This window comes from Quercus robur, chromosome 4, assembly GCF_932294415.1.
Source record: "Quercus robur chromosome 4, dhQueRobu3.1, whole genome shotgun sequence".
Classification (NCBI taxonomy): domain Eukaryota; kingdom Viridiplantae; phylum Streptophyta; class Magnoliopsida; order Fagales; family Fagaceae; genus Quercus; species Quercus robur.
Window position 1 is genome coordinate 3,963,496 of NC_065537.1, and position 144,179 is coordinate 4,107,674.

The 144,179-nt window shown below is 35.0% G+C and overlaps 2 protein-coding genes and 1 pseudogene across 9 annotated transcripts; all 3 read right to left on the reverse strand.

Annotated features, from left to right (window-relative positions):
- Positions 1-25,268: 25,268 nt before the first annotated feature.
- Positions 25,269-107,365, reverse strand: LOC126720384 (metal tolerance protein 10-like). 8 transcript variants are annotated; one of them, XM_050422807.1, is made up of 7 exons: positions 77,978-78,484; positions 76,640-76,752; positions 76,020-76,265; positions 73,250-73,330; positions 72,660-72,890; positions 72,151-72,336; positions 25,269-25,620 (listed from the first exon to the last, which is right to left on the reverse strand). In XM_050422807.1, exons 1-7 carry the CDS (start codon positions 78,180-78,182, stop codon positions 25,462-25,464), a joined length of 1,221 nt encoding a protein of 406 aa, XP_050278764.1. In that variant the 5' UTR covers positions 78,183-78,484; the 3' UTR covers positions 25,269-25,461. The 8 variants fall into 8 exon arrangements, with proteins under 8 accessions (XP_050278764.1, XP_050278766.1, XP_050278762.1 ...); XM_050422808.1 differs by lacking the exon at positions 25,269-25,620 and adding an exon at positions 64,500-64,673 and having other exon boundaries at positions 77,978-78,487; XM_050422809.1 differs by lacking the exons at positions 72,151-72,336; positions 72,660-72,890; positions 73,250-73,330; ... (1 more) ...; positions 76,640-76,752; positions 77,978-78,484 and adding exons at positions 26,114-26,344; positions 26,676-26,756; positions 27,504-27,749; positions 102,728-102,840; positions 107,155-107,365 and having other exon boundaries at positions 25,269-25,806.
- LOC126720382 (metal tolerance protein 9-like) lies at positions 41,032-48,627 on the reverse strand. The gene is made up of 7 exons (XM_050422800.1): positions 47,827-48,627; positions 47,448-47,747; positions 46,976-47,088; positions 43,802-44,047; positions 43,040-43,108; positions 42,468-42,698; positions 41,032-42,141 (listed from the first exon to the last, which is right to left on the reverse strand). Exons 1-7 carry the CDS (start codon positions 48,380-48,382, stop codon positions 41,794-41,796), a joined length of 1,863 nt encoding a protein of 620 aa, XP_050278757.1. The 5' UTR covers positions 48,383-48,627; the 3' UTR covers positions 41,032-41,793.
- Positions 107,366-121,174: 13,809 nt separating the features above from the next.
- Positions 121,175-125,835, reverse strand: LOC126720387 (metal tolerance protein 9-like; annotated as a pseudogene).
- Between the last annotated feature and the right edge of the window lie 18,344 nt (positions 125,836-144,179).

Consider the following 144,179-nt stretch of genomic DNA (forward strand, 5'->3'; position numbering starts at 1 on the left):
TTTTAAAAACAGTAAATAGAAGCTTAAAAAAAAAAAAAAAATAGCATTTGAACTAGTCTCAAACATACATGTTGTGAGCCCTCTTGATAAAATATATAAAATATGAATCATAGGATTATTTTATATAATAAAAATAATGTTGATGTGGCATGAATTTTCCATTAAAATTATGTTAGGTGAACTAAAAAAAAAAATCTAAATTATTTTCAGAATCGCAATCATATAATTATAAAAGACAAAGTTTTCTGAAATTGTACAGAAAAGCCCTGGACAAAGGGACTGTAAAGTGTAAACTCAATTCCCAATTTCCCATATTCAAAAGCAATTAAGAGGATGTTATTGTCGGATTGGACCAATTTATTAGTTGTGTTTCTTACGAGGCCCCACTTTAGAACCTGTTCATAGACACGCTATACTCATGGCCAATCCAACTTTTTGCATAATTTATATGGTATTTCATTGTCACAAGGATGTGAATTGAAATCCATCTTATGCTGTCGTGCACGGTATTGCGGGTTAAACTTATTGAATCAACCCAATTAAGCTTTTGCGATTCCTTTTGGAATTTTCTGGAGCTTTTGATGGAATGTAGGAGTTTCGTTGTTTGCTTTTATTAATTTATCTATCCCAGTCAAACTCAGATTTTAAGATTTGTTGCAAGAATCCTCGTGCTTACTGGACATTTTTTAATTTGTTTGTTTGGGGGGGGGGGGGGGGGGGGGTGGGGGGGGGGGGGGGTTTGGGGAAATAATCATGTGTCTAAAGTTGGTGTCATAATTGCTTGAGCATTGAAGAATACTGTAGAGAGGGAAAATTTCCGACCTATCACAAGCTGACACGTCACATTATCAAGTCCACAAAATACAGCCGATTACAGAACACCATGTATTGCTACTAGGTTTTGCTATCACTATTCAAAAGCCAATGGAAATTCGCCAAGTGTCATGCAAAAACCAATCACACATCAGCGCACGTGTAAGTGATAACACAAACAGTTTCGCACGTGTAAACGATGACACAAGCAATCTCGCACGTGTAAGCGATGACTTAAGCGGACCAATCAGGCTGTGACATGTGTCACCAATCAAGCTCCGTCACGTGTCACTCACTTATCCCTAAACTCCTATAAATAGAAGCCTTCCTGAGACATTCAAGAGGACCAGGATTCAGAAGTGAAAAAGCTCTACTGGAATCAAGCCCTGAAGCCTCCAGGAACTTCAAGAACTTCAACTCCAAAATCGGAGAACATTCGAAGTAGAATCATCCAAACCATCTGCCTAGATCCAAAAGTTTGCGGAAATCAAGCTCAAAGGTCTGAAAACATCATCAAATCACAAATTAGTGAAACTCTACGGATTCAAGCCTCTAAAGCCCCGAAGAACTTCCGCTACAAACCTTCAAATACAAAGAACATTCGAAAAGGAATTATTCAAATCATCTTCTTAGATCTCAAAGTTCACTGGAATCAAGCTCAAAAGTCTCCAGAAACCTCAAACAATCACAAATCAGTGAAGCTCCACGGATTCAAGCCTCTAAAGCCCTGGAGAACTTCCACCACAAACCTTCGAAGACGAAGAACACACGAAGAACGTGAAGAACAAAGGATTTCCAACAAGCTTATAGCCAGAGATTCATTGTAATTGTTTCAAAGATCTTCGATCCATTCTTCGGCCAAATTGAAGTATATTCGGTGTTCGAATCAAAATCACATTACCACAAATCCAATCAACCAAGTCTTTTAAGGAGATCAAATCAGAGGATAACTCTTTTGTAATTACAGAGAATTGTACCACACAATCATCAATATAAATTCACATTTGTGAAACTATTTCACTTGTTTGACTTTATTTCGAAACGAGAAATTTAGTCGCTTACAAATTCTTCTTGTAACAAAGTTTTACCTAGAAAATTTTTTCCATATGTACGTGTCAAACAATGCATGCTAGTTAAGACGACACTCAGGTGACCTTTCTCTTCAAAAGATTTTTATATTATTATGTTAGTCCAAATGATGGAGCTAAATGCATAAAATGTCAAGGTCTCTAGGGTGCGCCACATGGTAAAATTTGGATTCAGAAACTTGAAAAGTAGATGCTTCAGTTTCAAATGAAAGCAAGCTTCCTATCTTTTATCTCAAAAAAAAAAAAAAAAAAAAAAAAAAAAAAAAAAAAAAAAAAAATTCAAAGCAACCTATCTCTGGTTAAAGTAGGATAAAGGTTGAAGGATTAGACCATTTACATTTCCTTCAAATTAGGAAAATATAATTGCACAGAACATGGAATAAAATTAGATCCAAGCATATCCTGAAGTAAATTGATGAATAATTTTGGTTCTCTGTTGGTATTTCTGGACGTGTTTTTGGTTGATTAGCGATCAAAGATTGACTGGTTACTTGGGATGGCTAAGCTGCTTTAGCGGGGGTACATGGTGAATACTTTCGTAGCAAAAAATAAAAAAAATAAAAATTAGTGAATACTTTTTTATTTTATAGGAAGACATAACTTATATTAAATCAACTAATGGCCTGTTTGGAAGTTTAAAAAAAAAAAAAGGAGAGTAGAGTAGAGGAAGGAAGAGTAATTCAATTACCTTATTTGGAAGTTTTTTAAGGGAGGAGTTTGGAGGGGTCTGGAGGTGTTTTAACCACCTCTAACCCCTCATTTTTAATTCTCTCAAATTGGAGAGATTTGGAGGAAGAGTAGAGTAAATAAATTATTGACTAGATAAATTTTCCAATTTATCCTTTCTAAATTAATAATAGACTAATGTTGCAAGTCCATTTTCAAATAAGGGTAAATTTTTCTATTTTAATCATTTATTCTCCTCTCCATCCTAATTTTTAAAACATCCAAACAAGGAGAATGGTTAATTACTCTCTTTCCCCTTACTAATTTTAAAAACATCCAAACAAGGTGGAGGGGAACCATTCCCCTCTACTCTCCTCCCCACTACTTTTCTCCCCTCTGCTCAAGAAAGTACATCATTTAAGAAATGTGCTCTAAGAAACAAGAGCTCTGCTCAATCCAAGAAACATAATGCTTAATGTCTTGAGCATGCTTTGTCAACTAGTGAGCTAGTTGATTACCGTTCCTACGGACATGTGATACTTCAAACCTACGAAGCCCTTAAGATAAACAAAAGATACCATATACAACTGAAACATAATGCTTAAATGCCTAAAGCTCTAGGCGGAATTAGCGAATACATTGTTTAGGATAATAGGTGTGAAGTTACTCCACTCGGTCGGTCGCTAGGTATTATATTACTGTTCTATAGTAAGTTCATGACGACCAATGCAAAGTTCCAAAATAACCCAAGTTCAGTATTTTGCTATTTTCATCTTTATTCATTAATTCCCCACATTTTTTTAGTTCCATATTTTTTTTAAATCGAAAATTTTGGTATCAAATACCCATCATAACCATTGTAAGGTAAGGATTATAAGGTACAAAATTGAAATCAAATAAATAAATAGAGTGAGTAGGCGTTTCTGTACGATCAATCATCAATGTATTATAATCAGAAGGTTACATCATTTGTAAAGAAATGGGATGGATGGATCGTGATAAAACATAAAAGAATAAAATAGAAAGGATTAGAGGAAAGGAATAAGTTAAAGTTATCAAAGTTGATATCTTCGAACTTATAAAGAAATTTCCTAAATTTCCTACCAATAAAGCAAATTCCACGTAGAATACTGAAAGTTCAATTAGCGTATAAAACACTATGAACGTTTAGACCCCTAATTAACAAATTATCAATTCAGATTTAATATCAAATAATTAATGTGCGGAATATAAACATAAACTTAATACAAAATTGATAAATAATCTAAACCAAATAAAATCACATCCACAACAGAAATTAAATGGCAAAGATTAAGGGAAGAAAAATGCAAACACAAGGATAACACAACGATGTGTTATTGAAGAGGAAATCGAAGCTCTTGGCGTAAAACCTCTCCGCCGCCCTTCAAGCGATAAATAATCCACTAAAGAATGTAGTTGGGATACATGAACAGCAGAAGACCCTCCAAGCCTAATCTGCCCAGTGTACCTAAACCCTCCAAGCTCCTACTCCAACGAGGTTGCGCCGAACTTTTATCTTCTTTAACTTTTCTGCTATAAACCATAGCATCAACCAATATGAAATTGGTCCCTTCCTAACTACTTCCCAAAGCACCAAATGACTTTCTCACAGATACGAGTATGGTGAGAAAATGTTTTGGTAATGTACCTCTCAAGAATGTAACAATAGAGAGGAAAAGGGTAGAGGAATTTGAAGAGTCTCTATGTGAAGATTGGGGATGAGTCAATCTTATTTTTCTCTAGGGTTTCTCTCTCAAAATTCTCTCTGGAAGCTCTATACATTTCGTGGATATAAGGGTTTATATATAGTGGGATAAGAAAGGAATGCGAAGAGTCAATTTTTCCCAAACAGAGTAGTCTAACGACTTGGCCTCACGACTGGACTGAGTCGCGAGTTCAAGCCGCAAGCTAACGGCCTGGCCAGCCTCGGACTTTTGTCCTGTAGTGCAACAGCTGGCATGACTCTTCAACTCCCCTACATGCTTCACACATGTGCTAACTTTGACAGCTTGTCAATTGCGAGTCACCTGCGAGTTCTAGCCGCAAGTCTCTGCATCCTTGTACAATCTCGAGCATTTCTTTACACTCTCTCACTCACTACCCTTACATGATTCCTACCTAAATACAGGGTTACGAATTGCTAGAATACAAACAAATTTGGCACGAAATAAAGCCAATAAGATGATTGATAAAATTCAACCTTACAATCTCCTCCTTTGACTATTCCGTGACAAAACCTTAAAACAAACTCTAGACTTAATATGTGAATTGGGAACAGTTGAACAAAACTTACTCACACCTAACTCTAGAATCTGATAAGCTCTTGAATCATATGAACAAGAATCTCCTAAAATATAACAACACAGTATCATCATTGTATGCAGAAAAACTTGTAATTGCATATGAGACAAGCACAATGCAATCAAGCAAAATGGAATGAGAAATAAACCATGACTTGACCAAATAGACAATCATTATAAAATAGTGACCACAATGCTCATTCATACTTGGAATGAACATCTGGACATATAAGCCAATAAGCTCAATGCGAGTCACTTGTATGCCCAACACTCAACCAATACACAATACATAAAGTATATACATCTAGGAATAAAATCCTATAAGGGCACAAGAGTGAGAATACTTAAAGAAAATATATAACATTTAGCTAGAAGTATTAGACAACATAACATAAAGGCTGCATAAGTATGGTACAAACCATAAAAGCCTACAAACATATAGAAACAAATCCTAAAAGTTTACAAAAGCAACATGGGTACAAACCAAAAAATACTGAATCTAACTTAAACAATATAAACTAAAAGTGTTTAAAGTTTCTCTCCTTCAAAATGATGAGAAGCTGTGACGCACTTAAAACATATATACTTGTAACCTGAAACACTTGCACAAAATACATTAGACTTTCAAGGTAAAGCAAGTAATAAAATGACAAGTATAATATAACAAGTAAATTGTGATCAAGTAAACATGATGTGAAACATGTAAGCAACTTGATCATACACCAAAGTAGTTATATAGAAATGACTACAATGATCACATAGCAAAGCAAATGATCATCCGAACATGCATTCAATGAAGTACAATAGCATAAAGAAGTATACATGTCCAATACACAAACACGATGCAATACAAGAAAACAAATATATAAGAGAAACAAACAAAACAAAGTTTTCTTATTAACTCAATGTCTTCTCTCCCTTGGTATATGTATCTCCCCTATGGAATATCTCTCCCCCTACAAATGTGTATGAGAAATAGAATTTCTCCCTCTAAAGATGTGCACAAGAGTCATATAGAAATGACAAAACACTCCGGTATACTCTCTAGAGTATACTCTCCCCCTTTTTGTCAGGAATAGACAAAGGGTCAAGGAGAAACGAGGGTAAGAGATGAAGGTATGAACAATGATAATGATGTATGAAGGGTGCGAGATGAATAAGAAAATGAAGTTCAAACCTAAGACAAAGTAAAATGCTACAAAGTATAAGGTAAACACGACAAGCTAGGATGAAGAAGCAAGGTATAGACCAATGCATGACAAGGGTAGCAAATGTGTGTGCAAGAGGTGGCTATGTGCAATGCATGACTAATGCATGGAAAATGCACATGTGGGGAAAGGTGTGTTAAACACACAAACAATGAACCAAACATGTTCCTAATGAGGAAACATGAGAAACTCTAAAATTTGGTACTCATTGGAGTCCAAACAAGCGAGAAAATGCCTAAAAGACATTTTATCAAACACCCAGCATGCACACTATGAACAACAATATGAAACAATGCATAAACATCATAAAATCCACCCTTAATACATGTTCTTTTTGCCACAAGGGGCCAACATCCAATGCAAATCAATAAAAGAAACCAATCCCATGAAAAAATTTTGACAAAAATTAAGTTTTCCCAACCCCAATGATAAAAATCTCAACCAAGAGTACAAAACTCTCCAAAACATAATTTAAGGATCAAAATTAATGAAAAGAGTTTATGATTACCTTAGAGATGTTAATAGAATGAAAAACCATTCAAATTGATTGAGTTTTGATGTAAAAATATTGAAAGAGGGGTTTAAAAGAGGATGGGAGAGGTTTAAAACAGGTTTCCCATGAAAAAACTCTTTAAAAAGCTGATTCTGGGCGTTTTGCGACTAACGAGTCACGAATGAGTCGCCAAGACATTTTGTGTAAACTCGCAACTTGAACTCGCGACTTACAAGTCACCAAAACGAGTAGCCAAAACTTGCAGCTTGTTGGCTACTCGCGCAAGTAGCCAGAATGAGTAGCTAAAAATTCTGACACTTGTATTTTAACACAAAACATGTTTAAACAATGAAAAACAAAGTAAGCACTAAACATGAACACAAAGAGTGATAAAAATCACTTCCAAAAACATATAAAATGATCAAAAATCTTTTTGGATTAATTCATATATGATTGAGGACACACACATCACATTTAGACAAGTACAATTTAATAAATGAATAAGACATTCATTGAACATTAGGCATACGTGTTGTGTGTGTATCAAATATGGAATAGTTTTTAGTCTAGAGTGAAACTTCAATGATCAATTCAATCAAGTCATACACAACTAGTACTAAGTCAAGTGGTCTATCTCAATTATAGAAATAAACATATATGACCTCTCACAAGAAAATGATTACATACGATGAAGCTTTTCATTTGGCTTATTTACAATTCATAATATTTGATCATTTTGAATCAATAAATCTCATTTTTAGATCGATGCTTGAAATTTATGATATTTCAATTTGATGAACAAGGACATCATACATTTTCATATAAGTCGTTTTTCCTTTTTCCTAGTCAAATATTAGTATGTGCGACGGTTTTTGCAACTCATTATCTCTTTTCATTTTGAGATTTACATTTGTTGAACTCTTTAAGCAAAACTAATAAAAAGTGTAGGAAGATATATAGGCACAAGTCTATGCAAGTATCAAAACTATTGACCAATCATTCATGATAAGCTTGAAGATCGATTTACAACAATCATACATAGATTTCAAGATTTTTCCCACAAAGAAATAAGTGCATAAAAAACAAGCTAAGCTCATAAATACATAAAACCATTTGTACGAAGGTACAAAACAAAACTCACATGTGATATGTGTTCAAACATATGCAATCAAACTTTTTTAATTTTTCACTTTTTATGTGGTTTTGGATTTTTACTCACATAAAACTAAAACAAAAATATAAGATAAAATACAAAAACAATCAAAACAATGAATATAAAGAGACGCATGATGCACAAATGCATGACAATGAAGCATCTAATGCATGAAGGATCCTACAAAGATCGAAAGAATTAGATCAAGGACTAAAAGAACAAAAACTCAACTATAGGAACCCTTCCTCATCCAAACACAATGATTTTTTGGAATGAGTGTCTTATGAGAAGTGAGACGAGAGTTGGAAGAATGAGAACTGGAGATACACATAGACAAGGAGTTAAAAGCATTAAACACTTTATTTAACAACATGCTATTTTCACTTAAATTCGGTTTACCCTTTTTAGCATAGCTTCCAAGAAGCTTAAGTTTCTCTTTTCTTTTAATTCTTTTAAAAACATGAAACTTAGAGCATTGAGGTCTTAGATGACCAAAGGTACCACAATGATGACAAACAATGTGTTTAGGTCTACTAGGCTTTTTGGAAAGGGATCTAGCAACATGGTTTTGTTCCCTCTTCAACTTATGACATTGAGATCTTATATAACCAATCACACCACAATGGTGGCAAGTGGAAACAAACTTAAATACATCCAAAACCTTAGGTTGAGACCTAAACAGATGATTTGACTTAACAACCTTTTTCTCCACCTTTTGATTTCTTTTATGTGGAGGAATATACATCGATTTATCCTTTGAAGTAGAACACACAATAGGCGTAAAATCGGGTACCATAACAAGATTGCAACAAATATTTTCATCATTTTTAACAATAGGTTCAACAATCAAACACTTGGCATGCATCTTAAGAGATTCATTTTTACATTTTAACTCATCAACAAATTTGTTAGACAAAACAAGTTTAGCATTTAAGTCCATATTCAAACATTCAAACTCTTTCAGCTTTTTAATAGAATTTTCAACAAGTTTCTTATATTTTTCAACTAATTTGTTGGATTCATTGAGCTTAGCAATAAAATTATCATTTTCACAAAATAACTTGCTCAAATCCTTATTAAACTTCTTAGTCTTTTTCTTCAAGAGTTTAATGTTAGGAATATCAACAATATCCAAAGATTCTTGTAACATAGCATCACAATCATAAGGATTATCACTCATAGAGGCATTTTCACAAACACATGACATGTTACATTCATCATTAACCAAATCATACAAATAAAAAGGAATACAAAGCACTATCCATGGCAAATAAACACAAGGGGTCAAGGATCACACTTAGGTATTTAAATCACAACAAGTGTACCCGCTCTGATACCGAAGTTCAATTAGCGTATAAAACACTATGAACCTTTAGACCCCCAATTAACAAATTATCAATTCAAGCTTAATATCAAACAATTAATGTGTGGAATATAAACATAAACTTAATACAGAATTGATAAACAATCTAAACTAAATAAAATCACATCCATAACAGAAATTAAATGGCAAAGATTAAGGGAAAAGAAATGCAAATACAAGGACAACACAACAATGTGTTATCGAAGAGGAAACCAAAGCCCTCGCCGTAGAACCTCTTCGCCACCCTTCAAGTAGTAAATAATCCACTAAAGAATGTAATTGGGATACATGAACAGTAGAAAACCCTCTAAGCCTAATCTACCTAGTGTACCTAAGCCCTCCAAGCTCCTACTCTAACGAGGTTGTGCCGAACCTTTGTCTTCTTTAACTTACCGAATTCCTCTATAAACCATACATCAACCAATATGAAATTGGTCTCTTCCTAACTGCTTCCCAAAGCACCAAATGGCCTTCTCACAGATATGGGTATGGTGAGAAAAGGTTTTGGTAATGTACCTCTCAAGGATGTAACAATGGAAAGGAAGAGAGTAGAGGAATTTGAAGAGTCTCTATGTAAAGATTGGGGATGAGTTAATCTTGTTTTTCTATAGGGTTTCTCTCTCAAAATTCTCTCTAGAAGCTCTCTATATTTCGTGGGTATAAGGGTCTATATATAGTAGGGTGAGAAATGAATGTGAAGAGTCAGTTTTTCCCAAACAGGGTGGTTTGGTGACTTGGCCTCGCAACTAGACTAACCCGTTAGTTCAAGCTGCGAGCTAACGGCCTGGCCAGCCTGGGACTTTTGTCTTGTAGTGCAATAGCTGGCATGACTCTTCAGCTCCCCTGCATGCATCACACGTGTGCCAACTTCGGCGGCTTACCAATCGTGAGTCACCCGTAAGTTCCAATCACGAGTCTCTGCATCCTTGCACAATCTTGAGCATTTTTTCACACTCTCTCACTCACTACCCGTACATGATTCCCACCTAAATACAGGGTTACTAATTGCTAAAATACAAGTAAATTTGGTACAGAATAAAGCTAGTAAGATGGTTGATAAAATTCAACCTTACAAATACATCAAAAAGTGTTAGGTTCTAAAGACTTAAGAACTTATGTATTTAGAACTCTAATGTGTATTGCTGGCAAACCATGATCAAAACAAGTTGTTTAGTCTTGTTTAGACTTGCTCAAAGTTGTGTCATTTATGTAAAGCTGGATTCAAGCTGATGCAGAATTAAAAGTGCATTTAGCTTGGCTCGATCGATCGAAGTTTAGGCTTGATCAATCGAAAATCATGTAGACTGCGTTTTCTACAAATTCCAACTCAGCCCTAGTTCATTTAAAATGTTTTGTGTTTTTGCCCTAGGTATATAAAGCAAACCCTAACCATGTTTTAGTATTGCTTATATTGCTGTTTGTGTAAATCTCTTATGAGATCTGTGAGGAGCTTTACTTCACACAAGTTTAGGATTATCAAGAAGGAGATTTTTCAAGAACTTGATGATCATTCAGTTATTGCCATAGAAGCTTAAAGAAACACAAGCGGGTGTGCTTGTACTTGCTGGAGAATCCAAGAAAGAAGGAGTCTGTGGTCTCAAAACTTGCACGTGGTCATGTCAGTAAGTTTCTACTGGTGGGTGGCAATAGGATTTTAGCAGTCTAAGTCCTATTGTAAAACTTCGATTCTTTCATAGTGGATTCAAGTTTACCTTGAGGATAGCTAGGTTAAATCCTCCCCAGGTTTTTATCGGTATGGTTTCTTGGGTCATCATATCATTGTGTTATTTATCTTTCCACTGCTTTGCATGATATGATTGTTTAATTGTAATAACCTAGATCTAGAATTTGGACTAAGTAATAACTTGGCTAATTAACTAGGTTAATCCAATTGTATTTTAAGGGGTCTAAAAACTCACAAAAAAGTTAGGTGTGTAAACTATTTATTCATATATTCCAGCATATTTAACATAGTATATCAAAACTAATGTTTAATATAGTATCAGAGCCAAATTTTGTTCTTGGCCTCTAAAGTCGCAGCCTCCAACTTTAGATCTATACTCAACGCTTGTTAAACTCTACCAAATCCAACAAGATTCCAACCATATCTACTGCTGCCTTCACGCCTCCACAAATCCTCCCACACAGCCACCAGTCACTACCTCTCCGCCGATAAAGTCCCTCAATCGTCGTAAATCACCCTCACAACCAAAAAATTCGGCCTCTTTACAACATCTCACGTGCCCCCACACTCCTCCAGAGGTTTGGGATGTGCCACCGCAGGATTCATGTGCTTCCACGGGCCTTCAACTGCCTTCACACGCTTCCATGCGCCAATCCTTCATGCTCACGCACATTTCTGGATCAATGCCATCATTATGACGTCATCTATGCCACATCATCTGCACCATGCAAGCCTCACCATGTCAGCTCTACATCATCCATCCGGGAAATTGTTTAATCCTTTTGGAAGTAGCAAGTAAGCTTCTTGTTTTGACCACTGGAACTTTAGTTGACGGAAAAGATATTCCCCATTTGAAAAATGGAATTAGGAATTTTGGCTTGGTGGTGAGGACTTTACTGGGCATTTAGGTTACATTGGACCCACCTGATGATGAATAGTGAGCATTTGGACCTCATCTGTAATGGTGATGGGGATCTTTCAACTTTTGGATAACATGTAATACTAAAATCTTGGTAAAGATATTTGGAGTTAAAGACCATTTTCAAGCTTGTTTTTAACTCTCTAGAACCTCTTCAATATGTCACAAGTTGTTACTTGGTCTGACATATGTTAGAAGAGTGGTGTTTATTACACAGACACTTTCTCTCAAACTTGTCTCTCAAGTTCCAAAGTTAATAGGAAAATCTATATGGCAGTTTGAAATCATGACTTCAATTTATTTCGTGCATGTCTAAGTTTGAATGAAAGAGTGTGTGTAATAGTATTTACCCACATATGTCTCTAAAATTTTAAAGTTAATAAAAAAATCTATATGGCCCCCTGTGGGGTTAGTTGAGCTAGTTAGGCCCTAAAAAGTATCCAGAGATCATCAAGCCCTAATAATTTGTCTTTAACAAAGTTTGGCAATAAACTTAGTGGTTATCATTTTTCTATAAAAAAGAAAGAAAAAAAATTAGTTGTTGCCTATACTAGACAAATCTACTTTTGGTTACATTTCCTTCTTATAAACTCTATGTTTGCAAAATTTCCAAAAAATCAAAAACTAATAGCTATGTAATCAATTAAATGTTTAAATTTCAAATCTTTATAGTAAAAATTATGAACAAAAAATAAGTTTATAGATCAAATAGTAAATAACATTCAATCGACATGAAATTTAACCCGCGTGCTAAGAACATAAAAATCTATGATTAGATTTTCAAAAAAAAAAAATATATATATATATATATATATATGTAATCATATTAATTTTTTTAATAAATATTTATAATAAAATTAAGGTTGAAATATGTCACGTTATCACTCCAATAACATGGCAGCGAAATAATGCTTTCTAAAATAAACTCAAACTTATTCAAGTTAATTCCATTAAACAAAATAATTGACAAAAGGAAAGAACCCAAAAAATTGTCTTATGAGATTTGACTTTCACAACATGTAGGCCTCTAATCATTCCACATTTTGTGAAAGGGTGGTCTTATGAGATACCATCTGATCTCCATACAATGGCCAATCTTCACCTTCATATTCTTAGTAAACACTAAAAAAATAATTTAAAAACCTGGGAAATGCAATTCGCACTGAAAAACTAAAAAAATAAAAAAAAATAAAACCAAACAATTAATATTATGTATTTAAATCAATACCCCGCCCGGAAAATTTTTGGGATAATTAAATATTCACCTTAAATTATGTGGACCAAAACTCCATCCAGCCTTTTATGATTTTTTGTTTTTTTTTTTTGTTTTTTTTCCTATCAAACTCTTTTTCTTTTGGTCTTGTTTACTTGTTTGCTTTCTTATTGATCATATGGGTTTAGTTTGACTTTTTAATCATTTGGCCGTCCATAGTGGTAATTTTGCTTTTAGCTTTTTCCTCCATTAATTGTGGTTCATCATAATTAAAATAATAAATAAATAAATAAAAGAGCTAACATCTTGAACCTTACTAAGATGACCATAAAAGAATTTAGCAGCAGTAATATTGCAGCCTGAAAAGCTGTTGCAATACCTTTCTTTTTTTTTTTTTTCTTTTTTTTTTTTTAAGGGGATTCAACATACTTGACAATAGGAAGTCTTAGACAGTCATTTCAAGTCATGCGGCAGAATGTCACAAATGATCAATGGATATATTTGTTATTAGTAATAAACAAAATACAATACAAAATTTAGGTAAAAATATCACAAATGAGCAAGAAATTTACCAAAAAGAGTTAAAAGATAATAAATAGATACAATTGCAAGGTAACAATGATGTTCAATTTTGCAAGACAACAAATCTCGATAATGAACTTCAAAATTATAGAATCTAGAAGAAAATGAAAATAATAATGAAATGTCACTAAGGATCGCAATGGAAATGACATTTGGTCTATTAGGATCCCCTCTGTTTAAAATGGACCTATGCTAAACTTGTTATACACTTTTTGATTGATAGTATCAGTTTATTAGAATCCTCTCCATTTGAAATGGATCCATTCTATAGTTCAAATTAAATATTATAAATAAGATGGTGTATCTAGTGTTAAATCATTTAAAATTTTAAATGATGGGACATTCAGCATGATTTTTAACTGTATATAAAAAAAAATTAAAAAAAAAAAAACACTAATTCCATTTCAAGTGAAATGGAAAAGGCATCTTATCCACTCATGATTTCTATGCTTCTATTGTTAATTGCAAATCTCTCATGAGCTTGATATATTATCTAGAGCTACTTCATTTCTACCATGAAGGAAATCAAACAACTGATTTCCTAGCAAAACTTGGTTACTCATAAGGCTTGTCTTTTGTTGTTCATAGTACTCCTCCAATACACAGCTAAGAACTTTTTAAGTTTTTGATATGTCAGAATTTTTCTTTGACCCGTTATGTAATATTTGTAACTACAACATGTCTTTTGTTTAGTTTTTGGTTAAAATTTGATTCACTCCCTTGACTTTTACCTTAATTCTCAAATTAGTTTCAAAATTTTAATTTTTTATCAATTTAGCCTCACTCAGTCAAAATGAAGTCAATCTGGTTCTTCTGTGGAATTCTTGTTGTTTGATGAATATTATTTCTATTAAAAAAAAGTTGAAACAATTGTATTTGCTAAGTGATTTGGATAGAAGAACCATATTTGCTTAATTTAACAAAGTAAAAGGGTAAATTAACAAAAATCAAACATTAAAGATTAATTTGACAATTGACGTGAAAGTTAAGGGACTAAAGAATAATTCTAAGACAAAATAATTCTAGATATAAAGGTTCAACCACTAGTACTCATCATACACAGCACCTACATATGTAGGAACAAAGAAATGTAGTTAGTAAAGGAACATAATTTGACTTGTGCAATTATGAGTTCCAATCAGCTCAATTATTAAAATCTTAACATTAAAAGTTTTCTTTAAAAAAAAAAAAAAAGAAAAGAATAGTGTTTACTTGAATATTTATAGAACAATAGGATTTGATTTGTTACATCCCTCATCTGTAGGGTTTCAAATGTAATTCTTCCTTATTATAATTGTGAACAATTTGCTGGTCGTTCTATCAATTTAGATAAGTAGTGGAATTCAAAATGCAATTAAATTATCCACAAGTACGTAGAGCCACAAAGAAACAGAGTTGGGCAAGGACGCAGTTGCACCCCCTCTATTCATTCATATTTTGTGAGTGAATATTAATAGTAATAAACTCTCACTTCAACTTTATGGATAAACTCTAGCACACTTTTTAGACAATCAATTGATAATGATACCACCAGAAAAGATGAAATTTGTAGAAAAGATATTTAAACACAAAAAAAAAAACAAAGCTTTTATCCTAATCTCATAATCTGTTTGTTTTTGCTGCATGACTTCTGTTTCACTGTTAACATGGACATACCTGCTACCAAATCATACAATGCTTCATATACTTCATGCCAAAAAAGACTATATTTTCAGGTGTAGCATCTACTTTTGCCAATGTCAAATAACATTTTTTTTTTTTTTTTTTTGTGTTTTTAACAAAGACAGAGGCTTCGAATCCCTCTTTCCCATTTAAAATGTGAAAGCTCGGATTTGTGTATAAATACAAGAGCTGTTTAGACCCCCAAAGTAAAAATTACGGCTAGATTGCTTTTACTATAACTTATCTAAGTGCAGAATAAGTGTAAATGAAGCGCAATAAACTAATAACTACTTTACTGCATAAATATGAATAACAAATAATAAAAGTAAAGCACAAGAGTGAGGGAAAAGGGATGCAACCACAAGATAACACCAAGACGTGTTATTGAAGACAAAACCAAAGAACTCGGCGAAAAACCTCTCCACTGCCCTCCAAGTGGTAATCGATCCACTAAAGAATAAAGTTGGAGTACACGAATAACAAAAAACTCTCCAAGCCTAGCTTACCACATGTATTTGAGCCCTCTAAACTCCTGCTACCAACTAACTTAACGAAGCCTTATCTTCTCTAGCTCTCCAAATCACACAATATGCCCAATTGCATCCGCCAAGCCTCACCGGCTTTTTTTGGCAAATTTCCAAAACTTCCCAAGCTCCAAAACACTCTCTACACTCTGAAAAGGTGTGGGTTGTGTTTGGGTATAAATCTCCTCTCAAGGTATGACAATGGGAGAGGGAAGGAGAAGAGGCTAGAATGATTTCTCACTAAGGATGAATAGCTCTCTCTCTAAAAGATGGGTGTGTGTGTTGTAAAAAACCTATTTAGGGTTTTTCTCTCTGAATGACCTCCTTACAATTTTTGTGGGTAATGAGGGTATATATAGTATGGGTGAAGGGTAAGAAAGTCACAAAAAAATCCTCCAGGCAGAATGTTTCGCGAGTACTTCGCGAGAAGGCCTTACCCGTGAGACATTCGTGAAATTGACATCCTAGCACGACTCTTCAACTTCTAGTCATGTGCTTTTCACGTGGCTACTTTATGGGTTAGCTTCTTGTGAGCTTCTCACGAAATCTACTTGATCTTCAATTAGGTTTGAGTCTTCACCAACTTAATACTAAACCCAATATAATAGAATCCCACAAAAATACAAGGAAACAAATTTATGTAATTACAACACTTTTGTCATCGAATAAGCCAATACTAATGTTATGATAAAAATCATAACTTAACAAAATGTGTGTTGTGCGTGTATATAAAACATGTGATTTTTCATGCCTTTGCTCAGTCCTCAATGTACCCTTTTAGTATGTGCATATGAGAATACCATAAGCTAGACATGCTCTATCACTGCATTTCATCAAACTCATAGTATGTGAAGTTATCTGCATTGTAGTTTCACTAAATTTTTTGTATGAAATAGAACAATGGATTAGCAATTGCAAAAAGTATAAGAGTTAATATCTTGAACTTATGAATCTGGCAGCCTAAATGGATGTAGTTAGACTAATAAATTGGAAGAAGATTGGGGGGAACTGAAAGATAGGTAGTCTAGACTATTCATTTTAAGTCATGGCAGAACAAACACTGTTGGCAGCCACAAGTGGAGAATTAATAGTGACACCATAGTAAAGAAAATGCCTCAAGTAAAGCTAGAGGTTATTGCTTCCGTAACTTTCATAATTTAATTGACAAGAAAAATAAATTACGGCTTTCTGCATTAGCATGACTAGAATGAAGTTTGTCTTGAAGGGTAAACTAATTACAGATATTTTGAAAGAGGAGACTATCTAAAATATTCAAGTAGAGAAAGATTGACAGCATACTTAAAATAAGAGTCTAAGAAATCTCATCTTTTGTCAAATCTAAACTTTATATGAAATTAGATTATTTTTTGTATGTATTTTTGGCCAGTAGTTGAGACTATATAAATATCCAATGAATTTTATAATATGAACGAAGAAGGGCTTAAATTATATTTTTGGTACGGGATGTTAAGTTGATTTATGCTGTCTTGGAAATCTAAGCTTCTTCTATGCCCTTTATTCCATTAACTGCATATAGAAATTAAAAACTACAGATTTTTACGTCGTGTCAAGATTTGTTATGCTAGGTGTCAAGTTTCTGCACAGATTTTCTTTAAGGAATAGTGCCCGAAGTTTTGGACTTGATGAAAACAAAAAGTCTAGTCACTACCAAAAACTCGTCCTACACTAGTGTTTTTTTCCTAATGGTTTTGAAAACCACCACTATAGGAAAGCTACAGCAGCACTTTTAGAAATTGTCCCTATAAGTTAACCTATTACTGTAGTTTAATGCTGGCGCTTTTTAAACTGTAGGCATAGGCAGAGCCTATTACAGTGTTTTAAAATCACTGGTATAGGGCATATTTCTATATCGTTAAATACCCTATAGTGGCGGTTTTTAAACCGTAAGCATAAACGAGGCCTATTATAGCAATTTTTGGAAGCAAAAAGCGCTGGTATAAGGTAAAGAAAACCGCCATTAAATGTAAAATGAGAAAAATATAAAATGTGCTATAGCAACAATTTTTAAATTGCTGTTTTAAGTTCACCCAAAATGGCGGTTTTCATTTTTAAAAAGCATCGGTACATGTCTTAAAACGACTAATGAAGGAAATCATAACACTTAAAAAAAAGCACAAGGTTAGGGTTTCAAAACCACCAGGACTTGTACCGGTGGTTTTAAAACCTCCAGTGTAGGTCTGTTGGACCTATTGTCACATTTGTTGTGCAGCACTACAAAGCACCAAGAAAAAAAAGCACCTAGATAGGGCATTTTGGTCTATACTGGCACTTTTTGGAGTTATAGCCACAATTTAAAAATGCTGGGATAGCCCCAATTTTTTGAAGTGAGCAGTTTACGCTTTGAGTTTTGACAAGCTATCACATAAAAAATATAAATAAATAAATAAAATAAAATAAAAAATAAAAAGAAGAGGAAGAATGGTGAAGAAAGAAGAAGAATGGTGTATCCGTAAAAGCTAGTGTCTAGGTGCTTTGATTTGGATGATATAGTCATATATCTAGTTTTGTCCTCATCTCAAAAGTGAACTAAGGGTCGTAGGTGGTAGGAGATTAAAAATAAAATAAAAACAAAGAAAGGTGAATTCGTATACATGAAGATGAGTTTGTAATCTATATGCCTATCCCTCGGGAACTATTGGTGGCAGAAAGTAAAGGAAATATATATTATGAATATGGAGATATTTTTTTGAGAAAAGAATATGTGAATTTTTAGTATGAGATAATAGTGAAAAATTATTAGATATTTTTAGCAAATTCTCTTCTGGTCGGTTACCGTTATAAGTTTTCTTAAATTATTTGATTATTGAGTAAATGGTACCTAAAAATTTATTTTAGGTGATATCTAAGGATTTTAGAGAAAGTATTAGGAAGAAGTTCTTTTGTGGTGAGTTAGTTAAAGTAAGTAATCTAATCCTAATTGGTTTTATTTTGCCTATACTATTTTATTTTAACCATTGAATATTGTTTATAATTGTTACATTTTTATTTTTAAAGAAAAGAATAAAGAATTATCATAAATATATTTGGTTACTGAATATATATATATATATATATGTATATATGTATGTATGTATGTATGTATGGTTTTGGACAATATGACTATGTTTTGACTCTGATACTCAGCCAATAGGGGTTATTCATTGGTACCGAAACTAGTTTTAGTCATAAATATATAAGATTATTAAGAATGTGAATATGTTTGAATTTATGAATTATTTTAAGACTATGAAACTTCTTTAGTTTATTTTTGAAAACCCATAATATATTATAACTTTTGACAAATGTGAAAAATTTTGATCTCATAAATCTATATTCTTTTGTCAATCTATATACTTGTTTCAACTAATTTGGTATTTGGTTACTTATTGAGTTGTCAACTCACCCTCCCTCTTTCCCTTTCAAATTCTAATAAGGAAGAGTAGCATGTGTTTGTGTTTCCATTGAGATTTGCATATGAGTGAAATTTAGGAATCATTGGGATAAGATTTGGACTTTCATGTTTAGACTTTTTAGTCTCAAAGATTTAGTCTATATTTTCTTATGATGTTGGAAGATTATTATTATAGTTGTACTTTATACTTAATTGGATTTGATTTAATACGTCAATTGTTGAGGTTTATTAGTGCTCTTTGAAGGCCTTGCATGCTTGTAAGGTGAGAACCTTGTAAGTGTGCGGCTATTGTTGCGTGCTTAACCCTCTTGGTTGGGTTTGGGGCGTGACAGCTAGGATCTTCCTCCCCTCCACCAAACCACACTTTCTTGAATCTTGAAAATGATAGGTCAAACTTCATCTATATGTCTGAGATACAAATTGAGTGAACCCATTCGGCTACCTTGCATTACTTATTGGTTCTCATTTTGCAGCTTTAAACTTGGGAATTTTCCTATTTTACTGTGTTTGATATCTCCTTGCCTTGCTTTACTCGTGGGATATTCTGCGGCATTTGATATCTACGAATTCTTCCCTTCTTTCATGGCATGCTTTCCTCTATTTTGTTGTGTTTTTCTCTCTTTTCTCATCTTTTCGTTGGAATGCATTTTGAAGGTTCCAGATTCCTTCAACTTCTTCTGACTATTCAAATGGGTTGGGCCTTTTTGGGCCTATTTCATATCTTTCCCTTATGCACATGGGCCCACTTATTCTCATACCCAAGCATTCTGTACCTAGAACATTTCTTAGGCCACTTTTAGTAGACATGGACTTGGGTGTTGATTCTCAGTGTTTCTTACCATTCTCCAAGGCTTGGTTTGCTGGGCTTTAGGCCTTGCTTATTAGCCCAAAATGTGTAAAAAAAAAATTGGGTATCAACATCTATTTATAATTATTTTTTCCTACTTCCTCTAAAACAAAGAATACATTACTTTTTTTAACAATGCTAGTCTTTCCTTCCACAATAAAAAAACCTAAATTAATTTTTCCTTCTTCAATTAAAAAATTTAATTGACTTTCTAAATCACAATTAGAATTTGAGGCAATTTCTTAAGATAAGAGAAGCAACAACCCGAACCACCCTAGTAAATTTTTTATTTTATTTGATGCTTAAACTAGGGCTGTTTAAAAACAGACCAGCGCCAACAAAACCAGCCGAAGCTGCGCCGATTTAACCAATGAAAGGCTGCACTGAAGCTTTCAGCCTTTCAGGTAAGGTGTCGGCAGTCCTTTTCTGTTACCGATGTCGGCACAGTTAGTTATGGGAGAAAACCAAACTTTATAGGTGTTATGCAAAAGACCCCCTCTAAAACTGACCAAACCGAATCGTGTATTGGCCTAAGTTAAACTATCATAGTAAAATAAATCCATGAGTCTTAAAAAATACATGACAAAATTCAATTCATAATTAATGTGGCATCTTAAATTACATGGAAAATGTAAGCTTGTCCTTTCTACCCAACTCATGCTATGGAGAAAAAAATAAAATAAAAAGAGGCTTTACGCATTTTGTACAGTGCATTGTTCTAAGCCGGTCTCAATTCATTATTGCACCTTTGGGCTTGGGCTTGGGCCAATACATTGTTCTGAGCCGGTCTCAACTCAAACATCCCACCAGCTAGAGCGGTGAACTTTTGGGCTTAGGGAGCTGTTGGAATTTTCTTCAACTTCTATGTTTTCAGAAACTTTAAGGGATGGTGGGCTAGACAAAACTATGTGGCCTTTATTTCACCCTGCCATAATCCAAGGTCCAAGGACATTGCCGGTCCACCTCTCTGGATAGTGACGACCATTGTCCATTGGCTTCATGCCCCACAACTCCTGGAATAGAGGTTGAGGGGTGCCCTGTTCTTTGAGATGCTTAAGGAAATTGCCATGACTAAGGGCTATCTCTGCACACATATGACATTTCAGGTTCTCCAATGCTGATGAAGATGGCAGATGAAGCTTAAGAGTTCATTAATTTGAATTATTGCTTCATTTTGGGATAAACCATGCATCTTAAAGGTAAGTCTTGTACATAAATAAAAAAAAAAATATTATTTTCTAACATATCAAAAAGTTACTTTATTTTCTATTAGAAAAAGTTACTTTATTTATTTTAACACATTACTTTATAATGCACCATATATCACATCTTTTATTTTTTACCATTTTATCTAAATATTCTTTCTTTATTCTTTTTTTTTTTCTTTATTAATAGAGAAGAGAGAAAGTAATAAAATAACACCTAAAATTTTAGCATATTAGTCTTGCTCTTCTAAAGTAGAACATCATTATAGCATGTGCCATTTCTTTTTTGAAATTTGGCACATCTCATGAAATATCATTTTGGTGTTTGGTGTGCTCAATGCAAATTCTTTACATAATTAAATGCTTTTTTTTTTTTCTTTTCTTTTCTTTTAAAAAAAAAAAAATTCCAAGATCGAAGTGTTAAATTTGCATTAGGTTGAAGGGGCTTGGTATGTGACAGAATAATCTGTTTGATATAAAATGATTGAAATCACATTAAGTACACCAAGTGAAACCACTACCAAAAAAAAAAAAAATAATAGAGAGAGAGAATTCAATTAAAACGGTTCCTGTCACGCACAATTATCTCTCTATTAAGTATTAACAATCCCTGAGATAAGTTTCAAAGCAGCATGACAGTCTTTACAAACATGAAGATTCTTCATGATCCTAATTGGCATTCCGGGTGGTATTTTCATCAACCCCAAGGCCAGTGCTAATTTTTCACCACAGCGATGTAGAAATTTCTCTCCTTGTTTTCTTCTACATCCAGAAGTACAATTGAAGTGTTTGGGACATATCCTTTTAGCTTCAATATTTGAAGTAGTTTTCCCCACATCCGAAATAATTCCTCTGCTTGAGGGTGGGACTCATCCAGTCATCCCCAGCAACAAACTCATGAACCACTCCATCTACTGTGATTGAACTCCACCCCAGGTGCTTTCTTCACACCTTCTCATCTTTGCTGTGTCTTCCCACCGTTCTGCTTCTGCATAAATGTTTGATAAAAACCACGTTGCATCCACCATTTAATGGATCCAGTTCCAAAAGGTGTTGGATTGCTTCTTCAGCCAGTTCAACATTTTTGTGAACTCTGCATCCACCAAGAAAAGCTCCCCACACAACCCCATTGGGTTTGATATAAACTCAAAGGCCTCTTGGAGAAGGCCTGCCCAACTAAATAGATCAACCATACAACCAAAATGATCGAACAAAATCCCATAAACTCGAGTAATGTCGGGACCACAACTTTTATTACAATTTTTGTCACAACTTGCTCATGTGACAAGTCATCAGTGGTGGAATAAAAGTGATAGGTCCATATGGGTCCACAACTCCACTACTCACAACTCAAAGGCCTCTTGAAGAAGGCCTCCCAACTAAATGGATCAACCATACAACCAAAATGATCAAACAATCCCATAATCTCGAATAATGCTAAGACCACAACTTTTGTTACAACTTTTCTCACAACTTGCTCACGTGACAAGTCGTGAGTGGTAGAGTAAAAATAGTGGGTTCATATGGGTCCAAAACTCCACTACTCACGACTTATCACATGAATAAATTGTAGCAAAAGTTGTGTCCCTAGCATTATTATTCTATAATGACTATTGAAAAATTGACACCCCTTATCTATCATTCCCATGGGGCAAGGTAACAAGCATGCAATAGTCCAATTAAGTTTACATCATTCGACTTCATGCCTACTTGAACCATCTTAGGAAAGAGTCTCAAAGCTTCCTTGGCTTGTCCAAGCATTGTAAGAAATCATGGCTGACCATGATACAATTGTCCGTTCTTTCATCTCATCAAAAACTCTACAAGCATCCACATTTGAGGTTTGTATGAAAATAAAGAGAATTGGAGATGCCTTAGTTTTTTATATCTTAGCAATTTTTAGGTTTGTATGAAAATAAAGAGAATTAGCACATTTGTATTAAGAAAATATTGTTACTTTTAATTGGGTTTTCTGCATTAGCATGACTAGAATGAAGTTTATCCTGCATTATCCAAATTTTATCATCTTGCATTAAAAGAAAAATGGTTGCATATCAAAGACTACTACAAAATCAACCGTCTAATGAAGCATCATCAACTAAATAATAAGAGGGATAATTACAATTAGCAGCGTTAAGCCACCACATGGTAAATTCTATAATCTAACATCAATATAATATTTAAAAAAATGAAAGCGTAACATTTAATGTTGCTAAATGCCAACATCATCTTTTTTTTTTTTTTAATTCTTTTTGCATTTTCCAATTAATTCAACCCTTCTCTTATTCCTCCTTTTTTTTTTTTTTTTTTTTTGTCTCTTCCTCTCCCAGAAATTAAAACCAACTAATTGAATTCAACCATGAACCATCCTCACGTTTTCTTTTTCTTCTTAGCAACGTTTAACACTTTCCCATTTCTTCCTTCCCTATTCTTTATCTCAAGAGCAACAAGCTCTTTTACCTTCTTCAATTTTCTGAGCTAAGCTTGCAAGGTGTTTGTCAAAATGTCGTGACATGAGGGCTCTAAAAGTGTACTTTTGGGATTAAATTTGCAATATCTTTTCTGGTTTAGTTGGAGAGGCTTAAGTTTTTGCTTTTATACCTCTTGGTTGAGTAACATTCTTCAATGGTGTCATCGTTCACGTTATTCTTCCTCTATCCTAGGGCTGTAAATAAACCAAGTTGTTCATAAACAACTCGAGCTTGGCTCGATAAAAAGCTCGTTCATATTTGTTTGTTTATAAACAAGCCAAACCTAAGCTTTAGTTTTAGGCTTGTCTAATAAAAGAGCTGAGCCCAAGTAAAAAATATTGTTCATGAACAAGCTTGTGAACACCAAGGCTCAATACAAAAGTAACAAAACAAGTTGAGCCTGGAGTTATTTATGAGTTTGGTAATCAAAATTGATATGAGCTTGACAAATAAACTCATATCCTTCTAAGATTTTAATTAATTATAAGTTGAGACCACTCATCCAAACCAAATAGGCTAGATAATAAACTTGATATAGGCCTAATAATATACTTGTGTTGGATCTCAAGCTCAAAAACATGATATTGAGCTTGAGTTTGGGCTTAATATTGAGCTCGAACTTGGCTTGACCAATGAATCAAGCCAAGCCAAGTCGAGCTCAAGCTTAGACATTATTTGTAGGCTCATATCAAGCTCAAACCAAGCTTGAACATTCTACTTTTGCTGTCAAGCCAAGCTTGAACATTCACTACTCGACAAAGCTCGGCTTGTTTACAGCCCTACTCTATCCTCACACTATCTGCTTCAAAAGCCTCATGCTTTCCCACTGCTTTCATGAACGTCGTTCATCGCCACTCAAATCACATTCCCTACAAAGGAATTTGAATTCAAATTATATTTTTGAATATAATTTGAATTTGAATTCCTTTGTAGGGAAGGTGATTTGAGTGGCCATGGACTATGGTAGTGGTACTAAAGTTTTTTGTATTTCAATATTCGTATAAATATATATATATATATATATATATATATTGAATTGTTAACCTTAAGGATTTGTTCTTGATTTTCTGGAAAAAGAAGATAATAATGATTTGATTCTCAATGTTTCGAACTTGAAGTTACCGATAAATAATAAATAAATAAATGTTTCGAAAATTGAAGTTTCTTTATCTGGGGGGTTTTATTGCATCATCAAGTTTTAGTCTGTTGATATGCCGAATATAATGTCAGCATTGTGACCTTGAACATACTTTGATGCTTTTTCAGATCACAAATACCCATTAGATATTGGATTCAAACCGATTGCATATAGTAAGAAGAGCATCCACTCAAATGGTACTTAACAAGAAGAGGATAGAATAATTAGTTGCGTGCTGCTATTGGAAGTTATGTATCTGCCGATTCTTGAAATTTCTTTTAGAAAGAAGAAACCAATAATGATACTTGTAGGCATGTTTCATCTAAAAACAGCAAGGAGTGTTTTTGGAAGTGAATTTTGGGATATATTCACTTATTTGTTGAATGAGCTTATGTCATCACTATTGAACATGTATTTGATGAAGTGTCTTATTTGTAAAACTTGAGAGTAATAAGATTACTTTTTGTTTTTGTTTTAATACAGGAGAGTTTCACTAACACAACCGGTAAGATAATGAAAACTTTAAAAGATAAAATTTGTTAAAATCTATAGTATAAGTTGGAACTTACTCGCAAATTGCGCAGGTTCGCAACTGGTTACAATAGAATCACATCACATATTTACTAAATCAGCAACTCACCCTTTTACTCTGGAAAGGCTTAGCTCTGTTCATTACTACTGTCATCATCATCATTGTCATCAAACCCCAATCTTGTGTTCAGGCCTATGAGAATACTCAAAATCTATATGTACAAAAGCTCGCTCAATTTCAGGGAGTTGCTCAAGTTTTTCTTGCAGCGACTCACCAATATCATGAGCTTTGTTCAAAAGCATGTCTTGTGGCAAAACTATGTCAACCTCCACAAAATAATTTGAACCAAAAGTGTATGCTCTTACTGTGTCAATGTGCTTGATATCTTCATGGTGGTTCCATATCAGATATGTTAGCTTTGCCAAAAATTCAGGCGGTGCTGTCCTTCCAATAAGTGCCCAGACATTCTCAATGACTATCTTCGTCCATGTTTTCATTGTATATAGTGCTATCTGCATCACAGGTTCAACAAATCATTATGAAAAGATAGATTAAGACCAACTCCAAGAAGCCAATCACAAATAGTGGGCATTTCACTTAAAACATGAGAGATATAGAGTGAATGCCAATATTTGGACACGCAAAACATGGCTGCTAGTTATTTTGATAATTTTAGGAAAAGAAAGGAAACTAATGACTTGCAAAGTAGCTGAATTCAATTATCATTATTACTTTTGGATGAATAAAAACAACAAATGAACCCAATTATCGAAAGTATAGTAAACAAGAAGAAGAAAAAAGAGCTGCTTATGAACTCACCATAACAGCTCCAGTAGGATCAATCCACCAATAATATCGAATGGCCAAGATGGCTGCTGCCAAACCAATTGAATTAGTAATAACATCGAAAAAATGATCTTGAGCATAGGCTCTAATGATATCATTTTTAAACCTTCGACAATAGACCACAAGCATAAACTTCACTATGGTTACAGAGACCATTATCCCAATCATCCATTTCTCCTTCTCAGGATCCCTTTCAGGCTGGGTCTGTAATCAGAACAAAAAACGAAAAAAAAATATTAAAGGACTCACTGATACAGTAAATGACTACAGAAAATGAAAATTTAGAACAGTCATGTTCAAATTTTGCATCCACCAACTCAGAATGTGATCTAACAAGGATCTCATACATTTAGGTAGTAGCTTTTCATGAAGTACCAAGAACCAAGGTCACACTGAACCTCAGAAATTAAGAAGGGAGCTGATTTCAAATCCTTCTCAAAGCCAAATTTGATTAAAATATGTCTGTGTCTAGCTACGCTCACTGCCATCTACATCCTTAACTTAGATTGGAGCATGTGAAATAAAAACTGCATACCTTTGCCATGAATTGTCGACCAGACTCAAGCAGAATTTGTAATCCAAGAGTTGCCATTACTGAAGCAAAAACAATGATTCCCTGCAATCTCAAGCTAAATTAGTAAAACATCTGTTGCATTAAAGCATAAGTTGGGTCCACATCCCTGTAAGTCATAATCACTCTTGAAACTACACTCAAAATTCTATGCTCAAGAGTCAAAACAAATACTATTTATTCCCAAGACTAGATTGTTTGAATACTTTTCCATTTGATCCCTGAAGTTTCTTATTCCTAAGACTAGATTGTGTCTATTCAATGCAGTTTCTAATTAAACAAATTTTCCCAAAACCAATGCTATTTGTTTATAAACTCAGTAGATCCTAAGCTCAACATTTCGATAACAAAATGAGAGCCTAAAGCATGGACCTGATGAAATATTTAGTCTTGTATTGCATTAATCTCAAACTTCTTGTAATAGAATAAACTGTGGCATGACATCATGAAATGTCTATCTATTGCCTTTGCCTCTAGCATTTGTGGAATAAGACATAGCTGAGCCAATAGTAGCAATGATGAAACATTTCAGCTTATTTCTCTCATTGATTGCAGAAAGGATTGATGAAATCATGAAATGAAGAAATAAAAACATAAAATCTTGACTTCTTTGGGGTTAACTTTTTTAATGAAGTATAAGATGAATAATTTTCACTCCACCAACTTCTGAGCAACCAAATGATCCACAGATGCAACACAAATCAAGAATACATGAATGCTGATTATCAGCTTCAACAACTTCAATCCATCAGAATCTGAGTTTTCAAAGAATTATTTGATTGGATGACTTACCACTGGCTGCATCCGGTTTTTTCCAATTGGATAACGATACTGGTTTGGGTTTCTCATGGCATGGGCCGTGAACCACAATATAAACCCTGACAAGAGATCTAAGAGTGAATCCAATGTTGAGGCAATAACCGCCAATGATCTGCTCTGAATAGAAACATAGAGTTTTGCCGCAAAGAGCACAATGTTAGCTATGTTTGACAAATAGATAGCCATCCTCTCACTCTTCGCAAGCTGCTGCATCTCATCCTGAGAATAATAATTTGCAAAACGATTAACAATGAAAAAATATTGGTTTTTGATTTCTAGGAAACAAGAAAGATTTTAAACTGAGATGAGATAGTATGGGTTTTTCTTTTTCTTTTTGGTTTGTGTGTATGTTGTTGTTTTGGGGGGGGGGGGGGGGTGTGTTGTTGTTCACTAGGTGGTATATAATGGAAGATTGAACTTTTCATTAACTATTTCATATGGTCAAAAATGAGAAATTATTCTCCTACTTTGTTCCACAAGTTGTCATTCAAAATCATCAAGTTGAACACAACCAACCTCTGTTAGACTTCCTGGCATACCACTATTTTCAGCCATGGTCTCCATCTCAGTAAACCCTTCAAGTAGTCTTTCTTGTTTCTTATAATAATCAGTAACCTTGCTTCGTCTCCCTACAGTCAAAAGTACAAATTTTTCATTATGTTCATCACTACTAATGAATAAGGTGGCAATTGAAAGCATTCAAAGTCATCAAATATTGATGTTTCATTTTCCAAAAGAACCTAACATCATTCAAGTATGTTAAAGAGTAACAATCCATTGAATAATTATGCTACTAGACTTCCAAGCATAACATCAAAGGCCATATGTGAAGTCTATAGTTAATCTCTTTATGTATCATCTCCAAAGAATGTGAAAGGAGTTATTCCCTAAAGCCTTATGACTCCATCATTCACAAATTTTAAGTGCAAGAATTATAGAATGTCCCTTGCTGGTAATTGAAAGTTTCCAAAAGCATCTAACAAGAATAAATTCTCTTCAAAATTCAAGGCCAAAAGATCAATGGATTATATTTTTTCTTCCGCTATTTTTTTCTTGTTTGGTTGTTGCGGTAACAAAGTTGGGATGTCAAAATTCAACAATCAATTCATATGCATCAATAGAATGTCAATAATTGCCCTTTTTTTTTTCACAAAACAAAGTAACAAACCATTGGATCAATAACTCAGTTGAGTCAACTTAGTTGTTAAGCCCAAAATCAGATTATAAGCTTGAAAAATTAAAAATAATTAAAAAAAGCTTTGAAATTTGCAGAAAGAAATCAGTAACTTGGCCGAGTCAACTCAGTTACCAAGCAAAAAATCAAATCATACATCGAAAATAAAAGCACATCTTTGAAGTTTGTACTTTGTACAAAGAAATTAGTAACTCGTCTGAGTCAACTCAGTTATCAAGCCAACAATCAGATTTACACTGAACAATGAAACCAGTGAGTAGTGACTCGGCTGACTGAGTCAACTCAGATATGAAGCGCAAAATCAGATTACATATTTTACATTAACAAAGAACATCTGTGTCCTTTTTATTTATTTATGGTAAATAGTTCTTGAATCTTGCTAAGAAAAGAAAGATTTATGGAATTTGAAAAAAAAAAAAAAAAAAAAAAACTGTCATTCTAGTATTAGCATGTCAGGTCATTATTAAACTGTTGGTGCATCATAACTTTAACATAATATCATATTATATAATATAATTCATGCTAAAATCCGCACATACATATATATTGATAGATAAGGTTTTATCTTTATCTTTTTTTTCTTTTTTCAAGTACAATTAAATTCAATTATATGGCTAATTGCTCAAAACAACCACAAGATTGAGGTCAATTATATGAGTAAAGAATTGTGTATATGCAATATATGTATGTTCATGAAAGAATACTTACTTGGGGCATGAAGAAAGCTGCGGAGAGTGAAGAAACCATGCTGATGATCACCACCTCTGCTTCCACCAAGTGCTGGAAACTCTTGCACACTCAGCCTCCAAGACCCTGATGACATTTCACTTCTCGATGCTGATTCAACATCTTGTGGCACCAAATTCTCTCTTCTGCTCTCATGGGTCACATCCATGATGAGCTCTCTCTCTGTCTCTCCCTCTCTCTCTCTCTCTCAAACAAGACTCTGGCTTTTCTATGTTGAGCTTGAGCTTTTGCTAATGAAAAGTTGAAAACATAAACAAGGCAAAGTCTTTGATAAATAATATATTATGTATAACAAGTCTAGTACTTTTCTGTACCACTAATAAGTCTTCACTGCAAAGACTGAGAATTTCTAAAGAAATGGACTGGATGGATCATAATAAAAGAAAAGAATAGCATAAAAGAGAGAGGAATAAGACTATAAAGTTAAAGTTATCACAGTTGTTTGTTGACATCTTCGAACTTGCAAAGAAATTTCCTAGAACAATTAATGCAAAGCTAAAAGCAACTTCCACGTATAAAGGTTTGGGTGCATAATAGAGTTTTTTCTTTCGGTAGGTCGAGTTCATATCTTGACTCGTATACATATTAATACTGCTATCATAGCTTCCTAGGGGCGAAGAAAAACCGGATCCTTTTAAGGGTGAGGGAAGTTTGTACGAAGCATAGCGGGAAAGGTGGATCAACCAAAACGTGCATTTTATTTTTCAACAAATTTTCTCACATACTTTTTAATGTATTTCGATAATTTCATACGTATGATATACCAATTTTTTTTTTTTTTTTAGAAATAAAAAAGAAAATAGTTTTGAGAAATAAAAACAAAAATTAACTTTAAGAACCATAAAAAAAATTGAGAAATTAATAATATGACTATAAGAAAAAAAAATCTAACTTTTGAGAAGATGCAAAAACCAAACAATTTGACATGAAAGAAAGGCATACGAAAAAAGAAAAAGAAAAGATGATTTACAAAACATAATATGTTCTCCATTCTCTTTGTTATATCAACACCCATAATGTATAAACATGATTAGTCTATTTTTTAAATCCTAAAGTTTAAGTGTTTTCAATCAAATCAAGAAAAAAAAATATTACTAAGGTTGATTCAAAAAATATTCTTCATTCTTTTAAAAAATTAATTTCAAAAAGAGAGAGAGAGGAGGAGGAACCAATATTATCGATAACATTAAGGATCTCTAGGTATAGTGGTTTAAGAATGAGTTGACTATACTTCTTGGGATGTTTAACGTACACTAAGGGTGTCCACAAGTTAGGTTTGTGCTCAACCTGCAACCAACTTGACCAAATAGGGTGGAGAAACTTCAAACCTGCCATCAGCCGGTGAGAGAATCAAATCAAACTGGTAAAAACTGTCAACAGCGAAAAAACAACTAAAAATATCTTCAAATCCAATAAATGTTTCACTTAATCTTGTGAAATCTCATAAAATTTGGTGAGATCTCCACCAAATTTTTAGCGTACCAATTTAAACTTAAAGTTTAAGTAAGTATGCTAAAAATTAATATTTTAGTTTCTATTTTAAAATAATAAAAGTAACTATTAATTAAAAAGAAACCTTGCTAGTATATGTATTATTAAGAAAACCAAAATTGGTGGGGATGTCTCATAGTGGCTTTGTCTTTACATGTTGGCACAAGATAAATACTGTATTGTTGATTTTTTTTTTTTTCAAGTTTACAAATTGATATATATGATGTGGGGACGAGAGAATACTAAAAGTACAATCAATTTTATTTTATTAGTAAGGGTCCTGTTAACGAGTACCCTAAAGGCACTTATTAACAATCCATTTTAAAAAGTTTTGAAATCACTTTTATGGAAAATGAAAAAAACTGTCAAAATATTAATTGTTTTTTTTTTTCTTTTCCCATAAAATTTTTTTTTAACAGGATTGTGCATTTCCCTGTTAGTAAAAGTTAATATTAATTAAGTTTTATATGACAATTGTTTTTTATTTGTTTATTTATTTTATTTATTATTTTTTATATATGACAATTGTTGGGCTTTGCAGGAGGAACCTCATCAAGCCTAACTGACCGACAGTATATACTAATTATGACGTGGTTGACCGTTGATGTCGTTTGTTAAAGACCAACTCAAAAGGCATGAATTCCCACCTTAAAACGTAAATAAATAACCCTCAAAAGGCATCAATTGCATTTTTTTAAGAGTTCGGTTAATGTGCATACGTTAATAGACTATTTTAATAAATTGTTAATGAAAAATTGAAAAAATTATTAAAATGGTTATATTTTCTTTTTTCATAATAAATTTCTTAAAATTTTTTACTAACATATTTCCCAAGGCGTACATTAGTTTTCCTTTTTTAAATGCCGATATATACCAAACAAGGAGGCCGACTATTTTACAATTTATTTTATATATTTACAATATAATTTTTTTTTTTTTTTTAAAGTGAAAAGTTAACTACGCCTTTTCACTCAAAAAGTAATTGATTCTATGCCCAAATTGGCCTAACCCACTCGCTAGATCAAGCTCGGTAAAAACGACATATTGAACAGCTTTTACAGCTCTAATTGTTTGAGTGAATATCATGTCAATAACTAAATAAGTAAATTTGATATATATATATATATATATATATATATGTGTGTGTGTGTTTTGATATATATATATATATATATGTGTGTGTGTATATAAGTTTATAGAGGTTATGTAGTAAAATTTTATGTGGTTTATCAAACATCAGAACTTATTTTTAGTTAACATGTAATTTATGCAAATGTCAAATCAATATTCAATATATATATATATATATATATATATAAAAGCAGAGACCTCATGTTAGAGAGTATGAGATTGTGCCATATGGAACATTCCTTGAAGTTATCTTTATTTAGGGTTCTAAATCAACAAAGTTTGCATTTATATCAAAAAATTAGTTCATTAAATTAGCCAATAGAGTAAATGCTTATATTAATTATCTATAGTTGTGCCTTAATTATTTATATCAAATGAATTTATATGATTATTTTTATAAATTCTATCTAAGAGATAATTTTTAGTTGGACTAATAATAATAAATTTAGAATATGACATTCTTACTCATGTTTAGTTACTTTGACAACAATTGACACAAGAGCCCAAAAAAAATGAAATATTTGTGAATTCACTTAAATAAATCTTAGTCCTTTAAATTTTCTAACTCCTTTCAGTCACATGTAATCTATATATCTATATAAAACCGAAGCCTCTAAAATTCTCACAATTTTCCACGTCAGCACAATATTTTTTTTAAAAAAATAAAAGCAAAATAAAACTTTTCAAAAACCAGATAAAATTTTCTCCCCCAATGCTCCTTCCTCAGTCCCACGAAACCCAATAAACTTTTCTCCCCCAAGCAAAGCCCACCTTCCATCCAAAGACACATCGCTTCTTCCATCAAAAACACAAATTCCTCATTCAAAACCCACCATACCCATAAAAAGTACGTTCTTCTCTCCCTCTCACTCTTTGAAATTATTTTTCTGTCCACAACTTTGAAACATTTCTTTCGTAGTCCAATGCCAATTTACTCCAACCCACAAATCTCCACAACTTCCATTACCGAATGGCTTAACTAATTGAAGAGAACACAAGAGAAGGATAACAAAGAGCAATACTACAAGATCAGTGTAGAAAAGAGCACTACTACAAGAGAGGGATAACAAAGGATTTGATTGTGGGGAAAAGAAAAAGAAAAATAAAGAGGCAAGAAGAGATAGTTACAGAAGATACGGTGAGAAAGAGATGGAATTTTTCATACTTGTACCTCGACATCGTCCTGCCCTTCTTCTTCTTCTTTCTTTTTTTTCTTTCTCTTCGTGTTGCTTTACCCAGATGTGTAGTTTGGGTTTCCTTTTTAACTTTTTTAGTATGATGTTTTGTTAAACGTGCCCATACCTGTTTGACACACCACGTGAATTGATTCTAATTCAATTTTTTGCACATTACCAATGTTAATAGCATCTGGAAACAGGTGCTTTTAGCCTTTTAGTTTATAATAATAATAATAATTACAATTGTACATAAATTTTTATTGATAATATTGAAGTATATCAACTATTATAAATCTTAAAGTTTTTAACAATTTATTTAAGTTTTGCCTAATAAACACATAAATGCATAAATAAATATTTATATCTATTTATTTATATATAAAATTAGCGGTTACTTCAAAACAATTCAAAGGTATTATCAAAATGTGTTTCTATTCAGTATTGACTCTCTTGAAATAGTCCCGTGGGTAGTGGTATACTTTTGCAAAAGTGAAAATAAAGCTTTTTGGAAAGTGCTTGATTTACAAACATCATTCCATACTTATTTACATAGGTACATTTTCATTCAATAAAAACATTTTTAGTTAATAAGTACATTTTCATTCAATATGCACCTTTTGGTATATCTAATACTAAGAGTTATGACATTTCAATAAGCACCTTTTAGTATATATATTACAATATATATTTTATATACCTATATATACAACACAAATTAAATTAGAGATTCAACATTCTGTCTCTTATTCCTTCCCATAAAAAACTAATAAATAAAACAACATTTCTTTCTTTTGTCTAACTAATAAAACTTTGAGCTATTTCTTTCAATGTATATATATATATATATTTTTCTTTTTCTTTTTCTTTTTTCTTTTTTTAAAATTATGCATTTTTGCTTACTAACGCAACTCAAAAATAATGATTTTTTTCCCTAAAACTTATCCAAAATCTATTCCTGTGCATTGCATAGGTTAGCGACTAGTATATATATATGTGTGTGTGTGTGTGTGTGTTTAATATAATTTTTCTATATTTATATATGAGAAACAATAATTGAAGGATATATGCATTTTTTTAGTAGGCACGAAACATGGTTATCTATATTAACCACTATATCATGTAATTTTCAATTTGAACACACACATATATATATAGTATGATTTCTATTTTGTCTATAAAATAACTAAAGATTACAATTTTTTACAAGGAAATTTATTCAAAATTTCTTTAATACATCGATAGTTTGGAGATATGAATCATAAATATCTCTATTGGAAATTGAGGTGCCAACCAATTAACCTACAATATTCTTGGCAAATTTATTGAAATATTAGAAAAAATTAATAATAAATTACACCGCACATCGTGCGGGAATTGAGGGCCATCAATTTTCGCTTCAATTTTAGAATAGTACAATCTAATCATCCGATTAAAATATATAGATTTGATAGGTTTTCCTTACATAAAAGCATGTCACATTGTTTTTTTCTTTAATAGAATTAACTTGAAGCAACATTTTAGGCTTGCCTTGCTTTTTGGTATTGTTAGGATGGAGCATTGATGCTACTAACTCTGATGAGCGTTTTGATTAGCCCTCATAATGCATTTTTGCGATGATGACTTCCAGGTTCTACTCCCTACAATGGAGGATGTGGGGAGCCTGTTTTATCCAAGTAGCTTGGTGCCGGTATTGTAAGAGAAAGCTTGATGAGTCTTTGCATGAAGTAGAAGACAGACTGCAAGATGCTTTGGCAAATGAAGCTTGGACCTCGCCAAGTCTTGGTGCTACTATTTATGCATCAAGGTTTGCTGCAAATGCACTTCGAACCTTGCGACAAAATGGTGCACGCAAGACTAGAGTGCCACAAAGATTGCTACCACTGCTGCCACAGAAGCCTGCTGAACCCAATTTTGATGCTGAAAATCATTAGTAGCATGGCGTTTCAAGTGAATTATACTGTAAGTTTGTGTTATACATGCATAGTTCATATGTGAGAGTTTTCTGTACATATATATAGCACGTGTAACATGTTTTATAAGCAAACATCCTACTTCAAAGTATCTAAGTGATTAATAAGCTGGCATCAATAATTCTCTGTTCTCAATAGACAATGAAAGGCACCCTTTATCAACAATGATTCTCCAAACTTTAAAATCCTATTGGTGCCTTAAGAACTTTAAAGTTTGAAGAGATGTTTAGAGATAAGTATGTGTGACATAATCTCACACTATCATCTTCATAAAAAAGAAGTCAGCATAAAAACAAAAACTACATATAAAGAGAATAGTGATTCAATAGACTATTTGAAAGCTGGATTCCACAAAGTAGGCCAGAGCATATGATATTTTTGCTAGTTAAAACTAGTTTGTTGTGATAACATGCATATGAGAATACTAAAATTAAAATAAATAAAAAATTAATCTTGGAAGGGATGTGTGTTTTAAAATTTTGAGTTTGGAAGGGATGTAGTTTGCTGCGACAATATGTATTTTATTGTTAGCTAGCTTGATTTTGTGGTTTACTAAACACTTTCCTATAACTCACTGTTTTTAAAAGAAAGCAAGCATTTTCCTAGTGATTTCTAATTCATACAACAATATCTTGCCTTGTAAGAATTAGATAAAGAGTTATTCTATAATTACAACTTTTACTGGACTCTTTTCCACAATTATTTTGTAGCAAATTGTGACTAACTGTCTATCGCTTTCACATTTACTTACCATTTTTTCTCCACTGCTCACAATTAGCTACAAATGATAATTGTAACAAATGGTGTGGAAAACGGTATATGGTCTTAGAATTTTTGTGAGATAAAAATATGATAGTTTTTCATCTTGAAACAACAAGATAGATTGGATGTTTTGTAGATGGATAAGACTTTAGATCCTCTTATTCTATAATAATTGCTACTTATTATTAGGACAAGACAGCGATCAGTTCTTTACTTTATAAGATAATTTATTAGTTGAGCTAACACAAACCCAAAAAATTTATTAGATTCAAAATCTATTACATGTGTATTAAAATAAAATACAAATATATATATATATATATATATATATATATATATTGCTGAAATAATAATACCAACTACTCGTCAAAGGTAATATATATTGCTGAAATAATACTCATAATTAAGCACCAAACTTTCTCGTACCATGATGTCTGGTGTGGGGTGTGTTGCTGCCATTGCCAACAAGGTCAAACGTTGGATTGCATGATAGAACCTTTTGACATATAGCCGTGTTTTAAAAACGCGGCAATAGAACCTTTTTTTTTGTAGTGTATGAGTGCTCAATTATAATTATTCTCTTAGACTTCATCCTTAAAATAAAAAATTATCTTAGACTTAAAAAATAAAAAAGGCCAAGTTTTGTAAGGTTTGAATCATATTAATTTTTTTTTTTTTTTTTTTGAGAAACAGAATCATATTAAATTTATAGAGCAGATATATAAAACAAAAAAAAAAAAAACAAACAAAACTAAAATAACAGTACTCCAACAAAAGGTGTCTGTATATCTGTGTCAAATTGTATATAACCGAACCGAATATATTATGCTTCTTTGTATGACCATTGGAACTTTAAGGTGACAATAAGATTTGCCCCTTTGTAAAGGAATTAGGAATTTTTGGCCTGGTGGTGACTACTGGTGAGCACTTTGCTTGGTATCTCGGCTATATTTTGCACTACCTGATAATGACTGGTGGGCATTTGGACCTTATCTACAATGGTGATGGAGATATTTCAACTTTATAGACGTATATATCTTGGTAAAGATATTCAAACCAATTTCTAGATTGTTATTAAGGAGAAGGTATACCTTGTTACGAGTATATGTATCTTCTCATTCACAGAAGATACATATAACCGTAACAAGGTATATTTTTCCGTTATTAAGACCTTTGTATAACTTCTTCAACATATGTTAGAATATGTCTCTCAAGTTCTAAAGTTTCTTCTCAAAGAAAAAATATATATAAACTTGTTAGAAAAATTTATCATTGGCCATGTGGTGTTAGTCAAGCGGGTAGGGTTTTTATTTTTTTTTTATTTTTTATTTTATGAATAAGAAAAGATGGCCTTCAATGTGAATTCATCAATCACATGTCATGTGACAGTAAAGGTAATACCATGTAAAACATCGAGGCCTTTACGAAGATATTGTTGTGGGCACAACACATTAGTTAAAGAGTCACTATTTGAACCAATCAACTCCTGCAAACATCATATGAAACGATACAAGAACTCGTACCACCAAGTGAGCTACTCATGCCTTGTGTATGTTTCCCAAAGGTCATGCATTTCACTCCTCATAGCTATCTCTTTTTATGTGGGTATGAGACGGCTCATATGAACCATTAGAGTAAGATAACACACCCAACCACCAAAAAAAAAATAATAATAATAAAAAGTATCTTTAAACCTTTGAAAAGTCTAGGACCACACATTTTTGGGCCACAACTTTAATGTGTTAGGTTGTAAGTGATGGAGAAAAAATTGTAAATCTATGTGAAAGTAACAAATAGTCAGTCATATAAAATAGTTGTGAAATGTGTGGTTTTAGAATTTCTCTAAACCTTCACATTCCCTTTATAATAAAAAAAAAAACCAAAATTATACCACACCATCACTCCACCAAGTTGCCTTACAAGTACTAAAAGTTACCAATCGCACTTTTTTTTTTCTTTCTTTTTTTTTATATAATATATGAACCAATCACATTCTTTGTTACATAATTTGTAAATTTTATGTAATATAACTTGTAATATTTTTAGCATTCTCCATTCACCTTAATTAATTCCATTAAACTAAAATAAATGATGAAAGGAAAGAAGTCAAAGAATCCCAAAAAAAAAAAAAATCCCCGTCTCCCCCATCCTACGGCCAATCTCCGGCTCCCTAATCATAGTGACCACTGGAAGGAAGAAGCCAAAAATAAAAATAAAAATAAAAATCTCACTAGAAAAAGAAACCAAATAGTTAATATTATGCATTTAAATCAATACCCACCTGGAAAACTTTCAGAATATGAAATACCCACTATGAATTATTTGGACCAGCTCAATTGCAACTATTGTTTGTTAATCAAACTCTCTTCTTTTGTGAGTTCCAGTTAACTTAACTAGTAAAGTTTCTAAGAATTGAATAAAAAATTTATAATTCAATCCTTGCTTATACCAAAAATTGATTGGTGTCTTAATCTGATGATAAAGAACTATCATTAGAAGTGAATGCTACAAAATTAGTTTTGCCCTTCAAAAAATATCAATCATTTAGCAAAAATCATTTATCACAAACCTTATATCTGGAGGTTAATTTTTTAAAATGAATTAAAGTCACGTCCAAGTTAACTTAGTTAAATGCTTATATATTTAATTATTGATGGTTCTTCTTGAAAAAATCTAGATTCCAGAGTCAGCAAGTAGTGAGGAGCTTAATTCATGATCACAATGGACGTTGGTAGTAGGTTCTCCAGACCCAATTACTTGGGCAATCAATGTTTTAGTTGCATTAAGGACTTATGAGCAGTTATAGATGATCTTCAATTAGCTTTCTTGCCCATTTGTTAGTTGAACTTATGCTAAACTTGTTATACACTTTTTGACTAATAGTACCAATCTATTAGGATCCTCTCCATATGAAATTGATTCATTTCATGGTTCAGATTAACTATTATAAATAAGATAGTGAATCCAATGTCATATCATTTAAGATTAACATCATTTAAAATTTTAAATGACGTGACATTCGGTACGGTTTTTTACCATTAAAAAAAAAAAGAAAAAAAGACTATTTCCATTTCAAGTGAAATGGAAAAGGCATCTTGTCTGCTCATGATTTCTATTCTTCTATTGTTATAGATTGCAAATCTCTCATGAGCTTGATATATTATCTAGAGCTACTTCATTCCTACCATGAAGGAAATCAAACAACTAATTTCCTAGCAAAACTTGGTTACTCATAAGGCGTGTCTTTTGTTGTTCATACTTCATAGCACTCCTCCAATACACAGCTAAGAACTTTTTAAGATTTTTATATGTCAGAATTCGTATTCGACCTGTTATGTAATATTTGTAACTACAACAAGTCTTTTGTTTAGTTTTTGGTTAAAATTTGATTCACTCCCTTGAGTTTTACTTTAATTCTCAAATTGTTTTCAAAATTTTAATTTTTATCAGTTTAGCCTCACTCAGACTCAGTCAAAATGAAGTCAGTCGGGTTCTTCTGTGGAAATCTTGTCGTTCGATGAATATTATTTCTATTAAAAAAAAAAGTTGAAACTATTGTATTTGCTAAATGATTTGGATAGAAGAACCATATCTATTTAATTTAACAAAGTGAAGGACTAAATTAACAAAATTAAACATTAAGGATTAATTTGACAATTGACGTGAAAGTTAAGGGATTAAAGAATAATTCTAGAGTAATTCTAAGACGAAATAACTCTAGATATAAAGATTCAACCACTAGTACTCATCATCATACACAACACCTACATATGTAGGAACAAAAAAATGTAGGTAGTAAAGGAACATAATTTGAGTTATGCAATCATGAGTTCCAATCAGCTCAATTATTAAAATCTTAACATTAAAAGAAAGAAAAAAAAAAGAAAAAAAAAGAAAAGAATAGCATTTACTTGAATATTTATAGAACAATAGGATTTGATTTGTTACATCCCTCATCTGTAGGGTTTCAAATGTAATTTTTCCTTTTTATAATTGTGAATAATTTGCTGGTTATTTTATCAATTTAGATCAGTAGTGGAATTCAAAATGCAATTAAGTTATCCACAAGTACGTAGAGCCACAGAGAAAGAGAGTTGGACAAGGACGCACCCCGTCTATTCATTCATATTTTGTGAGTGAATATTAAGAGTAATAAACTCTCACTTCCAATTAATGGATAAACTCTAGCACACTTTTTAGACAATTAATTGATATTGATACCCCAGAAAAGATGAAATTTGTAGAAAAGATATTTAAAAAAAAAAAAAAAAAAAAAAAAAAAAAAAAAAAAAAAAAACACAAACACAAACACAAAACACAAAACAAAACAAAACAAAACAAAGCTTTTGTCCTAATCTCATAATCTGTTTGTTTTTGCTGCACGACTTCTGTTTCACTGTTAACATGAACATACTTGCTACCAAATCATACAATGCTTGATATACTGCATGCCAAAAAAGACTATTTCCAGGTGTAATATCTAGCTGCAGCCAAAGTCAAAATGACATTTTTTTGGTGTTTTTAACAAAGACATCAAGGGTTCGAATCACTCTCTGCCACTTAAAATGTGTGTTGTGTGTGTGTTTAAAACATGTGATTTTTCATGTCTTTGCTCAGTCCTCAATGTACCCTTTTGGTATGTGCGTGTGAGAATACCATAAGCTAGACTCCGTCACTGCATTTCATCAAATACTCATTGTATGTGAAGTTATCTGCATTGTAGTTTCATTAAAATTTTGTATGAAATAGAACAATGGATAAACAATTGTGAAGAAGATAAGAGTTAATATCTTGAACTTATGAATCTGGCAGCCTAAATGGATGTTGTTAGACTAATAAATTGGAAGAAGATTGGAGGGAACTGAAAGATAGGTAGTCTAGACTATTCATTTTAAGTCATGGCAGAACAAACACTGTTGGCAGCCACAAGTGGAGAATCAGTAGTGACACCATAGTAAAGAAAATGCCTCAAGTAAAGCTAGAGGTTATTGCTTCCATAACTTTCATAATTAAATTGACAAGAAAAATAAATGAAGGATTTCTGCATTAGCATGACTAGAATGAAGTTTGTCCTGAAGGGTAAACTAATGCAATCCAAAATTTTATCATCTTGCATTGAAAGAAAAATGGTTGCATATTAAGGACAAAATCAACTGTTTAATGAATCTCCATCTACTAAATAAATAAGAGGGATACTTCATGATTAGTGGAGTTAAGCCATCAGATGGTAAATTTTGTACTTGTCATTACAAAAATATTGCATCACATGTTAACTAAATCAGCAACCCATTTGAATTTTGAAGGCCCTTGTGCTCTGTCAAGGCTGAACTCTGACATTTCAATTGCCATCATCATCATCGTCGAAGGCTGAGCTCTGATCAGTACAATCGTCATCGCCATTTCAGGCCTAGTAAATAAATAAGAGGGATAGTTCATGATTAGTGGAGTTAAGCCATCAGCAACCCATTTGAATTTTGAAGGCCCTTGTGCTCTGGCAAGGCTGGGCTCCGATCATTACAATTGCCATCATCATCATTGTCGAAGGCTGAGATCTGATCAGTACAATTGTCATCTTCATAAAACTGTGGTCTTGTGTTCAGGCCAACTAAATAAATAAGAGAGATACTTCATGATTAGTGGAGTTAAGCCATCAGATGGTAAATTGTATACTTGTCATTACAATAAAATATTGCATCACATATTAATTATATCAGCAACTCATGTGAAGGCCCTTGTGCTCTAGCAAGGCTGAGCTCTGATCATTACAATTGTCATCATCATCTTTGTCATCAAACCATGGTCTTGTGTTCAGGCCTGTGAGTATACTCGGAATCTATATGCACAAAAGCTCTCGCAACTTCAGGGAGTTGCTCCAGCTTCTCTTGCAGTGTCTCACCAATGTCATGCGTTTTGCTCAGAACCATGTCTTGTGGCAAAACTATGTCAACCTCCACAAAATAATGATCAGAACCAAATGTGTATGCTCTTACTGTGTCAATTTTCTTGATATCTTCATGGTGGTTCCATATCAGATATGTTAGCTTTCCCAAAAATTCAGGTGGTGCTGTCCTTCCAATTAGGGCAAATAAATTCTCAAAGAACGTCTTCTTCCATGTATTCATTGTATATAATAGTATCTGCATCACAGGTTCAAGAAATCATTGTAATAAGATAAGAGTAAGGTTCAATTCCAAGGAGCCAAGAAGAATTCCATCCTCATGCCACTTATAGATCCATGTCAAGGCATAGAATGGAAGTGGAATATCACTTGAGAGAGAGAGAGAGAGTGGAAATACCAAATTTTTTTAATACAAAACACAGTAAGTGGTAATTGTGATGGTTTTAAGAAAGAAAAGATATTAAAAACCAGTGGAGTAGCTGAACCCAATTATCTACAGTACAGTAAAAAGGGGAGATGGGTCAGGTATTTGAAAAAAAAACAAGTCAGTTGCATTGAACTCACTATAATAGCTCCAGTAGGATCAATCCACCAATAGTATCGACTGGCCAGGACAACTGCTGCCAAACTGATCAAATTGGTTTTAACATCAGAAAAATGATGTTCAGCATAGGCTCTAACAATTTTATCTTTAAACCTTCGACAATAGACCGCGAGCATAAACTTCACCAAAGTTACAGATGTCATTATTCCAATTATCCATTTCTCCTTCTGAGGATCCTTTTCAGGCACAGACTGTAATCAGCACATGAAATGAAGATTATATTAATCACTGATATTGTAAATGAATACAATATAGAACTTTAGAACGATAAGTGTATCCACCAACTCAGACTGCGATATAACTAGGACCTCATACATTTGGGTAGTACCTCAAAACCTATGCCAACCTTTTTGTAAAGTACCAATGACTAAGGAAACATTGGAGCTCTGAGTTCTGACAAGACATCAAGAAGGGTGCTAATCTTTAAAACCTTCTCAAATTCAACGGTTAAAATGTGTCCTAGTCCTGTGCTTACCGCCGTCTATATCCTTAATTAACTTAGGTTGAAGCTAATATTATCAAAGTTGCATACCTTTGTAATGAATTGTTGAGCTGCCTGAAACAGTACTTGTAATCCGAAAGATCCAAAAATAATGATTCCCTGCAAGTTCAATATATGATGCATTATAGCAAGTGTTAAAACAGAGTCTGGGCATATCTGATGCGATTATTAGCTTGCCTTGGGTCCATATCCCCATAAATCATTTTCCCCTTGATCCTACATTCAAAAAGTAAGCCCAAAACCAATGCTATTTATTCCTAAGTGTAGATTGTTTGACCACTTTTCCAATTTATAACCAAAAAAAAATGTTATTCCAAAGTGTCTATTCCTAGCTTGATATGCAGAAGCAAAAGGCCAATGGTCCCCTGCATTTTGTCAATTAACAAGTTCTGCCAAAAACCTTTTTCTATTTTTTGCAAACTCAAAAGACTCTAAGCATAATATTTCCATAACAAAATGAGAGTCTAAAGCATGACCTGATGAAATCTTTAGGCAAGCATTTACATTAATTTCAAACTGCTTGTAATAGAATAAAAGTAAAACTGTACCCTAACACCATTAAATGTTTTTCCCTCTAGCATTTGTGGAATAAGATACAGTTGAGGCAACACCAGTAATGGTTGGAAATATTTATTTACCTCATTGATCACAAGAAGGATTGCTGAAAGTGAAATGAAAAAAGGGAAGCATGAAACCTATTAAACTGATTGCATGAAGGGAGAGGCTTAAATTCAAATATACATTAAGGTGTTTCCAAATGCAGCCTCACAATTGTTGGGTTGAATGACTTACCACTGGCTGCATCCGTTTCTTTCCAATTGGATACCGATGCTGGTTTGGGTTTTGCATAGCATGAGATGTAAACCACAATATAAATCCCCACAAGAGATCAAAGAGTGGAGCCAAGATTGAGGCAATAACCGCCAATGATTTGCTCTCAATAGAAGCAAAAACCTTTGCTGCAAAGAGCACGATGTTAGCTGTGTTTGTTACATAGATAGCCATCCTCACACTCTTCGCCAACTGCTTCATCTCATCCTGATAAAAAGTAAATAGATTAACAAAAAAACAAATAATCAGTTTCTGTTTTCCGAGACAGATTTTAGTTGAACAGATTTTTGCTTTTTGTTTTTTTAGGGAGTGTTAGGAACCCATTGGTTCCTAAAAAGGATAAATGGGAATTGTATGGAAATGGATGGGGAATTGCATGGAATCTTATTCAAGGTAATCACCCTCCAAAAAATTTATTAAGAGGGAAAGAGAGAGAAAGTATTGCACAAAAGCCACAATTTGGTTTATTCATTTAGCGCCTAATTTTGAATTAAAATCATGTATTAATAGGAGACTAACTCTAATCTAATTGGCCCATGTGGCTTAAGATGATTGGCTAACTATTTTAGCATATGTGTTCTTAGAACTAGTCATGTGTTAAGTGTGTTATATGTGCTTAATCCCTAACTAACTATTTGAAAAGATGAAATTACAACAATTATTAGAAGATTGCGAGAATCATATCGATATTCCTAATTCCTATAACATAATTTGGGGTTCCTAACATTTCTCTCTCCCTCAAAACACTTACTTAGAAAGTGGCGTTATTGAGTGGCATCTTCATGAGGGGGTGACCGGCCACTAAACCAATATTCCAAGGACATCTTGACCATCGTATTCACACATTGCTTCTTCTTATGTTGGCACCAAACATCATCTTGAACCCTTAGCTAATAGCTCATCTTCCAATATTCCAATGACATCTTGACCATCCTATTCACACATTGCTTCTTCTTAAGTTGGAACCAAACATCATCTTGAACCCTTAGCTCATCTTCCAATGATGAATTGCAACGTGTTCGCTTCCCATTCTCATCAATGTGAATAAGAGGATTTCCATAAACTAGCTTGAAATAAACCAGCAGTTCATGGCTTCATGCAAAGCCCACTGCATAATTAGATAATCAAGTAAAGATGTATCATTTTGAATGGAAATCAAAATTATTGCCATGTTTGCATCAAAGCTTCTGACTTCCTTGTTTAGTTTTCTGGAGTCATCCTTGACGTACAATGAGTTGTAGTAATTTGCTCCTACGAAGTCAAATGAACCCTTAACCTGATTTAATTCAAGATTGGTGAAGACTGGAATTCTTGAGCCTACGATTATTTTATTACATCAGGATAGTCTCCATAAATCTAGGAATCCACATGCCAACCAATTAAGAAGTCCTTAGCTCGCTGAGTGGTGATTGCATCTTCAACCGTGAAGCACACATCTGCACATGTATACAAACTTCCTGCAATAACAATCTGTGAAACTTACATACTCCAACAGCACTCGGACACCCCAAGACAGTTCTAGGAAGCAATCAGGAGTTACTGGATATAAATCCTAGACCACCATGCTGACAGTCAATAGTGTGCCACCAACGTGCATGTCTGTTTGGTCCATGTCTTCATCCTAAATTACATGAGTATCCCCATTTAGTGAAGCATGAGTTTGGCTAACATCAATGACCAGTCAAGCAGTGTGTTGTTCAGTGGTAGCCTCTCCATTGGTGCATTAAGGATCGGTGTTTGAAACCAATCTTGTAGACTACATTAAACTCCATCCAATTGGTGCAGAATCCCAATGCCTTCAGTGGTAGCCTCTCCATTGGTGTATTAAGGACCGGTGTTCAAAACCAATTTTGTAGGCTACATAAAACTCCATCCAATTGATGCAAAATCCCAATGCCTCCGCTTCTTGAATCCATTTCTACACCTTTCCCTCCATGTGATAAGAGGAATCGAAAATCCAGGATTTGAATTGATGTCCTTTCATTGAGTGTTCCTAAATTGCATTGATTTATCCGAAGGATTTCATTTCAATTGGAATTTGGTTATTCACCATGTAAGAGGATCCCCCTAAGGATCCATGTCTGAATGGTTAAAGCGCCCAACTCATAATTGGCAAGATAGTTACCACCTATCATACGGCTTTCTAACTTCACTTCTTTTTTTGGTCGTTCCGTTCTGTTGATCGAAGGTAGTATAAGAGATCTGCAACCCCCTGAAATGAATTACATCCATGTGATAAAAGGACGGCTTGAAATGTGGTAAGAGTATTGTCAAGAGTAAAGAAATCATAGACTTGAGAAGCCACATAAAAGAATCTCAACCTTTGATTTTGGTAACTCCGTGTAACTTTGATGCAATGCAACGGATTCAATCATCTCAAGATCGATGGCTTTGATGGCACTTGTTAGGAAATTAGTGGTTCCTAACGGGGATGAATGGAAATTGCGTGGAATTTGAATGTATTCAAGGTAGTCAATCTACAAAGAATTATTAAGAGAGAAAAAAAACACCACGCAACAAATTGCTTAATTGACTTAATACCTAATTGAGAATTAAAATTATGTGTTTATAGGAGGCTAACTCTAAATTAATTGACTCACATGGCTCAAGATGATTGGCTAACTATTTTAGTATGTGCTCTAAGAATTAGCCATATGTTAAATGTGTTATATGTGCTTAATTCCTAACTAACTAACCAATTGAAATGAAGGAATTTCAACAATTATTAGAAGATTACAAGAATTATGTCTGTATGCCCATATAGCATAATTTGGGTTCCTAGTAGAGGCAGGTTGGGGGGGGGGGGGGGGGGGGGGGGGGTGTGTGGGGTTGGGGCCGCGGGCATATAAGGGGAGCTTGAAACTTTTATCAAACAGGTTCACAAGGAAACAAACGTGTCATAGAGGAAGAAATATGATCACAAATACTAGTCATTCAATTTATTTCTATAATCGAACTCAGAAATTTCCTTCTTGTTTTGTTCCAAAATTTTCCATTTAACACCACTATAATGAACATACATTTAAAATCATCAAGCTGGGGTGGAAATACAATTAAAACAAAACCTATAAAATCTCACAAGAAATATATGAAAGTTTTTTAGTTTCTGGGGGCTACGAGTGCAGAATAACCAACCTCTGTTAGATTTCCAGGGGCACGACCTGTTTCAATCATGGTCTCCATCTCAGTAAACCCTTCAATTAGCCTTTCTAGTTTCTTGTAGTAATCATTGACCTTGCGTTGTTTCCCTACAGCCAAAGAGTACGACTTTCACATTACATTCATCACTATAATAATGGACAAGGAGGTGAATGAAAGCATCCAAAGTCATCAACTATTCATGTTTCATTTTCCAAAAGAACATCAGGTATGTTAAAGAATAATAAAACATTGATACATTATGGCTAAAACTCGAAAAAAACTGAAAACTAAAGGAAATATGTGAAGTACCTAGCCAAAATTCCAACAGGAACTTCAAAGCTGTCAGGTTATCTAAAGTTATTCCCTAAAGCCTTCTGACTCCATCATTCAGAAACATTGCCAATTTTGTTGTATCCGTGCATTCATATTACATACATAAGGATTTGTGATTGTGAAGAGGGCTTACTTGGGGTACGAAGAAAGCGTAGAATCGAGGAGCCATGTTCAGCATCCCTTCTTTCAGGCAATTTAGGGAACCCTTCCAGATTTATCCTCCATGACATGTCCTCCTTCTCCACGGCTGATGACAGAAGAGGCTCTGTTTTGCTCTCAATGTTTGCCTCCACCATTATGCTTCTCACGTCTGTTGGCAAAAGAGGCTCCATTTTGCTCTCAATGTCTGCCTCCACAATGCCCTCCTTCATGTCTTGAGGCAAAAGAGGCTCTGTTTTGCTCTCAATGTCTGCTTCCACTATGCCTTTCACGTCTTGTGGCAAAACACACAGAAATAAACACCTGCCTATCAATAATATTATACGTACATAAAATTTGTGAATTGGGCTTACTTGGGGTACGAAGAGGATGGCGCAGAGTGAAGGAGATATGTTCACCATCCCTTCTTTCAGGAAATGCAGGGAACTCTTGCAGATTTGTCCTCCATGCATTAGAAGACATGTCGTTTTTCTCCACTTGTAGTGGCAATAGAGGCTTCATTTTGCTGTCAATGTTTTCCTCCACCGTGCCTTTCACGTCTGGTGGCAAAAGAGGCTTCGCTTTGCTCTCAAAGTTTGCCTCTCTCTCTCTCCTCCTTGACATGGACAACGACATGTCCATTTTCTTTATAACTGTGAACAAAGGAAGCTCCATTTTGCTCCCATTGTTTCGCTCTATCTCTCCCTTACACGGCGCAGACGAATTCTCCACCTCTGGTGGCAAAAGAGGCTCCGTTTTGCTCTTAGAGTTTGCCCCTCTCTCTCTCCTCCTTGACATAGACGACGATATGTCCTTTTTCTCCACGTCTAGGGACAAAGATGCCTCCATTTTGCTCCCATTGTTTCCCCCTATCTCTCCCTTCCATGGCGCAGACGAATTCTCCACCTCTGGTAGCAAAAGAGGTTCCATCTCTCTCTCTCTCTCTCTCTCTCTCTCTCAAAAAGACACAAAAAGAATAAAAAGCAGATTGCTGAGGTTTTGGGGTTTGATTGCTACTACTCTTCTAGTGAAAATGAGACTGTTGGCTCTTTTATATGTAAAGAAGATGAGACTGATGAGTGATGAAGGTTCGGGTTTCACTTTATAAAACGCGGTAAACGAAATTGGGAAAAGACTAAAATAGACACTATATGAAGCTTCGTTGCAAACTGAATGTCGGCAAAAAAGTTTTGTCTTCGTTTTGCACGCGGAAGGAAGGACCACGTAAATTTGTAATGCAGCTCGTTAATAACGTTAAGGAAAATTGAATACAAATCCACTATCTCAAATTTTTTGTTGCATATATCGTGATAAATTTTTTTTGTGGTTCTTTTTTTTTTTTTTTTTTTTTTGCAAACTGGACTAAGGTTTGTAAAACAAAAGGAAATATATATATATATATATATATATATATATATATGGGGCCAGAGAATTTGTGTCCCGGCTCACTTTCCATTAGGGCTCAGGGCCCGCGTCGAGGAGAGAAGTTGCCGAGGACAAGTAGTGGAAAACCAAATAGTCTAGAGATGCAGCCGAGAATGACCCTGTCCTCGGCTTCCCAAGGCCTAAAAGGGAAGAACGACATGTCATTAAAGCAGCCTCCAAAGCGCTCCCAGAAGAAAAGACGAGTAGAATGGGACTCGCACGGAGGTACAGTGTGGGAGTGGTTCAAGGAGAAGACGTCACCTCCACATTGAATGTGCCAACAAACGTCCTAACCACATTGATGGGAAAAAACTCTTGAACAGTGTGATTTCGGTTATTGCAACTAACAGAAAGTAGGGGGAGGCGGCTGATGGGACAGGTACTCGAGTAGTTACTTGCCTGATCAACAGATGAAAGGTCAGGATCAACCGAAAAGGGCTTTATAATGTAAGGGCTTATACGCCAAAGAAAGGATGGTACCCAGAAAGTAAAAGGAAGAGGAAAAACATTAAGCTCAATGGACAAGGTCCATGGATACACTTAGTTCACCTCTGTGCGTCCACCATGAATACCTTGAACTAACCACTGTCCGGTGATTAAGGCCTAGCCTTTCAGCCCACGCTCTACAAATTTAATTGTTTGGGCCTCAAACGCTCGAACCCAATAAACCAATTGGGGTCGTTACAAATTGAGTCCTTACAATATATATATGATTTTTCTTAACTTAAAATCTGAGGTGCTTGGGAGCTAAGAGAGAATGGTTCGAGTTGTGAAATTAGTAGTATATTGTACTACTCCAGCTTGAAATTTTCATAATTGTTGAAAGATCTTAAATTCAAATAAATAAAATTGTCTTCACAAACCGCTGATCTCATGAGATGTTACATTGCATAAAAGGAAAATCAATAATTGTTAATTCATCTAATTATCTTTTTAAATAAAATTAACTATTAAAAAATAGTACAATATTTTTTAGGAATTCAAAACATAAGTTATTAGCAAAAATATTCATTTTTTAATAAAATTTATTTATAACATTTTTTTGTATCATTAAAAAATATTTACAATTTGAAAATTATTCTTTTAGTTTTAAACAAATTTTCTCAAACCCAAGTTTTTCTGCCCTACGGTCCAAAAGATGGCTTATGATGATTGCAACTCTTTCTATTTTTTATAGAAAAATTAAGACCCCGTTTGGTTTAGAGCTAACTCATTCTCAGTTCTCTATTTTTAGTTCTTATCACTCAAACCCAAAACTCAAAACTCAATTCTCAAAACCCATTTTCACTCAAAATTTGCAAAATAACGTTTGGACTCAGTTCTCAGTTACCTATTTCTACCACTTTCCCCAAACCCGTGGGCCCCACCACTGACACTACCCATGGTGCATCTGTTGCTACCCGCGACTCGTTATTAATGAAAAACCCACTTCTTTTTTTCCTCAGTTCTGCTTTACTTCTCCCACTTCTTCTTCTTTACTTCTCCAGACTGAAAGAGTCACCGTGTTCTACCTCTTGCCTCTCGCCTCCCACATCAACGCACGCCGACATCAAAACAGGTATTTTCTCTAACGCTCTTCGCTCCTTCTCTCTGTCTCCCCTGCTCTGTTTCGATCCGTTTTTTCGTCTCTTGCTTTTGTCAATTTTTGAGAGATTGTTTTTGTGTAAAGACAGGAGCAATGATTTCAATGCCAAAGTTTCATCTTCCAAATTAGCCGTGAGGAGCAACCCAGCTTTTAGGCACCCTTTGGTGTATGTTTGCTCTTTTACTTGTTATTTTCTTAGCTGGTAATATTGTTATCGTGAGTTTTTTGTGCATTTCTTTGTGGCGATTGTGATTTGAAACTTTTATTATGGTAATGATCTGATTTACAATCATCTTGTGCATATTTTGCAATTTGACAGTCACCCATTTTTTTCAATTCATTTTTTCAAGGGAAAATGAGTTGGGATCTTTGATTTACTATTAGAACAAAAGAGGGTTCTTTGTTATTCTCCTGAAAGGTGACATTTTTTAGACATACTAAGAGTGACAATCCCCATATGTTTGTTTAATGTCTCAAACTTTGAACGTGCACTCTATTTGTGGACTGGTTGCTCTTTTGGTTCAAAAAATTTATAAATATTGATTTCCTTTCAAGTTCTGAGAGAATTGTGAATGGTTACCTACTTACGATGCATAATATGTACCATTCAAAATGCATCATTTGTAAGGCTTAATTCTGTATGCGCTCATGGTTCTTGATTACTGATATCATCCAAATATTCATACTCAGTGTTACATAATATTTTGACATTAATTCTATATTATGTTCGCTAGTTTTTGAAATCTTAGATTGCTATAATTTTTTTTTTTTTTTATGGATCTTCTATCAAATTTTGGGTAGTATAACATGTAATAAAAATGCATGTAATAACATGTAATAAAAATTCTTGTGGAGAAAAGGAGTGAGAAGGAAAGTAATAGTTCACCAAACAAGGTATATATCATAAGGTGTGATAGTGTAATCCAAATTTCTACCCAAAAAAAAAAAAATAGTGTAATCCAAACAACTGAAAATGCATTTTTATTACATGTTATACTACCCAAAATTATGGCAGTGGGCATTGCATTGTTCTGTTATATGCAATGTGAGTTGGATGGATCTTCTGTCAAATGTCTATGCATTGTTCTGTGATATGCATTTCATTTCAGTAATAGCTTGTAAGAGTTAAATTTGATTTGGCATATAATGAGATCAATGTATCCTTTAACAAGCTTTCTTTTTTGGTCCAAATGAATTTTGAGAGGTGAGGAGGAGGATGGAGTGGTGATTTTGGATGTACATTGTCTTTTGGATTCATAAGAAAAAGAGTGGAGAGTGTATTGGTATCTTAGGTTGAATCAAGTTAGGAGTGGATATACATTGTCTTTTGGATATACATTGTCTTTATTAACATATTTTGTCTTCCTTAAGCCCAAACTCCCATTCTCTTTTGATTTACATAAATTACTTGGGGAACCTATTACTGTGGATTTGGATTGCTTTACTCATGCTTGTATAGAATGTTTCAAGTATTCTTGTATTCGTGATTGATATAGAGGCAGGTTCTTACCAATGTCGGAAACAAGTAATTATTACTCCAGTACCAGTGGGCATCTTTGTGACCTAGACCATTGCACCCTTAGGACATCCCTGAAACTTCATACTTTTGGTAGGAGGTTTTATGGCTGTCGCTACTAGTCACCAGTAAGTACCACATCCAAAATTAGTAAAACATTGATTATGTGCATTAAGTCACCAATTTGTTGAAACGCTATTTAATTGCTTTATTTGATTGTACAGGGTGATGACCGTGCATGTAAGTTCTTCAAATGGTTGGATACCAACACTTGCACTCGTGGCGCAGCAACAGCACCTATTGTGTTAGCAAAATTCCAAAGATTGGAGCACGAGGTGGAACTTGCTAATGAAGAGTTGAAGCAAGCACGTGCAATGGGAGAAGCTGCAAAACGAAAGGCTGAAAGAGCCAAGGTTACGTGCAAGATTTCCGAAGAGAAAGCGAAGAAGTCAAGATAGCTCTAGTAATATCATGGGTGATGTTTGGAGTACTGCTTATTTTGTCTACTAGGTTTAAGGATGTTAGAAGCAGGCAAATGTATTTGCCTGGATGAGTTGGTTATGTGCATAATAAGCTAGAATTGTATTGTGAAAATTGGAGATCAATTGTATTGTAATGGTACAACTTCATGTACCAATTTTTGTATTGTAAGTATAAACATTTATGGTATGTATGACATTGTACTTTTATAAATCTTCCTTCCAAGTTTTTCCTATGCTCAATTATTTTACCCCATGCCATGGAAGTCTCACAATGCTTTTATCCATTGATTTATATATATATTCTGGTATTGATTCTCTATTGCCTACCTTCTTTTGTATTTTGGATGCATTTAGCTGTAGTTTTAGTGCTTTTGATTGGATAATTGAGAATAGATGGTAGTTGATATAAGCGGTAGCAAATTTCAGTTTTTCACTTTAACTGATGTGAGTCAGGGAAGAACATTGGCAACATCCCTGCCTGTAAGGCAGGAAGATTAAGAGAAATTATTTAGTGGGACTAGTAGAAGCTTAGGGGATGGGAAGGATTCAAATTATTTTATTATGTGCATTATCCATTCATCTTAGATGCACTCATGCACAAATTTAAATATAAATTATTTTGTGTCATCTTTTGTGTCCTTGAATATAAATAAATTTATTTATAAAAAAATTAACATGATATTCATTGATCCTGTAGCTTATAGTTGAGATTCTTGAAATCCAATTTTTCCAAAATATTGTGAAAAGGAAGTACATACAATTGCATGTAAGCATGTTTACCTGTACTTACATTACCAATAGGTATTAGATACACCTATTTTTACGTTGCTAAAAGGAATTACATCAGAAATGTCAATGGGTTATTGACATTAAGCCAAAACATGTAACCACTGTTCATAGTTAATGTAAATTTACAAAAAGATGCATCATAATATCTAAAAGAATGCATCACGTATCTAAGGGACTTCTAGTCATAGTACCTAACTTTATACAAAAGTCACCACAAAAAGTCATAGGCGGAGGTAATAACTCTATACAACAAGTCCCAACAAAAAACGGTGAATCTATATACGTGCCCACCATCAACCCTGTCGTCGTGCGTACTCCTCCCGCATGCGAGCAGTCACATCATCCCTAAACTCACCCATTGCCCTCTTCACCGCATCAGACATCTCCCTCACATGCCTCCTTTCAGCACTTGTACTTGACTCAAGAGAATTCCCATTGTTCCCAGCTTTTACATCATCTTTATTAATGTCAAGGTTCTCCCATGAGTTAAACATTTCATCTTTACGATTATTGATACGTATAAAATTGTGTAATGCACAACAAGCAGAAACAACCAAACATTGCCGAGATTCCTTATAGTTTGCCATACAACTCAAAATGGGAAAGCGAGCCTTAAGGACTCCAAAGCTCCTCTCAATTACCATGTGCAATAAAGAGCGTCTATAGTTAAACAACTCTTTCCCTAATGCCGGTTGCCTATGGCTCCTCCTGAATTCCTAAGCATGATATCGGGTGGCCTTGTGTGGTGGAAGAAACGATGCACCAATGGGATGCCCCGAATCAACCAAGTAATAGGACCCTACAAGAATAACATATCTCAATTAATAATAGGTGCATGTTTTATATATATATAAAAGAATTACTAAATGGCATTAACATTACATTCAAAACTAGCACATAATATTTGATTTTAATAAGACAATAGCAACAACATTCAAAACCATCACATGATGTTAGGACATCAAGACAGAACCGATCAAACCACAGTTTAAAAAAGTGAAGCAACAAATAAACCCTTGTATCAGTAATCAACCTATATATGCATAATTGTATGAAAACTTTACTTCCTATGGCAAAACAAGGCTAGTTAACATCACTTCTTTTGCAGAAAAATAGGGAACAAATAATGTGACAATAAACTAGACCGGAATAGAGTGCAATATTGTACCAATTCTCATTAACAAATATCTATGAAAGTTCTAGCTTTTACTAAAACTGCAGAAACAAAAGCAACACCCTACGGAACTTGCGGGACAAAAAAATACCATTTCTCTAATCCTAATAACTTCAATCAGTGATGGGAAGCTTTGCTCCTTCAAGTGCAAACAGCCAAACAAACATTCCAGTAGCACACATTGTGGTAATTTCTACAAAAATCCAATATACTAACATGGAATCACATCAGGGAGAAATGATTTCGTCAATTCATATTTTTCCTATAATATTCTAATGTATAATATTTTAAATTAAGAAATTATATGATTGACTAATTTGATAACAATTGTTAACCTTTTTTTTATATATAATTACTCACATAGAATTTTAACAATTGTAAACATCATATTAATTTTTGTATAATCATATAATCTTCTTATTCTTAATTATAATTTTCTTCTTAAGATAATTAGATTATATTTTTCAATTAATTTTTATTTTCTATCCCTTTTTATTACTTAATTTTAGCATTATTGTTGCTGCGCTCTAGTTGAGTTACATCAGAAGTCATGTCATTATGTTTTTTCTTTTTTCTTTTTCTATATTTTTCTAACATTTATTCATATAAGGTAAATTAAGAACTCCTTTATTTAACAATCAAAATATCATATTTTTCTTATTTTTAACTCTTATTATTATTAGTTTCTCAACTTATTGTTACACTTCCTTCAACCTTTCTCTCTCACTTTTACCTTTTCATCTCCCTACTACTGTCTACCATAATTCATATGTGGTATAATATATAATTTAGTCTTTAAAATTTATTGAAGATAATTTATTCTCCTTAAAAATTGAATTATTTATAAAAGTATTTTCCAATTTATTCTTTAAAATTTTTCATTCCCTTAAAGAGATTATAATGGTAATTAAAATTCATCATAAATTTACAGTTGATATTACTCAAATAATTGATAAATACAATCTACTTGGATATTACTCAAATAATTGATAGATACATTCAAACACATAGTCATGTAGATTGTATTTTAATATAAACTCAAATTATCACTTCCAAAATATCTAAGAATTAACTCAAACCAAAACAATAAGATGGAGAGAGAGAGAGAGTACATGTGATGAGGAACTCAAAAAACACACCACAAAAATGTATTAACCCAATGTGTAGATACAAAAAATACAAAAATACATCAATCTAAAATATAGTTGTAGAAAAGAATAAATAAGAGAGAGAGAGAATATTCACCTTTTTTGGGAGAGAATGTGAGAAAAATAGTAAATTTATATAAAAGAAGATTAGTAAAAAAATACTCAAAAGAAAATGTATGGTTGTTGTTGAGGCCCATTTTAGCAAAGAAAGAAGAAAAGGGCCAATGGCAAGAAAAAGTCCAACAATATAATAAAGAGTGAAGAAAGAAGAATTAGCAAACTGAGAAAAAAAACCATTAAGCCCGAGTGGCAGAAATAATGGTCCACAGGCCTATAAAATAATAAAAAAGGCCCCAAAGAAAGCAAACGGGCCTAAGGGAGCCTAGAAAAGGAAGTAGTAAGCCTATGAGAATTATAAGAAATGAAAAACAAGCAAAATGAGTCGGAGGAGCCCAAAGAAAGGAATTAGTAAATGGGGTTGATGTAAAGGCCAACAAACCCCTGAAAGTAAAGGATATGGTAATTGGGTCAGGGAAGCCCAAAAGATATAGCAAAAGCCCATGGGAATGTAAGAATGGAATGGGTCAAGGATGTCCAAAGGAATGAAGTGAGTCGAGAATGCCCAAAAGAATGATATGGGTTAAGGGAGCCCAAGATGGCATGAGGATTAACCCAGTAGAAATACTGGGGTAACATGAATTGAACAAACGAAAAGTACATGACAGGCCCAAAGGAGGCTCAGCAAGTACAAGTCAAGTGGTAACATGGCAGAAACAATCGAGTGGCATGGCGGGAATACTAGTCGGCCCATAAACCAGCAATGAAGAGAAACAAGGGTCGAATTGAAGAAGAAAGGGCCCTTGCCCAAGCAAGACCCAGCCTAGAAAGGAAATGAAATGCAAAGGATAAAGACCCAGACTCACCCACACCACAAAAGGTTAAAAATAAGCAGCAAAAACGCACAGTAAGACCAAACAAACTCATAGGCAATAGCAAACACATGAACGGCAGACAAACCATGGACTCACATGAGAGTGGAGCACGAACAAGGCTCAGGCACCACCCACTTGTACCCAGCCTATACAAGCATGGTGAGCCATGAGCCAGAGGTAAGAGAGGGTATGGTTTGGTGGTGGGGAGAAAGGGGAAGTCTATTCTAGGATTGACATACCACCCAAAAGAGGGAAAAATGAGCTGAAATCACTAGGTGCATGCCATAAGAGTTAGTAAGAGAGAATACCCAACCTTTATCCGAATGGGATGCTACAAAAAGTAAGAAAACAAAACAAAACTCTTTTGTTTGGGTATAGAACGTGGCGCGGCCAGCATAAGGTAGTGGTGATGGCTGAGCAGTTAACAGACCAGTACCGTCTGGGAAGGGCACCCACACTAGGCAGTTGAGGGGTCAAACAGTAAAACTCTTCATGGCAGGCAATATAAAAAGGTCTTAGCTGTGTACAGTGAAAAACAACAAGAATAACGAGAAGCAAGCAGAGAGTAAGGAAAAACAAGTAAGGAAAATAACAAGAAAGAAAAATAAAGAAGAAGAGAGGGAATATAGGAATAAGAAAGGAAATGGAGAAAAACAAATTGGATAAAAAGGGAAGTGAGGAAGCAAGAGTGTGACAGGGCATGCACCAATAGGCTACTCTCTTCTCTCCCTCTCAATAGCCTACCCCTCTAGCAAGATTAAAGGATTTGAGGATAAGCCATTTAAGCCCATTCTTTCAAAGTAGGCAATTTCCATGGCAGGATTTCCCTATGAGATTGCCCACATTGGAGAGTAGTTCCCTTTCTAGACTTAAATCTGCTAAGAAACCAAGCACAGCAAACTAAAACCCCTTTTTCTTTTTATTAATTGATCAAGCATTGACATTATTCCTTCTTTTCTTTTATTATTGTCACTAACCTATTTCTTCCATACTCATATCGCTGTGTTTTCCCTTACTAAGAAAGTGGTTTAATTATTGTCTTTGGTTAGCAGCAAATATATTCTTCTTATTTTATTATATTATGCCCTCTTGCTATAACATTTTTGAGACAGCATCTTCTGCCGTGGGCACGTGACCAAGATCTTAGTAAAAGGGTCCTAGCTTGCGCACAAGTTGACTTAAGGTGAGTTTCAATCAAGGCAGTCCCGACTCTTCTACCCCAGAACTATTGGGCCACAACGCAGCAGGACACAGTCCAGCTTAGAAGTACAAAAAGGCCCACCACAATTGTAAACAAGAAAATTATCCAAGCCATGCTACATAGTAGAATAACATTATATCATTAAATACTATGTAATGCCGTAGGATAACATCTATCAATAAAATTAAAATAAATAAATAAAGAAAAGAAAAAAATATTAAAAATTAAAGTACAATCAAATTGCATCCATCACATCTATCTAAAGTAGTGTTCAACACAAATATTAGCCAACCTAAAATAGATATGCAAGAGAGAATAATAATTTTTTATAGTAAGAGAGAGAGAGAGAATATTCACATTTTTTTGGTGCCAAATATGGATTGAACGGAAGAGAGAACAACAAAATTTTATAGTAAAAAAATGGAAGAAGAAGAGTAAAAATAAAAGGAAGATGAAGAGGTGGAAGAATGGTAATGTTAATGTATAAAGTAGAGGGGAGATAAAAAGGTAAAAGTGATGAGAAAAAGTTGTAGGAAGTGTAATTGTAAGGTGAGAAATTAAAAAATAGAAGAATAGTTAAAGAGGTGAGAGAAAAATATTGGAAATAGGTGGATGATGGAACTCAACTGGAGCATAGCAACAATAAATGGTACTCTTTACCTTTTAGATATATATAAATTGTGAAATCGTTTCACAATTTTACAATTATAATTGAAATCATGTATTTAAAACACGATTTTAATTGAGTATTCCATACAGACATTGTAACTATACTATTACTATTCAATAACATAATATGCATTTTCTATATTAAACACACCTCAATGTATTTGAAATTTTTTTTTTAATTCTTTAAAATTTTTAATTTTTCAATTTATACTGTGAAACATAATATATTTTATAGTGAATAATAATAATAATAATAATAATAATAATAATAATAATAATAATAATAATGAGATATGTATAAAAACACAATATGATAAAAGGTTAAAAATTGGCGGATCAGGCTGTTTTTTTGGAGATAATATCTCATATTCTTTACCAACTTTTACACTTTTATCCCACTTTTACTATTTTTTAGTCGTAACTTTTTAGTCTATAAATTATAAAACTAAGATGTAACACATTAGATTCCCCAATTAGACTAATCTAAATTTAATTTAATTGTTCCTAAAAAAAAAACATTGTTTGTATTTTATTGGTCATGTTAGTTTGAATTTAATTGAATAACCTAATGTATTACACTTAAGGTAATGTACTTAAGGTTTTCACTTTCTTAAAAGTATTACAACCCCCTTCCACTTTGTAGTCATCCACAAGTCTCTCCTCATCACCTAATCACATTTTTATTAGCTTCTCCCTCTTTCTTAGCAAAGAGTTTTCTTATTTAAAGTTAACTAAATATCAAGAGATACTATCTTCTTCTTCTTCTTCTTTTTCATTGCTTTTTTAATCTAATTTCTATTATTTATCTTATGATTTATGATTTTTCTTCTTTAGTTCAATTTCTATTTAGGTAAGAGGTGCCAAAGTGATTTTAAATTTATATCTAACCATAGTAGTCTAATTTGGTTGAATTTAAATTCTATTAATTTATGGTTGTTTAAAGTGATATTTTAATATTTAATTTCTATGAATATTATTTACTTGTTAAAAACCCATGAGTTGCACAGTTTTAATCATAGACTTATAAAATATTAATTTTATTTGATAAAAATAATTATATGAAAGATCAATTATATAAATCTTTGTGATTTTATGTTTGTTAATTAAATTGTAGGAACTTTTTGAGTTTTTGTTTGTTTTAAGAAAATATTAATTACACATTGAATTATCTAAGGTATACAAAATGTGTACTATGTAAACTTTGCTATATAAAAACATAAAATAATAATAAATAATCAAAAGACCAAAAGATTGTTCCAAGTCTTGATAATAGATAAGATAATGGATAATTTCATCTGATTCAATTTTTTATATTCATTTGACTTTCTTCTAAAGAAATTTTTAAATATTATTCAAGATAATATATGTTCATAAATTTGACTTTAAATCATAAACAAAGACGTAAAACTTTCACGATTTTGATCATGAAATTAGGTCAAGAAATTATAGAATATGTAATTTATTTGGGGAGATATAACTAAAATAAAAAGTATAATTATATAATTTTATAGTTCCAATATGATACTAACTTTTATAATTCCAATCTAATATACCGATTGTTTCACAATAACATTTGTAATTACTTGTAACAAAATATTTGCATATTGTAAGAGAAACACTCTTGAAGATTTGTGTTTAGTATTATATGATTCTTATCTTACTAATTAAATTTACCAAAATGCAAAGCTCAACACATAATTTACGAACTCCATACATAAACACAAATAAAATGTAAAACTCTCCATATAGAATTTTATCAACTCCATCACCCAAATCCCTTACACATTATGCAACCCAAGCTAGTCTCCATAATTAAGAAACTAAAATAATTTAAAAAATTGTGAGAAATCATTAAAAAAATATGGCCTAACTCTGATTAACACAAAATAAAGAGAGAGGGGCAGAGGAAGAGAGAGAGAGAGATGGCTCACAATTATTTCTCTGTTGCCGATGAAAGAAGTGACTCACAAAATGGTATCTCAAATATAAAACTAAATTTGAAATAAATATTATTATTTAGTTATTTGAAATATTGAATTAGATTTGATTTGACTATGATATTTGAGTTATAATTTGAAATACCTGTGATGCGGTGTGATGATGATATGCACATTGCACATGAGATACAAACAAGATTAAATAAGAGTTGCAAAATGAAGTTTCTACCATATTAAAGCACTATTATGGGATGTAATGGAATTAGTCACTCTTACCTACTTGGTGTGTAAACTTATGATCTATATATAAAATTATAAATAAATAAAACTCCCTTTGCACCCAATTTGTTTTTTAATATGGTAATATTTTCAAATTTACTAATTTAACCCAATCCCATGTAAATATATAGAGTATTATTTAATCCCACAAAATCATGCAAAAAAGATATTTTGCATGTCCGTTTGTTAGTTATGGAAGTTATATGATATGTGACAATATTCCATACAGTTCCGGCCGGATACGTTTGAAATGGAAAGACGAAGCTTCGTGTTTTTCTCAAAAAAAAAAAAAAAAAGAATAAAAATAAAAAAAGACGAAGCTTCATGAGATTTCAACGTGGATGCTCATACTCTTTTTTTAGTTAAAACGTGAATGCTCATACTCGGCACATCTATCAAAAAATAAAATAAAATAAGAGTCGGCACATGCATGAACATTGAAACTTACCAATGAAGTTTTGTCGATAATCCTTATTATAAAAAATAAAATAAAATAAAAAAAGGAATTTTTCCCTTTTATCCATCATAATCTTCATTATAAAAAATAAATAAATAAATAAAAACTTTCCTTCTTATGAATTTTATTTACGTAATTATTTTTTTCTTTGTACCATAACTAAAAGAGTAATAGACTATTATTTTTTATGACAAACTTCAATTGAAAAAGGAAAAGAAAATCTTTCCTACTAGTTCAAAACCTATATATATAAAAAGTTGAAGAAAAAAGAAAAAAGAAGTAATAGTTTTAATAATTAAAAAAAGAGCGGGAAAAATTTATTAGAGTAAAAAAGAAAAAAAAAAAAAAAAAAAAAAAAGCTCAAATTCTTGATGGAATAATCTATTCTTCTTCCCGAAATTTGTGTATAGATAATATAACATAAGGACAACTAAATTATAAACCCCAAATTTTTTATTGTTTTTGAGTTAAACTTTGAAGTTTAGGTGTATATGTTCATAATTTTATAAATTTTACAATCTGGCCATTTAATGAGTATTAACCAAAATATCATACTTCACATTAGTTGTAATTTAAGAGTTGTTATTAAGTACTAAAAATATTTTCAAGTGAATGGTAAATGAAACTTTGACTAAAAAATTAAAAGAAAATGGATAATTCATGTATTAAAAATCCTAAAAGACATATGCAATAATTCAATATGCATGTGGTTGCTTTCGCATGGCCACTTAAAAGTAAAATATGAAACCGAAACACATCCTAACCCCTCCTATACGTAACCACCAACCTTCAGAAAGTAGCTTGTGCTGCTGATATTCATATCCACAATGCGCGCAATTAGGACTTAAAAGTTAAAGGAGTGACAAATATATCTATATATATATATATATATATACACCCAGGAACTTTAATGCTTTATCCACTTGTACTGTGCGGAGAAACTTCCTCCTACCTTCCTTACTGTGGCACTTTCTAGGGAAAACAATTCAGACACCAAACTTGAAGATAAGAATGTCGTTCATGTACTGTCAGCATTTGAGGATAAGAATGTAAGATTTTTTGTCATCTTCCTCCTAAAATTTTATTGTATTAGGATTAGTATTGGTGGTGCTAAAAAAAATATATTGCTATTTTTAGTATTACCAATGCTGAAAAGCATATTGCCATTGTGAAGGAAAACCTAAAAAATTTGGCTGTTGAGCTTCAGTGTATAGCCAAAGATGGCTATACATGGTAGCTAAGATGGTAAAAAAGAAATATTTTATTAAAAGTTATATTATTTTATTGTGTTGGAGGTGATGGTAGTTGTTTAATGTAGTAGATATATTATTTTATTGTATTGTTTATATTATTTTATTATGTTCAATACTAAAATAAAATCACCAAAATGACCCACTAGTGAAACCCAACCACCACCAAAACAACCATCACCAAAACCCACCACCAAAACTGGCAAGCATCGAAACAACCTATCGCTACCATTGAAACACCCACCGACCCAAACGTCATCCTAATTGCCACCCAAACGCCAATCCAAACGAAGACCTAAACACCACCTAAATCTTACCCAAACACCACCCAAAATTTAACCCAAACACCACCCAAACACAGACCCAAATGGCCAACTCAAACTCCAACCACAGCCACCGACCCAAACTCTAATTTGTACCACCAACCCAAATCCCTACCTAAAATTGCGAGGGAGAACTAAGAGAGAAGAGAGATTTAGAGATCCTACCCAAAATCATGAGGGAAAGCTAAGAGAGAAGAGAGACTCAAAGATTGAGAGGGACTGAAGGAGAAGAAAGGACGAAGAAGTGCAGAGAGAGAGAGAGAAGGTGAATAAATTATATTATTTTATGTTTACAAACTCATAAACCGTAGGTTGTAAATATAAGTACTTACTATTCACGGATACTAAAATGTTTTAGATATAAATACCGGGTTAAAGAACTTTTTTAGTGTCTCAATTGCTAAAATAGCAATTTGGGGGTTGTAAATGCTAATGCTTTTAGGAGATGATGAATTTATATATTTATTTAATCTAGGATAAAATGCAAAACTGACTCTTTAATAAATTTCATTTCAGTCCTCTAACTTTATTTTCGTTCATTTCAACCCTCTAAGTTTCAGATTTATTCAATTAAGGCTTTTCTGTTAACTTTGGTTAAAATTTTTTGAAAAAAAAAATCTGGAAAATATTTTTCAATCATTAATTGAATTTTTTAATTTAAAAAATTTGAAGAAAAATTTATAAAATTGAAAAATTAATCACAACATATAACAAAAGTTTATGGAAAAGTTTTAATTGAATAAACTTTAAAGTTAGAAAACTGAAATGAACAAAAGCAAAGTTAAAATACTGAAATGAAATCTGAAAAAACTTAGAGGGTCAGTTTTGCATTTTACCCTTTAATCTAATAGGTCTCACGTTATGGTTTTTCTAAAAATGAAAAGTACTTTTTGATTATTATAGGTATCACTCTCCTTCGTTTTTTTCTACCATACTTACAGCAATCAATTATCTTACTTTATTTAACATTTAGCTTTTATCTAAAGGTACGTTTAGCAAAAAGCTAGGGTCCAAATAGATGACCTCTGTCCTGCTCAAATTCTGTTTCACTGTTAACATGAATACCTACTACAAAATCATAAAATGCTTCATATACTTCAGGCCAAATTAAAACCCTTATTTTCTTTTTCTCATTTCTTTGCTCAATGTACCCCGTGTGCATGTGAGAGTACCATAAGCTGTACATGCTTCATCACTGCATTTCCCCAAATACTCAATTGTATGTGAAGTATCTGCATTATGGTTTTACTAAATTGTTGGTATGAAGTAGGACAATGGATTAACAATTTTGACAAACATAAGAGCTAATATCTTGAACTTTTGAACCCCAGAAGGATTGAGCAGCAGCAATCTGGCAGCCTAAATGGCTGTTGCTAGACTGATAAATTGGAAGAAGATTCAAGATAACTGAAGATTGGTTGTCTAATCTATTCATTTCAAGTCATATGGCAGAACAAACACTTTTGGTAGCCACAAGAGGAGAATCAATAGTGACACCATACTAAAGAAATTAAGAAAATACCTCAAATAAAGTTATTGCTTCCATCAAGTAATTGACAGGAACAATAAAATGAAGGCTTGGTGCATTAGCATGACTAGAATGAAGTTTGTCCTGAAGGGTGAATCATATTATCCAAATTATTACCATCTTGCATTAAAAGAAAATGGTTGCATATCAAGGACTAGTACAAGATCAACTGTCTAATCCATCTGCTAAATAATAAGAGGGGTACCTCATGATTAGTGGCATTAAGCCATCAGATGGTAAATTATATAATCTGGCATCACAATAAAATTGCATCACATATTAACTAAATCAGCAACTCATTCAAATACCCTTGTGCTCTGGAAAGGCTGAGCTCTGATCATTACTACTGTCATCATCATCATTTTCATTAAATCACAATCTTGTGTTCTGGCCTATGAGTATACTCAAAATCTATATGAACAAAAGCTCGCTCAATTTCTGGGAGTTGCTCAAGTTTCACTTGCAGTGACTCACCAATATTATGAGCTTTGTTCAAAAGCATGTCTTGTGGCAAAACTATGTCAACCTCCACAAAATAATTTGAACCAAAAGTGTACGCTCTTACTGTGTCAATGTGCTTGATATCTTCATGGTGGTTCCATATTAGATAAGTTAGCTTTGCCAAAAATTCAGGTGGTGCTGTCCTTCCAATTAGTGACCAGACATTCTCAATGACTGTCTTCGTCCATGTATTTATTGTATATAATGCTATCTGCATCACAGGTTCAACAAATCATTATAAAAAAGGATACCTTTAAGGTTTTAACTCAAAGGAGCGAATGAAAGTTCTATCCTCAAGCCACAAATAGTGGGCAATTCACTGTAAAAAACGAGAGATATAGAGTGAATGCCAATATTTTGTCATGCCAAACATGGCTGCTAGTGATTTTGATAATTTTAGGAAAAGAAAGGAAACTAATAACTTGAAAAGTAGCTGAATCCAATTATCATTACTATTTTTGGATGAATAAAAACAAAAAATGAACCCAATTATCAAAAGTATAGTAAAATAAGGAGGGGAGGGGGGTTGGAAGAGATGCATATGAACTCACTATAACAGCTCCAGTGGGATCAATCCACCAATAATATCGAATGGCCAGGACAGCTGCTCCCAAACCAATTGAATTAGTAATAACATCGAAACAATGATCTCGACCAAAGGCTCTAATAATTTCATTTTTAAATCTTTGACAATAGACCACGAGCAGAAACTTCACTATGGTTACAGAGACCATTATCCCAATCATCCATTTCTCCTTCTCAGGATCCTTTTCAGGCTGGGTCTGTAATCAGCACAGGAATTGAAAATTAATATTAAAGGGCAAACTGATACAGTAAATGACTACAGAAAATGAAATTTTAGAATGGTCATGTTCAAATGTTGCATCCACCAACTCAGAATGTGATCTAACAAGGATCTCATACATTTAGGTAGTCGCTCAAGACCTATGTCATCCTTTTCATGAAGTACCAAGAAACAAGGTCACACTTGACCTCAAGAGTTCTGACAAGACATCAAGAAGGGAGCTAATTTCAATCTCTTCTCAAAGCCAACTTTGATTAAAATATGTCCTAGTCTAGCCATGCTCATTGCTGTCTTCTGCATCCTTAACTTAGATCAGGACACGTGAGATAAAAGTTGCATACCTGTGCAATTAATTGCCGAACAGACTCAAGCAGAATTTGTAACCCAAGAGTTGCCATTACTGAAGCAAAAACAATGATTCCCTGCAATTGCAAGCTAAATTAGTAAATATTTTTTGCATAAAAGCACATGTTGTAAGTTGTAACAAAAAGTTGAAACACAGTCTATGATGTGATTATTGGCATGCCTTGAGTCTACCTCCTCGTAAGTCATAATCACTCTTGAACCTACATTCAAACTCTATGTGCAAAACCAATACTATTTCTTCCGTAGAGTAGATTATTTGACTACTTTTCCATTTGATTCCTGAACTTTTTATTCCTAAGACTAGATTGTGTCTATTCACTGCAGCTTCTAATTAACCAATTGCCCCAAACCAATGGTTTTTGTTTAAAAACTCAGAAGACCCTAAGATCAACATTTGGATAACAAAATGAGAGCCTAAACCATGGACCTGATGAAATGATTAGTCTTGCAATTCATTAATCTCAGACTTCTTGTAATAGAATAAACTGTAGCATGACATCAGGAATTGTCTATTTGTTGCTTTTGCCTCTAGCATTTGTGGAATAAGACATAGCTGAGCCAATAGTAGTAATGATGGAATAGCATTTCAGTTTATTTCCCTCATTGATTGCAAAAAGAATTGATGAAATCAGGGAAAAGGAGAAATAAAAACATAAAATCTCAACTTCTTTGGGGTTAACTTGTTTAATTAGTTTAAGATGCATAATTTTAACTCCAGCAACTTCTGACCAACCAAATGATCCACAGATACAACACTAACCAAGTACACATGAATGCTCATTATCAGCTTCAACAACCTAAATCCATCAGAATCTGAATTTCCAAAGAATTATTTGATAGGATGACTTACCACTGGCTGCATCCGGTTCTTTCCAATTGGATAACGATACAGGTTTGGGTTTCTCATGGCATGGGCAGTGAACCACAATATAAACCCTGACAAGAGATCTAAGAGTGAATCCACTGTTGAGGCAATAACCGCCAATGATCTGCTCTGAATAGAAACATAGAGTTTTGCCACAAAGAGCACGATGTTAGCTATGTTGGATGTATAGATCGCCATCCTCTCTCTCTTCACAAGCTGCTGCATCTCAGCCTGAGAATAATAATGTGCAAAAAGATTAACAATGAAAAAATATCCGTTTCTTATTTCTAGGAAACAAGAATGATTTTAGCTGAGATGATATAGTATGGTTTTTCTTTTTTGGTTGGGGGGTCACAAGGTGGCATATGATGGGAGATTGAAATTTTCATTAAACATTTCATATGGTTAAAAATTTGTCATTTGATATTATTTATGCAACCAAACTCAGAAAATTGTTCTCCCATTTTGTTCCACAAGTTGTAATTCAAAATCATCAAGTTGAACACAACCAACCTCTGTTAGACTTCCAGGCATATAACCATTTTCAGCCATGTTCTCCATCTCAGTAAACCCTTCAAGGAGTCTTTCTTGTTTCTTATAATAATCAGCAACTTTGCTTCGTTTCCCTACAGTCAAGAGTAACAAGTTTCACATTATGTTCATCACTTGTCAAATTGAATTATTGAAAGCATTCAAAGTCATCCTATTTTGATATTTCATTTTCCAAAAGACCCCAACATCAAGTATGTTAAAGAGTAACAATCCATTGAATTATTATAACATTATTGAAGTCCATTCTATAGTTTCTCTCTTTATGTATCATCTCCAAAGAATGTGAAAGGAGTTATTCCCGAAAGCCGTATGACTTCATCATTCACAAATTTTAAGTGCAGGAATTATAGAATGTCCCTTGCTGGTGAATTGAAATTCCCAAAAAACATCTTACAAGAATAAATTTGCTTCAAACAGTAAGGGGAAAAGATCATAAATTTATATATTTTCTTTCTTAATGTATATATTTCAATTGTGGTTGTTATCCTAACAAAGTTGGGACTAGGGATGTGAACACTCAACATTCAACAATCAATTCATGAGAATTAAAAATTTCAGGATCATATTTGCTGGAAATTTCCAAGTGAGTTTTGGATTTGATGGCAATCATGCTCCATTTCAGCTATTGTGAAAGTCCATAGATTGGGCACCTAAAAGATCCCTGCCCAATATTAATAAGTGAATCCTGACCACTCCCTTGAACTTGAAGATAATTACAAAACTTATCATTGGGTCAATGGACTTTTTTGGATAATTCGATAATTGGAGAAAGATGATTTGAAAGGATTTTCTGTTAAAGGACACCAAAAAGAGCCAATTGAATTATAATGTTCTTAGCCATTGGGACAATAGCCCCTTTTTCACAGAACTTACCATTGTATCAGCAACTCTGTTGAGTCAACTCAGTTTTCAAGCCAAAATCAAATTATAAGCTGAACCAAAAAAAGAACAGCTTTGAAGTTACCAAGCCAAAAATCAGATCATACACTGAAACAAAAACATCTTTGAAATTTGTACCTTGTACAAAGAAATTAGTAACTCGTCTGGTTTATAATTATTGAAAATAAAATTAGTAACTCGCCCGAGTCAACCTAGTTATCAAGCCAAAAATCAGATTTACACCGAACAAAGAAACCAATGAGTCAGATGAGTCAACTCAGTTATGAAGCCAAAAATTAAATTACATATTTTACATTAAACAAGAACATTTATATCCTTTTATTTTATATTATTTTTGCTAAATAGTTCTTAAATCTGGATTAGGATCCAGTGCACCACGTGCAATTACCCCTCACTTCTCACACAAATTTTTTTACTTCTTCACTTTTAACTTTTTTTTTTTTTTTTTTTTTATTCAAAGATTGAGATTGAAAATTACTTTTTTTTTATTTTTTTTTTTTTTTATTTTTTTTTTTTTTACTGAAAAGGTGGAGAAAGTTACTTTTTTAAATCTCAATCTTAAACATTGAATCTTCCTAAAAAAGAATATGAAATTCCCAAAATAAAATAACTTTCATTCTAATATTGGCATGTCTTGGCCAAACATTAAGATACTTAAAGTGATTGGATTAAATCATGCTTTCTAAAAATATATTTTGCTAGTAGTCTAGTAAATTTCAAAAAATTTTAAAATTAAAAAAAAAATTTAGACTTTTTTATATTAAAAGATAGGGAAAAAAAAACCATTTGAAACATTTATAAAATAGAAGTAAATAGATGTTGAAAAAAAAAATTAATAGGTCTTTGATTCTTTCCTTAAAAAAAAAAAAAAAAAATCTCTCCATATGTTGTAGTAATGCAATTATTATCAACATAATATACTCATGAATATATTAATATACTTATTTATTCCGATCAATACAAGTTAATCAAAATGGTTGTTTTTTAGTATATTTAATTTGATCATTTATGTTTTGTAATATAATATAATTATAATTTTTTTTAAAATTATAAGCCCATCTAAGACTCATTAAAAAAGTTCATGAATAGCCCATTGACCCAACTCAGCTCTCTAAAAAAAAAAAAAAAAAAAAAAAAAAAAGACATTACTCGACCACGCACGAAACCCAGCCCAGTAGACCCATGGGCCAAAAAAGGTCCGGGCCGGCCCATTTCCGACCCTTAACCAACTATATCTATGTTTTCGAAAACACAGATCATGATTCATGAAAGAATGGTTACTGCTTAGTGCTTACATGGGGCATGAAGAAGGGTGCGGAGAGTGAAGAAACCATGCTCCCTATCTCTTCTTTCAGCCAGTGCTGGGAACTCATGCACACTGAGCCTCCAAGACCCAGATGACATTTCACTTCTCGCTGCCGATTCAACATCTTGTGGCACAAAGTTCTCTCTTCTGCTCTCATGGCTCCCATTCATGCCATTCCCACCCTCTTCCATGATGAGCTCTCTCTCTCTCTCTCTCTCTCTGTGACACAGAAAAACAAGACTTTGTAGCTTTCTATGTTTAGCTTGGGATTTTGTTAAGTCAGTTCAAAACACACACTCAAAGAAGTAGAGGACTGAACCCTTCTGTGTAGAGCTTTTGTTAATGACACACAAAAACATGGGAAAGTGTTTCACTTTCATAGATAGCAAGTTTAGTATTGTCTCTGTCCCACTTGAGTCTTCACTCCAAAGATTAAGAATTTGTAAAGAAATGGGCTAGACATGAATCGTAATAAAGAATAGAATTCCATAAAATATGAAGGAAAGGAATAAGTTAAAGTTATCGATCACATAACAGTTGACGTCTTCGAACTTACAAAATGATCAGTGTAAAGTAAAAGCAGCTTCCACCGTCATAAATTGTTTCTTTCCTGGGGCTTGCAAAACGTGATAAACATTACTACTATACTTATCATCATTTTTTTTTTTTTTTAAATTTTAAGAAACAAATACATACCACAAGAAAAAAAAAAATGAAATTCCAACACAAAGATACACCATAAACTCCACTTAAAAATTATAGATACTTTTTTTTTTTTTTTTTATAGGAAATTGGGAAGACATCATTTCATGTGCTAATTATAGACCCAACCTAAGCACTTGCAGCATACCAGTCTCTATTTTATATCCTTAAAAACCCATTTTATCTATTTTATCATCTCATTTTACAACTCACCAAATATCACCGTTTCTATTTTTACATACAACTTATTAAAATAATATAAATTACAACATTAAATAATATAAATAATTCAAATACCCCAAAAAAAGTGAGAGAAAAAAAAAATTGAATAAATTATATTATTTTGTGTTTACGGACTCATGAACAATGGGTTATAAATATAAGTACCTACTGTTCATGAATGCTAAAAAATTTTAGATATACATATTGGAGCACTTTTTTGGGTTCTCAGTTGCTAAAATAGCAATTTTGAGGATTTTTCACTCTCAATGCTAGTGCTCCTGAGAAGCCATCATTGTTAATATGGGATTAACACAAAGACGCAATATAAACTCCAAGTTGAAATATGTCTGAGTCCAGCTCCAGCCATGCATGCTCACTGCCATCTATATCCTCAAGTTAGTTCGGAGCACATGAGATTAAAGTTCAATACCTTTGAAATGAATTGTCGGCCAGACTCGACCAGATTATTATTTAGCATGCCTTTGGTACAAAGTCATAGTCATTCTTCAACATACATTCAAAATCAATTATATTTACTCCCAAGAGTAGTTTATTTGACACTAGATTGTGTCTATTCGTAGCTTGATACAAGAAAAAAGCCAATGGTCCCATGCTTTTTCTAATATAATTTAACAAACTTGCCCGAAAACCAATGCTATTTGTTCATAAACTCAATAGACCCGAGCCCAATATATTTCGATAACAAAATGAGAATCTAAGTGTGCATTTGAGATTAGATTATAAGCCAAGTTTTAGCTTCTTCTTTTCTTTTTTCTACAGTTTGAGGGTCTCACGTGAATCCCGCAGTAAATGAATTTTTTTTTCTCCTTTGTAGGTTATTTTTGCGGGTTCCACCTAATGGTTCTTTCTTAAAATGCCAAGTACTTTTTGCTTATTGTGGCTTTGTAGGTATCGCTCTACATTTTTTTTTCTTTAGCCTGCTTTTATCTACATACTTTTAACAAAAAGCTAAGGGTCCAAATAGATGATCTATGTGCTGCCCAAATTCCGTTTCACAGTTAACTTGAATACCTACTGCCAAATCATAAAATGCTTCATACACTTCAGGCCCAAAAAAAATACCCTTATTTTCTCATTTCTTTGCTCAAAGTACCCTTTTGGTGTGTGCATGTGAGAGTACCATAAGCCATACGTGCTCCATCACTCATTTCCCCAAATACTCATTCTATGTGTAGTTATCTGAATTATGGTTTTACTAAATTTTTGGAATGAATTAACTCAAATAAAGTTATGGCTTTCATAACTTCCTTAAAGAAATTGACAACAAAAAAATGAAGGCTTGTTGCATTAGCATGACCAGAATGAAGTTTGTCCTGAACGGTGAATTCATACTATCCAAATTATTAGCATCTTGCATTAAAGAAAAATGGTTGCATATCAAAGGTATAGTACAAGATCAACTGTCTAATGAAGCTCCATCTACTAAATAATAAGAGGGATACCTCACGATTAGTGGCATTAAGCCATCAAATGGTAAATTCCATAATCTGGCATTACAATAAAAGTGCATCACATATTAACTAAATCCGCAACTCATTCAAATACCGTTTTGCTCTAGAAAGGCTGAGTTCTGATCATTACTATTGTCATCATCATCATTTTCATCAAACCGCAATGTTGTGTTCTGGTCTATGAGAATACTCAAAATCTATATGTACAAAAGCTCGCTCAATTTCTGGGAGTTGCTCAAGTTTCACTTGAAGTGACTCACCGATATTATGAGCTTTGTTCAAATGCATGTCTTGTGGCAAAACTACGTCAACCTCCACAAAATAATTTGTACCAAAAGTGTATGCTCTTACTGTGTCAATGTGCTTGATATTTTCATGGTGGTTCCATATCAGATATGTTAGCTTTGCCAAAAATTCAGGTGGTGCTGTCCTTCCAATTAGTGCCCGGACATTCTCAAAGACTGTCTTCGTCCATATATTCATTGTATATAATGCTATCTGCATCACAGGTTCAACAAATCATTATAAAAAGATAGATTAAGATCAACTCCGAGGAGCCAATCACAAATAGTGTCCATTTCACTTTGAAAATGAGAGATATAGAGTGAATACCCATATTTTGTCATGGCTGCAAGTGATTTTGATAATTTTAGGAAAAAAAAGGAAATTGATAACTTGTATGGTAGCTGAATTCAATTATCTTTATCATTTTTGGATAAATAAAAACAACAAATGCACCCAATTATCAAAAGTATGGTAGTAAAAAAAAAAAAGGAGTGAAGAAGAAAGAAAAAAAGAAGAAGAGCTGCATATGAACTTACTATAACAGCTCCGGTAGGATCAATCCACCAATAATATCGAATGGCCAGGACGGCTGCTGCCAAACCAATTGAATTAGTAATAACGTCGAAAAAATGATCTTGAGCATAGGCTCTAATAATTTCATTTTTAAATCTTCGACAATAGACCATGAGCATAAACTTCACTATGGTCACACAGACCATTATTCCAATCATCCATTTCTCCTTCTGAGGATCCCTTTCAGGCTGGGTCTGTAATCAGCACAAGAAATGAAATTAATATTAAAGGAATCACTAATACAGTAAACGACTACAGAAAACAAAACTTAGAACAGTCATGTTTAAATGTTACATCCACCAACTCAGAATATGATCTAACAAGGATCTCATACATTTAGGTAGTAGCTCAAAACCTATGTCATCCTTTTCATGAAGTACCAAGAACCAAAGTCACATTGGACCTTAGAGTTCAGACAAGACATAAAGAAGGGAGTTAATTTTCAAACCCTTCTCAAAGCCAACTTTGATTAAAATATGTCTGAGTCTAGCCATGCTCACAGTCATCCACATCCTTAACATAGATGGGAGCATGTGAGATAAAAGTTGCATACCTGTGCAATGAATTGTCGACCAGACTCGAGCAGAATTTGTAATCCAAGAGTTGCCATTACTGAAGCAAAAACAATGATTCCCTGCAATCTCAAGCTAAATTAGTAAAATATTTTTTGCATTAAAGCATAAGTGTTGTAACAAAAAGTTGAAACACAGTCTGACTGAATATGATGTGATTATTAGCAAGCCTTGGGTCTACATCCCTGTAACTCATAATCACTCATCAACCTACACTCAAAACCAATGCTATTTATTCCCAAGAGTAGATTGTTCGACCACTTTTCCATTTGATCCCTGAAATTTTTATTCCTAAGACTAGATTGTGTATATTCACTGTAGTTTCTAATTAAACAAATTTGCCCAAAACCAATGCTATTTGTTTTTAAACACAGTAATAGACCCCAAGCTCAAAATTTCGGTAACAACATGAGAGCCTAAAGCATGGACCTGAGGAAATATTTAGTCTTGAAATAAATTGTGGCATGACATCATGAAATGTCTATCTATTGCTTTTGCCTCTAGAATTTGTGGAATAAGACATAGCTGAGCCAATAGTACTAATGATGGAATAGCATTTCAGTTTATTTCCATTATTGATTACAGAAAGGTTTGATGAAATCATGACAAGGAGAAATAAAAACATAAAATCTTGACTTCTTTGGGGTAAAATTTTTTTAAATAAAGTTTAAGATGCATAATTTTCACTCCACCAACTTCTGAGCAACCAAATGATCTACAAAAGCAACACTAACCAAGTACATGTTGGGAAATTGCCTCAAATTCCAATTGTGATTTGGAAAGTCTATTAGGTTTCCTAGTTGAAGAAGCAAAAATTAATTTGGATTTCCTTGTTGTAGAAAGAAAAACTATTTCTTGGTGTGGAAGGAAGTCTATTACTTGTTAAAAAGGTAATGTATTCGTAGTTCAAGAGGGAATAGATTTCTTATTAAAGAGGTAATGTATTTTTAGTTCAAGAGGGAATAGTGAAAGAGTCTTATAAATAGACAATGCTACAAAGAATTTGATGGTTTTGGTCCAAGGGTCCTCCCAAGCGAAAATTCCTTTTCTCTTTCTTGGTTTCACGCTTTATTTTCCCTCTCCTAGACACAAAGAGAGTATGTGCAAGAGCAAAGAAAGAGGAAGCCGCACAAGAAAGAAAAAGAAGAGAGAGTAGCCAAGAGGAGCCGCTTTGAGAAAAAGAAGACAGCCAAGAGAGAGCTATGCATGGAGAATAAAATAAAAAGAAGAAAGCAAAGTGTTGCCACGTAAAGAAAAACAAAATAGATTTTTCTTTAGCCGTGAGACATACACAAAAATTATTGTAATTGATTTGATAATAGTAGAATTATTTGGAGTTTGTCCCGTGGTTTTTTTCCCTTCACTTTTCCCTTCAAAGAGAGAGTTTTCCACGTAAATTTTGTGTTCTTGTGTGTGATTGCTATTTTGGATTGTTGTTATTGTTGATAATATTATTTGGGGCCCAACAAATGGTATCAGAGCTAAGGTTAGTGTGGAAGCGATGGCCAGAGGAGAAGGCAAGGCTTCAGGAATTGAGAAGTTTGATAGAACAGACTTCGGGTATTGGAGGATGCAGATTGAAGATTATCTATATGGGAAGAAGTTGCATCTGCCTCTTTTGAGAACGAAACCTGAAATTATGAAAGATGAAGACTAGAACCTTCTATTGGGAGTTATTCAATTAACTCTGTCAAGATCAATTGCGCACAATATTGTGAAAGAAAAGACCAACAGTGGTTGATTTAGTGGATGATTCTTTGTGTGAATTAAGATGGAAGAGAAGGGATTGCTTTGATTAAAGTGGAGCTATTCCAAGAGGAAAAGGGGACTACTTGATTAAGATAGGAGTTATCTCAAGAGGAAAGAAGATAATTGAGGACAATTGATGGAATTTGAGTCAAGGTGGAGATTGTTGGGAAATTGCCTCAAATTCCAATTGTGACTTAGAAAGTCAATTAGGTTTTTTAGTTGAAGAAGCAAAAATTAATTTGGATTTCCTTGTTGTAGAAGGAAAGACTATTCCTTGGTGTGGAAGGAAGTCGATTCCTTGTTAATAAGGTAATGTATTCCTAGTTCAAGAGGGAATAGCGAAAAAGTCTTATAAACAGACAATGCTACAAAGAATTTGATGGCTTTGGTTCAAGGGTCCTCCCTATGGAGAAAGGGAAAATAGAGGGTGAAACCAAGAGAGAGAAAAGGGATTTTCGCTTGGGAGGAACGTAAGAGGAGGGAGAGAGTAAGGTACTGCCGCCTTCGAGAAGATACAAAGAGAGTATGTGCAAGAGAAAAGAAAGAGGAAGCCGTACAAGAAATAAAAAGAAGAGAGAGTAGCCAAGAGGGAGCCCCTTAGAGAAAAAGAAGACAACTAAGAGAGAGCTATGCGTGGAGAATAAAATAAAAAGAAGAGAGCAAAGTGTTGCCGCCTTTGAAAGAGATAAGTAATGAGTGTGTGAGTAAAGAAAAAAAAAAGAGATTTTTCTTTAGCCATGAGACATACACAAGAATTATTGTAATTGATTTGATAATGGTGAAATTATTCGGAGTTTATCCCGTGATTTTTTTCCCTTCAAAGAGAAAGAGTTTTCCACGTAAATGTTGTGTTCTTGTGTGTGATTGCTATTTTGGATTGCTAATATTGTTGATAATATTATTTGGGACCTAACATTACACATGAATGCTCATTATCAGCTTCAACAACCTAAATCCATCAGAATCTGAATTTTCAAAGAATTATTCAATTGGATGACTTACCACTGGCTGCATCCGGTTCTTTCCGATTGGATAACGATACTGGTTTGGATTTCTCATGGCATGGGCCGTGAACCACAATATAAAGCCTGACAAGAGATCTAAAAGTGAATCCAATGTTGAGGCAATAACCGCTAATGATCTGCTCTGAATAGAAACATAGAGTTTTGCTGCAAAGAGCACGACATTAGCCATGTTTGATACATGGATAGCCACCCTCACATTCTTTGCAAGCTGCTGCGACTCATCCTGAGAATAATAATGTGCAAAAAGATTAACATTGAAAAAATATTGGTTTTTCATTTCTAGGAAACAAGAAAGATTTTAGCTGTGATGAGATAGTATGATTTTTTTTTTTTTTTTTTTTTCCTTTGTGTGTGTTTTTGGGGGAGGGGGGGGGGGGTGGTGGGGTGTGGGGGTGTTCACTAGGTGGTATAGTTGGAAGATTGAACTTTTCATTAACCATTTCAGATGATCGAAAATGTGTCATAGAGAAACAGAACATGAACACAAATAGTAGTCATTTGATATTATTTATGCACCCAAAATCAGAAATTAAAATTATTCTCCCATTTTGTTCCACAAAGTTGTCATTCGAAATCATCAAGTTGAACACAACCAACCTCTGTTAGACTTCCAGGCATATAACCATTTTCAGCCATGGTCTCCATCTCCGTATACCCTTCAAGGAGTCTTCCTTGTTTCTTATAATAATCAGCAACCTTACTTCGTTTCCCTACAGTCAAAAGTACCAAGTTTCACATCATGTTCATCACTAGTGACGAATAAGGAGGTAGCATTCAAAGTCATCAAATATTGATGTTCCATTTTCCAAAATAACCCAACATAAATTATGTTAATGAGTAACAATACATTGAATTATTATGATATTAGTACTCCAAGCATAACACAAAAGGCCATCTGTGAAGTCTATAGTTACTCTCTTTATGTATCATCTCCAAAGAATGTGAAAGGATTTACAGAATTATAGAATGTCCCTTGCTGGTAAATGAAAGTTCCCAAAAAGCATCTAACTAGAACAAAATTCAAGGCCAAAAGATCAATGGTTTATATATTTTTTCTCCATCTATTTATTTTCTTGTGTGGTTGTTGTGGTAACAAAATTGGGATGTCAAAATTCAACAATCAATTCATATGCATCAATAATTTCAGAAAATTTTCCTAGTGAAAGTTTTGGATTTGATGGCAATCATGCTCCACTTCAGCTATTGTGAAAGTCCATAAATTTTTCACCTAAAAGATTTCTTCCCAATATGAAAATTGAATCCTGACCAATCTCTAGAAGGGATGCAAAATTTACCACGGGGTCTATAAACCCAATTGCCCCCTTTTTTTCACTAAACAAAGTTAAGAAACCATTGGATCAGTAACTCGGTTAAGTCAACTTCTAGTTGTCAAGCCCAAAATCAGTAACTTGGCCGAGTCAACTCAGCTATCAAGCCAAAAATCGGATTAGGCTGAACCAAGAAATCAGTGACTCGGCTGTGTGAACTCAGATAAGAAGCCCAAAATCAGATTACATATTTTACATTAACAGACAACATCTGTGTCCTTTTTTTATTTTTACTTTTTTGGTAAATTGTTCATGAATCTTGCTAAGAAAAGAAAGAATATGGAATTTGAAGAAAAAAACAAAAAATGTAACTTTCATTCTAGTATTGGCATGTCCTGGTCATTATAAAACTGTTGGTCATTCTAGTATTGGCATGTTCTTTAGGATAATATCATTATATTATACGTACATAAATATATTGATAAAAAAAAAGTTTTATCTCCCTTTTTTTTTTTTTTCCAAGTACAATTAAATTCAATTATATGGTTAATCACTCGAAACAACCACACTTTTGAACTCAATTATATGGCAAAAGAATTGCTAATATATGTTCTCTCTCTCTTTAATATATATATATATATATATATATTCATGAAAGAAGACTTACTTGGGACATGAAGAAAGCTGCTGAGAGTGAAGATACCATGTTCACCACCATCTCTTCTTTCAACCAGTGGAGGAAACTCTTGCACACTCAGCCTCCAAGACCCAGATGACATGTCACTTCTGGTTGCCGATTCAACATCCTGTGGCACAAAATTCTCTCTTCTGCTCTCATGGGTTACCTCCAAGTTATTCCCACCCTCTTCCATGATCACCTCCTCTCTCTCTCTCTCTCTCTCTCTCTCTCTCTCAGAGAGACGAAAGAAAAACAAGACTGCGTACCCCTCTATGTTTGTTGAGCTCGAGCCTTTTGTTAATGAATCACAAACACACAAAGAAACAGTACAAGACTGCACTGTAGTACCCTTCTATGTTGAGCTTGAACTTTTGTTATTTGATACACAAAAACATGGGGAAGTGTTACATAAATAACAAAGTTTTAGGACTAAGTCTTCACTGCAAAGAATGAGAATTTCTAAAGAAACGGGTTGGATGGATTATAATAAAGGAATAGAATAGTGGCATAAAATAGAAAGCAAAGGATTAAATAAGTTGAAGTTATCGATCACACTTGACATCTTTTTCGAACTTGCAAACAAATATCCTACCGACTAGCAACGAAAAGTTAAAGCAACTTCCACGTAGTGCGGTATCATAAGGATTACGTGTATAAAAGTGTCGCTTTGGTCGACTTCATATCATGACTCGGATGTTACTGCTACACAGGCGGTGCCTTCGGCGTGGAGGAAATTTAGGCAAGGCATAGCGGGAAAGGTGGGTCAAGCGAAACGTGTATTTTTCAACAAATTTTCTCACGCTTATTAGATGAACGTTTATCTTTATATAAAAAAACCGCTATGCCGCTACAGTGCACACTCGGTGTGTTTGCACTGTATAAGTACTACAGTCGTAATAGTGTTTTGGTTTCGTGAGTTTTTTTTTTTTTTTTTTTTTGTGCTTTTGGTTTTTTTTTTGTCATTTCTTTCTTCTTTTTATATACTGTTTTTGGTTTAGTTAACTACACTGGAGCTACCATTTCGAAAGTTTTTTTTTTCTCTTAAATATTTATGTAAGCTGATATATATATATTGTTATACTGACGCAACAAATTTCACGATATTTCTTTATATAAAAAGCGGCTATACTGCTAAAGTGCTTCAATACCGTGCACTCAGTGTGTTTGCATTGTGCAAGTGGCAACAGTGCTTTGGTTTCATGAGTCTTTTTCTTTTTCTTTTTCTTTTTTTTTTTCTTTTTTCAGTTTGTTTTGTGCTTTTTGTTTTCTTGTCTTTTCTTTCTTCTTTATATACAGTGTTTTTGGTTTAGTTAACTGGCACTGGAGCTACGGTCCCTAAAGTTTTTTTTTTTTTTTTTTTAAATATTTATGTAAACTGGTATATATATTGTTATATTGACACAACAATTTTCACAATATTTTCACAATTATTGACATGTCAATTTCTTAATTTCTTACAAGTCAAAATAAAATAATAAAATATGAGACTATGACTAACCACAACTAAAAATAAATGTTTTGAGAATATGTTACAATACTTATTATGCACTGCTTTTGATTTATTCAACTGACAAGGTAGATACAGTGCCTAAAGTTTTTTTTTTTTTTTTTTTTTTTTTTTTTTCAGTAATCGGTTTGTGTTTTATTTTTCTTTTAAATATTTATGTAAGCTGGTATATATATTATTACATTGACATAACAAATTTCACAATATTTTCACAATCATTAACGTGTCAATTTCTTACAAGTCGAAATAAAATAATAAAATATGAGACTATGACCAACCACAACTAAAAATAAATGTTTCGAAAAAATGTTACAACACTTATTGTTATCAAAATATTTTCACAATTGTTGAGATTTCAGTTTTTTATAAATCAAATAAAAAAATGCTAAATCTACAACATTTTAACATTAATTTCTACAGTGCTTAAAGTTTTTTTTATTTTTTTAGTTATCGGTTTGTGCGTTTTTTTTTTTTTTTTTCTTTTAAATATTTATGTAAGCTGGCATATCTATTAACTATATAAAAGGAGCCAAAGGCTCATAAATAGTGTTTTATTGGTTTATTCAATTAGTGAGGTGCACTTTTTGTTTTGTTTTCTTTCTTTTTTTTCTTCAAGTATACCAGTTGGTTTGAGTTTTGTTTTTTGTTTTTTTAAGATCTTTATATGTTTACTTTGTACTTGCAATGCAAGTTTACAGTGTAAATACACAAAAGTGGTTAATATTATACACATTTGCACAAAAAATGGTAAATATTGTACAAATTTTGTAAATGTGTACAAAATTTGACAATTTTTTTGTGTTTACAATATAAATTTACATTGTAATTAAGTACAATGTATACATAGAGATATTGTGAAAATGTTGTGATGCATGTGTCAATTCCTTATGGGTCAAAATAAATTAAAATAAAATAATAAAATATCATATCGAGATCTAGCACAACTAAAAATGTCGTAACATATTGTTGTTATTACAATATATTCACAACTAATGAGATGTAAGTTATAGGTCAAAATAAAATAATAAAATATTGAACTAGGATCCGTCACAGTCTTATACGAATGAGATTAACTTTTTATGACATAATTATCAAAATTCTTAAAATTAATGTCTCTTTTGATTAATGTAAATCTCTATGTATTTTAAAAATCAAATTATTTATATCTTTATTTTGTGATACAAATAAAATTTAGAATGGATCCTAATCACAACTTTTTTTTCCATGGCTAGCACGTGCTGCCCTAACTAGTCTAGTAATTTTAAGTATGATATCTATATTTTTCAGATAATGTTCGCATTTAAATCTTGAAAGTGATAGTGTGTGTGGATTAATGAGTATTTGACAATTAGGGGTAGGGGTGTTTGGAGTATGGTGTGGTGCGATTTTAGATCATTTTTAGCACTGCACTTTGTGGTACGATGTAGCCAAAACTATAACGGTATCTCACCTCATTTTTGTAATCACGTGTGTAGTGCAGTGCAATGCGGTTTAGAATTTAGTAAAAACCATAACCGCACAGCAACTCACTTAATTTTTGCGGTCACATGTGCTATGCGGTGTATAAGATGTGGTTTGAACAGTTTGAAACTAGTATATTTTTCAAATTTTGGGCTTTTCTTACCCAGCCTAAAACAAATTTTTTTTTTTTCCTTTTCTTTGGGCCAAGTTTTAAACTATTAAGCTAGTTTTTCTTTATTTTTGATTGGCTTTCTTTATCAACACTTGTTAGGATTATTAAACTTTTTTTTTTTTTGGGTAAACTAGGGCTATTAAACTATTAATAATATATTTAATATTAAAAAAATAAATATATTAATATATAGAAAGGGTGCGGTGCGGTGCAGTGTGGTTTGCGTGGTTTTCTTATTACAAAACCTCAAACTGCACTACACCACGCAGTACGGTGCATTGTTACTTGCGGTGCAGTGCGGTTATGCCATTTTGCGGGCATTTTTGGTGCAGTTTTTGTAGTTTGTGTGGTTTGGTAAACAACCCCTAATTAAAGAGGTTTATAGACCTACCAAACCTAACCCACCAAAGGGATGTCCGACCACACTTGAACCGAAATTAATCCAATTGGTGACTGTGGGTCTCCACATTCAAAATCTGACCATGGTGAGTCAAATGACGGATTTTCTCTTCCAAAATTCAACCCACCCGATTCAACCAATGAACCTAGTCAAATCCAATGGAGATCCACTGGATCCAACAAGATCTTTGCTAGATCTAGCGAGATCTCCACTAGATCTTTGCCATTCTAAGTAGTTCTCTACCTTTCTCCGCCATTAACCGAGGTCGACTAGCTTGCCACCCTTGAAATTCTCAATCCATCTGATCTGTTGTTCCTTATTAGTCGACGGCAAGTTGAGTTTCCCTCCACCTCATCTAATTAGGTCAGGGCGGGTTAAGCACAAACTTGACTTGATTCAACCCATGGACACCTGTAGTGATCATCATTACTTCTTCTTCTTCTTTTTTTTCTTCTTCTTTTGTTTGGTTGTTGTTATTTTGGTTCTAGCTATAGTTAGGCTCCATTTGGTCAAAAGAATGAAAGTGGTTGGAAGAATGGAAAAAGATTTTAATATTCCATTATATGTCTTTGGTAATAGGATACAAAAGTTTTTATTTTTTTTATTTTTGGAGAAACAAATAAGATAGAAAAGTAAAACGGTGGAAAATAAATATGTTGAAAAATATTATAAGAAGTAATTTTTTAATTATTATATAAGAAAAATATTATTTATCATCAATTAAATTAGTAAAAATGATATCTTACAGAAGTTAATATGGCACTATTTTTTTAAATAAACATTTTTAATAGTTTTAAAAACCGGACCACACCGGTCGGTCCGACCGGTTCAACTGGGAATCGGCCGTCAATCCAGTCCGGTTATGGTAAAAAACCAGAAATAGCTTTAAAACCGGTAAATAATGCAAACTGGCCGGTTCAACCTAAGAACCGAAAACCAGCGTAATCGAACCGGTTTTGCTCCTCAAAATAAACTACATCGTTTTTGGCTTTTGTGCTCCTCAAAATTAACCCTAAAGACTCACGCCTAACTCCTAAACACTCTCAATTGTCATCTCACGCCTCACTATATGAAATCAAGCTCTCACAAGCTCTCTGCCTCACTCAAGCTCTCTCAAGCTCACCCTCTCTAAAATATTGAATATCCCTCACTCTTTCTGCCTCACTCTCACGGTCTCACCTCTGAAATTTTTTTTCCCCTTCTCATCATTCCTCTCAGTGTCTGAAGTTGTGTTCTGGGTTTTCTTTTTTCCTTTTTCCCTTCGCATAATCGGTCTCGCCCTCGCCCTCTCTGCTCTCTGCTTCTCGGCGTCTGAAGGTAATATTCTTTTCTTTTGATTACTTCATTTTGATTTTGATTTTGATTTTCTCAGTTTTTTTTTTTTTTTTTTTTCCGGCTTCATTAGGTAATGTAATAATTAATATTCTTTTCTTTTGATTTTGATTTTGATTATTTCATTTTGTTCATTTTCTCTCTGTTTTTTTTTTCCTCGGCTTCATCTCAGATTCTCAGTTCATGTTCTCGACTTCATCTCAAGTTCTCCTTCCATGACTTCACAGATAGAATTCTCAATTCATGTGAAGTCATTCTTTAATAAGTCACGGGTTTTAATATTCTATAATGTTCATGGGTTTTGCTTGGGTTTTAATAAGTCACAGATAGAATTCTTTAAAATGACTTGTTTGGTTTGGACTTGTTAACTCTAATATGAGATGGGTTTTGCTTGGTTGTTAATTCTTAATCTGTTTTTGTATTGCTTAAACATATAGTGATCTAGATGACTGGAATATGAGATTATGGATGTAATTCTTTGATTTTGATTTCTGATTTCCTATAATTTTTTTTTTTTTTTGGGTAAATCTCATTATTATAGTTGATTTTTGAAGTTTTTGACTTTGATATCGGTTGGGTTTTGCTCAATCTAAATCTGGGTTCTATTTGAAAGTTATTAGTGTATAACTTAGACAAGTTTAGCCCATTGGGCTTAGCCCAGTATACTGTACTTGTAGTTTACTCCTATTACTTATTCTACACACATACCTAGCCTATATAAAGCTACTCAATGTCCTTAGAACACACCAGTGGAGGATCTGCAGCAGAAAGTTGTTCCCACATAGTAGAAGTCTGAGAATAAAAATCAAAAATAGACTGACCTGTCTCTTGGCGCATTTGATAAAGTTTTGATTCGATGTGGAACTCCAAGCTTGAATCATTAGTGCAATTATAGCGATCGACCAAAACTTTCCAAGCAGCCTCAGCAGTTTCAAGACGAGGAAGAAGATTATGAATGGAGGGAATTGAGGTATTGATAAACCAAGACAAGATCTTACTCTGAATACTCTCTCATTCCTCTAGGCATTCTTCATAATCATCTGTTGTAACAACAGTCTTGGAAGACTCTTCAGTAGCTGTGGCTTTAGACTTAAGGTTTGGTACTGGCTTAGGAATTGAACCAGTCACATATCTCCACAGTTTACAACCCTTGAGAAAGACAGTCATGTTCTGAGACCATGCATAATTGCTAGTAGGACCATCCAACATAATGGTGATAGGACGTATGATATCTCGTTCATTTTGTTGAGCCATAATGAAGAAAATGACCAAAAAATGAGATTGAGAGACCTCAAATGCAGAAACGGAGCCCAAAATCAGAATCTACGCGAAAAACTCCGGGCGTCCCACCTCTCAGTCTTCCAAAGGTACTTACTGCAAGTTTTGCAGTGTCAAAGGCCATGACATCTCTGTTTGTCACAAACTACAGAAATTTGTGCAAGAGCAGAATAAAACTTCTCTTCCTCAGGCAGCTGCTTTATGTCCTTCAGATCCATCGGTTCATCTTTCACTTCCTCACTTACTACAGCTGATATTGAGGCAATTATTCAACAGATTTTATCCCGCACTTCCACTGCCCTTTCTGTCACCTCAGGTAAACAACCTTGGTTTTTTGATACTCCATGTTATAACCATATGACTCCTAATGAATCCCAATTTTCTGATAAGACACCCTTAGAACATCCAATCACCATTTACACTGCTAATGGAACTCCTATGTCTGTTAGTCATAAAGGAACAATCTCTTCTCCTTATTTATCCCTTAGTGATACTTTTCATATTCCAGAGTTATCCCTCAATTTGCTTTTTGTTGGTCAATTTTGTGAATTAGGCGTAGATCTTCTATTTACTAATCATGGTGTGGATGTGCAGGATCCCCGAACAAGTCAAGTGCTTGGGACAAGCCGTAAGGTTGGTCACATGTTTAAGGTTCCTGACTTGAAGATTCCTTCACAAGTTGTTTCTACAGCTGCTGCCATTGCCACCTCCTCACCTGATCTATGGCATGCTCGTCTTGGTCATCCATCCTTATCTCGTCTTCAGTTGTTAGCTTCTCAAGGTCATTTAGGTTCAGTTCAATTTCAAAAATTTGATTGTACTTCTTGTCATTTTGGCAAACAAACAAAATTGCCCTTTAATAAAAGTGACTCATTTTCTTCTGCCCATTTTGATCTTATACATTCTGATATTTGGGTCCTGCACCTGTTCCCACTGAGGGGGGATCTAAATATTTTGTCATATTTGTGAATGATTTTTCTTGATGTACTTGGATTTATCTGCTTCACCATAGGTCTGAACTTGTGTCTATTTACCAAACATTTCATAAAATGATTGAAGTTCAATCACACCATTAAAGTCTTTCGATCAGATAATGCTCAAGAATATAATGATAAATCTTTATTATCCTTTTTAGACAGTCATGGTACCCTTCCTCAACGGTCTTGTCCTTACCCCTCTCAACAAAATGGTCGTAAAGAACGAAAACATCGTCACATTCTTGATGTTGTCCGCACCCTTCTCATTTCTGACTCTCTTCCTAAGCCCTTTTGGGTTGAGGCCGCATTCACCGTTGTGTACACCATTAATCGTATTCCTTCACCAACTACATACAACAAATCACCATTTGAGCTTCTTTATGGTCAAACTCCTGACTACTCCTCTCTTCGGGTTTTTGGTTGTGCTTGCTTTGTCTCTCTTCCTCCTCATGAATGAACAAAGCTCCAGCCTCGTACTCGTCTCTATTGTTTCCTTAGTTATGGTGTATCTCAAAAGGGGTTTTGCTGCTATGATCCCATTTCTCATTGTCTTCGTGTCTCCCGTCATGTTGAGTTTTGGGAACATCGTCCTTTCACGAGTCTTCAGCAATTTCCTGGGTCCTCTTCCTCAGAGTCTCCCATTTTTACTGATCTTTTCCTCCCTCTCTATCCTAAACTTGTGAAGGATTCTTCAACATCGGCTGCCTCTCCAGACGGCTCATCTCCGGTTCTGTCCCTGGCATATGACCCGCCTGTCTTGGATCCTGTGGCACCACCCTCTTCTGAGCATCTTGTTGGTCTTGAACTTCGTCGTTCCACTCGGGTAAGCATTCCTCCCCCTTATCACTTCTCTTTTGCTCTTGCCACCCTTTATGAACCTCACACCTATCGTGAGGCCCATACTGACCCTCTTTGGCAACAAGCTATGAATGAAGAACTAGATGCCCTTCATAAGAATCACACTTAGGATATGGTTGATTTGCCTCCTGGTCAGTCTGTAGTAGGTTGTAGGTGGGTTTACAAGATCAAGACCAAGGCTGATGGATCTGTTGAACGATACAAGGCTCGCCTAGTTGCCAAGGGTTTTACTCAGGAGTATGGTATTGACTATAAGGAAACATTTGCTCCTGTTGCTCGTCTTACATCTGTTAGATGTCTCATTGCTATGGCTGCTGTTTGCCGTTGGCCTTTTTATTAAATGGATGTGAAGAATGCTTTCCTCAATGGAGACCTCCATAAAGAAGTGTACATGCAACCACCCCCTGGCTATCTACACTCAGGCAGTCAAGTTTGCCGCCTTCGCCGTGCTCTTTATGGCCTCAAGCAGGCTCCTCGAGCTTGGTTTGAAAAGTTTAGCTCAGTTGTTGCACAGCAGGGTTTCACTTCGAGTCCTCATGACACTGCTCTCTTTGTCCGAAGATCGTCTGCTGGTATCACTCTTATTCTTTTTTATGTTGATGACATGATTATTACTGGAGATGATTATGTAGGTATCTGCTCTCTTCAGCACTTCCTTAGTCAGCATTTTGAGATGAAAGATCTGGGCACTCTCAGTTATTTTCTTGGGCTTGAGGTTACCTCATCCTCTGATGGATACTATCTTTCCCAAGCTAAATATGCTTCTGATCTTCTCTCCAAAGCCGGTATCACCGACAACAAGACTGTTTCCACTCCTTTAGAATACAATGCAAAGCTCACACCCTTGGATGGTGAACCTATATCCGATGCTACTCGCTATCGTCAGTTGGTTGGCAATTTGATCTATCTCACTGTTACTCGTCCGGATATTTCACATGCTGTGGGTATGGTTAGTAAGTTCATGGATGCCCCTCATTCTGTCCACTATGCTGCTGTTCTTCGGATTCTTCGATATGTCAAAGGCATACTTTATCATGGTCTGCATTACTTCTCTCGATCTTCTCTCGAGCTTCATGCTTATTCAAATGCTGACTGGACAGGTGATCCAACTGATCGATGCTCTATCACAGATTTATGTTTCCTGTTAGGTACTTCTCTTGTCTCATGGCGTAGTAAGAAGCAGGATGTGGTTTCCCGTTCCAGTACTGAGGCTGAGTATCGTGCCCTTGCCGACACCACTTGCAAGCTTGTCTGGCTTCGCTGGCTCTTGACTGACATGGATGCTCCACAGCCCACTGCCACTCCTCTTTATTGTGACAATCGTAGTGCTATCTACATTGCTCATAATAATGTCTTCCATGAATGCACCAAGCACATTGAGATCGATTGCCACATCACTCGCTAGCATCTCAAGAAAGGAAATCTTAAGTTGTTCTCCATCTTTTTTGCTGACCAGCCTGCTAATATCTTCACCAAGACTCACCTGCATGGTCGTCTTCGAGATCTTATATCCAAACTCCAGTTAGCTTCCTCCTTGCCACCTCGAGTTTGAGGGGGGATGTTAGTGTATAACTTAGACTAGTTTAGCCCATTGGGCTTAGCCCAGTATATTGTACTTGTAGTTTACTCCTATTACTTGTTCTACACACATACCTAGCCTATATAAGGCTCTCTATTGTACATTGTTATTTACACAAATCAATATACAGACTATTCAGTCTTTCTCTCACACTTTATATTGTTAACAAAAGTTAATTGAGGATTGGAAAATTTTTGTCTACATAATGGTTTCTTCTGAGCTTAGGCACCTTATTATTTATTGATTTACATGCTTTATTTCAATTTTTTTTCTCTATTCTAGGCACCATATTATTTATTTATTTACACCCTGCTTGCATAATTATGTTTGGATTTTAAAGTTAATCATTAAGTATCATCAAGGACCACTGTTTGTTTAGTGTTTTATTTTCTGTTTGTTGTTAAACTTAGTAGTTGTTTGCCATTTAGATGTAAATGTAATGACTAATGAACTTATTTATTTGGTTTTGTTGAAAGTTTATTATGTTAAAGACGATTGTTTTGTAACGTTATTATGTTAAATTCTTTAAAAAGATGTTATATACTTATATATTTGTACTTTTTTTTTAAAGGAAACATATTTCTTACTATTGGTTTATTAGTTTTAGTATATTAAAAAATTATTAATTATTTATATAATTTAAATAAATAATAATTAAATTATTTATGACGTCACCCGTGCGATCATCGATCGGACCCCAATCCGACTATAAAACCGATAATTAGCTCATTTTCTAGTTCTTCTACCGTACCGGTTTTTAAAACCATGCGTTTTTTTAAATAAATGTTAATACATTGCATTTCCTATATTTTATATCCTTCCTTTTATATTTCTTTTGGTTACAATTTTCCATGTAATTCAACAAGAGCATCCTAAGGAAACAAATTTCTCAATTTACTGATCCTATGTACTCAAACATAAGAGTCTCTCTTATAAGAAAATTATTGAGCTCCGTTCAATACTAATACTAATTTTTTTTGGTAACAATGGAAAATCAAAGAGTGTATGTAAAAGATTGGGTTGCCATCTTCGCCAATTGCTGGACTTCCTTGAAGATGGGTTCAGGAGCAACTTTGATTTGTAGACTTTGAAACATTCTCTTTTGGGTTCGGATATCTTCTAGGAGAATCTCTGCTTCCTTGTTGTCTGTATTTATGGTTGCCAGCTCATCCGCTAAATTTTTTGAGTTAACAAGTAAGATGGCTTTTCTATATCCTTCCTTCCAAGCAGTATAGAGCGCTTCGCGAATAGTTAACAGATTGCTGGTCTTCTTATTCCTCGTATGCCATGAAAAACATTCCTTCTTGACGGACTGTCCTAAGTGATTTTTAATCACAAAGGCTCCTCCATCCCAATTTGTATTGCCGCGACGGTTTTTGTTTCCTATGATAATTAAAATCTGCCATCCCTTACAGCTTGAGAAATTTATGTAATCTCTTTTCTCTTGTGGGTTGTAGAAGTGTTGCTCTTGGGGAGTCATTGCTTGCATCCATTCACTCTTTAATCTTTGGACTGTGCGCAAAGCTTGATGGATGTCTGGCTCTAGTCTCTCAAAAATAGCTCTATTTCTTGTCTTCCAAATTGTCCAAAGAATCGCTCCTTGTTTAGTCAATATCTCTAAATCCCCTTTACTTTTTGTATTACACTTTTCAATACAAAAAGTCTTAGTACACATTAAAATAAAATAAAATACTAATTAGTATAAAAAAAATACTAATTCCAAGAGTCAGAATAATTGCTGGCCCCACCCAGCTGCTTTCTTTCTTTTCTTTTCTTTTTTTTTTCTTTTTTTTTTTTTTTAAATACAGATAAGTAGTTGGCAAATGACAATAAAGTGGAAGGATATTTAAGTAATTTGACCTAAAAGGACCATTTTTCTTCCTCTACTCTTTTTTTCTTTTCTTTTTTGGTGGGATCAACTCATCCATTTTCTTAACGATTTTTCCTTGTGAACCAAACAGAGGAAAACCTACGTGTTCTCTCCGCATTTTTTTTAAGTTTTTCATCCATCAACTTTTCAACCCCAATAATGTAAGCTACTTAATTAGGATTGGTTAATTTATTGAGACAAGAAAGTTAGGACTCAGATTATCTACCATCTCTATCTCCAAAACGTGGATAGAAAATTTGGAAATAGAAAAGGACCCCAATAGTCCAATTCCCACAAGAGAATACTTTTTTTTTTTTTTTTGTTTATATTGATTTTATTTTATGAACAAAATTTAGCTATAAAATTAGTTGTAGTTTTTGACTACAACCTTACTCAATGTCTTTTTCTTTGAGGTGAATTTTGACAAACTTACCATTGGATTACATCTTCTTATTTCCTTCATGTTTACAAAATTTTTAGAAAATTGAAGATCAATAACAATGTTATCAATAAATTTTTTAAATTGCAAGTTTTTGTAGTTTAAAATTATGCATATAATATAGTTTAAAATTATGAATAAATAATATCTGATTGACACAAAATTTGACATTTGCATTAAGAACGTAAAAAATATGCAATTCAACAGTTAAATTTTCAACATATATAATAATGTTTATTTTATTGAGTAAGATTGTAACTTTAAACTACAACTAATTTTATCGTAAAATTTTGTCCTTATTTTATTTTTTAAAAAGTTTACAAAATGATATGATATTGGCACGAGAGAATAAATTTAGCATCAATTTTATTAGAAAAAGTCTATAATAAGTTGATATTATCAATTGTTGCGATGTGCATGAACCAACTGCAACCGATATAGTCAGTCTCAACTGACCGACGATAGAATATATACTTAAGACGTGGTTGATGTCGATCGTTAGTGGAAAAGCCAAATTATACTGCGTTTTATATAGTGACTAATTGGCCAAACCCAATAGAATAGTCGAGCTGAGCCGATATCACCGACCATGGCTCGAGAATGCATTGCAGTGCAGCTGGGTAAGAGAGAATCGAAAAATGGACCATGTCGGCTCGGCAGGAACAACATACTGCACGTCTCTAATTGTTGGGATGAATGCCACGTCAATAATAACATATATACAATTTTATTAAAGTTATTTTTTATTTTGTATTTAAAAGCCAATTCAATAGGGCATTTGTTAATAAACTTTTTAAAGGAAATTTTGATAACAATTTTATGAGAAATAAAAAAAAAATTGTCAAAAAACTAGTTACTTCTATATTTTCTTATAAAAATTTTCTAAAAATATTTTTTAAATCAATAGATATTCGTTAACTTTTCCAGTATAAAGGTTATGTACGAAAATTTTATGTATTTTATCTAAAATTAAAAAAAAAAAAATTAGTTAACATGTATTTTATGTCAAATAAAAACTAGTTTGTTGTGACAATATGTATATGAGAATACTAAAATTTAAAATTTTTGATTTTGGAAGAAATGTAGTTTGTTGTGACAAAATGTATTCTATTGTTGCCTAATATGATTTTGTGGTTTACCACTCATCTTGTAACAATAAGATAGATTGATTAATTTAGATGGATAAGATTTCAAATGTTGTTTTACGAATAATTGTTCTTTATCATTAGAACAAGACAACAATTAGTCCCCTACTCTACAAGTTATTTTACCAGTTGAACTTGAGCTAACTCAAACCCAGAAAATTGTTTAGAATCAAATTCTATTAGATGTGCATTAAAAAAAAAATATCTACCCAGAGCATGCAAAGTTGTACAAGGACGATTTTTCTTTCTTGAAAAATAATTAAACCAACTACTCATCAAAGGTAATAAATATTGTTGAAATAATACTCCTAAGCACCAAACTTTCTGTACCATGATGTCTAGTGGTACATGTTGCTGCCAACAGGGATGTTGGGTGTAACACTAACACCCTATAATTTTATTACTAATTTATTTCATATGCATGTATTAAAGAGGAGGCCCACGGTTAAATGAATTTATTTGATTTGGGTCTAATATATTTAAATAAGATAATTATTATGGTATAAGAGGCCCAAAAGAGATGGCATAAGTAAATAGATGGGCATTGATAAGCTTAAAAACTCTAGCCTTTTATCCTTAAACTTTATGTATATATAAATAAGCGTATGTTTGGATAATGGCAAGCGTCCCACGTTTTGCGCGTCTAGCGTTATGTAGTGAGTAAACTTTAAAATTGAGTCTCACGATACTATTCACATATTTAAAAAAAATTTTGCTATAGTGTTTTCAGTTTTCAGTTTTCAACAATAAGCGATATCCAAACAGACACTAAGAGATTTCCCCTCTTTTAGTGGCTCCACACAATTTTCTTGATTATCTTCTCTGCAGCTGTGCGTGTAAGAATCAGGCCAGCCCTCCCCTCCTCATTACTTGGGTTCTTTTATTTGTGTGACACCTATCAAGTTTCTATATGGTTTAAGGGTTAGTGATATCTCCCACATCTAGGAGAGAGAATGTTTATGTATATTTAGAGCTTGTTTGGACACTCACAAAACTAAGAGCCTGTTTGGTTTAGCTGTTTCCGTAACTCAATTCTCAGTTTCCATAACTCATAACTCAAAAATGGTGAGACCCATAGCAAAAAGGTTATTTGGCCAAACGATAACTCTGTTTCCATAACTCTGTTTCCATCACTCAATTCTCTGATTTTTGAGTTATGAGTTATGGAAACTGAAAACAACTAAAGGTTGTTTTCAGTTTCCATAACTCATAACTTAATGGCAATATTGTAATTAAACACACATAGGGGACCCACAGCCGCAACTTTTGACCACCTTTTGACTTTGTTTTTTTTTTTCACTTGTTCGGTCTTCAGTCTGGTTTTTTTTTTTTTCACTTGTTCGGTCTTCAGTTCTGAAAATTTTTTTTTTTCACTGGTTCGGTCTTCAGTACGTTTTTGTTTTGTTTTGTTTTTTTTTTTTAAGCTTCGGTGAGTTTGGGTACTGAAAACAAAAACAAAAAACAAAAAAAAAAAGAGAAAAAACTGCACTGGCTGACAGGTATGGGCCCACAAATAGTGTGACAAATATTGAGTGATGGAAATTGGGTGATGATGCCAAACGGGTGTGAAAAATTGAATGATGAGTGATGAGTGATGAGTGATGGAAATTGAGTGATGAGATTTCCTTAGCCAAACAGCCCCTAAGTGATATCATCCTGTTTTCATAACTCATGATCCAAAACTGGTGGACCCACGAAAAAGAAATTGTTTGGATTCTATGACTCATATTCCTTGACTCAGTTTTCATGATTTTGTGACTCAAAAAACTGAGTGATAGTAAGGGAAAATGAAAACTCAATTCTGTTGTTTTCAAAACTCAAAACCGGTCACTTAGTGGCAAGTCCGTAAATTAGCTGAGATTGTGGCCCCTTCGCCAGTGCATTGTCACGTCCATCTCAGGCTGGTTATGATCGTTGGAGGTTCCCCTGCATAGTTTTAAAAACCGGACCGAACCGGCCGGTCCGACCGATTCAACTGGGAACCGGCCTTCAATCCGGTCCGGTTATGACAGAAAACCAAAAATAGCCTAAAAACCGGTAAATAATAAAAACCAGCCGGTTCAACCGTAAAACCGGAAACCGGTATGGTTGAACCGGTTTTGCAAAATACAGAGAAAATGACTTTGTTTCTCTTGATTTCTTCCCCATTCGGCCTCTCTCATTGGTGCAGCAGTTACTTTGTTACTGTGAATGATGGGAATGAACGATTTTTCTTCCTCATTTTGAGAATCTTAGATATATTATAAATAAGAGTTGGTGAATGAAACTTTTAAATCTGTGGGTAAAATAAAATTTGGGGAGGAGGTAAGAGTCTAAGAGAGGCAACATGAGAAGGGTGGAGGAAGGTATTTTGGTTTGAAGTTTGAACTATTGCTAATTGATATATTGCAGAGAGATGGAGTGATGGACGGGCTTGGCAAAAAAGGTCAGAGGGAGAGATAGATTAGAGAGAGAGACGAAGGAGAGGACCTATGGCCTTATGGGAATTTGGATTCAGATGGATTTCTATTAGAAAAGTGGAAAGGCTGGAAAGGCTGTGAGTCTTGGGACTTGGGAGAAGTAAATGCATGTCATAAAAGTCAAAAAGTGGGTGGGTGTTGATGGTTAGTAATGGCTGGGGGTGGGCTTTTTATTTATTTATTCATTATCTCTTTTCCATTTTCGGTGAAGCCTAGAAAGTCTTGTAGCTGTATCTGTGTTAGCCTGTATGTGCCTCTTTTAAAGTTTTAACTATATTTGTGAACAACTATAGTAAGTTACCTTTAATATTTAAATGATATTTATTATATAAGTTGTGAAAAATTATTAACATTATAAAAATAAAATATATTCATCATTATTTATTTATATAATTTAAAAAATTATTAATTAAATTATTTATGACGTCACCGGTTGGACCATCGGTCGGACCCCAATCGGACCAAGAAACCGGTAATCAGTATCTTTTCCGGTTCTTTCACCGTACCGATTTTTAAAACCATGTTCTCCTGTTCCACTTCATTTTTCCCCAAATTTTTTGTTGAAATTTTTCCCCCTTCTCACTTCCCTCTCTCAGCCTCTTCTCATTTTCACTTCCCTCTCCATCCCCAGCGAACTAGCTCCATGGCACCACAATCCGTGTTCGAAGAACTAAAGAAGAACACTGCGTGATTGAACACTAAACCAGGCCTGAATCTTCACCGGCGAATCTACCTCTCTATCACTGTGTCCATACCTCTCTCTCCCTCTCCCAAGTGCAATATATATCTCCCAGGTGCAATATATACCTCTCTCTCCCTCTCCATTTTCCATTTCTATGGTCTGGTTTGGGTTTATTGTTGGATGTGAAAGGGGGTTTTTGATTTAAAGTACTGATATTGGTTGTGGCTTGTGAGACAGCATTCCTTTGTAATCTTTTGAAATATTAAGTTCTATTGGGTGCATTGATATATTAAAGTACTGATGTTGGTTTGGGTCTTTATGAATTTCTTAAGTTCTACCTTCGTTTTGAACCCGAAGAGTTAAATCCTTCTTTGAAACATTTTCTGCTAGTGATCAATCCATTGCCAACTAATTTTGCTTTCAAATCCAGCCACTTCAAGTTGAATAGAGCTGGGTCGGACAGTTTTCTGCAGGTCACAGTTTATTGCAGAAGCAAGTTTGTTTGTTGATAAATGAAAATGAATATGAATATGAATATGAATGTGATGACAAAGATCAGTGACATTTTTTCAGCAAATAGGCCAGTTCCATAGCATGTTCATTCAGAAAAGTTATTGCAGCACTTATCAAAAACAAAAAGGAAAAAACAGAAAAAGAAAAAGAAATTTAATCTATTACTTGGTGATAAAAATTAGAGAATAAGAACTCAAAACAAATGCAAATGGAACTGCAAGTACATAGTTCAGAAAACTACAGAACAAAATAGTAAACAAAATAGCAAAAGCTTTATTTATATTTATTTATGATCCCAACATTCAACTGGCTCCATTGAGGTAATGGGTATATAAACAAAAGGATCATAGCCCAAGAGAGAGGGGGTAGGGGGGTTAAAGAAAAAAGGGGGACAAATGGCCCAAGTTTAAGGGAAACAGTAGAGAATACAGTTATAATTTTGGGTTCTTTATGCAGTTAAAGGGGGTAGGATCTTTCCCTTTTGGGTTCTTTAGTCTCTATGCCCACAGATCATGGGTTGTCACCACGCTAATGGGAAAAAGGTTCTTTATGGTTACTATATAATTATACTTGTCTAAGTCAGTTCACAACCAATTTATCATCTACGCACATATCATTGTTCAAATATTTTGTCCAGACTTTATCATTTATGTTTTGCAGCATCAAGGGAATAATAGACTATGTGATGGCTAGACGCCTAGAACTATAATGACAAAATATTGTTTCATTTTTTATATTCATTTCTATGATCATAGAGGAGCCCCTTTACCATTCTGTATAAATAGGCTATTCTATTTGTACCAATATGGTATAGGGGTGTACTCAATCCTTCTTTGTCCATTAGTTCCCAGTCCCTCTCTTCGTCGCGGGGTAGAGTTCTCTAGAGTTGCAGTACATTCATGCCGATTAATAGATAGTGAAAATCTGTGGAACAAGCTGATCAAAGGTGAAAGTGAATTGGATAGTTAAGTAAGTAAAGGGAAAATTTTGAAAATATTAGTGTAGTACAAAATTATACTGTTAAGCATGAAAATAGATTTTTAAATGGGAAATTTGTGTAAATTGATGGACCTATATTTTGTACGAAATTTTTTTGTATTTCATCTAAAATCGAAACAGTTTTAGTTAACATGTATTTTATGTCAAATTAAAACTAGTTTGTTGTGACAATATGTATATGAGAATACTAAAATTTTAAAATTTGATTTTGGAAGGAATATAGTTTGTTGTGCCAATATGTATTCTATTGTTGCCTAACGAGATTTTGTGATTTGTCAGCCTTATATGATAATTATAGCAAATGGTGTGGAAAATGGTATGATCCTAGAATTTGTGAGATAAATATGATAGTTTTTCATCTTGTAACAATAAGATAGATTTAAGATAGATTGATTAATTTAGATGAATAAGACTTCAAATGTTGTTCTACAAATAATTATTCTTTATCATAAGGACAAAACAACAATTAATCCCCCTAATCTACAAGAAATTTTATCAGTTGGACTTGGGCTGACTCGAACTCTGGAGATTGCTTGGATTCAAAATCTATTAGATGTATACTAAAAAAAAAAATCTACCATAACCATGCAAAGTTGTACACAGACAATTTTTCTTTCTTGAAAAATAATAAAACCAATTTCTCAACTAAAAAATAATAATAAAACCAACTACTTATCAAAGGTAATAATAATTGTTGAAAATAATACTCCTAAGCACCAAACTTTCTTGAACCATGATGTCTGGTGGTATATGTTGCTGCCACCAAAGTCAAACGTTTTTTTTTTTTTTTTGGTTAACAAAGTCAAAACTTGTGTTAGAATCATTTTCTCCCTTCCTTGTGCGTGTCTTTGTTTCTAAAAAAAAAAAATAAGAAGGTCAAACGTTGGATGGCATGATACGAGTGCACAACTATCATTTAATTATCTTAGACTTATTCCTTCAAAAAAAAAAAAAAAATTCCTTAGACTTAAAAAGGCCAATTTTTGTATGTTTTGAATCATATAAATTTATAGGAGCAGATATATAAAACTATAGATAAAATCTAAGATAAAATTAATTTTACGAACTCGAACAAAAGGTATTTGTATATCTGTGCTGGAACAAAATCGTCAACCAAACCGAATATAGTAGGTCATGGGTTCTTGACTTTGAAATCGAATATATTATGCTTCTTTGTATGACCATTGGAACTTTAAGGTGACGATAAGATCTGCACCATTTGTAAAGGAATTAGGAATTTTTGGCTTGGTGGTGACTACTGGTGAGGAGTACTTTGCTTGGTATCTCGGTTATGTTTGGCCCCACCTGATAATGAATGGTGGCCATTTGGACCTTGTCGACAATGGTGATGGAGATATTTCAACTTTTTGGACGTATATATCTTGGTAAAGATATTTAGACCATTTACAAGATTGTTGTTAAGACCTCTGTACAACTTCTTCAATATGTCAGAAGTTATTACTTTAGTCTTGCATATGTTAGATCAGTATGTCTCTCAACTCTCAAGTTTTAAAGTTTCTTCTTTAATCCTATAAAAAAAATAAAAAGTTTCTTTCTTCAAATTTTTTTTTTTTTTTTTTTAGGTTATAAAGTAAGGCCCTTTAAATAAATAAAATAAAATCAAGTCTTCAGTGTGGATTCATCAATCCTATATCAGGTGACTATAAGGATAATATCATGTATACAACCGGACCTTAATAAAATTATCATTATGAGTACAACACATTCGTTGAAGCGTTACTATTCGAACTTCTCAACTCATGCAAGTATCATATATAAGAAGTGGTACAAGAATTCCTACCACTCAAGCCACACCCTGAAATGGTGAGCTGGTCATGCCTTGGGTATGCTCCCCAAAAGTCATGCATTTCACATTTTCACTCCTCATAGCTATCACTTTCTATGTGGGTATGGGACATCTCACATGAACCATTAGAGGATAAGATCATAGCTTAACCAATTTTTTTTTCTTTAAACTATCGAAAAAATCTATAATCACAACTTTTTGGACCTCTAATTTGGTAGGTTATAAGTAACGGAGAAAAATAAGTGGATCCCTGTGAAATTAACAAATAACCAGTCACAATCTGTCATATAAGATAAGTGTAAAAATATGTGTGGTAAAAAGTGTGGATCTAAAATTACTCTAAACCTTCACATTCCCTTTTATAATAGAAGGCTAAAATTGTGCCACTTCATCACTCCACCAATGTTCCTATCACCTTGAGTAGTGTTAGTTACTACAAGTTTTACTACATTAAACTTACAAACTGATATGTCACCCATCGTAAAGAGACAATTCAAATTCAAATATTCATTTTTTTTAAATGGTTGAAACTCACTAATTACATTCATTGCTACATCAATTTGTAAATTTTATTTAGTACTTGTAGTATTTTTAGCATTTTTCTTTCACCTCAATTAATCCCGTTAAACTTCCATTTTTCTTTCACTTTAATTAATCCAGTTAAATTGCTACATCAATTTGATGTGTCTCCACTTCCATAGTATATTCTCTATCCCTCTATCTCTCCATTTTTATCTTCTCCATCATCATTTTCAAACTTTCTCACTTCATTATTCTCATCTTAACATTCTCAGTTCTCACTTTATCTCTTATCAGTCCATTTTTGCTTTTTTATTTTGTTAGTAGAAGAAAATTGTAAAATTTCATGTATTTGCCCTTTTTTTTTGTGATGCTAATATATTCAAGACTTCAAGTTCTCTTTTATTATATTTTGTACAATTTAGGTTTCTTAATAACTGACCTAGAAAAAATTCAGTTTGATTTTTTTTTTTCTTTAAAAAGAATTTTTTTATGATTATGCAAGAAGGTGAAGATTTAAAGAACTAGAATTCCCAAAAAAAAACTCTAGAAGATCTCTAGATATTAAAACACTTCGAGCAAATAATAGGATTTAACAAACGAATTGTAGCAATAGGTGCACACACAAAGGCACTTACTGCTTCTTTCTTGCCTCTACTTTTGATGGCACAAACCATAATTTCGTCTCACATTTGAAGTGGAGAGAAGACCTAGCCTTAATATATATAAGTAAACCAATGTAAGAAAGACCCTTCAATCTAACCTCATATCAAAGTAGGATATAGACCCAATTAACAAAGGTGAACCGAGGCTTGCTCTTGAATACACAAAAAGACATTTCTGACAAAACAAAGCTTAAAGAGCCAACATTTTGAGCCTTACTAATATGGCCATAGAATAATTTAGCAGCAGTTACATTGCAGCCTAAACGGCTGTTGCAATACTGACTAATTGGAAGAAGATTTAACACACCTGAGAATAGAAAGTCTTACCCACTCATTTCGAGTCATGTGGCAGAATAACAATTTTGGCAGCCACAAAATGGAGAATCAATAGTGTGGCAGTACTAAAGAAGTTCCCAAGTAAAATTGAAGGTCAATGCTTCCATAGCTCCCATATAATTAAATCGACAAAAACAATAAAATGAGGGCTTGCAGCTCAAGTTTATCTTATAAAATATCCAACTTTTATCACCTTACATAAAAAGGAAAATGGTTGGGTATTAAGGATTAGCAGAAGATCAACGGTCTAATGATACTAGACCGTAAGATGTTAAAATTCTATTCAGTCTGTTTGGCAAAATACATAAAATTGAGCCACATATTAACTGAATCAGCACCTCTTTTGAAAGCCCTTGTGCATTGGAAAGGCCGAGGTCTGACCATACTACTGCCATCATTGTCATCAAGCCATGGTCTTGTGTTCAGGCCTGTGAGTATACTCAAAATCTATATGCACAAAAGCTCTCTCAACTTCAGGGAGTTGCTCCAGCTTCTCTTGCAATGTCTCGCCAATATTATGTGCTTTGTTCAGAACCATGTCATGTGGCAAAACTACATCAACCTCCACAAAATAATGAGTACCAATAGTGTATGCTCGTACTGTATCAATGTGCTTGATATCTTCATGGTGGTTCCATATCAGATATGTTAGCTTTGCCAAATATTCAGGTGGTGCTGTCCTTCCAATTAGTGCATATACATTCTCAAAGACAGTCTTTGTCCATGTATTCATTGTATATAATGCTATCTGCAAAACAGGTTCAAGAAATTATCATAATTAGATATAGTAATGTTCAACTCCAAGAAGCCTACAAAAATTCCATCCAAATGCCACTTGTACCTGTTTTGAAAATTTCAAAAAATTTCTTTTTAAAAGCTCTCCTTTTTGTAGGTATATCTTTTTCAAACACCCCATTTTCAAAATGCAGAAAAAGAAGATTTACCAAAAAGGAATTCTACCATGTCAAGGCAAAGAGTGGCATTTTACCCCCCCCCCCCCCCTTTTTTTTTTAAATGAGAGACATAATAGACAAAAAAAAATCAATATTTTGTTATGAAAAACATGGTTGCTCGTAATTATGATAATTTTATGAAAAGAAAGAAAATTAAAAACTTGAAGAGTAGCTGAACCCAATTATATAACATACAGTAAAAAAGGGGAAAGGGAAAAGGGGAAAAAAATCAGTTGCATATGAACTCACTATAACAGCTCCAGTAGGATCAATCCACCAATAATATCGAATGGCCAGGACAGCTGCTGCCAAACCTACTGAATTAGTAATAACATCAAAGAAATGATCTTGTGCGTAGGCTCTAACAATTTTATTTTCAAATCTTCGACAATAGACCATGAGCACAAACTTCACTATAGTTACGGAGCACATTATTCCAATCATCCATCTCTCCTTCACAGGATCCTTTTCAGGCTCAGACTGTAATCAGCATATGAAATGGAGAATATATTAATCACTGATATTGTAAAAGATTACAAAACTAGAACTGTAGAACAACCATGCACAAGTGTTGCAGCCACCAACTAAGACTGTGATCTAACTAGGATCTCATACATTTGGATAGTACCTCAAAACCTATGTCATCCGAAAGCACTAATAATTAAGGAAGCCTTGGAGCTCTGAGTTTTGACTAGACATCAAGAAGGGTGCTAATCTACAAACCCTTCTCAAATCCAACTTTGGTTAACATGTGTACGAGCCCAACTGTGCTCACCACCATATATGCCCTTAAGTTGAAGAAAATAGTATTAAATTGCATACCTTATTAACGAATTGTCGACCAGACTCAAGCAGTATTTGTAATCCAAGAGTTGCCATTACTGATGCAAAAACAATGATTCCCTGCATGCTCAATATAAATTAGTAAAATATTTGTTGTGTTATAGCGTTAAGTGTTGTAACAAAAAATTCAAACACAGTCTGGGCATATCTGATGTGATTATTAGCATGCCTTGGGTCCACATCCCCATAAGTCATAGTCACCCATGAACCTACATTCAAAAACTATGCACAAAATCAATGCCATTTATTCCCCTTAGAGTAGATTGTTTGACTGCTTTTCCATTTTATCCCAAAAAAAAAAAAAAAAGGCTTCTATTCTAGAGTATCTTTTCATTTTGCCTGATATGCAGAAGCAAAAAGCCTAGGGTCACTTGCATTTTCTCATTAAAAACAAAGTAGCAAACTCTGTCAAAAACCACTTCTTTTTTTGGCAAACACACTAAGCTCAATATTTCAATAACATAATGAGATTCTAAAGCATGACCTAATGAAATCTCTGGACGTCTATTACATTAATTTCAAGCTTCTAGTAATAGAATAAAACTAGCCTAAGTGCCTAACACCATTAGGGGTCTCTTCTCCCTCCAGCATTTGTGGAATAAGATATAGCTGAGGCAACACCAGTAATGATGGGAAAAGCATTGCAGTCTATTTCCCTCATTCATCAGAAGAAATATTGGCGAAATGGAAAAAAGAAAAGTATATAATCTTGAATTATTTGGGCTAACTTGTTAATCAGTTTAAGATGCGAAATTTCTCTTCAACAAATTCTGAGCAACCAAATGAGGAAAAGGGAGCAACACTAACCCAATTACAGATGACTTCTCATTATCAGCTTTAACAACTTAAATCTATCAGAATATTCATTTTAATAGAATATGAAATACAAAAACATTAAAGCAGCTAAAACAGTAGCCTTTTCTGTTGTACTCAGTTGAAGTTATCATAATGGCCTGACAGAAAAGAGAAGATTATTTTTTATTGTGGCAGTAAAACTTATTAAACTGATTGCAGGAAGGGAGAGTATAAAGTTTAAATATGCATTATGGTATTTCCAAATGCACCCTCACAATTGTTGGATTAGATGACTTACCACTGGCTGCATCCGTTTCTTTCCAATTGGATAATGATACTGGTTTGGGTTTCGCATGGCATGAGCTGTAAACCACAATATGAAACCTGACAAGAGATCTAAGAGTGAATCCAAGGTTGAGGCAATAACCGACAATGATCTGCTCTCAATAGAAGCAAAGATCTTCGCTGCAAAGAGCACAACATTAGATATGTTTGATATATGGATGGCCATCCTTTCACTCTTTGCAAGCAGCTTCATCTCATCCTGAGAAAGTGTAAGTAGATCAACAAAGAAAATCAATTTCTGTTTCCCGGGACACTAGATAGATTTAGTTGAGAAGATCTTTTTTTTTTGTGGGGGGGGTGGGGGGGGGGGGTGTGGGGGAGGTGAGTGGGGGAAGGAGCTTGAAACTTTTATTACACAAGGTGATATATGTGTCATAGAGAAGGAAAACATGAACACAAATTGTAGTCATTGATTTCCGCAATCAAACTGAGAAATTTCCTTCCTGTTTTGTTCCACAAGTTACCATTTAACACCACTAAAATGGACATGCATTTGAAAAATAATTTAAAAAAGGGGAAAAAAAAAACAAAAACAAAAGAAAGAAGTTGGGCATGGCCTCCATCTTGGATGAAACTTGTGAATATGTCCTCTAAACTTGATGATGTTTGACTTTAGAAACAAGCATTAAAAGAATGTTTATCAATAAAATCTTTTTGATAAAAATATTCCCTCTCCCCTTTTCATTTCAATAAAAGCTTGTTGCAAATACCCAAAAAAAAAAAAAAAAAAAAAACATTAAAGAGCTCTCAAATCCCATAAAATATCACAAGAAATAGATGAAAGTTTTTTGCAGAACTACCAACCTCTGTTAGACTTCCAGGAGCAAAACCTATTTCACTCATAGCCTCCATCTCAGTATACTCTTCAAGGAGCCTTTCTTGTTTCTTGTAATAGTCAGCAACCTTGCTTTGTTTCCCTGCAGTCAAGAGTACAACGTTCACATTACATTCATCACTAATATGAACAACGGGGAAAATTAAAGCATCCAAATTCATCAAATTTTTATGTTTCATTTTTCAAAAGAACTAAACATCACATATGTTAAATATTAAGAAAACGTTTTTTTTTTTTAATAAGTGTTTGTTAAAGATTAAGAAAACATTGATTGATTATGATTATAACCTAGGAAGCACAGACACTTCATTTAGGATGTCGTATCAGTGTCATACCAGCTGTGCTATGTAATAATTTTTCAGAAATTGCTCGTGTCGCTATGTCATACCAATGTCTGTACCCATGCTTCCTAGATTATAATCCTAAGCATAACAACTGAAAACAAAAGGCAATATGTGAAGTGCCTTATCATAACTCCAATAGGAAGTTCAAAGCTGTCAGGTTATCCATAATTACTCCTGCTCAAAATCATCTCTAAAGAATGTGAAAGAGGTTATTCCCAAAATCCTTCCAACTCCACCATTCAGAAATTTTAAGTGCAGGAAGTAAGGAATGTCCTTGTGAAATTGAAGATCCAAAGACCCCAATATATATCTAACAAGAATAAAATATCTTCAAACTGCAAACACAAAAATTTCAATGGTTTTATGTTTTTTCCAATTTATTTATTCAAGTGTAGTTGTTATCATAACTAAGTCAGGATAGTCCAACATTGAGTAAACATTTCAAATATCAATTTATTAGATTCAATAGTTTCAGGATCATATTTGCACGAAATTCCCTAGTTAAGTTTTGGATTTGATGCTCCATGTCAGCTATTTTGAAGGACAACATCACAAAGTTACTTTATCAAAGACTAGTATATTTTCAGCAAATATGGGACATCATGACAACCAGAGACTATTTTCTGCTTTTAGAACAGCTGGAGAACATAAATGAAAAATTCCATATAAATGCTTGTTTGCGACATATGGATGCCTAAGCAAGATTCGATGCCTTCAGCATAAGGACCATTAAATTTCTTTGCTACAAACAACTTACATTTGACGATCTAAAATCATGATGGGAGGTATAAATTACACCAATTTTTACTCAAAACTGGAAAAACCAGCCCATTAATGAAAACTGATTAAAGGACTAAGATACACCAATTTTGAACCAATTCAAGTCATCCACAGATGACTGAGGGATTCTAATCATTTTTTAAAATGAAAAAATTAAAATAAAATCATATAGCAATCAACAAGGTCAACCTCCCTATAAGAGTCATCACTAACTATAGCAATCGGACGGTGCTTTGTTTTTTTTTTAATTGGTAATTTACTCATGCACTGGATGGTCCTGAACCCAAAAACTCACTCTCCACCTAAGCTTATAAAGGGAGAAGGTGCCAGTTAAGCTAGAGCTCATTGGCAGCCAGTGGTTTTTTCTTAAAAACTTTCTGAATATTCTTTCACTGAACAAAACCAAATCAAGTAGAATTGCACATGTTCTATCTAGCGTGTTCTGCTTGTCTTTTCTAGGTTAGGTTAGGACAGTAGATTACAACTAATGAAGAGACAACTTCTCACTTTAGTACATGAGTTGTTGCCTTTAACATTTCAAATTTTTAGGAACAGATAGAGTAACGTTGGCATGACAATGTAGATAAGAAAGAGTTTCTTTTGTTGAATGGGCCTTTGTCTTTTATGTGTTCAACCTTTTGTAATGTTATGTTAGCAGTTTAGATAAGGAAGTTAAGAAAGCATATCTTTTTTTTGATAAGTAGAAGTTAAGAAAGCATATCTCTTTGGCATTCTATATAAAACTTCACCACCGAATGCAAAGGTCAAAGTGTGGAAGAGAAAGAGCGGTGAGTTTTCTTAAATGAGAGCAAAGTGTGTGTGATTATTCCAAGTACCAATAAAAAAATTCTCTCTTTCCCCAGAACTCCTTTGTTTGCTTGGGCTGAAACCAATTGCAATATATTTGTGAAGATATTCTCAACCTGAGTGTGAAATTTATTATTGTGACAAAACATCTTCAGTGCAAAACTCAACACAACCAACCATACTAAGGCATAATTTATATAACAAGCTAAAACAATCACCATTTTTTTTTTTTTTTTTATTGGTAAGTTATACATGCACTCAATGGGTCTTGAACCCATGGCCATACCTTCCACCTAGAACTTATAAGGTGAGGGGGTTTACTTGAGCTAAAACCGTTGCCAAATTCTGATAGAATAGGACAAAAAACTTAGAAGGTTTAATTTTTTTCCCCCTAAATTGAATGAATAAAAATGCCTTTCTATTTTCCTTCCAATAATATTGAGTTAAATATTAATATACTTTTTTTGCTTCTTCTTTTTTACGACTATTTTATGCAGTTTGCCAATTCATAAACCAGAGTCATACTTCTTAAGAATTCCTAAGTGATTCCAAATTTTTTTCAGGATGTTGTAACAACCTTAATTAACCATCTTACATCTTTTAAAACCTTTTGCCAATAATTTATAAATGAGTAACATATATCAATCAATAACTGAACAAACAAAACACATGGCTTAAAAGTGTATTAGGCTTTAATGACATCTAATAGGGACCATTACCTGATTATAGACCCGGGGAATTTTTCTTAATGTGTAAAGAGAGCATTAGTTTCCTGTCAATATTTTCTGCTGGACTAATTATTCCAAATTCCTAAGCTATTGGGAAAGAGTGAATGCATCACATATGTGATACCTACACGCATCATGAATCTTATAAATACATAGTGCTTGAATTGCTATCTTTATAAAGCTACAGATAGAAGAATGCATCACATGCATAGATGAAGCCCTTTTTATAGAATGCTTTGATATAACAAACAAATATATTATGTAGTACCTGTGTGCATGTATCTTGTTTTTTATTAGCAATCCTCGTCATAGTATTCCATTTCACAAATGGGTTCCATGTCATAATTAATTTTTCCAAAGGTATTCAATACTATACATGCATATATTGTGTTTGAAGAAAATTGTGCCACACAATGAGCCCAAAACTTAAGCTACAGAAACTTCCACATAATTAAAAAAAAAAAAAAAATACAAACACATTCATTTGGTACAGAGATTACCATATCCTCACCTAAGTCCATACACTGGGCACCTAAAAGATCCATCTCCCAAAATGAATGACACTCAGAATGTGAAGCCTGACCACTCCCTTGAAGGATTAAGGGGTGTGCCATTTGGCCCCTAGGCCAGTGGCAGAAAAACACAACCATGAAAAAGAAACGTCCAAGTAATACGGATCGGTGACTTGGCTGAGCCAGCTCAGTTCTAAGCCAAAGGTAAAATTAATAGTGAATAGTTCCTTCAGTTCTTCTAGGTCCACTGAATTTCCTACAACAATTTGCAACAACTTGGTGACATGTGCAACTATGATAGTGAATTATCACATTCACATGGACTCACTACTTTTTCTCCATTACTCTGTGTCAAAGACTCTCTATAGTTCATTAGCTCTATATTCTCTATAGTCTGCCTTTTTTCTTTAGTAGCAATTTTCAAAGTACAACTTTTTTAACCAACACTATTTCAAAAAAGTTGAAAAATGGGTACTAGGTGCAGGTGCTGTATATTAAGTTCACCAATTAAATTGATTCTATATTCTAACTTCCCTAATTAAATTCAAACATGTGGTTGTATACAAGTACTATATAGCACAAAGTGTTAACTTTCAATAGACAATCAATTTGGTTCATTGTTCAATGCATTGAAGAAAATGTATCCCCAAATACAATTAACCATGCGGTTCATTGTTATAATGCATCTAGGTAATTGCATCTAAGTTGGGCCCTAAAGCCAAAAATTAGATAAGATTCATCAAAGAAATCCATAACTCGGCTGAGTCAACTCAGTTTAAAAACCCAAATACCAGCTTTCATTGGACAAAGAGCATCTCTTTTTTCTTATATATATAAATATATATATATATATATATATATATATATATATATATATAAGGGGTCTTTAATCTTTCCCAGAAAGAAGCCAAAAAAGAGAATAAAGAGCACAACTTTCATTCTATATTGACATGGTCCACATGGTCTGGCTAATGGCTATTATAAAACTCTCTTGGTGCCAGACTTTCTGAACAAATAAAATCTTTGAGAAAAAATAAATTCTGGGTCTTGAATCTTTACCACTAAGAATCAAAATAAAAAGTAAAAAATACACAGCTTTCCCTTCATTCTATATTGATATGCCACGACCGTTAAAACTCGCAAACAAAACAAGAAAAGCAAATACCTTATTGCACATAACATCAATAATACCATACATACATAAAGATTTGTGAAGATGGTTTACTTGGGGTTCGAAGAAGGCGGCGCAGATTAAAGGAGCTATGATCACCATCCTTTCTTGGAGGCAGTGCAGGAAAGTCTAGCACATTGAGCCTCCATGTAGTAGACGACATGTCGTCTCTCTCCACCTCCTGTGGCAATAGAGGCTCCGTTTTGCTCTTAATGTTCGCCTCAGCTATGGCTTTCGTTCCATCTTCCATGACCACGACTCTCTCTCTCTCTGTCTCTTTCACATACACACAGAAAAAACAAAAACAAAAACAACAACAACAAGGCTGTTGGGGTTGTTGTTCTATGCTTTTATGTAGAGCTTTCGGTTTCGGTTTAGGTTTCAATGAGAATCACAAAAACATATAAGTTTCCCAAGTTTTATTTATAGCAAGTCTCCTGGATTGCTGCACAAGCGTACAACTGTGTTGAGAATACATGGTCGGTTTATATTTTATAATTTATTTTTGGTAAATATATTTATTAGTATTTAGAAATATTTATTGCTTTTAGATATATCTACTTGAATACTTAGATTAAATTTAAGTAAAATTTCTATTTTGTATAAAAATAAAAAATTAAAATTAAAATATGTTTTGACCTAATTTGTCTAGGACTTTATATTCTCAAAAAAAAAAAAAAAAAAAAAATTATTGTGATGTTCACAATATTTTCACAACAAATCATAAGTGGTTAATTATTATTGGTTCTAATTTAAGCTTACTACTAAAATTATTTTTTTGTCCCACTAATAACAACCTATCACTTAGAATTTATTGTAAAAATATTGTGGATATAACATTTCTCTTAATGTAAGAGATTTTTTTTTTAAAATTTTTAATTACTGGTTGATTTATTAGTATCAAGATTTTTTTTCTTCTCAAAAATAATATTTATTTTTTACTAAAATAAATTATGTCTACATCTTTTTTATTTATTTACTAATTGGGTTATTTAGTATCAAAGAGAGAGAGAGAGAGAGAGAGAGAGAGATATACATATATATATATATATATATATATATATTTCTTTTCTTCTAATAAAAAGAGATTTATTTTTTACTAAACTAATCGCTAACCCGTGCAATGCACGGGAAAATTTTGCATAACTGTAAAATGTATCATGTATAAGATTCAAAGCTAAAATTATTAAAGCATAATGAAAATATTTAATCACACAGCAGAGAAATATAAGAGAAAGATGTGGCTATCGTCAAAAGACTAATCCATGGCTATATAGTTGACAAATTTAGTTATAGCAAAAAATAAACCCAAAAATTCAAATGTTAAAATGTTCAAAAAGCCAAAAAAAATTAAAGAATCTGAATATTTTGAGCATAAAAATTATTGAAACAAAACAAAACACATATATGTCTATGTGATTACACAACAAAGAAATATAGAGAAAGATGAGTTACATTCAAAAGAATAATTTGTGGATATAGTTGTTGAAATCTGTTAGACAATTTTAGATCTTGCAAAAAAAAAAAAGTGAGAAATCAAAGGATCAAATGTTAAAATTTCCAAAAGTCCAAAAATAATAATAATAAATTAGATGATTTAGAGCCTAGAAATTATTGAAATAAAACAAAAGATTATATAACTTCACAACAAATATAACAAAAAGATTGGTTACCCTCGGTGAAAATAGCTATAGCAATAGTGGAGCCAATGTATTGTGGCAGTGAGAGAACAATATCGAAGATGTGTTTGTTTTCTTGGTTGTTTAGAGACTTTTGCTTCATGTAGGATTTGAAGTCTAAAAAAAAGAACACTGTTATAATAGAAATTTTTTTCTCCTAAAGCCAAAACTTATCAACAATAATCAATGAAACCTGGCTATAATGCAATATCAGCTACAAGACTTTTTTTTTTTTTTTCAAATCTTTAATTCACAAATGCCAAGAAGAGGAACAAACATAAGTTAAATCATCAAACTAAAACTAGCCCAAAGCATGCATACATACAGTCACATATACTTATCATCAACTGCAATGTGAGAATCTACAATTCTAAATTAGATTAAACCCTAAAAAGAACTTTTTTTTTTCAAATACAGTAAAAAAATATTTGCCAAGCAGGAAAAAATTCTAACCAGAAAACAAAAATCGACAATCCAAACCCAAGAAATTGGAAAATTTTAATTGTAAATTAGCATACCTTTAAATTTGATTCAATTTATTTTTGGCAGGAGGCCCAATCTCTAGAACAAAAATCGAGAAGATTAAATCTAAACAAAACTGAATGGAAGAATAAAAATTAAGAATAGAACCTTCAATGTTGCAAGGAAGGATTAACACAAATACGGGAGGGAGAAGGAACTGTAGCCATTACAACTTTAACTCAATATCAAAAGTAAATCAACAAACCAAATTTAAACACCTTAGTACTCTTCCATCCACGCCTCGAAGCATAAAAAATGCAGCCACGGAGTGTAGGATTGTGTCCACAAACCATAAAGTGTAGGATTTTTGAGGGCTTTCTTGAAACGATAGTCTAGAAGATTTAGAATCAGCCTTCATCATTAGTTGTAGAACTTCGAAAAAACACTATTGTCTGCGTACAACAAAATTATGTGTTAGAGAACAGAATTGCAAACCTCTTGTGATACTATGAAAAATCTTCCATGTCAAACAATATTAGATATTTGTTAGAAAAACAGAAAAGAAAATAGAGATATTACGTGGTAGCTCTCAGTCTATCACAAAAACCTAAAATTTTCTCTAGAACAAAGTACGGCTCATAAGTTAAAACCTTCAATATACTTTCTAGATTAGTACCGTTTAGTAGGATAGGTAAGAGAGTTGCAAAGAGGTTTAAACGTGTGATTAGTAGTGTTTTAGTAGGTTAAGTAATTTTTTTTACTGATTTTTTGTTTTTTATTTTTTTATTTAAATATTGCTGATGTGGAAAATTGTGGAGAGGTAAGAGGCTTCGGTTTTATATATATATATATATATATATATATATATATATATATAAGTTATGTGATATGTCCACATTTATAATCTATAATTTATGCTAACCTCATCACACATGTGTCTAGAGACTTTTTATTAATATTATAATTATTTTATTTCACAATTTTTCATTCATCCAAATTTAAGATTTTTTTTAATAGAATTTTAACTTATAATGTTCGTTTCTAATGATTGTTTTCTTTATTTTCAAACTAAAATATCAATCGGTTTTTAATATAAGCAAATATTGAACCCTTTATTCATCCAAATTTGAGATTTAATTTACATTCGTGAAACACATAAAATCTCATCATATATATATTTGTTTATTTATTTAAAACCAAAAACTAAGAGAAAATCAAAATTAGATTTCAAATTGAATTTCAATTGTGGGCTAATGTCATGACATGTGTCCCAAAAATTTTCTTAATTTTTTTTTTTGAGAAATTTTTTCTTAATTTTGGTGCAACACAATAATTACATAGCTTCAATCTCAATTTAATATTTACTACTCAAATATTCTTGAAATAAGAACCCCCTACATCTCATTCATTGTTCATATGAACGAAAAGTCAATGATCTCCATTAACAAAAAAGCACATGCTCCCAAGAAAAGGTGAGTAAATTTTTCCTTTCTTTTTGAGAAAATTTTGTTCTTGAACTATATATATATATATGATTAATGTTGCATTTTATTCTTCCATGATTAATGTTGCATTTTTATTTTTTGTTTGATAAGTGTTTATGGATCAATTTGATTGATATTGTCAGTAATTTTGTTCGAAAAATGGGATTTCTGGTGCATTATATGTTTTTTTTTTTTTTTTTTTTTTTTATAATAGAAAAACCAATCTATATCTATCTTTATATATATCTTCTTTCTTTTCTTTTCTTTTTTATAAATCTATTATATATAAATATATATATATATATATATATATTTATATCTAAAAGCTGAAACATAACATTTATTGTAACTATACTTCTGTTAAGCTACATCAGTGACCACATCATCCACCTATTTTTCAACATCTATATCTATATATATCTAAAAGTTGAAATGTAACATTTATTGTTGTTATGCTTCTATTGAGTCACATCAACGACCATATCATTCACCTATTTTCCAACAACTTTTTTTTTTTGATGGGAAGACTGCAACTTTCATTAAGAAAATCAAATAAAGTGTATATAATGGAGAAGAGCTTGCTCTAGGAAGCAAGGGGTCTCTTCCATCCAAGTCAAATAATCTGCAACGCCTAAAGCATGCTTTGCTAACAAGTGTGCAGGTCTATTACCTTGCCTTTTCACATAGGAAAAATCAATTCTATCTAAAGGCCCACAAGACATCAGAATACCCCGTATCACAGGTGCTATCATAGATGGTGGTGTAAAGGAACCACAAAGTGCGTTGTAAACCACCAAAGAATCCCCCTTCAAGAATGAAGACATGGACACCCACATCTCGTGCAAACTCCAACCCCACTTCAAACGCCTTAGCCTCCACTTCTAGAGCACCCAAAGGAGAGTTCAACTTCCTACATAGAGAAGCAATAACTTGCCCATTTGAATCTCTGATCATCACTCCCACACTAGCACATTTTTGGGCCGAGAATACTGCGCCGTTGACATTAACTTTATATCTCGCAATTGGAGGAAGAGACCACCCAACAACTATATCTATATCTATATATATCTAAAAACTGAAGTATAACATTTATTATTGTTACGCTTCTGTTGAGCCACATCAGCTACCATATCATCCACTTATTTTCCAACATTCTCTCTCTCTCTCTCTCTCTCTCTCTCTCTTGTAACTATTTTTTTTTATTATTAATTTTCCATCTTACAATTACATTTCCCCCTCACTTTTACCCTTTTATCTTCCCACTACTCTATACATTAACATTATAATTCTTCTATCTCTTCATTTTTCGTTTTATTTTGATTTTTCTTCTCCCCATTTTTATTTACTATAAAAATTTGTTACGCTCTATTTCATTCAATCCACATTTTTCCCACACAAAAAGGTGACTCTCTCTCTCTCTCTCTCTCTCTGCGCGTGCGTTGGGACAAGAAATCCAAAAAGAAAGAATAAAAAAAGAAGAAAGAAAGAATTAAAATGAATATTTAAATAAAGTGGTAAAAGAATAGAAGACGTGATGTATGGTGTATTGTAAAATAATATATTAAAATAGATAAAATAACTTTTTGATGTGTCAAAATAGCAATTTTTTGTTATAGACACCATAATTAATAAAAATACACCTGAGGAATGGAGATTCACCGGTTTCTACGGTGAACCAGACACCCAAAAAAGACATGAATCATGGGATAAGCTGAGGAACTTGAAAATGAGGAGAACTTCACCATGGTTATATGCTGGAGATTTCAATGAGATCACTCGGCAATCGAAAAAATTAGGGGGAAGAACTCGGCCACATTCACAGATACAACTCTTTCGGGATGCTCTTGATGATTGTAGTTTCATGGATTTGGGATACGTGGGTTTCCCGTACACTTGGCATAAACACTTTACAGATTATACAGTCTTTGAGAGACTTGATAGAGGTTTAGCCACCACAGATTGGTTCACTAGATTCCCGGGTACAAAAATCCACCATCTAGATGTTACAACCTCTGACCACAAACCGTTGTGGATAACTCCGGAAGGGATGGATTCGAGTTTCCACAAACCATTTAGATTTGAACAAATGTGGCTTACGGATGAAGGGTGCACTACTACAGTTGAGGCCGTGTGGAGGGAGAGAGTTGTAGACCCGTGGGACACCAGGGTTCTCAATAAAATAGATAAGTGCGGAAGGGAGCTGACTCGGTGGAGTAAAAAATGTTTTGGAAGTGTTAGAAGAGACCTTGAAACAAAGCGTAAGCAACTCAAGCAGGCAGAAAATGAGACAGCTCGGACTGAAAACTCAACCCGTATGAAGTTGTTAGAAAGGGAAGTTAACCAGTTGCTGGATAAGGAAGCAAAGATGTGGGGCCAGCGCTCAAGAGTAATGTGGCTTAGAGATGGTGACCGTAATACAAAATTCTTTCACAGCAAAGCTTCACAACGTCGCCAACGGAATTACATTACTAAGTTACGGGATGCCACGGGTAACTGGTGTGGTGGGCAAGAACAAGTGAATACTACTATTCTTGATTTCTACCAGAATCTATTCTCATCCGCTGAGCCAAATGACCTGACCGAAGTGATTGACATTATCCCATATGTGGTTACCCCCGACATGAATGTTCAGCTTGACAGGGAGTTTACTATTGAAGAGGTGGAGGTGGCAATAAAGCAGATGGCTCCCCTTAAATCTCCCGGCCCCGACGGTATGCCCCCTCTGTTTTACCAAAACTATTGGTCTTTGATTGGGTCTGATGTTACTCACTCCATTTTGCACTATCTCAATAGTGGTGTGCTCCCGCAATCACTTTGCCATTCTTTTATCACTTTGATACCGAAAGTTAAGAATCCAGAATATGTGTCTCAATTTAGGCCAATAAGCTTGAGTAATGTGCTTTATAGAATCTTCTCAAAAGTTCTGGCTAATAGATTGAAAATTATTATGCCTCATCTCATTTCAGAACACCAAAGTGCTTTTATGTCTAATCGTTTGATTTCAGATAACATTCTGGTGGCCTTTGAAACACTGCACTACATGAGAAATCATAATAAAGGGAAGACAGGATTTATGGCCTTGAAGCTCGATATGAGTAAGGCATATGACCGGGTAGAGTGGTCTTTTATGGAGAGAGTCTTGGTGAAAATGGGTTTCCAAGAGAGATGGGTGAAACTGATGATGGCATGCATCACTACGGCTTCATATTCGGTGTTGATAAATGGGGAACCCCACGGTCACATCACACCATCAAGGGGTCTTAGACAAGGGGATCCCTTATCCCCATACCTTTTCCTCTTGTGCACAGAGGGGCTGCATGGATTGATAAATAAAGCAGTAACACATGGTGATATTCGCGGAGTATCAATCAGTCGTAATGGTCCTAAACTTACCCATTTACTTTTTGCTAATGATAGCTTAATATTTTGTAGGGCTACGGAGAATGAATGCCAAGCTTTGTTGAACATTCTTGCTAAATACGAGCGTGCCTCTGGTCAACAAATAAACCGAGCTAAAACCACACTCTTTTTTAGCAAGTCCACCAATACTGATATCCAAGATAGGATCAAAGATATGCTTGGAGTAACGGTAGTTCAACAATATGAGAAGTATTTGGGTCTCCCCTCCCTGGTGGGTAGAAACAAGACTGAGAGCTTCACCCACATAAAGCAACAAATTTGGAAGAAACTATAAGGATGGGAGTCGAAGCTCTTATCTCAAGCGGGTAGAGAAATTCTTATTAAAGCTGTCGCACAAGCTCTCCCCACTTACACCATGTCTTGTTTTAAGTTACCACTCACTTTGTGCAATGAGATTGAGGCCTTAATTCGCAAATTTTTTTGGGGTCAAAGAGGTGATAATCGAAAGATTCATTGGGTGAAATGGTCGGAATTATGTAAGCCTAAATCACAAGGAGGCATGGGCTTCAAAGATTTAGCCATGTTTAATGATGCACTCTTGGCAAAACAAACGTGGAGACTTCTGCATGACACCCAATCATTGTTCTACAAGGTTTTCAAAGCCAAGTTTTTTCCCAATACCTCTGTGATGGAAGCAAGATCCCCAAGTAATGCTTCATATGCTTGGAAAAGCATATTAAAAGGAAGGGAGGTAATAAAGCGTGGAGCGGTGTAGAGAATAGGTACGGGAACTTCAATACGGGTGTGGGGAGATAATTGGCTCCCTGTGAAACACAAACCCAGAATTTTAACACCAAAACCGGATGGGGATGGTACTATCTGGGTGAGTGACTTGATTGACCCATTGAACAGAACGTGGAAAGATGATATGCTTGACCGGCTCTTCTATGACTTTGAAGCAGCTACCATTAAGAATATTCCTCTGTGTCGCTCCATTCAAGAAGATGTCCTGATTTGGCCTTTTAATCCGGACGGAGAATACTCTGTTAAATCGGGGTACAGGTTCTTATTCGAAGCAAACACACTCCAACAGCCGGGACCCTCGAATGCTGAAGCCATGAAACCTCTCTGGAGTAAAGTATGGAGTTTGGAGGTGCCAAATAAGGTTAAAAACCTGATCTGGCGTGCATGCTTAAATTCCTTACCCACTAAAGTGAACCTGGCTCGCCGTAAAATCACCTCTGATGGTTTGTGTGATATTTGTAGAGTGCACCAAGAAGACACGGTCCACGCTTTGTATGGCTGCCCAGTGCTGAGTTCCTTATGGAATCAAACTCCAATATGGAATCATGAAGCATTCAAGGGTAGCAAAAGTTTCACTGACGTTATGGGTTTTGTTTTTGCAGGCAATAAGGACCCGGAACTATTCTCTCTTGTCATATGGAACCTATGGAATCGCCGCAACAATCTTCGCCTCGGCAAAACAGCTCTGCCCTTAGACAAAATAACAGAGCATGCTCGGGAAAGACAACTCGAAGCTCTCGCACCTTCAACGAATCCATCTCTGCACCGGGGTCAACATCAGATGGCCTGGTCTTCGCCGGAAGCTCAACGATACAATATAAACTACGACGCGGCAATATTCGTTGAAGACAATACAGCTGGACTGGGAATTGTAATACGGAATAGTGAAGGTCACACACTGGTCTCACTGACGCAACAAATACCTTTGCCAGCCACTGTGATCGAGACCGAAGCACTTGCAGCACGGAGAGCGACGGAGCTTGCACTGGAACTCGGACTAGAAGACATCGTTCTGGAAGGCGACAATGAACCTCTGTTTAAAGCTTTGAAAAACAGAGGTAGAAGTTTAGCACAGCATGGTCATCTTATAAATGATATTTTATTCCTCAGTTCCTTTTTTACAACTTTTTCTGTATCCTGGGTACGACGCCAGTGCAATAAGCTGGCCCACTCCCTAGCTCGCAAGGCAAAAGGTCTACCTGTTATGACCGTTTGGATGGGTGACATCCCACCAGACCTTGTATCAGTTTTCCAGGCAGATTTATCTAGCCTGCCTTAATAAAACATCTTTGTCTTCTTTCTCAAAAAAAAAAGAAATTAGGCAATTACCCACCTAAGATTATTTCAGTTAGGGTTCCGTTACCCACCTCTGTTAAAAATTGGACTAAATATGTATTTTTGCTCACTTTTATGTTTCTCTCCTCGCAAAACATTTAAAAAAAAAAAAAAAAAAAAAAAAAAAAAAAAAAAACAAGTTAAAAAAGAGAGGGTTTTGTAAAAATTATGAACAAACATTTCCACCACCATAGAAGCATATGTCAAGAATCATCTCTAGGAAAAATAAATTCCTTCATCCATTTCTTAGCAACCAACGAAGCTATAGCATCTAAAGCTTAAATCAAACCAAAAAATACCCCCCCCCCCCCCCCCCCACACAAAAAAAAATAATAATAATAATAATAATCAAACTTCAAATTTGTTATAACTCCATAACTGATCTAAGAAGAAGGCTGGGTTTGTTCTTAGAGAGATAGTATTCAACATAGTCCATGATAAATTATAATAGGTAACAACATTATCATCATCATCATGAATTAAAAAGCCATAACAAACCCCTTTAAGCTTTAATGCTGGAGTGACGTAAGGAGATGATTCGATCTTCTAAGATTAATAGTGCATGTTTGCGGCGTTTGGTTTGATGATTATAGCTTGATTCTTCTTCGTCTTCTTCTTCAGAATTATTGGGATTTGAATATTCATAGTTGTTGTCTCTTGAAGTTGGGCTTCTTCCTTCCCTATAGATAGTAGAATCATAGCCCTCTTCCATTATCTTCTCAACTGTCAGTAGTGAATAGTGTGATACTCGTACCTTCTATTCTTCTTTAAAATATACAAGCAAGGGGTTTGTTCTATTAATTAGTGAATAGTCTGGGTATTTTTTGGTTTGATTTAAGCTTTAAATGTTATGGCTTCGTTGGTTGCTTAGAAATGGATGAAGGAATTTGTTTTTGTTAAAGATGATTCTTGGCATAAGCTTCTATGGTGGTGGTAATGTTTGTTCATAATTTTTACAAAACCCTCACTTTTGATTTTGTTTTCTCTTGTTCTGTTATGTTTTTTTTTTTATGTTTTGAGTGGAGAGAGACATAAAAAAGAGCAAAAATACATACTTAACCTCAATTTTAACAAATGTGGGTAACAGAACCCTAACTGAGATAACCTCAGATGGGTAAAGTACCAAATTTCAAACCACGGGTAAACAACTTAAATTTCAGCCAAATCACAGGTAGGTAAATTGTAATTTTAACCCTTATCTCAAATAAAAAAAAGGAGAAATTATAAAATAATAATAATAATAACAAAAGGAAAAAAAAAAAAAAAATTCACTCTCTCCATCTTTTCTCAAGAAATCAATCCCCAAATATTTTGTTTCTACTCATTGATCACCTTGTTACTTTAAATCTTGATTTTTTTTTTTTAAATGCTTTCTTTGTACTTAATTAATAGACTGCTCTATCTCCTTTGTTCCAATTTTCATGTTGGCTTCTATCTACTCCCCTTTCCTTTTGTTCTTCAACTTTTTTTTGTTATAATCTTGCACTCTTCATTTATTGTTGGTTTTCTAGTCTATTTTATAAAAAATTAAATTCTACAAAGATATGGTATAATACTCAAGTTTTACACCCTCTAATCTTAATATGTCTTATCATCATATCACATATTAAAAAGTAAGCACGTATAACCACAATTAATCAATTCTAATATTCATTTGAAAATTCAACCCAAGTGGAAGTTTATTAAAATATTATTAAGTGTGGTGTGATGTATAGAGTTTTAAATAAATAGTTGATATGCAATCTTTAATTGAATGATGTACTTTATGTGCAAACTTGACTAGTTTGGAAGTGAAGGAGGGGCTGTGGAGTCTCAAGCCTTTCAAAGCCCCTAGGCCTGATGGGATTCACGCTGGATTTTTCCAGGCTTACTGGCAACAAGTTGGTAACTCGGTGATAAATGAAGTGTTCAAGGTGTTTCATAGCTCCACCATGCCCCCTCACCTAAATGAGACCCTTATTACCCTCATCCCAAAGCATCCGGAGGCTGATTGCCTGGCTTCCTTTAGACCTATAAGCCTATGTAACACAATTTACAAAGTGGTCACTAAGATTATAGTCAAGAGACTCCGACCTTTGTTGCCTAATCTCATATCACCCCTTCAAACTGCCTTTGTTCCAAGAAGAATGGGGTTGGATAACATGATCATTGCCCAAGAGCTTATTCACATAATGACACTCAAAAAAGGAAAGACGGGGTTTATGGCCATCAAAATAGATTTGGAGAAAGCCTATGATAGGCTTGAATGGCATTTTATTATAGATGTTCTTGAGCTTTACAGGCTGCCTCCTTCTCTAATCAAGCTCATTATGAGATGTGTGTCTAGCTCTTCGATCTCAGTTCTCCTAAATGGAGGGAAACTTGAGCCTTTTCATCCGTCTAGGGGTATTAGACAAGGGGACCCACTCTCCCCGTATTTATTCATCATGTGCATGGAAGTGCTTGGCTTCCTTATTTCACAAAGATGTGAGGAAAATCTGTGGGATCCGGTCCGGGCTTCCAGAGGTGGGCAAGCTTTTTCCCATCTTTTCTTTGCCGACGACTTAGTCCTTTTTGCAAAAGCTGATTTGAAGAATTGTATCAGTGTGAGAGAGACTCTAGATACCTTTTATGAGTTGTCGGGGCAAAAAGTCAGCCTGCATAAGTCTAAGGTGTATTTTTCCCCAAATACTTGTCCTGAAACTAGAGAGGAGTTATGTGAGGTGCTAGGCATTCATTCGACACCGAATCTTGGTAAGTATTTGGGCTTCCCGATCAAGCATCCGGGATCTACATCTCAAGATTTTAATTTCGTGGTGGAAAGGGTGCAAAATAAGCTACAAGGTTGGAAAGCTAACTTATTATCGATGGCGGGAAGGGTAGTCATTGCCCAATTAGTTCTCTCGGCTATTCCTGCCTATGTTATGCAGGGGTGCATGCTACCTACCCGAGTTCTTAACAATCTTGATAAGGTTAACAGGAATTTTGTGTAGGGATCGATGGAAGAGCATAAAAAACTGCATATGGTTGGCTGGAAGAAAGTCACCAAACCAAAGTGTCGTGGAGGCTTGGGCATTCAAGAAGCTAGGGGAAGAAATTTAACCTTAGCTGCAAAATTATGTTGGCGGATGGAGAACTCCAAGAGTGGGGGATGGGCTGATGTGTTGAGGAAAAAGTACATGGTTGGGCATACTAGAAAGGCCAAGGCTCATACTAGAGCGTGGAATGCAGTGAAGATAGGAAGAAGCATTTGTGAAAAGGGCTCTAAGTGGATAGTGGGCTGCAATAGCCAGTTGAGTTTCCGGAATGATAAGTGGCTGAACATTGGCACAATTAGGTCCCTTATTGAGGGTCCTTTAAATCAAGGGGAGAGTGAAGTGTCCATTTCGGATGTTGTTATGAATAATGGCTGGGATTTAGCAAATATCTCTTTTGTCTTCCCTTTGAACATCTTAATGGCAGTTAGAGCTACCCCTCTTAGGAGATATGCTATAAGGGAGGACCATAGGAGCTGGATATCTAGCTTAAATGGGGACTTTGACCCAAGAAATGCTTATTTATTGGCAATAGATGAGAACCTAGAAGAACCGGATTTTCAAGGCAAATGGATTTGGAAACTCCAGATTTTGCCAAAAATTAAAATTTTCCTTTGGAAGTGCTTACATATGAGCTTACCTGTTAAAGCCATCTTGTCCCATCGTGGTTTTGGCGATTTGGGTGGCTGTGATAGTTGTTCAGATGTGGAGGAAAGCATTTCCCATGTTCTAAGGGACTGCCCGACAACTAAAAGCTTTTAGGAGCATTCTTGCTGCCCTGTTAGTCTCAAACAATCATTCACGGACGACCTTGAGTCATGGATCAAAAAGAATGCTTTAGATTCCTCTAAGGCACCTAATAAAGATTTTAATTGGAGAGATTTTTTTCTGCTTGGTTTGTGGAATCTGTGGCTCCAACAGAATAGATTGGCCTTCAAGCAACAACCAAATAACCCAAATTTGGTTCAGGTGGTAGAAATGCAAGCTCGTGAGTTTTTGTACTGTGTGCTGGAGCCTACTACAGGGAAGGATAGGCAAGTGCGGCAGGTGAAATGGCTGAAGCCAGCAGAGGGTTGGCTTAAACTTAATACTGATGGTGCAATAGACACTTCTAGTGGAAAGGCAGGGTGTGGTGGTTTGCTTAGAGATAGTGCCGGTCAGTTGATAGTGGGTTCTGCAAAAACCATTAGTGCTAGCCCAAGTATAGCCGCGGAGTTGTGGGCCTTGAGGGAAGGATTGGGGCTGTGTGTTGAGAGGGACTGCCATGCTATGGAAATAGAGCTTGATGCAACCGCAGCAATCTCCTTAGTTTCTAGCAATGTCAATACTAATGGAGACTTGTCTGGTCTTGTTGATGATTACAGGGTGTTGTTGCTGCGCCTGCCTCAAGCTAAATTGTCTCATTGCTTCAGGGAAGCAAATTTTTGTGCCGATGCCTTAGCTAAATGGGGATCGGCTTCTGATGTGCTGTCTTTTGTTTTTGATCCCCCTCCCCCTGCTATATCACAGCTGCTGTATTATGATAAGATAGGCGTTTACCATCCCAGACTCTGTAATGTTGCTGCTGTTGGCAGTGTTTCTTAGTTAATGTTAATTCCTTTGTTCACCAAAAAAAAAAAAAAAAGAGTTTTACTCTCATGACTCATTTATAACAGCCGAATGAGAAACTATCTTTAGAGTCTACAAGACTAGTTTCATGGCTGAATGAGAAACTCTCTTAAGCTGAACGGTAGAAAACAATAGCCTTAAAAGTGTTTTGTAGTCATACAATTCCTTTACAACTGAACGGTAATATATCATACGTATTTAACTCTTCAAAACAACAAATTAGAGAGAGAGAAAAAAAAAAAAAAAAAAAAAAAAAAAAAAAAAAAAGATTACAACGTAGGATGAGATAGCACAAGAGGAGGCTTACAAATCAATTGCAAGGCTTCCATTATTTTACATATAACATTATAGATATTGCATCACATATAAACTAAATCAGCAACTCATTTGAAGGCCCTAGTGCTCTAGAGAGGCTGAGCTCTGTTCATTTCTACTGTCATCATTGTCATCAAACCTTTCTCTTGTGTTCAGGTTTATGAGTACACTCGAAATCTATATGTACAAAAGCTCGCTCAACTTCTGGGAGTTGCTCAAGTTTTATTTGCAGTGACTCGCCAATATTATGAGCTTTGTTCAGAAGCATTTCTTTTGGCAAAACTATGTCAACCTCCACAAAATAATGAGAACAAAAAGTGTATGCTCTTACTGTGTCAATGTGCTTGATACCTTTATGGTGGTTCCATATGAGATAGGTTAGCTTTGCCAAGAATTCAGGTGGTGCCGTCCTCCCAATTAGTGACCAGACATTCTCAATGACTATCTTTGTCCATGTATTCATTGTATATAATGCTATCTGCATCACAGGTTCAAAAACATCAATATAGAAAGCTAGATTAAGAATTAACTCCAAGGAGCCAACGAATATTTTATCCTCACGCTACAAATAGTGGGCATTTCACTTAAAATATGAGACATTACAGTGAAAACCATTATTTTTTTCATGCAAAACATAGCATCTGGTAGATGTATGCAGCCAACTCCCCAACTTGCAAAAACTGACCTGATCCAACTCAACCCATTGGGTTGAGTCAGTTTTTAGGGGTTTGTAGGTTGGGTTGAGTTGTGAAATTTTTTTTTTTTTTAATTTACAGTGGGTCAAGTTAGGTTCAGGTCATAAAATTTACAAATCCTTCTAACCCGACCTAATCCACTTATATTTAATATATATTTAAATTAAAATATGTATATTTAAAAATATATTATTCAATTTTGTTATTTACTTTTTTTTGCCCATTTTCCTAAATAAAACTCAAACCTTAAGTTTTACTTATGATGTTTTTATTGGTTGGTGTTATACTCAAAGATTATTTAGTTATAAATTTGCTTTTATTTGTAATAGTGTTGTTCCAATTCTCAATCTAATAATAATAAAAGTAATTAAAAAAAAGTATAACACATGGATCCTACCAGATTCACGTGGATTGGGTTGGATTCCTGTGATGGGTTGGGTTGGGTTGGATTGGATTTTTTTAACCTACTAGTCATAATGAGTTGAGTTGAAAAAACCTACAACCTGACCGAACCTATGCACACCGCTATCTACTGGTGATTGTGATAGTTTTAGGAAGTTGACAATAAAGCTTTTTTTTTACAGTAAAGCCTTAATTGAATAAATTTGAAATTTACAAGACTGAAATGGACGAAAATAAAATCAAACAACTGAAATAAATTATGGTAAAACTTAGAGAATGTGTTTTGTATACTATTAAAGTACAAATAAACCCAATTATCAGAAGTGCATTAAAGCTGAAAGATAGGGAAAAAAAATAGTCACTTATGAACTCACTATAATAGCTCCAATAGGATCAATCCACCAATAATATTGAATGGCCAGAACAGCTGCTACCAAACCAACTGAATTTGTAATAACGTCGAAAAAATGATCTTGAGCATAGGCTCTAACAATTTCATTTTTAAAATTTCGACAAAAGACCATGAGCAAAAACTTCACTATGGTTACAGAGACCGTTATCCCAATCATCCATTTCTCCTTCCCTGAATCAGTTTTATGATGGGTCTGAAATAACACATGAAATGAAAATTAATTACTACAAAAATTAGAAATTTAGAATAGTCATGTTCAAATGTTTCTAAATATAATGTTTAGCAATGAAAATTTCATCACCTATCATTTTTTATATTAAACAAATTTAAATATGTTAGTGACAAAAATTTTTATTACCAAGATGACCGCCAATATTATGTGACAAATGATGTTTCGTTACCATATGTCTTATACAACGAAATAAGAACATATCGTGACAAAAAGTTTCGTCACCATAGTCCATTTTTATTGCATTCACCAACTTAGAATGTGATCTAAGTAGGATCTTATACATTTCGGTAGTACCTCAAAACTTATGTCATCCTTAAGGTACCAATAATCAAGGTCACATAAGGGAGCTAATTTTCAAACCCTTCTCAAACCCATGTTCACAGCCATCTATATCCTTAACATATATAGGTCAGAGCACAAAGTTGCATACCTTTGAAATGAATTCTCGACCAGACTCAAGCAGAACTTGTAATCCAAGAGTTGCCATTAGTGCTGCAAAAACCATGATTCCCTGCAAGCTCAAGCTAAATTTGTAAATTATTTGTTGGGTTAAAACATTGTCATTTTTATAGATGTGATTATTTGCATGCCTTGGGTCCACATCCCCAAAAGTCAGTCATTTTTTAACCTACTTTCAAAACATATAATCTTGGCATCTTTGGGGTTAACTCTAATTTCATTAGTTGAAGATGCATAATTTTCACTCCACCAACTTCTGAGTAAACCATATGAGCCACAGATGCAACGGTATCTAAGGCTGTGTTTGTTTCATGTAAAATATTTTCCGGAAAATACTTATTTTCCAGAAATGCTATTTTCAGGAAAGGAAAATATTTTTAAGTGTTTGGTTGCATTTCAGAAAATGTTGTGAAAAATATTTTCTGGTGTTTGGTTGTGTTGTTGAAAATACCATAGAAAACACATTTTCTACTTATTGCTTACATTTTCTCAGCTGCCAAACAAATATATAATTTCATTCCTCAATCCAGAAACACAAATAAAACCCAGAAAAAAAAATTCATAATCCGGTCAAATTGAGAGAAGAAGGAAGAGAGAGAGGCGACTGGGTTCGACGAGAGGTGAGATCGCGCGGCGAAGGCGAAGGGGAGATCGCGCAGCGCGGTGCTGTGATCGCGATCGACGCGGTACTGCGATCGTGATTGGCGCGAAGGCGAGATCGCGATCGGGGACGACGAATCTGGGTCAAGGACGATCGGTTTTGGGGTGCGACGAGAACGATCGGTTTTGGGTGGATCGGTGCTGGGGTGCGACGATCTCGCCGATGGTGCAATCAGCGCGATGAGGGTCTGAGATGGTGCGATCGAATGGGTTTTCTGGGTTTGACGAATGGGTTTGGGCATTGCTCAACAAACGAGCTCGGTCTTGGGTTTTTTGGGTTCGTCGGAGTCAGTTTCTGGGTTTGTCGGAGTCGGTTTCTGGGTTCGGTCTCTTCTTCCTCTCTCTATCTCTCTCTCTCTCTGCGCGCAAGCGCGATCTCCCTCTCACTCAGCTCTCTCTCTATTTTCTGGAAAATGATATTTGAAAGTAAAATAAAAACGGAAATCAATTTACACCCCAACACAGGTCGACTGAAAAGCATTTCCGGAAAATGCATTTTCCATGCGCAACCAAACACCCGTAAATACGGAAAAACATTTCCGGAAGTGATTTTCACCCAAAACAAACACAGCCTAAGTACACATGAAAACTCATTATTTATCGGTCTCAAGTGTCAACAACTTAAATGAATAATCGGTCTCAAGTGTCAACAACTTAAATGATTGGATTGGATGACTCACCACTTGCTGCATCCGGTTCTTTCCAATTGGATAACGATCCTGGTTTTTTTTTTCTCATGGCATTGGCTGTAAACCACAATATAAACCCTGACAAGAGATCTAAGAGTGAATCCAAGGTTGAGGCAATAATAGCCAACGATCTGCTCTCAATGGAAACATATAGTTTTGCCACAAAGAGGACGACGTTAGCCATGTTTGATACATAGATCGCCATCCTCTCACCCTTTGCAAGCTGCTGCATCTCATCCTGAGAATAACAATGAAAAAATATTGGTTTCTGATTTTTAGCTGCTGCATCTCATCCTAAGGAGGGGGTGAATTTTTCATTAACCATTTCATATGGTCAAAATTTTGTCATAGTCATAAAGAAGCAAAACATGAACACAAATAGTCATTCAAAATTGTTATTTATGCAACGAAACTCAGAAATTAGCTTCATTATCAAGGTGAACACGACCAACCTCTGTTAGACTTCCAGGCATACAACCTTTTTCAGTGACGGTCTCCATCTCAACAAACCCTTCAAGGAGCCCCTCTTGTTTCTCGTAATAATCAGCAACCTTGTTTCGTTTCCCTGCAGTCAAGAGTACGAGTATCACATTATGTTCAATGTTCATCACTAGTAAATGGATAAGGAGGTGAATGAACGCATCCTAAAGTTCTCAAATATTGATGTTTCTTTTTCCAAAAGAACCAAACATCAAGTTTGGTAAAGAATACTAAGAAAACATAAAATGATTTTGATATTACAACTCCATGCATAACACCTTAACGCAACAAGCCATATGTGGAGTGCCTTGATAAAACTATACATGCAGAGACACACACGCACACATATAAAACAGTGATTGTTGCACATCAGTGCGTACGTACACACAGTTTTTCAGCAACTGAAATCGTGAGATGATGGTACATGATTTCAGTTGTTGCACACCTGTATGTCCGTACACTGGCGTAGAACAAGTATTTTCCATATATATATATAGAGAGAGAGAGAGAGAGTCATGAAGAATGCTTACTTGGCATATGAAGAAGGCTTTGGAGTGTGAAGAAACCACCCTCACGAACTCTACTTTCAGCTATTGCAGGGAACTCCTGCACACTGAGCCTCCAAGCAGACGGAGACGACATGTCAGTCCTTGGTGCTGATGCAACATCTTGTTGCAAGAAATTCACCCTTGCGCTCTCATATCTCCAAGACTCAGATGACATGTCAGTCCTTGGTGGCGATTCAACATCTTGTGGAACAACTTTCACCCTTCCACTCTTGAGCCTCCAAGACGCAGATGACAGGTCAGGCCTTGGTGCTGATTCAACATCTTGTGGCATAACTCTCACCCTTCCGCTCTCATGGGTCACTTCCATGATGACCTTCTCTTTCCCTCTCTCTAATAACAAGACTCTACCCTTCTATGTTGAGGTTGAGCTTTTGATATTTGATACGCAAAAACATGGGAACGTCTTCCATATATATATAGAGCGAGTCTAGTATTGCTTGGCCTTCACTCCAAAGACCAAGACTCTCTATGTTGAGGTTGAGCTTTGTTATTTTTTAAACAAATATTCTAGGACTACAACGAATTTTATATTTATTTTCATAACAAACCAATGCATGATTGACTGTGAGTGGTGGATTTATGCAATAGTGGAGACAATATTTCAATTCAAATGACAAGATTATAATAAAAGAAAACATTAAAAGTAAAATTAATCTAAAAATTATTAATTAATAAGTATAATAAAATAAATGAAAAATTTTAGGCCAAAGTGATACAATCTAATAAATGTGATAGATTTTTTGTTATTATTATATGGACCGGTTATTTTTTCCATTGAGCTACCATGAGTAGGGTGAAAGTCCATGGGAATGAAATTTTAGAGCAGAACCCATTAGTTAGCAAGTAATATTACAATTACAAATTATTTTACAACATTTTTACAAAATTGTTGATGTGACATATTCTTATTTGTACTCATCTAAGCCCACGACTAGTAACGTTTTTTTACTTATCAATAATGACTACTATATCAACAGTTTATAAAAAATCTTATGAAAAAAATTGTAGCTTTAACATTTTCCTTAGCTAACTTCTTCTTTTTTTTTTTTAATAAGAAAAAGATGATAAGTACTGATTTTTTTTTTCTTAATATATGAGATGTTCTAAATCAGCTAAAAGACCTTCTTCATAAATATTATATTACCAAGAGTCAATTTTTGCAAAGTTCAGGAGAGGCAATTGCCCCTTCTCACTCCCTAGCTCTGCTGTTGGATTCATGTTAAGACAAGCAACTAATTATAGTCTGTAACATTGGATAATTGTGAAAATAAGTGTAAAATTAGTTGTGGTCCTAAAAGAACTCTCGTTTTCATTTCATTTCATTTATTTATTTATTTATTTATAAATAGGATAGTATTTCAAATCTATAGTGTCCACTTTACGATTATTGCTCTTTATTATCAAGTCAAAACACCAATTAGTTTTTAATATAGACTAGGGATCCACATTTCTTATTTGATAAGAAGAAACTTTATCAATTAAGCTAACTGAAACTCACAGAGCTTATGTTATTTGATACAAAAAATACTTTTTGCTTTTTGTCTCATATTTTTTTAATAGATAATCTTTTATATATATATATAGAAATAAGCTAGTTTTTAAAATTTTTTTTTGTTACACAATAATATAAAAATTACAAAAACATTATATCTTTTTGTTAAATACTATATAAATAAATGACCAAAAATTGTGGGTGCCTAAAATAAGGCTTGATGTGGATCATAAAAATAAATAAATAAATAAATATCCATAATTTAATAGTTATAACAGAAAATGAAAATGAATTTGAACTCTAAATATCTCGGAAATGCTGGAACAGTTGAATTACAAGACTCTTAACCATAGTATATACAATAATACAACAAGCATTGTATTGCATGGTATTGTCTAGTCTTCAATCCAAAAATAGACTTTCTACATTTTTTTTTTCATAAACTTGAGACTTTCTCCACACACACATATATACTTTTTGTCTCAATTTTTTCTATAAATAATCTAACCCTTTTTTTTTTTCCAAATAAACTAACTTTCAATTTTTTTTTTATACACTTAATATAAAGGTTATAAAAATTATATTTTTTAATAAGAAAAAAGACTTGTTACACACTTGTGTAGATGCAATAATGATTCTAAGTCACTATTTTAAATTTGAAAACATGACTTAAAGTCACGATTTCAATACATTTACATACTTGTGAATGCACTCAAGTGTGTAATAGACATTGATTTTTGGATACCCTAAACGCATTAGTTTAGGAAATTTTTTTAGAAACTTTTTATGGGAAAATAAAAAGTAACTAATTTTTATAACTTTTTATATTTCCTATAAAACTAATATTAAAAATTTTAAAAAATAGTTTATTAACAAATATCCTATAACCACCTTGTTAACCCGACCCAAATTCAATAAATACCATGCAAATAAACTTTCGAAAACTGCCGTACTGACACCCAAAAAATGACTAGATGGATCATAATAAAAAATTAAAGTAGAAGAAAATAGAAAGGACAGGAACATCACAGTTGACATCTTCCACCTATAATAATTCATGCAAACTAAGAGCAACTTCCACGTAGCATTATAAATGTGGGGCCAGAGAACTTGGCGACCCCGACCCACTTTGTGCTAGGTCAAGGCCCGCGCCGAGGAGAGAAATGTCCGAGGATATACGATGAAAATCCAAATGGCCTAGAGATGTTGCCGAAGACGATTCTGTTCTCGGCATTCCAGACTCCAGTAGAAAAGAACGGCACGCCATCAAGGGCAGCCTCCCAGAGCGTCCCCCGAAGGAAGGACGAGTACAGTAGGATGCACACAGGGGTATGGTGTAGGAGCAGTTCAAGGAAAAGCTGTCACCTCTGCATTTAATGCGCCCAACTAACGTCCTAGCCGCATTAATGATGAAGGGACCCCTGAACAGTATGGCCTTGGTTGCTGCAACTCACAGAGGGTGTGGGAAGGTGGCTGATGGGACGAGCACTCGAGTAATGGCCTGCACAATCAACAGATGGAGGGTCAAGATCGACTAGAAAGAAATATATAATGAAAGAGACCCCCCAAGAATGGGGGATCACGAAAAAGGGATAGGAAGAGAGAAAAGGGAGAAAACTGCAGCAGTCTGTATGGTCTTGAAAAACCACGGGAACCTAGTACTGAAAGTAGAAGAAGAAGAATATCAAACTCCTCGGACGAAACACCCGGGGACAACATTTCAAGCTTGAACCCATTTTCTTATTGGTCCGTCCACACCCAACCATGTATAGCGATTGTGGTTTAGTCTAACACCTAGTTCTTAGGCCCACTCTCTAAAAATTCATTGTATTGGGCCAATTGGGCTTGAGACCTTTCGTCTAATAGGAAGAGCGCTCAAAACCAACACCCTACAATTGGCGCCGTCTGTGGGGAGAACTTGTGTGTTAGTAAGGACAACGATCCAACATAGTAGGGTCAGGCCCTCATCAAGCAGGCTCCCATTAGCTCGAACCAACCAAATCCCAACAGCAGGGTAACTTCCCCAACCCCGAGCGCGACAGAAACGAAGAGAACGGAAGGTTTCGAGAGGGAAGCGTAAACACCACCCAAACCAGCAGGAGCCACTCTCGCGCGAGCAGCCACGTGCTTTAGAGACGAAATAACAGCCGGGCCCCGCAACAGGAGGAAGTTAGGAGACATATGTCTCAGAAACAGAACGATAGACAGTCCACGCAGCGAAAGATAGACGATTTGAAAAGAAAGCTGTACCATGCACAACAAAGGCAATCTCATTCCAGACTTGACGCGCCCTCCGATGATGAAAATGATGACAACTATAGACGAAGATCGAGGACTCACCCAAGCGAGACCTTCTCCCATGAAGAAGGCACTGGATCAACTCTCCAAGTCGCCTTTCACGCACCACATAGAAGGGGCCATACTCCCTCGATGGTTCTAGCAGCCAACCTTCACCATTTACAACGGTAAATTAGACCCGGTGGAGCATGTGAGCCAGTTCAACCAAAGGATGGTTGTCCATTCTAGGAACGAGACGCTGATGTGCAAGGTCTTCCCGTCCAGCTTGGGACCAGTGGCGATGAGGTGGTTTAATGGTCTGAAAACGAACTCCATCGACTCGTACAGGCAGCTAACCCAAGCTTTTGGCTCCCGCTTCGTTACGAATTGCAAAGCCCCTCAACCTTTGAGCGCTTTGTTGTCGTTATCCATGCATGACAAAGAAACCTTTAAGGCCTACTCGGACAGATATTGGGAGACATACAATGAAATGAAAGACAACTTTGATGACGTCGCCATTATCACTTTCAAAAACAGTCTCCCAACCGATCACGGCCTACAGAAGTCTCTGATTGGCAAGCCCGCCACCAGTATGCAACAACTGATGGATCGAATCGACAAGTACAAGCAAGTGGAGGAAGACTAGTTACAGGGAAGAGGAAAAGAGAAGGCTATCCCTCAGGAGATGAAGGATTTTAGGTCGGACCAGTATGGCAACAACCGCCCGAAGAGGGACTTTGTAGGGCAACCCAGAACAACCAATGCACAGACTGTCAACATCGTATTTCGAGAACCAGTGCATCAGGTTTTGGAGAAAATCAAGAACGAGCCATAGTTTAGGTGGCCGAATAAGATGGCGGGAGAACCCTCGAAGCGCGATCAGAACCTTTATTACCAATACCACCAAGACCATGGCCACACTATGGAGAACTGCAAGAACCTCTGGAACCACCTAGATCAGCTAGTCCGGGAAGGGAGACTGAAGCACCTTCTACATCATTCCAGTGGTTATCAAGGCCATCAAGAGGCCAGGAGGGATGTTGCCCTGAGGCCACCCGCAAGAACTATCAGCGTAATCGTGGCCACGCCAGGGAGAACAGGCACGCGCCCTGCATGAGTGTTATCGATGGCTAAACTGCCTGCCGAGGAGTCCCAACCAGGGCCAAAGAGGGCCAGGGTGAGATTTTGTCCCGTTTTGAGCTTTTCAAAAGAAGATAAGATCGGGACCATCCAGCCCCACGAAGATGCACTGCTAATCACCCTTCGAATCGGGGACTACGATGTGAAAAAAGTGATGGTGGATGGCGGCAGCGCGGCTGAGGTTATGTACCCCGACTTATACAAGGGGCTGGGGTTAAAACCAGAAGATTTGACGCCCTACAACTCCCCTCTGATGAGCTTCGATGGAAAGCTTGTCATTTCAATAGGCATGATTAGATTGCCCATCCAGACCGACCCGGAAATAGTGGAAGTGAACTTCATCGTGGTGAACACCTACTTACCCTATACAACCATTGTCGGTAGGCCCTGGCTCCATACCTTAGGAGCTGTTACATCCTCGTTACATCAGAAGGTGAAATTCCCGTCAGGAGACCAAGTCCTTGAAATCCGTGGTTGCCAACCCACGGCGAGGCAATGCGTGGTAGCCGCCGTCTCACATCGGCTCGACGCGGAGTCCTCGGCCTCCGCTGAAGAGAACTTATAGCAACTAAAGACCCCGGTTTTGCCCCCTAACACAACTGCCGGGGAGGCGAAATGCGAAGACCTAGAAGAGGTGGTTATTGACGACGACCTGGAGAAGTTCTTCCGAGTAGGGGCTCGGCTGCCTCTCCAAGAGAAAGAGAAGCTGATTGAGTTCCTTAAAAGGAATATTGTCGTATTTGCATGGGATGCCTGCGACGCCCTCGGGATCGACCCAGCCTTCATCTGCCATCACCTCAATGTCAACCCGGCCATCATTCCCAAGAAGCAACCACCCCGTCGCCCGTCAAAAGAGCATGCCGACGTGATTAGAGACGAAGTGGCGAAGCTTAAACGTGCTAGGACTATTAAAGAAGTCTTTTACCCTGAATGGCTGGCCAACACGGTGGTGGTCAAGAAGAAAAGTGGGAAATGGCGGGTCTGCGTGGACTTCACAGACCTAAATAAGGCGTGCCCTAAGGACCCGTTCCCAATGCCTCAGATAGACCAGCTGGTGGACGCAACAACAGCCCATCCTCAGATGAGCTTCTTAGACGTCTTTCAAGGCTACCACCAAATACCACTGGCGCTGGGGGATCAGGAGAAAACGGCCTTCGTAACACCAATCAGAAATTACCACTACAAGGTAAAGCCATTTAGCCTGAAGAATGCGGGATCAACTTATCAAAGGATGATGACAAGAATGTTCGAGCCACAGCTGGGCAAGAACATCGAAATCTACGTCGATGACATGGTGGTGAAGAGTAAAGTGGTGTCCGAGCATTTAAGGGACCTTGGCAGCACCTTTAGCGTCTTGAGGAAACATAAGCTGCGCTTGAATGCTTCCAAGTGCTCATTTGGCGTGGGGTCAAGCAAGTTTTTGGGCTACATGGTTACCCATAGGGGAATTGAGATTAACCTAGACCAGATCAAGGCCATAAACGACCTGAAACCACCACAAAACACAAAGGAGGTCCAAAAGCTTACTGGGATGATCGCAGCCCTCAATCGATTCATTTCCAGATCGGCGGATAGATGTAGGCCGTTTTATCTCTTGATCAACAAGTGAAAGGGGTTTGAGTGGTCCGAGGACTATGTGGTGGCTTTCCAGCAACTCAAAGATTACCTATCCCGGCCACCTATCATGTCCAGTCTCGAGGCCGATGAAATTCTATTCGCATACATTGTTGTAGCCCCCCATGCTGTGAACTTGGTGCTAATACGAGACGACAATGGCATCCAAAAGTCGGTCTATTACGTGAGTAAGTCGCTGCATGAAGCCGAGGTCAGATACCTACCCCTGGAGAAAGCCATACTGGCTGTGGTCCACACCACGCGAAAGCTTCCCCATTATTTCCAGGCCCACACAGTGGTTGTTCTAACCCAACTACCCTTGAAGTCTGTACTGCGAACCGCTGACTACACTGGAAGGATTGCCATATGGAGCACAATTCTAGGAGCTTTTGACATCAAATACATGCCCCGAACCTCTATAAAGGGCCAGGTCCTAGCAGACTTAGTGGTCGAATTCGCTGAACCACCAGTAGAAACAGTGGCAGAGGAACAGAACATGGATAGAAAATCGATTGGAGTGATCTCTACACCAGGACCCCCGTGTTGGAAGGTGTACGTTGATGGCGCGGCAAATCAAAGGGGATCTAGAGTGGGGCTAGTCCTAATATCTCCCGAGGAAGGCATTATAGAGAAGTCCCTGAGACTTGGGTTCTCAGCCACGAACAACGAAGCCGAGTAGAAGCCCTGCTACAAGGAATTGCCATGGTACAGAAAATGGGAGGAAAGGCAGTGGAGATGTTCTCGGACTCGAGACTGGTAGTGGGCCAGGTAAAGGGAGAATTAGAGGCAAGAGATGCAAGGATGCAAGAGTACCTAAGCCGAGTCAAACGCTTATAGCTGGGCTTCAACTCTTTCAGCTTGTTGCACGTCCCCAGAAGCGGAAACACTCGTGCGAATTCGCTGGCCACGCTTGCCACCTCCTCGGCAGGGGACCTGCCTCGAATTATTCTTGTCGAGCACCTGGACAGAGCAAATAAAGTAGTCAAAGGCATGGTCCATGTTCATGAAGTCAGAATGGGCCCTAGCTAGATGGACCCTATCATGAGGTTCCTTAAAGATGATGTCTTGCTCAAGGAAAAGTCAGAGGCGAAGAAGATACGAAGAAAAGCTCATCGGTTCTGGTTGTCTGAGGGCCACAAATTGTACAAACGCTCATATTCCGAGCCATATTTACTGTGCGTTCACCCTGAGGCATCAGAACTGCTGCTTGAAGAGCTGCACGAAGGGATCTACGGGAGTCACATAGGAGGAAGATCTCTGTCACACCAAGCCATTACCCAGGGATACTGGTGGCCGGGGATGCAGAAGGAAGCCCTGGAGTATGTTAAAAAGTGCGACCAGTGCCAAAGGTTCGCCCTGAATATTCATCAACCTAGCGGGGCCCTTAGCCCTCTGTCCAGTCCGTGGCCGTTCGCCCTGTAGGGCCTGGTTATCATAGGACCCTTCCCAAAGGCAGCAGGAAATAAGAGATATCTACTGGTCGGCACAGTTTACTTCACCAAATGGGTCAAAGCCAAGCCTCTGGCCAACATCAAAGACGTGGATGCTAAGAAATTCATCTGGAGAAACATTGTCACACGATTCGGAGTCCCTCGTACCCCCATCTCAGACAATGGACTCCAGTTTGACAACAAGGCCTTCAGAAGATACTGCTGCGAGTTGGGGATCACTAACAGGTACTCAACCCCAGCCTATCCTCAGGGAAACGGGCAAGTCGAGGCTGTCAACAAAATCTTAGTCAACGGACTTAAGAAGAGACTGGATGATGCCAAAGGAAGATGGGTGGAAGAGTTGCCGCACGTCTTATAGACCTATCGAACTACACCACGGTGGTCAACAAGGGAGACGTCTTTTGCCATGACCTATGGGGCCGAGGCCGTTATCCCTATAGAGGCAAACTTCCCGACTCTGAGGATGAGTTCATTCACCTCGGATAGTAACGACGAACTATTGAGGAAGAACCTAGATCTGATCGACGAACAAAGAGAAAAGGCAATGGTCCAATTGGCCTATTACCATCAGAAGCTCAAACATGGATATGATGCCAACGTGAAGGTTAAACCACTGGCACCAGGGGACTTAGTGCTATGGAAAGTTGTGGGTGTTGCAAAAAACCCATCATGGGGAAAGCTCGGACCCAACTGGAAAGGACCATACCAGATTACTTCAGTTGCGGGGATAGAGGCATACTACCTAAAAGACTTAGATGAAAAAGCTATACCCCGTCCATGGAATGCAAATAACCTGAGAATGTATTACTATTGATAAAAGCATTTGTCCAGTTCAGATTTTAAGTCCATCTTGATTACACGTCTCGCATTCTGGCAATAATCTAAGTGCTAGACAGAACCAAGGCCTTGCATGGTCCTCGGACTCAAGCCTATGGGAAAACTAGTCACTCCAAGAAAATCTAAGTGCTAGACAGAACCAAGGCCTTGCATGGTCCTCGAACTCAAGCCTATGGGGAAACTAGTCACTCCAAGAAAATCTAAGTGCTAGAAAGAACCAATACTTTGCATAGTCCTCGGACTCAAGCTTATGGAGAAACTAGTCACTCCAAGAAAATTTAAGTGCTAGACAGAATCAAGGCCTTGCAGGGTCCTCGGACTCGAGCCTATGGGGAAACTAGTCATTCCAAGAAAATCTAAGTGCTAGACAGAACCAAGGTCTTGCATGGTCCTCGGACTCGAGCTTATGGGGAAACTAGTCACTCCAAGAAAATCTAAGTGCTGGACAGAACCAAGGTCTTGCATAGTCCTCGGACTCAAACCTATGGGGAAACTAGCTACTTCAAGATTTGTAAAAGCTATGGATACGGCCTAAGCGTACGCTCGGCACCTCAGATTATACACTTAGCACCTTGGAGATATGGGTAGACATAAACTAAGCGTCCCCTTGATACCGGTAAGGCAATATTGAGGGATTTAACTTCAAATATATTATGTGCAAGATCATTCACACCCGTTAGGATAATTAATTCACAAGCCACGAGATTTTGTAGTAATAGTAATATCGGTAAAAGCAATAAACACATGATTCAAAAGGGAAAAGAAGAAAGGAATTTCATATATATAGTAGAAAAATTCAATTACAAATGAATTCCAAGACTCCTAAAACAGAAGCAAATTAACTAAAAACTAAGCTGAAAAGAAAACCAACACAAAAGGTGGCCGGAGTCTTTATTTCTTCAACTCTATTTTTGCCCCTTCCTTGGGAAGCCGAACAGGATTGGCCTCGAGACCCTGGGAGATATCCCCTTCCTTGGGAAGCTGAGCAGGATTAGCCTAAAGACCCTGGGAGACATCCCCTTCCTTGGGAAGCTGAGCAGGATTGGCCTCGGGGCCCTGAATGACATCAGCCGGGGAAATGGACTGAAGGGGCTGAATCAAGAGAGGTGGATCCTCGGCGTGAGGGTCCTGAGCGCTGACTACGGACTAGGCAGCCTCCTGGGGCGCTTCAGGGTTAGAACTCCCACCTGTTTCTGTCACCTTAGGAAGCTCGCCCCCCTTAGCTGGCTCGTTAGAGGGGACATGGTCAGGGCAGCCTCAGGCTGGGCAACCTCAGCCTCCTCCAGAGCACTCGCTGTCTCAGAGTTAGTCTCAAGAATGGCCGGGGGATAGTACACCTTCTCCGTCTTCCACAGATCAGACGAAGCCTCCACCCCAGCTTGTTTAAGGGCTTCATTCCAGACCTAGAAGTAGTAAAGCTGGCATACCCTAGGAATTTGAGCCTTAAGGATGGCCTGGGTATCAGCCACCCCCGCGTCATAGGCCTCCTCCTCAGCTTTGTCCTTGGAGGTCTCGGCCTCCGTCTTGGCAAATTCAGCCTCCGTTTTAGCCCTTAGAGCTTCATCCCTGGCCCATTCCGCAACGCCCCTAGCCCTCTCTACCTCTGACGACTTCTTCTTTAAATCATCAATCTACTCCTTTGCAATCCTCTGCTGATCTTCAGCTTCAAGTAGGCGCTTCGTCTGGGTCTCAGCCTACTGTTGGGCCCCAGACAGCCCTACTTCAGCGCTGTCCCTCTGCCTGGTCATCTCTTTCAGATCCTCCCTGGCCTTAGTAAGGTCAGCCTTGGAGTTCTTAAGGGTGCGAGCTACGTCCAGGCGCTTATTACGTTCGGTCTCCAAGGACTTGCTCTACCCTTTAGCTTCATCCTCCAGCCTATAAGTGGCTTGGACGGCCTGCCAATCGGAACAAACACACTATGAATGGGAAATTGAGGAACAAAAATTAATGGAGTCACGAGTATCAGAAGCCTTACCATGGCCAAATACCTCTTCATGCTGAGGAAGACCTCCTGACTCCTCGTATTCTTCAGCTCTTTCATGTCAGTGGGAAGGAGCAGGGCCCTCTCCAACGCGTCGGCCACGTATGCGCCTTCGCCGCCTCGAAAGTCCCTTAAGGAGGCATTTTCCATTAATGGCTCCCCGTGGAGCATTGAGGCAGGTAACCAAGCCTCGAGCGCAAATTGACTATTGATCTCCTTGCCTTAGACTTAAGGCCCAATCTTTAGCTACTTTTAAGCCCGTGGGACTTCGCCCTCCTCTTGAGGCGTGTGAGACTTCCCCTCATCCATCGGCTCTTTGCCCTTAGAACTCCTCTTCCTCTTTAAGTCAGTGGGCTCAAGCTGAGGAGGTAAAGTCGATTGGGGGGAAGTAGGGTGTTTGGGCCGGGGAGTCGGTGCCTGCGAATGAGCGGGGGAAGACCTGGTTTGAACAGGTTGAGGCTGTGGCGGAGGAGGTGGAGGTTTGGACTGCAACTTTCCTGGTGCCTCCTTCCCCGGCTGGCCCTCAATTAGGTCAAGCAGGCTCATCTGGGGTTTCCTTTTAAGACCCATCTCCGCCTGAGAGGATGTCCCCGCTAACAAGAAATCCGCCTCGGAAAGGTCGGGGTCACCTAAGTCACCAGCGGGATCCGCAAACAGACTAGCCTGGTCAAACACACCGAAGCCTTCTTCGGGCAAGCCCGAATCACCCTCGGCTTCCGCCACTTGGTGGGGTGAAGAAGAGCCGGCCAACAAGACGCCCTCCAGAACAGGACACCCCTTGGGAATCAGAAACCCTTGCTCAACTACAGCGATCCTTTGAAGCCAGGGATCGTTAGCCCGGATCACGTACTTCAGGTCGGCAAATGACCTCTGCATAGTATCATACCCCAAGATCCTGTGAGTGGCCCTGACTTGGTTGTTCGCCTCGTTTACAAAGACCGCCGCCCTGAGGATAGTCTCCAAATCCTCCTTGTTGGTCAGATAGAAGTGCCGCTGAAAGGCGTGTGGATCTGCAAAAAGAAGGCGTATTCACATCAGTAACCAAACCGTGCAAATCATGATGACAAAAAATAAAAGAGGGGGATCATCCCTCTCCCACTTTAGATACCCCACCTGGCTCCCCCTCCACCGTGGGGCAAGGGAGGCCATCGTGCCACTCCCGAGACACGATGAGGAAGTCCTTGTTTAACCCTTTGCTCGACTCGGGAAGGCACTTAATAAGCCGAACCCTATCATCCCTCGTCTTCAAATAGTAGGACTTGTCTTTCAAGAGTTGGAGGTTGTAGCTCCAGTTCACGTCGTGGTGAGTTAGCCTTAGCCCCATTTTCTCGTTTAAGGCATCCACACAACCCAAGATCCTAAACACGTTAGCAGCACACTGGGTGGGGGCTAATCAAAAGTGCCTAAGATAATCCCTCATCACTGGCCCCATAGGGATTCTCATGCCCCCCTCTATAAAGGCAAGTATGGGGATCACCACCTCACCCGTTTTTCTCCTAAAGTGCCACTCCCCTTCCTCACAGTACCTCAGACCCACATTGGGGGGTATCCTATAATCGGCGATGAATTTTTCCATCGCCTCTTCGGTCTCAACCAACTTTTTTAATTTACCCATCTCTAGAAACTGCCAAAGAGGCTCTAGGGATGACGAAAGAAGGAGAGGAGCAAGAGAAAGATAAACTTAGAAGAGGGAAAGCACCAGTTGAAGAGCGAAGAAAACTTATGGAAATGAGGAAAAGCTCCTTGGGCAGGTTGTTTATGCTGGAAAGAAACTTTAGTTTGGCTGAAAATTTGACTGAACTCAGGACATATGCGCACGAACTCTTAAGTGCAAAGGTAAAGAGACAAGTCTGTTCAAATGGGAATTTATACCTCCCATTTAAAATAACTGTGCAGATTTTCCCGCCCATAAAGGTGAGGAAATCTCAGCCGTCAAAATCACCATCGCACCATTGAACGTGGGGAGCACAGAGCCGCCAGCATTCATTAAAGGCACACTTCATATACCAAGGCGCCAGGAACGTGTCTCGGGCATACGAAAAGACTCTAGCATTAATGAAGGACAGGACATGACAAGCCATGACAGAAGCCTTATGTTACCAAAACCCTCCTCTTTGTCCGAGGATCTAGACAGCAGGATTTTGAGGGGCTATTGTGGGGTTAGGGAACTTGGCGACCCCGGCCCACTTTGTGCTAGGCCAAGGCCCGCACCGAGGAAAGAAATGTCTGAGGACATACGATGAAAATCCAAATGGCCTAGAGATGTTGCCGAGGACGATTCTGTCCTTGGCATTCCAGACTCCAATAGGAAAGAACGACACGCCATCAAGGGCAGCCTCCTATAGCATCCCTTGAAGGAAGGACGAGTACAGTAGGACGCACACAGGGGTATGGTGTAGGAGCAATTCAAGGAAAAGCTGTCACCTCCGCATTTAATGTGCCCAACTAATGTCCTGGCCACATTAATGATGAAGGGACCCCTGAACAGTATGGTCTTGGTTGCCACAACTCACAGAGGGTGTGGGAAGGTGGCTGATGGGACGAGCACTCGAGTAATGGTCTGCACAATCAACAGATGGAAGGTCAAGATCGACTGGAAAGAAATATATAATGAGAGAGACCCCCCAAGAATGGGGGATCGCGAAAAAGGGACAAGAAGAGAGAAAAGGGAGAAAACTGCAGCAATCTGCATGGTCTTGAAAAACCACGAGAACTTAGTACTGAAAGTAGAAGAAGAAGAATATCAAGCTCCTCGAACGAAACACCCGGGGACAACAATTCAGGCTTGAACCCATTTTCTTATTGGTCCGTCCACACCCAACCATGTATAGCGATTGTGGTTTAGTCTAACACCTAGTTCTTAGGCCCACTCTTTAAAAATTCATTGTATTGGGCCAGTTGGGCTTGAGACCTCTCATCCAATAGGAAGAGCGCTCAAAACCAACGCCATACAATAAAGATTACGTGCAGAAAGTGCCTGTTCGTTCGAGTTCATATCTGACTTGGATATTCATATTACTCCTGTGTTTCCTATGGGCGAGCAAAACCAGTTTTATTATAAGAAGTTTACAAATTGAGTTAGTAACTATCATTGTTGGGTTGTGTAGGATTAAACACTTTATTTTATAATAATTAATATATATATATATATATATATATATTACACATGCAAACCTGGTTGAATGATATACTAATTTAAATATTTTATTCTGCATAAAGTATCGACTATTAAATCCACTCTATGGGCTCGACTTGGTGGTTTTTCTTAAAAAAACAATCGACATATACCAAATCGATCGTCACATATTAATTTAAATATGTTGTTATATATGTTTATAATAAAAATAAGGTAAAATGTATCATAACTCCCTAAGGTATGCCTAGTATGCGCCTTTGGTTCATAAAATTTCAAAAGTGAGAATTATTAATTTCTGAAATTTATAAAATAAGTGTAATTAGTTTCTCTGTTAACTTCCATCGCTTCTCTTGCCTGTATGTGTGTTTGGGATCTAAGTTTCAGCTCGTGTTTTGCTGAATTTGTTTACTATTTGGTATTTGCAGGTCTCGAACAAAAGATAATTGGGTCCCATCTGTGTTTGCAAAAAGCAACTTTTAAGATTTGCTTTTAGCTTTTTTTTGCAAGTACAAAAATATTATTAGTAGGTCCCACACAACTAGAAATTGGGTCCCAGCCGTGACAGCTTCAAAAATTTTCTTCAGGGAGTCATTAAAAATTTAAATTATAAAAATTTTAATAAAAAGAGAACTTGGATGTATCAAGTTATCCACTAAAAAAAATTGAATTTTTACAATTTTATTTTATAAGTTTTCAAATTTTGAATTGTTACATGATAATTCATTATGAGTATTTATTGCCAACGAGAGTAGCTATGGTCATTTTATTTTGTTAAGTTTGTCTAAATTTTTATTTTTTTGCAGTTATTATTATATATTTGTCATTGTTTTTATAAAAATATTTTAAACTAAATGACTAAACTCAACTTATTGGCTCTATATTAATTATTGACGCACACAATCACACTCATTCGTACATAAAATAATTCACTACATGTTTACTTAACCAATCAAATGCTTGAAAAATCACTAACTTTGTAAATTTTTTCTTGAATTTTTCTAATTTTATTACAAAAAGTTATTATAACATGATAACTATACACACTCATGTAACAAACATTCTCTATTTCCTAATTATTAAATTATATAAAGTTATATTATATTTATATTGTACACACACGTCATTATTCATACAAATAACATTATAACAAAAAGTAATGCACACAATCAATATTAGACAAACTCATACACATAATATAAATTTATAATAAAAAGTGACACCCACAATTTACAAACACTTAGGTGTGGTTTGGATTGGACTGAAAATGGCGTTTGCGTTTTGTCTGCGTTTTCCTTTTTTTTTTTTTCTTTTTTTTTTTCTTCAACCGCAGTTGTTGACCAAGTCAGCAGTGAATAGTGCATCTGTGCACTGTTCACAAACCCACAAATTCCACTCTTCAGTAACTTTTTCATTAAAAATGGGTCTCACAGCACTATTCACACATTTAAAAATTATTTTGCTACAGTGTTTTCAGTTTCAGCAAAAATAAGCTCAATCCAAACAGACCTTTACTCTTAAAGTCAGAAATACTTGTAATAAGGACGTATAAGATTTAAGCCAGGGTGTGCAAAAATATTTTTAAGAAAAAATTAATGTATTAAACTAACAAAAAAAATGATTATATATATATATATATATATATATCTTCTTCTTCTTTTTTTTTTGAAGTCAGGGGGGTTCATTTGAACCCCTTGAACAAAGTGCCTTGCATATAGGTCTACGAAAAGCAACTTATAAGATTTATGTTTAGACCGAAGAAGATAAGAGAGCTTAAGAGAGAAATGGACGAGGGTGAACTGCCTATGGTGGCGACAACCAACTAAAGGCGGAGCAAGGAGGCTCAAGTTAGAGAGAGAATCAGAGAGTGAGAGAGGCCTGACATTAGAAAGAGAAGGGAGGAGGTGTTAAGAATTTTTTTTGTTCGTTTAGGTTCCCAGAAAATGTTGCAAAACATGAAAAAAAAAATTGTATTATTGTATTTTTTTTTTCATTTTTAGTTGTTATTTTAATTATTCAAAATATGTTTTTATTTTAATTATTTTAGGTTTTTATCTGACCTAGAATATTAATACATGTGTCACAATTTAATTGGATCGATTAGCACATGTCATAAGCTTATGTGGCACTTAATGGACACGTCAGCATAAAACTAGCGGAAGGGCTGACAATCAAAATGGTATGAAACTTCAGGGTGTAAAATCCAAATTCTGAAACTTTTGGATGTAAAATCAAAAAATTCTCAAATGACAAGGTGTGTTTTGCATTTTATCCTATTAATAATGTTTGTGGGTTACACATTCAATATATTTCTATTACACTTTTAGTTTTTTTCTAGTGTATTTTCAACAACTTATTTTGTTTTGCTTTTAACTTTTATTTGTAGTACTTTTAACAAATAATTAAAAAAAGTTGTTCTCAATAACAGGGGGAAAAATTTCACTTTACCACCTTAAACTATACCCCAAATTACATTTTGCACCTTTAACTTTTCGAATGCACAATTTGCACCATAAACTATAACCTTTGTTACACTTTATACCTCAATATCAAGTTTGCTGTTAACTTGGATGGAAATCCAAAGTTTAAGGTGCAAAATGTAATCGAAAGTATAGTTTAGGGTGGTATAGTATAATTTCTCCTTTGTTTTTAAGGGATTAAGAAGATAGGCAATTGAGTATTTTTACATGATGTCATATTTTTCCATCTAAGTTAACCGCAAACTTAACATCATTGTGCAAAGTGTAACAAGAGTTATAATTTAGGGTCCAAAACATGTATTCAAAAAGTTTAGGCGAAAAACCCATTTTCATCCCTACATTTTCACGCAATTCTCACTTTAATCCCTAACTTTTAGTTTTACCGCTTTTAGTCCCTATCCTAAAAAACGCGTCTCGTTTTTGTCTCTGCCGTTACATCAGAGATGAAAAATGCACACGTGCCAAACGGAGTACACTGTTGACACACTAAAAGATGACGTGGCCATTAAAATAATAATAATAAAATGTTATTTGCCATTAAAAATACCACGTCAGCATTTAAATTAAAAAAAAATAATTTATTAATTTTAACTAAATAAAAAAAAATAAAAACAGAATTAAAAACTAAAAATCATATGAATTGAGATCTGAGTGTGTCTTGAACAAGAATAACAAAAACACAAACCCAGATCCAAGAACACAAACCCAGAAATTTAAAAAAAAAAAAAAAAATCAAACCATTTAACATCGAATTCTCCAGCAAATCACTAATCCACATGATTTTCACAAAGTCCATAATTGAGTAACTAATCAGCCATACAAAACCGAATTCTTCAGCAAATCAAACCCATAAACCCAGTAAACAATCCAATCTCCAATAAACCCATAAACCTATATTTTCTTAGGAAACAAACACAAAATAAACCCAAAAAATTGAGCTCAAATACAAATTCATAAATCGCCCCCATTTTCTCAAACCCAACAAAATCATCAAAGACCCGTAACCATAACAGGCCACACCCAAAATCTGGGTTTGTTTTCACTCACTCTCTCTATAGCAGTTGTGAGTGAGAGAAGTTTTGGTGGGATTTTTTTTGTTGTTCTGGGTTTGAACGGAGGAGGGATGGTGATGGCGGAGAATGATCAAGAAGCAAGTGGTACCAAATCGAAGTCGAAGTCTGCGTGGAAGACTCCAACGGCTGTGGCAATGAATGGCAACGATGCTCCTCCTCCTTCTCCTGTAATGATTGGTGCCTCACCTGATTATTGGCCAACTCTTTCCGATGCGGCCGCAGTGGCGGCGACGGGAGAAGCAGCCTCAAAGCCTTGAGGTAGAGGTTGGAGAGCGAACCAATGGCGTCGTGATAGGCGGTCGAAGAGTTTCAAGAGAGAAGTCGGGATTTTTTGCTTCAACTCTACCATTGTTAGGTGGGTTGATATAGAGGGAGATCTTGTGTTTTGCTTTATAGCTTTTGGATTGGATTTGGGTTCTTGGCTTCTTGCTGTTGCTTTTGTTGTTGTAATGATGACATTTTTGAGAGGAGAGAGAAAGAGAGAGGTGTTGTTGGTGTTGTTACATTTGAGATCTGGGTGTTGTTTTTTTGAGTGAGTTTGAGTGAAGGAAAGAAAGTGTGTATGTGGGTGTTTTTTTCTTTCTTTGTTCTTAGATCTGGAATTATGTTGTTCTTGTTCAAGACACACTTAGATCTCAGGGTTTGGTTTTTTTTTTTTTTTTTTTTAATTTCTGGGTTTGTGTTCTTGGATCTGAATTTGTGTTTTTGTTATTCTTGTTCGAGAGACACTTAGATCTCAATTCATATAATTTTTAGTTTTTAATTCTGTTTTTAATTTTTTTATTTAGTTAAAATTAATAATTTAATTTTTTTAATTTCAATGCTAATGTGGCATTTTTTTAATGCCAAATAACATTTTTTATTATTATTTTAATGGCCACGTCAGCTTTTAGTGTGCCAACAGTGCACTCTGTTTGCCACGTGTGCATTTTTCGTCTCTGA

What these genes read in the sequence shown, in the direction of transcription:
- LOC126720382 (XM_050422800.1), bottom strand. Translation starts at nt 48,382, where the DNA reads ATGGAACCTCTTTTGCTACCAGAGGTGGAGAATTCGTCTGCGCCATGG. An exon ending in CCATCCTCTTCGTACCCCAA is followed by an intron (nt 47,748 to 47,826) that starts GTAAGCCCAATT and finishes TTTTGCCACAAG; the next exon opens with ACGTGAAAGGCATAGTGGAA. An exon ending in CCCCTGGAAATCTAACAGAG is followed by an intron (nt 44,048 to 46,975) that starts GTTGGTTATTCT and finishes ACTTTTTATCAG; the next exon opens with GATGAGATGAAGCAGTTGGC.
- LOC126720384 (XM_050422807.1), bottom strand. Translation starts at nt 78,182, where the DNA reads ATGGAAGAGGGTGGGAATAACTTGGAGGTAACCCATGAGAGCAGAAGA. An exon ending in ATCCTACCGGAGCTGTTATA is followed by an intron (nt 72,337 to 72,659) that starts GTAAGTTCATAT and finishes CCTGTGATGCAG; the next exon opens with ATAGCATTATATACAATGAA. An exon ending in GTACAAATTATTTTGTGGAG is followed by an intron (nt 25,621 to 72,150) that starts GTTGACGTAGTT and finishes TATTTTGTGGAG; the next exon opens with GTTGACATAGTTTTGCCACA.